This window comes from Ornithorhynchus anatinus, chromosome 5 (assembly GCF_004115215.2).
Source record: "Ornithorhynchus anatinus isolate Pmale09 chromosome 5, mOrnAna1.pri.v4, whole genome shotgun sequence".
NCBI classification, from domain to species: domain Eukaryota; kingdom Metazoa; phylum Chordata; class Mammalia; order Monotremata; family Ornithorhynchidae; genus Ornithorhynchus; species Ornithorhynchus anatinus.
This window is the reverse complement of record NC_041732.1, coordinates 28,009,732-28,153,910: the sequence shown is the minus strand read 5'-3', so window position 1 is coordinate 28,153,910 and position 144,179 is coordinate 28,009,732.

Sequence of the window (144,179 nt, the reverse complement as noted above, 5' to 3'; positions counted from 1 at the left end):
AAAATCATGACTAGTCATCTTAAACATCAAGTTTCCATACAGTGCATTCATGTTATGGAAGCTTTTTTCTTCTTTCGGCTTCATTTCAAAACTCTTGTAAGGATCATTTCATTTACTATAATAGATACATTCATTGTTTTTACCTTTATCATTATATTACTGGCCTTGCAAATCCACAGTCTAAATATCTATTATCCATATCCAAATATCCATTATAGCTCTGTGATTTGCAATTTGATTGTTCTTTTGTCTACCAGGATAGGGACTGGGGAGATGCTGTGTGTTCCTTGTAAAGATGCATGGCAAGACTCTGTATCTCATTCACAGGGTCTGCATAGTTACTCAAGGCAACAAAAGTGTCAAAATAGATTAATATAAAATCCATAAGACAAACGTTATGCACTTATGTGTAAACTCACCCAATAAAATCTATTTCTTTAATAAAAAATACAAAGTAGAAAAACATACTTAGTGACAAATCTCCCCCCGACACCCGCAAGGCTTAACCATAGTTCCTGAAAGGATGTTTTTAAGAAAACCCAGATGTATGTAAAGGAGAGTCTGATTTTGAAAAATCCTTATATTAGGGTCAAGGGTAAGACATTTTAGATTTGACCACAGTCCTGTTTTATAACATAAGAAAGACTTTTTCTTCTTCAAGGAAAGGCATAACCACATCCTGGTTTTGGGCTGCACCCACTGTTTGGTCTAATCGAACATCTTACTTAATATCTAGAAGAGTCTTGGATCGGATTTACTGAAAAGAGCTAAGATTTGAGTTCTCTTTGATTCACTGTAATCAATGGCTGAAAGGTTCTGTGGTTTTGGTTGCTCACGATAGAGGAAGAAAACAAACCTGAAGCTTGTTCAGAGAATTTTATGTTCATTATTTAGTTTTTGATGCATAGCTGTCCCTTCCGCCCTAAGTCAAAGATAATTTTATTTACTAGATTATCCTGGCAGAAAATGAGTCCTACGCACACATAGCCATGTTTATTAATTTCAGTGATGAATGCTCTTATCTTGGTAGTATTGCATCAACAAACTCACAGGATTCTAAAATTAGGGCCGGACACATCTTCACGTGATGAGCAATTTAAATAATGTAAGCATTCTAAAAGTATTTATACAGTGATGAGTGGCCCAGGATCAGGGGAACACATTGTGTGGTGGACCTGTATGTGAACCAATTGCACGACCTGACACATATGGCTAATGAGTTACATTTGTTACAAGGTGTTCAGTGACCTCTTTGATCCTTAAAAGAATGGGCTTTCTCTACCATTTACTTGCCTGAGTTTTTTTTTTTCCTCCAACAGTTTGTGGTATTACACTCAGTTCATAGACTTATTTCTCAAACTCTGGCCTGCTTTCTCTAGGTAGGAGTAGATTTGTCATTTTCCTAACTATACCAAGTTTATCAGAACCCCTATGTTACTTTAAAACTAAAATATTTTGTTAAATTATATTAAGAACTGAACTTGAAATTGAAGCAGCATCACACCTCATCTTCCTCCCAGACAAATTATTGTTGACACCACAGAAAATCAATGATGATAATTCAGTGACAGCTCAAGTTTTTCTGTGATTTTTACTTTAGCTTATTTCTTATTATGAGCTTCATAATAAGATGATGCACCTTTCTTTCACATCTCTTTAAACAAAAGCATGAGAGGGTTCTTCTTCTATAAATTATGTATACAATAATAGTGGTATTTGTTTAGCACTTACTATGGGTCAAGCACTAAGCACTGGGGTAGATACAAGATAATCAGGTTGAACAGTCCCTGTCCCACATGTGCCTTACTTTCTTAATCCTCATTTTACAGATGAGGTAACTGAGGCACAGACAAATTCAGTGACTTGCCCAAGGTCACAGATCAGACAAGTAGAAGTGCCAGGATTATAATCCTAGGCCCTCTGATTCCCAGACCCATGGGAGCACACGAGGGTGTGCTAATGTCTGCTTCTCTATCTCCCCCATATCTTGTAAACTCACTGTGGACAGGGGTCACACCTATCAACTCTGATGTATTGTACTCTCCCAACCACTTAGTACGGTGCTCTGTGCACCATAAGCACTTAATAAATACCATTAATGATGATCATGATCATGATATCTGAGCATCCTACCTCTGAATTGAGCTCATTTCTGAGCCACCAAAATCATTAAAAGGAGTCTTATTGCCTTCATTCCTATGCCTCTAGTGGGCTCATATCATTTTTAAGGTGCAAATGACAATGAAAAAAAAAGCATACATATGCTTATATATTATTATAATATATAAAAATTATATGTATATTATAAATTATTCATTCACATTAATATCCATCTTTCCTTTTAGTTAGGGCATTCCGGGCCAAAGGTGAGATAAACGAGATTGAGGTGTAGTGAGTAGGTTGGCATTATAGGAGCGAAGGGTGTGTGCTAGGTTGTGTAGGAGAGTAGTAATGTGAAGTAGGAGGGGGGCAAGGTGATGAGTGCTTTAAATCTGTTGGTAAGAAGTTTCTGCTTGTTGCAGAGGTGGATGGGCAAACACTTGAGGTTCTTGAGAAGTGGAGAAATATGGACTGAACGTTTTTGCATTAAGATGTTCTGGGGAGCAGAGTGAGGGATGGACTGGAGTGGAGAGAGAGACAGGAGGCAGGGAGGTCAGCAAGGAAGGCTGATGCAGTAATCGAGGCAGGTGGGATATAATAAGGGCTTGGATTAATGTGGTAGCAATTTGGATGTAGAGGAAAGGGTATATTTTACTGATTTTGTGGAGATTGAACCAACGGAATGAAGTGATGGATTGAATATGTGGATTGAATGAGAGAAAGGAGTCAAGGATAATACCAACGTTTTGGGCTTGTGAAACGGGAAGGATGGTGGTGCTGTCTAAAATGATGGTAAAGTTAGGGGGAAGAGAAGCTTGGGTGGGAAGATAAGGAGTTCTGTTTTGAATATGTTAAGTTTGAGATGGTGGCAAAACATCCAAGTAGAGATGTCTTGAAGGCAGGAGGAAAATATGAGACTGCAGAGAGGGTGAGAGATCAGAGATGGAGATATAGATTTGGGAATCATCCACATAAAGATGGTAGTTGAAGCCAAGTGAGCAAATGCATTCTCCAAGGGAGTGGGTGTAAATGAAGAATAGAAGGGGGCCCAGAACTGAACCTTGAGGGACACCAGAGTTAGGGGGTGGGAAGCAGAGGAGGAATCCTTGAAACACTGAGAATGAGTGGCCAGAGAGCTAGGAGGAAAACCAGGAGAGGACAGTGTCAACAAAGCCAAGGTTGGATAATGTTTCTAGGAGAAGGACATAATTGACAGTGCTGAAGGCAGAAGTCAGGGAGGAATGGGGTAGAGTAGAGGCCATTGAACCTGGCAAGAAGGTGGTCATTTGTGACCTTAAGGGGGCAATTTCTGTGGAATGAAGGGAACAGAAGCCAGATTGGAGTGGATCGAAGAAAGAATTGGAAGAGAGAAAATTGAGACAGCAGACATAGACAACCCTCTCAAGGAGTGGTCTACACCCACTGTATCAAGTTCCTCTCCTCCAATTCTAATTAAACTAAATGATAAGCTAGGCAGTCACAAAAACTGACTGTGGGGACTACGGATAGTTTAGTGTTTTTTTGGAATCTATATATCAATCAATGGTTTAAGCAGTTTAAGCAGTTAGCACTGTTCCAATTGCTGGGGTAGATACAAGTTTATCAGGTTGGATGCAGCCCTGTTCCTCATGGGGTTCACAGTCTAAGTAGGAGGGAGTAAGATTGAATCTACATTTTGCAGTTTGGAAAATTGAGGCACAGAATAGTTGAGCGATTTGCCCAAAGTCTCACAGCAGACAAATGACAGATATAGGAATACAACTCATGTTTTCTGACTTATAGGCCCAAGAAGATGATGATGGTATTTGTTAAGCACTTACTATATGTCAAGCACTGTTCTAAGCACTGTAATAGATATAAAGGTAATCGGGCTGGAAACAGTCCGTCCCACACGGACCTCACAGTTTTAATCCCCATTTTACAGATGAGGTTACTGAGGGTCAGAGATTGCTTCCGACTAGGCCATGCCGCTCTGCATTGACTACAGAGCATTTGCTGTGTGTAGAGCACTACAGTAAGCACCTGGTAGAGTACAATACAACAGAATAGGTATAGAAAATCCCTGCCTACATGAAGCTTAAAGATTACAGGAGAGAGACATTAAAAAATATTACTGATGGATATATACACAAGTGCTGGGAAACCAGGGGAGGGGAGAATATTAAAGTGCCTAAGGAGTAACAGATCCATAGGAGGGCTAAGACAGAGAAATGAGGACTTAGTGAGGGATGGCCCCTTGGAGAACATATGATTTTAGTAGGATTTAGATGATGGAGAGAGAGATGATCTGTCAGAGATTAACAGGAAGAGTGTTTCAAGCAAGAAAGAGGATGTGGCCAAGAAGTGGGTAGTGAGAAATCAAGGTACAGTGAAAAATAAAATAAATAAATACATTGTGGTATTTTTTAAGTGCTTACTATGTGCAAAGCACTGTTTTAAGTGCTACGGGATACAAGGTGATCAGGTTGTCCCACGTGGGGCTCACAGTTTTAATCCCCATTTGACAGATGAGGTAACTGAGGCACAGAGAAGTTAAGCGACTTGCCCAAGGTCACACAGCTGACTAGCGGCGGAGCCGGGATTAGAACAGGTCAGTGATAGAGGAGTGAAGTGTACTGGTTTGGTTGTAATCGTAGATCAAGAAAGTAAGGTGGGCAGAGAGCCACTGGAGTGCTTTAAATCCAAGAGTAAGAAGTTTTTGTTTGATGCAGACAAGGATGGACAACCATTGTAGAATTTTGAGTAGCGGGTAGATGTGGACTGAAGAATGATAACTGCATTCCTGACTTGATTCATTATTTAGAGTACATGCAGGAGAAAGTGCCAAAAAATGGACCCCTGACTGACTATAGAGAAAGGCAATTTTAAGTCCGTTTCAAAATACATTTTTAATCACAGAGCCCTAATCTAACTTTTAAAGGGAATCAACACATGTGTTTTCACTTCACATTTTGGATAGAATCAGCTAAAGAATTAGGTAACATTATTCCAGTGACAGACATCTACTTTGAATAGGCACAATGCAGTGACAGGGGAAATGGTTAGGTGCATGCATGTAGTTTCAGTCAAGGTGCACGTATAATGCTACAAGCTTTCCTTAATGCATGGTTTGGCAGTAATATAATCCCCGCCCCTTATAGCAGAGTAGAGTATACACCAAAAGTGAAATAAATGAATAATTAGAAGTCCTTCCAGACACATGGGGGGTGTCTAACACCTACTGATGTTCTAAAATGCATGCAGGTTTTCCATAATTGTTTATTCTGCTATTAAACAGCAACATGTTTCTCATAACCCACAACAATGTGGTTGGGGTGAGGGGATGGGGGTCCATATGCCGATTCAATCACTAAAGTCGTTATTGGAGAAACAGATCAACCAATGTAAAGATGTTTTAGGGTAAAAAAAAAAAGCATGCAAATACATTACGCTTTCTTATAATAACCCCTGTTTTCCCCTCCACTTAAAATATTTGGTCATTTGAAATTTTTGTAAGCACTTAGACCGAAAGCAGATACAGATTCACCTGAATAAACATTGCAACCCCACCAAATTCTTCCTAAGAAATTATTGGATTGAGGGGCCATGGATCATGCAAAGTCCTTTTTCTTTCTATGTCACACTTCTCTTTTGAAGAGTTCAGCAGGACAGCTATTCGAATGTGAATCAGTATTCAGAAATAATTGTTGAGTTAAGTAACATCATCATTGTCAGCATTTATTGAATCCCTACAGGATACAGAGCTACTACTAGACACTTATGAGCCTATAATAAGGGTAAAGACAGGATACCCATCCATAAGGATCTTATAATCTAATAGGGAAGACTGAGAGGGAGATGGGAAGGCTTTGGTAGTAGGGAGGGATATGTTCTGAAGGATTTGAGAAGTCAGAGAAGGATCCCTAAGGAGGGGGAAGCCACATGACGTAATGGATAGAGCATGGGACTGGGAGTCTGAAGGACCTGGATTCTAGTAATAATAATAATGGTATTTGTTAAGTGCTCATAATGTGCCAAGCACTGATCTAAGCACTGAGGTAGATACAAGGTAATCAGGCTGTCTCACGTGAGGCTCACAGTCTCTATCCTCATTTTATATATAAGGTAAATGAAGCACAGAGAAAAGTTAAGTGGCTTGCCCAAGGTCGCACAGCAGACAAGTGGCAGAGCCTGGATTAGATCCCACGTCCTCTGACTCCTAGGTCCATGCTCTATCCACTAAGCCATGCTGCTTCTCAAATCTCCATTCTGTCACTTCTCTGCTTTGTGACCATGGGCAAGTCCTTTCACTATTCTCTGCCTCAGTTATCTCATCTGTAAAATGGGGATTAAGACTTACTCTGACTAGCTTGAATCTATCCCAGCACTTAATACGGTGCCTGGCATATAGTAAGTGCTTAGCAAATAACAAAAAGTTCAGCGGAGGGCATGAGAAATGGGTCAGAGACATTAATGTAAAGAAAAAGAAAGGTGTATTGAAAGGAGAAGAGACTATGAACTGTGGTGTAGTGAGAAAAGAACAGAAAGAGATGGTGGAACACTTAAACCCAAATCCATGAAGGTGAATACTAATTCATATCTGATTTCTGGTTAATAAAGGACACACAATCCAAAGGGAAGGAATGATACATGGAAAAGGGTCAGCAATGAAAATGAGTCAATAAAGGGAAAACTGGTAGGACTGAACAATCAAGAGCACCAATAGTAAGAAATTTTAGAATAATTTACTATACAATCCTTGAACACCCCCTTCTCAGCCTAGGCCAGTCCTGTGTGAAAAGCTAAAATCACCTTTTCATAATTTGACTTCTTTGGAAGTCCATTTTCTCCCTGAGGAATGCAGGCAGGAAAGGAGTGGTTGATCCTGTTCTATGTTGTTGGTCTATAGATCCCTTGGGGTTTCTAGAGAGTTGGTGTTGAGGTCACTCAAGGCTATGTAGGATGTTTTTGCCCAACATCCCCTCCTGTGTGAGGACATGCTACCAAGCAGCATGTCCTAGTGGACAGAGCACAGATCTGGGAGTCAGAAGAAAGTGTGTTCTAATTCCAGCTCTTCCATTTGTCTGCTGTGTGATCTTGGGCAGGTCACTTAACTTCTGTGTGCCTGAGTAACCCCATCTGTAAAATGGGGATTAAGATGGCAAGCCCCATGTGCTCAGTAATCACAAAGCACAGAGATTAGCTTCACTTGAGAGAAAGAATGTTGGGCAGGGATTGTCTCTGTTGCCAAATTGTATATTCTAAGTGCTTAGTACAGTGCTCTGCACATAGTAAGCGTTTAATAAATATGATTGAATGAATGAATGAATGAAAGTAGGGGAATTTTTCCCTCTCCATTGTTTTTAATGGTATTTTTTCAATGTTTACTATGTGCCAGGAACTGTTCTAAAAGCTGGAGTAGATAAAAGGTAATCAGGTTGGACACAGTCCATGTCCCACAGGAGGCTCACAGTGTTAATTCCCATTTTACAGTTGAGGTAACTGAGGCACCGAGAAATGAAGTGACTTGCCCAAGATCACACAGTAGGCAAGTGGCAGAGCTGGGATTAGAACCCAGGTTCTTCTCACTACCAGGCCCAAGCTCTATCCACTAGGCCATCCTGCTATTTCTCACTAGGCCATGCTGCTTCTCCATTCTTTAAGTCCATCAGCCAATCAATCAATGGTATTTACTGAGCACTTGCCATGTGCGAGCATTGTATTAAGAGCTTGGAAGAGTACAATACAACAGAGTGAGCAGACAATCAAGCACAAGAATACGGTGGGGGATGCTTTGAGTCAAACAATTCAGTTCACTTTGAGGCAGTATCTCCAAGAGGGAAGCTTTCTCAGAGTCCTTTTTGCTTATTTTTTGCTGACCCTTTCTCTGATTGAATTTCTGGACAGTGATTAACTCCAGTTCAGCCCCAAGCTTCAAGTGTCTGATCTCCCCTTAGGCAGACTACTCCCCAGGGCTCTCCATGGCCTTGTCTGTGCTTCTAAGGATTTCCAACCCCCAGGATATCCTCGCCTTTGTAGGGTTCCTTTGTCTGTATCACACCTGAGGTTCTGATTGTTAGCATCCTGCTTCTCACTTCACCAAGCAAGTGCCATCCCAGCTTCCTGCTATGGTTCCAGCTGAGTTCCCCTATGAACTGCTTTGTAAGGCTCCCTACCAGGTTTAATATGCAGTAGGAATAGTATTGAGACATTGGAGAACTGCACCTTTCCCGGTTTCTGTCCCTCTGACCCCAAGGGGAAGAGAGGAAGTGGGCAGAGGTGATATTGGTGTCAAAATTTGAGGCAGGTGTAAGGTTTGAAGAACAGAAATGTCTTTACTTCCAGGACCGAGTGCTGTGTTCATAGACTATGTCTTGTTCCCTGATGACCATTCACACTTTTGAAAATGGTCTGAGAGGAAATTCGCAATTATTTTCTTCATTTTTATATACATTGACACCTAAGGGGTCTAGAGGTCTGTCCAAAACTGCTGAAGCTTAGTCCAGGGAGCCACCACACATAAGCCTGACATTTTGTAGTCTCCTTGAGGGCAAGGATGATGTCTACTTTATTTTTTTGTACTCCCCCAAGCACTTAGTACTGTGCTTTGCACCCCATAAGCCCTCAATAAATGCCTTTGATGGTTTGATTGATAAGCACTGAATTTCTAGCTGCTCATATTGCTTTTAGCTTTCCAAATCCATCCATCAGTCATATTTATTGAGCTCTTAATGTGTGCAGAGCACTGTACTAAGTTCTTGGGAGAGTACAGTGTAACTGAGTGGTAGACATGTTTCCTGCTCACAAGGAGCTTACAGTCTAGGAAACTTCCTCTCAACTCACCCTCTAGACACAAATCGTAGGTTATAGGGCAGCAGCTCAAGCTGACTCTCCCTTTGGAAGATTAATGTTAATTTAAGAATTTTAATCAATGAACAGTATTTATTGATTACCTTCTATGTGCAAAACATTGTAACAAGTGCTTGAAAGAATGGAATTGAAGAGTAGGTAAGATCCCTGCATATAAGGAACCATACAAACTAGCAGTTATAACTCCTCACATAAGACACTTTTAAGGGGCAGGAGATCTGAGAGTATGAAAATATGGTGGGCTCATTCGAAATGCAAAATAAATATGAATGGATTCCTCTTTTGTCTGCCGCTGAGATGAAATTGATATCTATCACATTAACATAATTCCATCCTTTCTTTTGCTAGTATTATAGATGCTATAATGTACAATATTAATATTCTCTTTCTCAGTACTGAATTCTGTTTCCACCCCAAATTTGTTACTTTAATCTTTACATGTGTCCCAGCATACAGTTTTCAGGGAGTGTCTTCATCACCAAATGAATGTTCGTACTTACCAATTTCCTTTTAATGGCCAAACCAACCAAGTATCCCTACTTGCATTTAATGGGTGAAAGGATTCCTTCAAATTATTTGAGGCAGTGACTTTTAACCCAGGTAGTTAGAAATGGATTTTTCACTGCCTAAGCTCCAGAAGAGGGTATTGCCAGTACGTGATATGTTATGTTTCCTTAGGGGTTATAAAAATAAAAAGTTCTCCATAATGAATCTTTTTCAGTTGTTCATAAACCAACATTATACTATAATTATCCTATTTCAACTATTTCAGAAGTTTTGGTTACACCCAGAGAAGTATTACTGTATTCCAGGAATGGCAAAACTGAAACTCATGAGTAACACTGCAGTTCTTCTTGATATGCTGTGTGGTTTGCACACGCATGCTTTATTATCTATTGGTCACATTGGAGGGCTGCACTGTGCTACCACTCAGGCTTTTGTGGAGGGGAAATCCCACTAATTCAGACCAGTGGAATCCAAACCCAATCCCAGTCCCCGACCTTTCCTTCTCCTGCTGCCAGTTGCCACTCCCTTCTACCTTCCTGGGAACTTCTCCTCTCCTCCACTCACTGCCACACCCCATGATAATGCCCATTTGGCATTCTGGTTAAACAATTCCTTTTTGATCTCCAGCTCTCATCTTTTGGTTTGTGGCTCTTTATTTCATGAGGCCTGGCCACCATGGCTTATAAACGCTATAGAAGTTGAAGCAACATTTTAATAATTACTGGGTACTGTAAAGGAGAAAGAGGAAAGTGATTCATAATGGTGAGTTAAATATTACTGTTTATTGGAGTGACAATTCTCTCCTGATTCTCTCTTAGTCCCTTTGTTTCTGTTTTTAGTTTTGAGCAGAAGTTATCATCTTATTATTTCAGAGTAGGCCCTGGTGTCAATCTAAGAAATCTGGGTGTAAATTCAAAATTTTCCAGCACTGCGGAATGGACCATCACTCTTGGATGGTTTCCCTTAGATAAATGCTATCACATGATTCACTTTAGTCATAGTCAAATACAATACAAACAAAATCTGGGTCTGTTATTCAACCATCACTGAAACTACCTAAACATTAAATCCCAATGGATATCACTCCAAGGAGGGTGAAATGCACTTCAGGTGCCTGTCCGCTCAACTGTATATATTTTCGTTACCCTATTTATTTTGTTAATGAATTGTACATCGCCTTGATTCTATTTAGTTGCCATTGTTTTTACGAGATGTTCTTCCCCTTGACGCTGTTTAGTGCCATTGTTCTTGTCTGTCCGTCTCCCCCGATTAGACTGTAAGCCCGTCAAACGGCAGGGACTGTCTCTATCTGTTGCCGACTTGTTCATCCCAAGCGCTTAGTACAGTGCTCTGCACATAGTAAGTGCTCAATAAATACTATTGAATGAATGAATGAATAAAAGGAGTTTAAGGGCAAGGACGAGACCAGATTTAGAGATTTTCCTGTTGACCAAAGTTCCATTCTTCATTGTAGTCCAGACCTTTTTTGGCAAAATTCTGGTTATGTATGTTTTCTCAGACATACATAAATGTGAAGAATGGTAACTTTCCCATTGGTGCTCAGAAAATGATCTGAAATGCAAGTGGGCAAATAATAATGAAATGTCCACATTTTGGGGAAAAGTGAGATCCAGTCTCACCTACTTACACTGGCAAACTTAACCAATGAATCGATTGCTGAAGTATATCAGTAACAGTGAAGAATTCCCTGAAAAGGGAAGGACCTGGAATATTCAGAGTGCAAATAGCCACAGCTTGTTATTCACTCTGATTTCCAGCATGAATGCTTTTGGTAGTGCAGAATGGAGCCAGGCAATGTGAGTAACAAACACAATAGCGCAACACATTGGAAGGGATATATGTGCACATGCAATAGAAGAGACTGCCAGGCACTCTTCAATCTACTTACTTCACTTGAACAAATAAGAATCTCACTATGAGTAGCATCATCTTTGAATCTGAAGGACAGCTGTAAATATGAACACATGTATATTGCACACACCCAGGAGTAGTGTCCAGAACAGCAGCTGGAAGAGTAAGTGAACTGAACGACAGTGCATTACTTTTGGATCACATATTTTCCATGAAGCCCCCTGAAAATCCTTCTTTCAAACTCTCTGCATTACCTTGCTGCAATGGGATGAACTGAAAGGAGTTTAATTTTAAAATTTTATTCACCTAAGACTGTTCAGTGAAATATCATCCATAAGAAGGAAAGAAAAAAAGAGGCGGGGGGAATGTAAAGGAAATCTTTGTAGCTAAGTCTGGCTGACTTTCCCTCAGTAGGAGACACAAGAATACTGTTTCATCTCAAGGAGAGGTAGTTAAAATGCAGACTGCACATTCTTGTTCTCAGAATTTGGGAGGTGTGGTTTGTGCATGTGCACAAGTCATCTTTCCTTCCTTTGATCTATCACTTGATGTAGAGAAAGACTTTTATGTGTTATTCCCATATAATGGGTAATTTAGAACAGCTTATTATGAAAAAATAGAAAGTACATTCAAATACATATGTTTCAATTATTCTTTAGAATACACATCCATATACGCCATTTGCATATACTTGATTTTTTTAGTCTTCGTTAAGCCTTGTTCGTTTTGGACTCATTCAGTGGTTTAAAATTAGATGGCAGTAAAAAATGTGGGCAAATACATATACTCAATCTGTGTAAACACTGAAGAAATGTAGTAGCATGCCGAAAGTATTTACACATCTTCAAAGGTAGAATTTAGTTTTATTAATAATGATAATGGTTTAATCATAGTGTAAGATGGATTATTAGCACTTGTGCTCCTGTGGGAAACAACCTGTTTTAATATAATCCCCAACTCCTGCTTCAGTTTCTTTGACCAGAGCAGTGAGGGTATTATTTTATGAAAAAAAAAGGAAAAAATACAAAAAGATTTGGTTCCTTCCTCATCCTATCTAAATGGAGATGTCTATTCCCATTTATTAGAGGCAGGATATCACATTTGTTCATTTTCCTAATTAAGTTGGGTCTAAATTGGATGGCTAAAACAAAGTTTTCCCTGGATTCATGATCACAACTCAGGTTGAATGGAAACATTCCCGTTCTTTCAAGGACTTCTAAGTATTTTCAGAGGAAAACTCCTCACATTGATTCCTACAACAACCCAAAGGACCTTCACACCTGATCTACCCTGCCCCCCTTTTCCCCCAACAGGTTACAAACACTCCACCATCCAAACACTCAGAGAATACAAACTATACTTCCCCCTGACTCCCACCACCCCCATAACTTGACTCTCCGGTACTATTGAAAGGCACAGGTAGGTAAATCCCTCCGCCCACTGTCAACTTGGCTGAAATTAACGAATCAACTATGATCCAATCAATGCTCTACCCACAGTGTGTGTCAGAATTTCTAAACAGGAAGATACCCCTGAGCAGTAATCAGTGAAGTTGTTGAGATGGGGAAATAAGTTAATTTAAAAATGAATGAGGTAGATGTCAATGAATTAATTAAATATTCAAAGGCAACATATTCAAGTACATAGGTGACATAGAAGGAAGAGGGAGCCAGGGAAAAGAGGACTTAATGGGAGAGATGTGACCCATTTTCCTCCTTACTTAGGCTGTGAGCCCCAAAGAGGATAGAGACTGTGTCTTGTCTGACCTGATTTACTTGTATCTACCTCAGAGACTAAAATAGAGCTTGATGTATGGTATGTGCTTAAAAAATGCCACCTTACTATTACTGTTATTTTCAAAGAGTGTCTCCTGGTTGTGTCATGGATATTCCTATATTATTATTCATTTTACCATTTTTTTGTGGGGGGGAATATTACCGATGAAGAAATACCTAACAATTTAAGGAATATAAACTTCCTTGCCCTCCATATCTAATTTTAGAAGATTTTTCAAATATTTTTTCAGTTATGACAAATTTCAACAATAAGCACATAATTAGAGGAATAATGGTGAAAAAGAAAAAAAACAAATTCATCTAAGATGTTTCCACTATCACTTAAAGAAAGGTGCTCCCAACCAGACAGCCTGGAGAGTAAAAGGATATCTTGATTTTTAGCTAGCTTTTAAGATTCTTATCCTCTTACTCTTTGTCATCTTCCAAGCACTTAGTGTAGTGTCTTGCACACTTTATGCAGTCAGTAAATATAAACGATTAACTGATGTTGGCCTAATGATGAAAAAGAACAAAGCTGAGGGAGCATGATATCTAATAGGAAATTCTGGTACATTTCACCCAACAATGTTTCCTAGTTTATATATCATAAAGAATAGTCCTTTGTTTCATTCTGTGGTTCATGGGACAAACACAGCAATATTTCAGGTGATAAAATATCTGTGAACAGATCAAAAGACTAAATGATGTGAAAGCATATATATGCTGTGATAAGAATCTCAGAAACATGTTGTTTTATAGGTTTGTCCCCTGTTCAGGCTATACGTCCTGATGTTGGTGCATACAGCTGCTGAATTTTTCTTTAGACTTTCTGCTAAGAAATAAATGTAAGGTAAGGATCTTTCACCACAGTCCTTCCTCATCCTACAAACCTTTGAAAAATATAGTTGTTTGAGTGTGGTTCCCTAGAGGATCCTTTTTCATCATTTTCTGCTTAATGAAGATTTCCCTCATTCCTTTGGTTTATTTACAGGGATCTTTAAGGTGATCATTACATTTTCATGACCTAAACCCTTTTCCTTTGTGTGAGGGAAGATGGAAACAAGCAGCTTTAGCCCATGAGCAAGGTAGCATTGCAAATTGTGAAAACAGAGGTAGCAGCTTTGCTATCCAGCACCCCTCAATTATGGCACTGTAGGAAATCTATTTTTTCACTGTCTTTGGTGGCGGCAGGAATTAATGCATTAGAATCAATAGAAATCTCATTGGACTGAAAAGTAGTGGTAAAAATTGTAGGAAAATATAAATTTCAATAATGCAAATATGACTTTCCTAGGTATGATTAAAAGCCACAGCTCCTCTTTGTACCCACTGCACTTTGAATTCAGTATCCAGCTCCATCATTAGATGCCTTTGGAGCTAAGACTTTTTAAAACAAACTCCATCCTCAATGTCTCAAACATTCCTCCTTCATGGTCCTAAGGGGCAGAACATTCCCTCTTATTCACAAACAGGAAGTCCAAAATCCAAGTTACCCCAAACTCTCCATATACAATCTCTCTCCAGTTGTAGATCAGTCATGATTGTGAACAGTCATGACACTTCTGAACCCAGAATGCTGGCACTAAACTGTAAGTGGCAGGAAATTCACTCCTAAAGGCACAACCTTGACTTGGTAGCCCCTTCAGCAATCTTGGCACCTCTTTTAAGTGAATTTCTGATTTGTCATTGACCAAGTCACAAACCCCTGCTTGAATTAAGGGTCTTCCAAACTAGCCCCAAACTCAGCTGGTTTAAAAAATTGCTGATGCAGTCTTTTCTGTGGGACTTAGATTCTGTGGTTTGATCCTTTATGGGCTTGATGATCCATCAGAGAGCGACAGCAGGTGACTTTGCCCCACTGTACCCTTCAGTTATTGTCCTATTTCCTGCTCCCTTCCTACCCAAACTCATGGAGTATGCACTGCCTTCACTTCCATTCTTCTAATGCTCATCCTGTCTATTGATACCACACTCCCCTAGTGTCCTCCAATTCTTTGATCTTTTTTGAACATCTCATCCTTCTGAAAACACTTGCTCCTGCCCAATTTCTCTCCTGGACTACCATCTTTAACTGCTTATCCTCTGATGGCTTCTTTCCCTCTCCCTTCAACTTGCTCATGTCTCCCTTATTCTGAAAAAAAAAAATTCCTCTTACAATCACTCTGTACCCTTCAGTTATTGTCCTATTTCCTGATCCCTTCCTCTGCAAACTCATGGAGCATACACTATCTCCACTTCCATTCTTCTAATGCTCATCCTGTCCACTGACACCACACTCTCCAAGGTCATAAATGACCCCTTCCTTGCAGAATCTAATGATCTCTACTCTATCCTAATACTCCTTGATCTCTCAGCTGCCTTTGACACTGTGTAGCTCTCTCTCCTCTTGTAAACACTATTTAATCTTAGTTTCACCAACATAGTTCTCTCCTCATTTTCTTTTATCTCTTTGGTTCCTCTTTCTCTGACTCTTTCACTGTTTCCTCTTCTGTCCCTCACTCCCTAACTTTGGATGCCCCTCAAGGCTCTGTTCTAGATCCCCTTCTCTTCTCATTTTATACTCACTAAGTCAGGGAGATCATCTGCCCCTACAGCTTCCGCTAATAATAATAATCATGATAGTCATGATAGTATTTGTTAAGAAGTTACTTTGGACTAAGCACTGTAATAATAATAATTGTGGTATCTGTTAAGCACTTACTAAATGCCAGGCATCATTCTAAGCACTAGAGTAGATACAAGTAAATCAGGTCGGGCACAGTCCCTGTCCCACATGGGACTCACAGTCTTAACCCCAGTTTTACAAATGAAGTAACTGAGGCACAGCAGAAGTGAAGTGATTTGCCCAAAGTCACACAGCAGACAAGTGATAGAGCGGGATTAGAACCCAAGTCCTCTGACTCTCAGGCCCACGTTCTATCTATACTAGACATGCTGCTTCCCAGATGGACCCCAGTCACTTGGATCTACACCCTCTGAGAATTTGATATTCACCCCATCCTCAGCCCCACAGAACTAATGCAAAAATCCATACTATTTATTTATATTGTCAGTCTCCCCATCTAGACTATAAGCTACTTGTAGGCAGGAAATATGTCTACCAACTCTGTTGTACTCCCCGAAGTGCCTAGGATAGTGTTCTGCACACAGTTATTACAGAAGACAACACTACCATCCTCCCTGTTTCTGAAGTCCACCACCACCCTAACATAATCCTGATTCCTTGGTCTTTTTCAATACTTTCTGGTGCTAAATCCTGTGGGTTTTTCCTCCACAATATTTCTCTGATACTTCCCCTCTCCTCTGTCTGAACAGCATTCACCCTGTTGCTGGCACATCATAGCTTGGCTTGTGTACTGGCTTAGCCTCCTCACTGTCCTACCAGCCTCCAGCCTCTCCCCTCTTCAGCCCATACTTTGCTCTGCAGACTCAGCATGGTGTAGTGGATAGAGCATGGATTTAGGGTCATGGGTTCTAATCTCAGCTCTGTCACATGTCTGCTATGTGAACTTGGGCAGGTCACTTCACTTCTTTGTGCCTCAGTTATCTCATCAGTAAAATGGGGACTGAGACTGTGAGCCCCACATGGAAAAGTGCTCAATAACACTCAATAGTGCTCAGTAAGTGCTCAATATATATGATTGAATGAATGATAGGTATGGTGTCCAATCTGATTTGCTAATATCCACCCCAGAACTTGGCACATAGTAAGCCCTTAACAAATACCACAACTATTATTATTAGTCATCTTCCTGAGACATCTATCTGCACACATCACCATTCATCAAAAGTCTATAATGTTCAACCTTTCATCACTGCATCAACTATAAGCTCCTGAGCATTAAACTTAACATGGCTGAAACCAAAATCCTCATATTCCCACCCAAACCCTGTCTCTCCTCGCCCCCCTGAATTTCCCATTATAATAATAATAATTGTGATTTTGTTAAGCATTTACTATGTATCAGGCACTGTACTAAGTGCAGAGGTGGATACAAGTAAACCGGGTTGGACAGAGTCCTTCATGGGGTTCACAGACTTAATCCCCATTTTACAGATGAGGTAACTGAGGCTCAGAGAAGTTAAGTGACTTACCCAAGGCCCCATAGTAGATAATGGGCAGAACTAGGATTAGAACCCAGTTCCTTAGGATTCTCAGGCCTGTGTGTTATCCACTAGTCCAAGTTGCTTCTCCCTCCTCACAAGCCAGTAACCTTGTCATTGTAATTGCCTGGTGTATCTCATTCAACACACATATTCAATCTGTCACCAAATCCTAGACCTTCACAACACTGCTAAAATTTGCCCTTTCCTCTCCATCCAAACTGCTACTATAATTCAAGCACTTATCTTATCCCACCTTGACTCCTGCATCTGCCTCCTCACTGACCTCCCTGCCTCCTATCTCTCCCCACTCTAGTCCACATTTCATTCTGCTGCCTGGATCATTTTTCTAAAAAATGAGTTCGGTCTGCATCTCTCCACTCCTCAAGAACTCCAGCTGTTGTTACTCATCCATTTCTGCATCAAACAAAAATTCCTTATCATCAATTAAGAAGCACTAAATCAATTGTACCCTATTACCTTATCTCACTCATTTCACTTCACTCCTCTAGTGGCAGCCTGCTCACCATGCCCCAGTCTCACCTATCTCACCAACAACCCCTTTTCCCAGTCCTGCCCCTGGTCTGGAACTCTCTCCCCTTCCAAATAGACCATACCACCATTCTCCCCAAGTTCAAATCTTAAGGTCACATTTTTTCCAACGGTCTTCCCCAATTAAGCCCTCTGTTCCCTGGCTCCCTTTCTCTTCCATGTCACCTATGCACTTGGATGTGTACCTTTCAGGCTCTTGATATGAAGCCCACCCCTGAGTAAGTTCATTGTAGTCCGGGAATGTCTACCAACTCTGTTGTATTGTACTCTCTTAATCACTTATTATCAATCAGTCATGTTAACTGCGCACTTACTGTATGCAGAGACTGTACTAAGTGCTTGGGAGAGTATAATATAACAATATAATAGGCATGTTTCTTGCCCAAAATGAGTGTACAATCTATAGGGGGAGAGATACATTAATACAAATGAATAAATTGCAGATATGTACATAGGTGCAGATGGGCTGGGGAAGGGGTCAGTGAATAAAGGGAACAAGTCAGGAGGATGCAGAAGAGAGTGGGAGAAAAGGAAATGAGGGCTTAGGGAATGCCTCTTGGAGGAGGTGTGCCTTCAATAAGACTTTGAAGGTGGAGAGAGTAATTATAAAGGATATAAAGAGGGCATTATATAGGATATAAAGTTGGAAGGCATTCCAGGCCAGAGGCAGGACTTGGGTAAGAGGTCAGTGGTGAGATAGATGAGATCAAGGTACAGTGAGTAGGTTGGCATTAGAGGAGTGATGTGTGCAGGCTGGGTTGTAGTAGGAAGAGCAGCAAGGTGAAGTAGGAGACGGCAAGCTGATTCTGTTTGATGTGGAGGTGGATAGGCAACCACTGGAAGTTCTTGAGGAGTAGGGAAGCATGTCCAGAACATTTTTGTAAAAAACTGATCTGGACAGCAATATGAGCTTTGGACTGGAGTGAGGAGAGACAGGAGGCAGGGAGGTCAGCAAAGGGGCTTCTGCAGTAGTCCAGAGGGGATAGGATAAATGCTTGAATTAGTGTGGTAGCAGTTTGGATGGAGAGGAAAGAGCAGATTTTAGTGATATCAAGGTTGAACAAACAGGATAGATTAGTGATAGACTGAATATGTGGGTTGAATGAGAGAGAAGAGTCAAGGATATTGCTAAAATTACCGGCTTGTGAGTCAGGAAGGATGGTTGTATTATCTACAGTGATGGGAAAGTCACTGGGAGGACAGGGTTTGGTTGGGAAAATAAGGAGTTCTGTTTTGAACATGTTAGGTTTGAGGTGACAGCAGGACATCCAAGTAGAGATGTCTTGAAGGCAGGTGGAAATGTGAGATTGCAGAAGGGGAAAAAGATCAGGGCTAGAGATTTAGATTTGGGAATCAACCACATAGAGATGGTAGTTAAAGCCATATGAGTGAATGAGTTCTCCAAGGGAGTGGGTGTAAATCTAGATGTAGATGTGGATGTAGAAGTAGATGAAGATAGTATAAAGATCTGTACTCAGTAAATCCTAAATAAATGCCACTGATTTACTGATTGAATGATTGCCTTCTAGGCACCCCATTAGTTCTCTTCCTATTTTCCAGTCTCATATTCAACTACCCCCCCAGGTTGCACTCTTCATTCTACAGTTTATATGCTCCCTGTGCTTTGTTTTAATTTCTCCACCTCTAACCCCTGGCCTACTCTATCTCTGATCTGAATCTCTCTGTTTTCAAATCCTCCAGACTACAATTCTCCTCAACTTCAAAGCCCTGCTGAAACCCCATCTCTTCCAAAAGACTTTCCCTGATTCATTTTTCTTTTCCATAGGTCGCAATCGCCAAACTATTAATTCAGTAATTGCAAACCTACCTTCTGCGGCAGTTTTGAACATGTTAATTTCTTTACCCTACTACTCGAAAATGTCTTCATTCAAAAACTACTAGTAATGATGTTGTTAAGCATATATTTTTTGCCAACACTGTACTAAGTACTGGGGTAGATACAAGACAATCAGGTTGGATTGGATCATGTAGGTCCCTGACCTACATGGGGCTCACCATCTAAATAGGAGGGAGAACAGGTATTGAACCTCTATTTTGATGAAGAATGAAGGCACAGAGAAATGTAGTGACTATGTGGTAGAGCGAGATTAGAATCCAGGTCCTCTGACTCCCAGGCCCATGCTCTTTCCACTAGGTGAGGCTGCTTGTATTTGTAAATTCTTCCAAAGTTGTCTCTCCCTTTAAATTGTAAATTCCTAGTGGTTTTTTCATTCATTCAATCAATTGTATTTATTGAGTGCTTACTGTACTAAGTGCTTGGAAGAGTTTGATACAGCAATAAACAGACACATTCTCTGCCCACAACAAACTTAGAGTCTAGAGAGGGTGTTTACGGCCTCTACTGTACTCTCTCAAGTGGTGGGCCTATATTCTGCAAATTTTGGGTACTCAACAATACTAATGATTGCTTGACTAATTGATTCATTCACAGTATTATCAAGTGCCCATTATAGAAGGGATTGTAATCATGCATTAGACATTCACCCAAGCCTGGACACACAATGCGAAGGTTTCTGTTGGGGAAATTGAGGCATATTATTCCAAAATTTGCTATTTTTTTTGCATATAATAAGTGAATCTACAAATGGAACCCAGGATCTCTTATATGGTGACCAAACCAATGGCTGTATTTGCCGCTGCAAGTGATACCAAGGTGCTGAGATACTGCACTATTTTAATCTGTTAATTTATTGATCTATAATTTATAGATCTCATAGCTCTTCCTTCACCCTTCAAGGCACAAGATTTATCTCCTAAATCCTAGAAAGCTGTCATTCAACCCAAGTTTCTGCCTGTTTGCACAACCTAAAATAGGCAGTAAAAATAAGATATTAGTTTCTGCATTCGGTACTGGGAATGAAACACATTTCACAATCTGATTACAATTCTGAGCATCGAAAATGCCACAGATGGTTATTATCTATCTTCTCCTGCGTGGATAGCAAATTTGATAACACCTATGAGCCTCAAAAACAAAAATCCACTGTTTTCTGTATTTTGGGATATCAGTACAGTTGCAAATCAAATGAAATAGAGATAAAATAAAACATTAACACACCAGGTCCATCCTATTTCAGAGCTAATTATAACCTTTCAGCACAAAATTCACTCTCTTGCTTTTCAGTGAGGATCTCAGACTGGGGCGGTGGAGTTACCAGTCCCCTGAATTGCTGAAGATGAAAGGTGTTAAATAATATATGATGCCAGATACTGGAGCCAGGGGCTGGATTTTTTTCCATAGAGGTCTGACCATTTACATTTAAGGCCTTCTGCCTCTCTGAGACACCTGCTGAGTGATTGAACACTTGCTGGATTTTGTTCTCCTTATTTTAATGGCTTCTCACAGAGCTCCTACTTTCTAAAGCCTGATCTTGAAGAGAGCGGCACGACTCCACTGGATGTCAGACCTCTCAGCTCACTTGGATTCAAAATGTATCTTCATAAAAATGACTCTGGCAACAACAATTTCATCAGGAAGATAAATTAGGATTAAGAGGGATTTTTGGATACTCTATTCACTCAACCCATCTACCTAGACACTGTGATCTACCCAAAGCAAATGCAATTGATATATTTACCCTGACTGCCTTTTTGTGTGGGCATTGCTACATTGATTACACAGACCAAAGGAAATGGAAACAAAGCAGGACTGTGGTGCTAACCAGACCAATTAGCCTGACCAGATCTTGACGAGCCCAGGTATTGCTTCAGATATTCTAACAGCTGCTTTAAAATCCAAGTCTACAAACAGGCAAAAGGAATTTTGTTGGATAGGAAAGGACATTTAGCAAAGAACCAGGGTAGAGTGGCCACTAAAAGCCTTCATGGATATTTGACATACAGACATATTTGACAGACACACAGACATGTGACAGACACATGTGACATACATATGTAAGCTGGGTATGGAGTGAAACACATTGAGGTCAGATGCACCATTTTACGGAATTCTGTCAGATACCACCCAAGCCTATATTCTCTCAGGAATCTCTAACCCCTCACCTTCCTCCGGGGTCTCTGTCTTTCCCTTCCAAGGCCCTGTGAACCCAGGTGCCTCATCCAAGCAGCAACACCTGGTGGCTTTTTGTGATTCAGAGGTCTTAGTACTCTATTTCCCCTATCAGAGTTCTTTAGAGCTCCTCCCTGAAAATACCAGATGGATAAGCATCCAGTGCCATAGCCACACTGGATAGCAGGCAGGCCAGCTAATAATGATGAGGGTATATATTAATTGTTTACTATACGGAGAAGCAGAGTGGCTTAGTAGGAAGAGCAAGGGCCTGGGAGTCAGAGGACCTGCAGTTTACCTTCATTGTGCCTCAGTTTTCTCATCTGTAAAATGGAGATTCAAAGCCTGTTCTCCATTTCACATGGTCTCTAGAACCCATATTGGACAAAGACAGGGTCCAACCCGATCACACTGTATCTTACCCAGAGCTTAGTACAATGCTTGGCACATAATAAGCACTTAACAAATACCATAATAATTAAACATTGGGGCAGATACCAGACCATATGAGGCTCACAACCTGGGCAGGAGGGAGAATAGGTATTTTAGCTCTTGTTTCTAGAAGAGGAAACTGAGGAAGGCAGACATTAAATTACTTTGCCCAAGGTCACACCAGAGACAAGTGTTGAGCTGGGATTAGAACTCATATTTTCTGACACTCATTCTGATGCTCTATGCTCTAAGTAATGCTGAAAATGCAGTATGAAACACGGTCTGGTATGAAACTGGAGCATGGATACCCATGTCTCAGGGGTGAAAAAGGGCAAGTCAGAGACAGAGTATCTGATTACTCTCAGAGTTTAAATCTGAAATAGCCAGGGGCCTTGGGAAAGTTAAGACATTTGAATTGACTTACTCTATTCTCTGACTCCTTTCTCCTCATGCCTGATTTGTACAGTCATGTTTATGTCTCATCAGTGGACCCAACCTCTACAGTTTGTGCTTTCCCTGTTAGATCCTACAGAAGATTGAAAGAACAGTCAGGCTAGGACCCCTGACTAGTAGACATGGGAGAATTTTTTGCAAGAGGGCCATACCAAGTATCTTAGTGTTAGCGCCTCCATTAGAGTCCTCAGCCTTAACAAACAGATTGATTCCACACTGAATCTGGTCCACTCGTCTCATCCTCAGAAATGTGATCTCTGCATATGGCAACCAATGGACCTTTAGAGGTTTGTATGGGGCCTGCCTTCGGTCCAATAAATCAATTAGTCAAGCAATCAGTGGTATTTATTGAGTCCGTACTGTGTTCAGAGCACTGTCCTAAGGGTTGGGGAGAGTACAGAACAATAGAGATGGTGGATCTGATCTCTGCCTGCCCTCAAGAAATTTACAATTTAGTGGACCAGTTTAGTTCCTCCCAACTCTGAATCAGTCTGACCTTGTCCTTGAGAGCAGCAATGTCTTCCCAAGCCACCTTCAACCCACCCCCATGGCAGGATATACCAGGGGCTGTGATGAGAACTGATAAGGTTAGAATTAAAGGTGAAAGAAAGAGCCAAAAGTCTGAACAGTACAGTTCAGCACAAAGTGATGATGATGATGGTATTTGTTAAGTGCTTACTATGAGTCAAACACTGTTCTAAGTACTGGGATACAAACAAGCTAATCAGGTTCATTCATACAATCACATTCATTGATTGCTTACTGTATGCAGTTCACTCTACTTAGCACTTGGGAGAGTATGATATAACATTAGATACATAATGAGTTTAGAATCTAGGGGAGAGACAGACATTAATACAAATAAATAAATTACAGATATGTACATAAGTGCTGTGGGGCTGGGAGGGGGATGAATAAAGAGAGCAAGCCAGGGCCATGCAGAAGGGAGTGAGAGAAGAGGAAATGAGGGCTTAGGGAAGAACTCTTGGAGGAGATGTTCCTTCAATAAGACTCTGAAGGTGGAGAGACTAATTGTCTCTCGGATATGAGGAGGGAGGGCATTCCAGGCCAAAGGCAGAACAAAGGAGAGCAGTCAGTAGCAAGATAGACGAAGACCTATACCTAGAAGGGTACTTAGAAAAGCAAAGTGTGCAGGCTGGGTGGACACAATCCCTGTCCCACATGGGGCTCACAGTCTTAATCCCAATTTTACAGATGAGGTAACAGAGGCCCAGAGAAGTTAAGTGAGTTGCCCAAGGTCACACAGCAGATAAGTGGTGGAGTCAGGATTAGAATCCAGGCTTCTTCTGACTCCCAGGCCGATGTTCTGTCCACTAGGCCATGCTGCTTCCCGAGATGGCACAACCATCCTTCCCGCCTCACAAGCCAATAACCTTGGTGTCATCCTTGACTCTGCTTTCTCATTCACCCCACATATCCAATCCATCACCAAATCCTGTCAGTTTTACCTTCACAGCATCACCAAGATCTGCCCTTTCTTCTCCATCCAAACTGCTATAATGTTAGTACTATCACTCATCCTATCCTGATTGTATTTCTGCATCAGTCTCCTTTCTGACTTCCCATCCTCCTGTCTCTCCCTGCTTCAGTCTTTACTTCACTCTGCTGCCCGGATTATCTTTCTACAGAAACGCTCTGGGCATGTCACCTCCCTCCTCAAAAATCTCCAGTGGTTGCCTATCCACCTCCATATCAAACAAAAACTCCTCACTATTGACTTTAAAGCTCTCCATCACCTTGCCCCCTCCGACCTCACCTCCCTTTTCTCCTTCTACATCCCAGCCTGCACACTCCACTCTTCTGGTGCTAACCTTTTCACTGTACCTCTATCTCGCCTGCCTCACCGCCAGTCCCTGGCCCACCTCCTACCTCTGGCATGAAACACCCTCCCTCCTCAAATCCACCAATCACTCTTCCCCCTTTCAAAGCCCTACTGAAGGCTCACCTCCTCGAAGAAGTCTTCCCAGACTAAGACCCCTTTACTCAGCTCCCCCTACTTTCCACGTCACCCCAACTAGCTCCATTTGCTCTTCCCTCCTTTCCCCACCCCACAGCACTTATATAGAGAGAGAGCTATAATTCTATTTAATTATATTGATGTCTGTTTACTTGTATTGATGTCTGTCTCTCCTCCTCTAGACTGTGAATGTGTTGTGGGCAGGAATTGTCTCTCTTTATTGCTGTATTTTACTTTCCAATTGCTTAGTACAGTGCTCTGCACACAGTAAGTGTTCAATAAATATAATTGAATGGATGAATGAATAGGCTGGTCCTGGGAAGGTAGGAAAGTAGTTAGGAATAGGGGACGATAGGGCATAATAGAAGCTGGAAGAGGCAGACAGGGAACGAATCAATCAATCTACCAGTGTTCTTTATTGAGCATTTACTATGTGTATACCACTGTACTATGTGATGATGATGAAGATGGCATTTGTTAAGTGCTTACTAGGTGCCAAGCACTGTTCTAAATGCTGCAGTAGATGCAAGGTAATCAGGTTGTCCCACGTGGGGCTCAGTCTTAATCCCCATTTTACAACTGAGGGAACTGAGGACAGAGAAGTGAAGTGACTTACCCAAAGGCACAGCTGACAAGTGGTGGAGTCGGGATTTTAACCCACAATCTCTGACTCTCAAGCCCGTGCTCTTTTCACTAAGCCATGCTGCTTGTGCTTGGGTAAGTACTATACAACAGACTTAGCAAACATGTTCCCTGCCCAATATGAGCTTACAGTCTATAGGGGGAAACACAAATATAAATAATTTATGATCTATAATTTAAAGATATGAATTTAGGAACTGTGGGGTAATGGATGGGATGAGTATCAAATACCCAAAGGTTACAGACCCAGGTGCATAAAGCTGGGATAAAGAGGGCTTAACAGGGAAAGGCCTCTTGGAGGAGATATTCCCTTAATAATACTTTGAAGATGTGGTAGAGTGGTGGTCTGGCAGATATGGATGGGAAGGGAGTTCCAGGCTGGGGAAGAACGTGGGAAAGGGGTCAGTGGTGAGGTAGATGAGATCAGGGCACAGTGAGAAAGCTGGAGCTAGAGGAGCAGAGTGCATAAGCTAGACAATAGTAGATCAGTGAGATGAGGTAGGGTGGGGTGAGCTGATTGAGTGTTTTAGAGTCTAGGATAAGAAATAAGAGAATCAATTTGCTTGCGGCAGGAGCTGAATTTTTGTACACTGTATATCCTTGGGTTTTACAAAGTAAGCTTGTAACCTAAAGTCCCCTGCATTAAAAACAACCTTCCCTTCCTTGAAACAATTGCCTCTAATATAAAAAGAAATAAACCACATCATGCTACTGTATGGAAAGCTAAAAATGATAGCATTTCTTGGATTATTTTTTCAGGGGAATCAATATTATTCCACTACTTGAATAATGGTCTACTAAATTTTTCAGATTCCACAGCTTTCTAGGTTTATCAAAAATTAGATTAAATGCTTAGTTACAGAGCAAAATCATATGTAAAACAAACATTTAAGTAACAATGTGGGAGGTTATGTTGGTCAAGGGAAAGTCACAGTTGACAATTCAGCTTTTATTTTCTAGAAAAAAAAAATTTATCCTCATTCAGCTTTGCCAAAGACAGGATAAAAATACGGTAGAGATTGTGGATATGAGAGACATTAGAGGATTGTAAGATTTATGTGCCAATTCTCAGTGAGATTTATTTTGATAAATTGTTCTGTATCAATATGTAAAAATCGAATAAATATAACTCTTAAAGAAGAGGTTCTCCAGCTTTAGTTTTCCAGGGGAAAGCCTTGGCAAAAAGTCAGACTGTGCATTAAAAACACACTTTTCTAGAAGCCTAATAAATAAAAGCTCTGAAATATGGTTTCCTAGTGAGAGAGGCATTTTAAATCATTTTGATAAAGAATCTAAATTAGACCTTAAAAAAGAAAGGCAAGTTATCCTTAACTTATTATTTATAGATATTTCGAAAATAAAATCTATGCAAGCTGATTCCCCTCTTCCCCCGTCATTCTTCAGAAAGTAGATGTATTGTCAAGTTTAGGAGCAGGTGTGGTTAACAGGAAGATGACATATTATTAAAACTGGAGAGCAACGGACCAGTGTGAATGTAATAGTGAAAGGAATGTCAGAACTTGCTAGTGTATTGTTAAAAGGAAAATATGCATCGACTGCCTGATCGACAGCCAGATTCACAATATTTTAACTTCCTAAAAAATCTATGGATCAAATATATCACCAACATTGGGTGCTAAACCTATTTGCAACTGGAGTTCATTAAGGCTCATAATGACAGTTTCATGCCCATCTTCCACTGTCCCTCCTGAGAGGGATTTAGCTTAGGAATGTATATGAAGTTGGATCGCAGTTTCCAAAATTGATTGCTTTTGGTTTTAGCCATCACCACTCATTCCATCTTGGCCAGGACCCACTTTATTTTATTCTCTTTAACTTGAGCTTTGCCAGATTTGATAAGCAGCATGGCCAAGTGGATAGAGTATGGGCTTAGAATTTAGAAGGATCTGTGTTCTAATCCCTCCTCAGCCTCTTGTTTACTGTATGACTTTGGGTAAGTCAAGTAACTTCTCTGTGCCTCAGTTTCCTCATCTGCAAAATAGGGATTGTGCAGACTGTGAGCCCCATGAGGGACATGGACTGTGCCAAACCTGATTTACATGCACCTACCCCAGCGTTTAGTACAGTGCCTGGCAAATAGTAAGTACCTAACAAATACCATTTAAAAATAAAAATTGCTGTGCTGGGGATGGTCCCATTAAGGAGTTCTGATCCTGTTTTTTGTTATGTCTGCATTCTATCTCTAACTGCTCACTCTCTGCAGCACTTCTGATTGAATAATAATGGTGGTATTTGTTAAGCGCTTACTATGTGCAGAGCACTGTTCTAAGCGCTGGGGTAGACACAGGGGAATCAGGTTGTCCCACGTGGGGCTCACAGTCTCAATCCCCATTTTACAGATGAGGTAAATGGGGCCCAGAGAAGTTGAGTGACTTGCCCACAGTCACACAGCTAAGTGGCAGAACTGGGATTCAAACTCATGACCTCTGACTCCAAAGCCCATGCTCTTTCCACTGAGCCACGCTGCTTCTCCTTCTTTCCTGTCTCTCCCTTCCTCTGGCCTTCAACCTAACCCCTTCATGAAGCCCAGTTACCTAAGAGTCACTGCAGTCAGCCAGTCAAATGTATTTATTGAGCACTTACTGTGTGTGCAGAACTCTGTACTAAGTGCTGGGAGAGTAGGGAAATGCTGACATGAACCTTGCATCTACCCTCCCCCTTCTACCCACACGGTCTAGTGACTCCTTTGCTTCATGTATGGTCTGCCCGGTTCCTCTCCTGGGTAGTAGGGTGCTTGGCTTGATGGAAGAGGTTTTGCAGGATATGCTGAATGTGGCAATCTGCCTGCACCTCACACAGAGTCAGGGTTGTCAATTCCTAGCCTCAAACCTACCATTCATTCATTCAGTAGTATTTATTGAGTGCTTACTATGTGCAGAGCACTGTACTAAGAGCTCAGAATGTACAATTTGGCAACAGATAGAGACAATCCTTGCCCATTGATGGGCTTACAGTCTAATTGGGGGAGACAGACTGACAAAAACAAGTCAACTTAATCTCATTAACAAAATAAATAGGGTAATAAAAATATATACAAATGAGCACAGTGCTGAAGAGAGGGGAAGGGAGAGGGGGAGGAGCAGAGAGAAAGGGGGGAAGGGGGCTTAGCTGAGGGGAGGTGAAGGGGGTGGGCAGAGAGGCAGCAGAGGGAGCAGAGGGAAAAGGGGAAGCTCAGTCTCAGAAGGCCTCTGGGAGGAGGTGGGCTCTCAGTAGGGCTTTGAAGAGGGGAAGAGAGTTTGGTGGAGGTGAGGAGGGAGAGCATTCCAAGAAAGTGGGAGGATGTGGCCAGGGGTCGACTACGGGATAGGAGTGAACGGGGGACGGTGAAGAGGTGAGCGGCAGAGAAGCAGAGCGTGCGGGGTGGGCAGTAGAAAGAGAGAAGGGAGGAGAGGTAGGAGAGGGCAAGGTAATGGAGAGTCTTGAAGCCCAGAGTGAGAAGTTTTTGTTTCATGCGGAGGTTGATAAGCAACCACTGGAAGTTCCCATTTCCACCCCACCTTCAAGAGCAGTGATGGGGAAGAAGGCATTGATACAGGAAGAATGCAGGGATATCAATACAATAATCATAATAATAATTGTGGTATTTGTTAAGTTCTTACTATGAGACAAGCACTGTTCTAAACACTGGGGTAGAAACAAGGTAGTTGGGTCGGACACAGTCCCTGTCCCACATAGGGCTTGCAGTCTAGGTGCCCATTTTACAGATGAGATAACTGAGGACCAGAAAAGTGAAGTGACTTGCCCAAGGTCACATAGCAGACATGTGGAGGAGCCGGGATTAGAACCCACATTCTCTAACTCCCAGGTCTGTGCTCTTACCATTAGGCCATGCTGCTTCAGTGCATTCTTCCCTTGAGGACAAAGAGTTTTCGGTGGTTCTGATCCAATGCTCTTTGGACTTATTTTGGAGCCTACAACCCTGAAGGCATATTTTACACCTGGGTAGCATCTGGGGGACACAGCAGAAAATGAATAAGACTTTATGTATTTTCGTGATTTAAAACCTGAGGCTTTTCTCTGAAGGATACCACACACAAAATACCCATGCAACATTGTTGATTGATTGATTTTCATACTCTTACCTGGCAAGAATCCATTCTAGAAACTGCAATCTACAACTTTGTTGAAGACCTTGAGTGACTGCCTATGCTAGGACAACTGGGTCGTTACTGGAGGCCTCCAATTAGGCGAGGAGATTTACATGCTGAACACTCTTCTAGTAGATACACTCTCTTTTATCTTCTTGCAGACTCATTAATGTATACTTAGGAAGAAATTTATTAATAAGAACTGCTTGAAAGCATTTAAAAACCAAATGGTATTAATAAAAATAGGATCACATGTCAACAACACTAAAATCCAAACCTTGAGCAGTTTAAAACTAATACAAAAATGCACCAACAACAATGACTTCTCTGTCCTTTCCAGCATTATTATTCAGACAAACCCCAAGGGCTGTCGCTCTCCATATTAAGGTAATCCACATCTGGTTATCTCTGAACTCCTAAGGAAAAGGATACTGCATAGTTGATGAACAAATTGTATTTTGGGGGGATGGAATGGAAGGAGAAAGATTCAGAGTAATGCTGTCAATCATCAGCAAAAAATAACATCACAGAATCATTTAAAACCCCCAAAAAAGATGTTATGAGATATGGTACTCAACTTCATTACCATTAAGTAATTTTTGCTTAGGCGAATTACTGTTCTCTGAATGGGAAATGTAATTTCATGCATTCAGGTGTGCACGCATTTGTCAGAATGATATTTTGTATTTTAGAGCTGCTGCAGGAAGAACTACATCAGGCCTGCAGCAGAAGAGAAACGATCTCAGTAGGGATCCAAGACTTTATCTTCTGTCACAAGCCCACTTGTAGATTAAATTAACACAATTCTTCTAACTCTATTTGGTAGCTTAGAGAGTCTAAAAGTGAATTCTCTTTCCAGTCTCGCTTGATCATTGTGGAATACTAATTCCTCCCACCCCATATTGATTCTGCAACCTCACTGTTCCTACATTTCTTAATGTTGAACTGGGAAAATGATCTCTCACCATTTAACATCTGCCAACTTCCATTTCCTCCTTCATTTTCTGAGTTTCACTCTTGTGCCCTGGTGCACCAGTGGAGTTCCACTCATTTCAGCAGGTACTGAGGGGTGCAAAGTGGAGCTCTTTGAACACTGCATCGATCTCTTCATTTAGTTTGTGTTCATCCTCAAAATACTAAGCCTCAGCCTCACCTCTTTGGCTGTGGGTCCTCCTATTTGATAAGACTTTCCACTCGGTGTCTATATACAGAGAGATTTTTAAAAAGACCACTTCCAAGCAATTCCGTATTGGCCTGAGGTAGTTCCATAAAATCACCCGCTGTATACTATGTAGTTCCTGGTTCCTGGTCCTGGACAGATAGAAGACAACTCAAGAGTTAGGGCATGAGTGGAGTTTGTAAGACCTCAGGAACTGAGGGGAAATGAGTTTCAAAGTAAAAAGAGATTCCAAAGCACCAGCCCCAGAGTATGTTGCTCTGCTTCAATCTAGATGATTTGATCATATGATTTACATGTCACACAAACTGACTCTCCACAGTTGCAATTGTTCTTGGGATTGCATGAATCAAAAGAACCCCTAGATGGTGACTGTTACAGCTTAACTGGTTGAAAAATGCACAGGTTACATACAACTAAAGGATAATTTGGAAAATGAAACTAATTAGTACAAGCCTGCATTTCCCTTTCTTTCAGTTGGCCCTGAGAAGAATCAAACAGTCATATTTATAGAGTACCTACTGTGTGTAGAACACTAAGCGCTTGGGAGAGTACACTATAACAGAGTTGATAGACATGTTCCCTGACCACAGTGAGACAAAGATGAAGTTAGACCAGAGATGTAAATATGGCACCACCCAGAGAAATACATTATAAAAGCAGATGAATGATGAACAAATCCAGTTACTGTTTCTGATAGGTGCAGTCATAGAAAGCAGAAAGGAGAGCAAGAGGAGTTCTGTTAATGGTAGTCATACTATGTTTAGAACTCCTACAGTACAATGCACTATACTAAGTGTTTGGTAGAATACCAAATAATAGAGAAGCAGCGTGGCTTACTGGAAAAAGCACGGGATTGGGAGTCAGAGATCGTGGGTTCTAATCCCGGCTCGGCCACTCATCAGCCATGTGACTTTGGGCAAATCAATTAACTTCTCTGTGCCTCAGTTACCTCATCTCTTAAATGGGGATTAAGACTGTGAGCCAGCCCCACGTGGGACAATCTGATTACTTTGTATCTACCCCAGTGCTTAGAACAGTGCTTGGCATATAATAGGTGCTTAACAAATACCATCATTATTGTGATGATGATGATATGATCATTTTGATAAAATTATTATAATAGTAATGATAATAATGGTATTTAAGCACCTGCTATGTGCCAGACATTGTACTAAGCACTGGGGTAGATACAAAATAATCAGATCCCACATGGGGATCACAGTCTGAATAAGAAGGAGAACAGGTATTGAATCCCCATTTTGCAGATGAGGGAACTGAGGCACAGAGAAGTTAAATAAGTTGCCAAAGGTCACATAGCAGGTATATGTGGAGGTGGGATTAGAACCCAGGTCCAACCAATGACCCATTCCCTGCCCCCCAAAGATCCTACATTTGAACTGGAGAAACAAGCATAAAAGATATAAAGATAGCTACAAATAGAGTGAACTTTAAAATGAAAGGATTTATTGCCCATAGCCTGAGATCCACTAGGGTTTTTTGTTGACAGTCTAACTTCAGGATTCAACTGCATGACCTCTGAAAACCTGGAGCAGGCACAATGCCCAAAATTTTATCCCCACTAGGTAGAATACAATTACCTGAACTGGAGCTTGGCCAAGCCACTGGGGTTAACTTAACACATCTACTTCTTCATAAAGTGCTGCAGGGCCTGAGGTGCCTGTGCTTGGAAAAAACGATTTAGGTAAGCAGAGTGCAATTACCTGACTTGAAATACCGCCAACATGCTGGGGTTAACATCTAGGCTGTTGTAAAACGTGCCAAGGGATGCTTAATGGCCTCAAGGGTTCATGATCTTGGGTTCCCATCCCATCTGAAAGCAGAGAAGAGGATCCGTGGAGGAAATAGAAAGCACGGGGTTCCAAGCTACAGGTTTGGCACGAGTCCTCAATTCATTCTGAAGGAAGAGTGGCAAACCTCGGTTTTTCTTGAAACTCTGGGGACCCTCTATGCCATGGAGGTTCCAAGATTCTCAGCGGACTGCTCATCCACATGTTAGTGAAGGCAGACAGAGAGGAGCCTGAGCACAACAATTGGGAAGGTTATGAAAATTGAAACTATGACAGTTGGGCCTGAAATGGAGGAGCCTGAGAAGCTGCAAGAATCAAAATGGCCTTGTGGAAAGAGCACATTCCTGGGAATCAGAAGACCTGACTTTAAATTCCGGCTCTGCCACTTGTCTGCCACCTGGCCCTGAAAAAGTCATTTCACTTCTCTGTACCTCAGCTCTCTCAACTGTAAAATGGGGATTAAAGCTGGGAGCCCCATATGAGACATGCACTGTATCCAAACTGATTATCTTGTATCTACCCTAGCACATAGTCCAGAGTTTGGCACATAGTAAGCACCTAACAAATACCATTTAAAAAAAGAGCCAAGGAGTTCAGAGGTGATTCTTCCCTAACTATAATCAACTGTTCTTTCATTATTATTATTAATAACAGCGGTATTTCTTAAGTGCTTACTATTTGCCAAGTACTGTTCCAAATGCTGTTTTAGATACACAGCTCAGACAGAGTTCCAAATGGGACTTACAGTCTACGTAGGAGGGACAACAGGCATTGAATGGCCATTTTGCAGATAAGAAAACTGAGGCACAGAAAAGTTAAGAACTTGCCCAAGGTCACACAGCACAGAGGTGGCAGAGCTGGGATTAGAACCTAAGTTATCTTAAAAAGTTAGTATAGAGCTCTGCACAGAGTAGGTGCCCAATCAATACCACTGATTGTTTGATTGATCTCATTCTCTATTGATTTACTTATCTTAATTTTCCTCTTTCTATATCATTGTCTCTATCTGATGACCTCCTTCTCTTTAGATTATGAACTCATTATATGCTAGTGATTTAGCCCATGTAATGACTCAGATTTAACAGAGTGCATTGCATGGCATAAACACAGAATCAATACTATTAATTGGGAATGTTATAGAGGGAACCCTATCCTCCATCATGGCTTCAGAACACATTGTGTTCCCTTCCCTGGTTCCTGTTCAACCAAAGACATTTTTTAAAAGATATTTGTTAAGCACCTACTATTATCCAGGCACTGTATTAAGCATGGAGTAGATACATGCTAATCAGGTTGACCACCATCCATGTTCACATGGGGCTCACAGTCTAAATCCCCACTTTACAGATGAGGTAACTGAGGGCCATGATTGCTTCCAACTAGGCCTGGCTACTTTAATTTTTTAACTTCCACCATTCTACCCTCTTCCAAAACTATATATTATATTGCCCAAGTGATATTGGCACTCCTAATCTTGTATATCACTAAACATGCTTGAGATTATTTCATTGCTGTCTCAGGATTGACGAAGGTAGTCTCTTTCTCTCTCTTTCTCCCTTTCTCTTTTTTTTTTTGGCAGGGGGAGGGGCAGGGCTTGCTAAATGCTTATTTTTGCCGGTCACTGTTCTAAGTACTGGGGTAAATGCAAAGTAATCAGGTTGGACACAGTTTATGTTCCATGTGGAACTCACAGTCATAATCCCCATTTTACAATTGAGATAACTGAACCACAGAAAAGTTAAGTGACTTGCCCAAGGTCACACAGCTGTCACGTGGCACAGTCAGAATTAGAACTCAGCTCGTTCTGAGTTCCAGACCCATGCTCTATCCACTAGGCAAAACTGCTTCTCCCTCTCTCCTTCTCTCGCTGTGAGCTAAGGCAAGTTATGTAATGTCTCTGTGCCTGTTTCATTTGTAAAATGGGAGATCAATATCTGTTCTTCCTTCCCCTTGGACTGTGAGTCCCACCTGGGATGGGAATTGTGTTTCCACCTGATTATCTTGGATCAACCCCAGCACATTGTACAATGCTTGGCTCACGTAAGTCCTTAACAAATACAACTGTAGTAACAATAATAAAAAAATTGGTAGTATTGTAGTAGTAGTAATAAAACATGGCCAATCTCAATGGAAATCATTTCCACCATTCTGCTGTATCTCAACCAAGAAACACAAAGATCTGATTTTTTTTTTACCTTGACCTGTACTTGATTTAAAGATCTACAAAGACTGTCATATCTTACACTGAATTTTGTCATCAGAGACTAGGTTTTCATTCGACTTGGAGGGTTTGACCATGTTCTCACTCAGGAACTATACCCTAATTCCTGTAACACTGCTTATCTGTTGACACTTCTGACTTATGTTTTAAGATTTCCTCAACAGAGTTTTAAACCATCGTTGTTTGGTCTCCTTGTTCAGCAGCAGCTATTTCTTTCCCTTTCTTGGAATAAGCTGTTCCTAGGCCTCATCTTAGGGCCAATTTTGACTCAATACCTCTGCCTGTGTTTGATTTACACCCTCCCATCTCATCAGGATGTCTGTTGAATTTAAGATACAATCTTTTCTCCACCAGGGCATAAACCTCACCTGCTGTTTCCTGCATTCTCTCCCAGTGATCTCTTGTGCCGATTTCAGGATGACATCTTTTATCTCACACCGTGGCTCATTTGGTGTTGTTGGTTTCTTTTTCCTCTCCTGGTTCACACCCCTAGCATCTCGCACCAGTTGGGAACTTCCACTCTGCAGTGGTACCTAATGCTTTCCAGGACAAATCTCGAAGTGCAGACTGCTTTTCTCTGGACATGTTCTTTCATTGGAGGTTAAATGCTACCTTGGAAGCAACCAGGGGTAGTGGGAAGCAGAGGTTCTTGGTACTAGAGTAAGAGCAATTTTGTCATATTTATAACTACAAAGAGGATGGAAGGGGAACAATTCTTCAAACATTATATAGTAAAGTCTCTGCGCACTTTCTCAGGATCAAGTCCAGCATGTCCAATGGTTAGAGCCTGGGCCTGGTAGTCAGAAGGAGCTGGGTTCTAATCCTACTGCATTATTTGTCTGCTGTGTGACCTTGGGCAAGTCACTTCACTTCTCTGTGCTTCAGTTACCTCATCTCTATAATGGGGATTAAGACTGTGAGCCCCATGTGCGACATGGACTGTGTCCAACCTGACTAGCTTGTACTTAGCCCAGTGCTTACTATAGTACCCAGCACATAGTATCACTTAACAAATGTCAGGGAAAAAAAGACCCAGTCACTCTTTCCTCAGGGGAAACCCAGCGACATGCTACTGATGAATCTCTTTGGAAAAATCCCAAAGGTGATGAACAACTGCAATCCTGTATACACATGCGGGTGCTAACATTATTATTATGGTGTTTGTTAAGTACTTACTATGTTCCAGGCATTCTTCTATGTTCTGGGGTGGATTCAACCAAATCAGGCTGGATACAGTCCCTGTCCCAGGTGGAGCTCACAGTCTCAAACCCCATTTTAAAGATAAAGCAACTGAGGCCCTGTGAAGTGACTCACAGCAGAGAAGTGGCAGAGTATTAGAACTCATGACCTTTTGGCTCCCATGCCCATGCTGTATTCACTATGCCATCCTCTCACCTCTCAAGCTCACTGTGGGCAGAGATTGTGTCCATTTATTGTTGTATTGTATGCTCCTAAGTGCTTAGTACACTGCTCTGCACACAGTAAGTGCTCAAGAACTATGATTGAATGAATGAATAAATTAACATTGCTTTATCCTTATTTGGAGATTCAGAGCACTGAATGGCACCTCGGAGTCTCAAATTAGCTGAAAGTCACAAATTTGGTGTGCAGCATATTTAGTGTGCAAAATGCTACATGACAGAATTCTTGAAAACCTGGGCTTAATATAAAAGCTTTGGTTTCCTATAGCAGTATGTGATCTACACTTTCAGGCAACAGTAGTCCTTTTGATAGAAAATATAGGCAGTTTTCTTTGAGAGTCTCACAAGTGAGTCACATTTGTGTTGAGAAAACCAGTGGGCTGTTTGCAAAGGGACCTCCTTTGTAACCTTGACTTCTGGGGCCGCTCACTTCTAGTGACTGCAGCTGGCCACTTGAAGTTGAAGTGCTTGCATCTGTCAAAATCCTAGCCCGAGTGGTGTGTGGTGACAACACTGCCTGAGTCAAAAGCAAAGACACTCTCTAATATGCCTCTAGACCTAATGAGATTTCAACGTTCTGCTTCCTTCTATCTTAGTTCTTTCCATTTTACACAAGTTTTAAATAACATTCCAACTTCCTTACCAAAAGCTACTCAGGGTAAATAGATTTTTTTGTTAATTAAAAGAAAGAAAAGTGGAATATGGCCTAGTGGAAAGAGAAGGGGCTGGGAGTCAGATGAATAGGGTTCTAGAGTTTCTTCCATTTGCCTGCTGTGTAACCTGGGGCAAAGTCATTTAATTTTTATTAGCCTTAATTTCCCCACCTGTAAAATGGGAATAAAATACCCATTTTATGAACTGTGAACCCAGGATGAGGCAGGGTTTCTATCTAATCTGATCATCTTGAACCTACTCCAGGGCTTGGCACATAGTAAAGTGCTTTATAAGTGTCATCGTTACTATTATAAATTCAATTTTCATGGCTGAACTTTTTTTAATGGTACTTGTTAAGCACTTACTATGTGCAAGGTACTGAACTAATGGTTGGGGTTGATACAAGATAATCCGGTTGAGCACAGTCCTGCCCCACATAGAGTTCACAGTCTTAACCTTCATTTTACAATTCAGGTAACTGAGGCATAGAGAAGCTAAATGACTTGTCCCAGGTTACAAGCAGTCAAGTGTCAGAGCCAGGATTAGAACCCAAGTCCTCTGACTCTTTCCACTAGACTACATTGCTTCTATTTATCATCCACATAACCCCCACCCAGACTGTAAGCTTGTGAAGGGCAAGGAATGTGTATACATATTGTTGTATTGTACTCTCCCAAGCACTTAGAACAGCGCTTTGCACACAGTAAGTGCTAAATAAATACAATTGAATGAATTAATAAGGTACAGAGACACCTGGCTATTGAAGGCCAAATGCACATGTGCCTTTGTGTGCGGGCACGCGCACACACACACACATACACACACACACATCCTCAAAAACGCAATGATTTTAGTGAGGGACTGTATCTCAGAAGAATACAAATAATTCTGTCCAACTGATTACCCTCAATAAAAATAGTCACCTATTTACATTTTGTGCAGGCAGAACCAAGGAGATGAGAAGAAAATAGCATCAACAATGTGGGTAGAACAGGCTTTTATAACTCCCAGAGTATGCTAGCAAAGGGAAAATGTAGATCTTGTATAAACTGCACTATTTGCATTAGACAGCAGCATTTATCTATAGATCCACTGAGCCACCCTCTTCACTTATACAGCTTCAGTCCATTTTCCTACATCAAGTGACTACTTCTTCCAAAACATCTGGCACCAAGGTGTTTCTGGACGATCACTATGCTGAAGTTATACTCAGACTAAGTCATCCAGGCTGTGACAGTAAAATGGATGAGCTGGAGACACTTTTAGATCCACTGATGGAGTCCGGTGTCGTATGTCTAAGTACCGCTGGTCACAGCATCCCTAAGTAATCTCTTTCTTGAAAAGACCATCTTTGTTTCTGCTTAGGCCCTCTCCTTCCAGATGCAGGCAGTATGGGAGTTAAGCTCGAGGGAATGGTTTAGCCTGAGAGAGGTCCGAGTGCCACATCAAAAGAGCAATTGAAAGAGGAACTCCAAAATGGCAGGCTTTAAATCATTCCGACTAATTGTCAGTCTGCACATGTTTCCTTCCATGTCCCAAAAGCTCCGTGATGGATGAGCAATGATGGGAACAAGTAGAAGCTTATGAACAGACACTCGATCCCAGAAGTGACTGAGTATACCTGCATGGCAGTAATAAAGAACTATATTATTCTGAAGACATTCAATAACCATGGGACAACTGCATTATACATCTGGATGAGTCAGGCCTTAAAAATTCCCACTTCCTTCTGAAATAGCGGGAAAACTGGGGCCAGAGTAGGCTATCTGGATTAAATAATAGTAATAATGTTGGTATCTGTTAATCACTTACTATGTGCTGAGCATTGTTCTAAGTACTGGGGTAGATGAAGGGTAATCATGTTGTCCCACGTGAGGCTTACAGTCTTAATCCCCATTTTACAGATGAGGGAACTGAGGCACCGAGAAATTAAGTGATTTACCCAAAGTCACACAGCTGACAGGTGGCAGAGCCAGGATTAGAACTTATGACCCACGACTCCTGAGTCCATGCTCTTTACACTGAGCCACACTGTTTCTCCTGCATCATTTAGTTAAGGTGGTCTTTCATCCTGTATCTCTACTCTTGAATCCCTGTTTTCCCTACTAGAGCAATATTATTTCCTGGAAAGAATTCTCAATAATCAGCCTTTGGAAATTATACAGCTTCTCACTCCTAACAGCCCTAAAACTTGGTTAATTGCATCCTGCCTCATCACTATCTATAATGTGTGGTTAGGATTTTTTGCAGGTGGATGAAATGAGACACAAAGAAGTTAAATGACTTTTTTTTCCCTAATGGTCTTTTCAAAGTGCTTACTATGCGGCAGGCACTACACTAAGTAATTGAGTAGCTTTAAGATGATCAGATTACACACGGTCCATGTTCCACAATGGACTCGTCATCTTAATCCCCATTTTACAGATGAGGTAATTGAGACACAGAGAAGTGAAGTGATTTGCCCTAGGTCACACAGCAGCCAAATGGCAAAGCTGAGATTAGAACCCAGTTGCTCTGACTTGCAGGCCTGTGCTCTTTCCACTAGGCCATGTTGCTTTTCCTACAGCTCATACATCAGTTTCCAATTTCTCTTTCATACCTATTCCATCCCAGTTCTTCATCTTCACTGGACACTGGAGCTACATGGAGCTTTATGATATTTTGACTCTCTCACCCAGATGAGGAACTGTACTTTTGATACTGCTTATAAATCCCTCCAGAAGAATATGTTCTTTGCCCTGCCCTCTATTTTGCAGTCAGTATAGAAAAATGAAAGCAAGCCTTCTATCGCTCTGTTTACTCTGAAAATTCCAGCTCTATTGCAACCCAGTGTAAACCAATTAAAATATTGTTCTTGCTATCAATTTTTTTAACACAGGATTTTTTTTCCTCCACTTTTGCTAGTTTTCAGTATCACCATAGACATGCATATGATTTTGTGAAAAAAATGAAATGATGATTTGATTTAAAAAAAACTGAGGAAAATGTTATATTTCTAGAGTATTTCCATTTCTGGACAAATAGGTGTGAAATGTGTTGAATTCCCTCATCTGAAGGTATTAGTCAGAAGCTGTCATAGCTGTGGCAAATGAAAATTTTGAGTTTTAAATTTTGTTCTCAAACTAAAAGGAGATTTGATTGAAAAAGACACAGTGTTATGAAAAAGTGGAAAAACAAAAGAAAGAAAGGGAGAAAGAAAAAGAAAGGAAGAAGAGAACAGAAGGAAGGAAAGAAGGAAGGAAGATCTAAAGAAAGAGAGAAGGAAAGAAATATGAAAGGAAGAGAGAGAAAGAGAGAGAAAGAAAAGGAAGACGGAGAGAAAGAGCAACTGAAAGAGAGAAAGAGAAAGTGAGAGAGAAAGGAAAGAAAAAAGAGAGGGAAGAAAGAGAGAGAGACAATTAAGGACATTTTCATATTTGGCTCCAAAAACACCTGTGAGTTTAATAATGTTCAATTTGTGGCTTAATAGAATTTAAACATCAGTGAAATTAGTTGAAATAGAATTAAATTTGACAATGCATTAGTTTCAAATATGACTAGAACATTTCAACCGAATTTTTCACATCTCAAAAAAATTTTACTGTTCTTCCTCCTTTTAAACCTCAAAAAGAAAACTGTTTTAAGTAGGATGGAAGACAATAGTATTGCCTTAATTTTCAGACTGGGAAATTGATATTCAAGAAGTAACTAAATATAAGATGCACTTAACTTTGTCAGCCCTGACACATGGTGAAGCATTGGCAATCTATTCCCTTATGAGACTACGAGACTAGTGGTTCTATCTAAGAGCCTCCATAAGTGGCAGAGTACTTTATGCATTGTGTCCACATTCGAGGAACCAGGAGAAACTATTGAGAGAAAAATTATTTCCTCAAGTAAAAGTATAGACTTAGTGGGTGACATTATAGGTGAGATAAGTGCTCATGGTTCACACTGTGACTAGCCCTAACACCAGCACAAAATTGGGATGGCCCAGAAAGAGAAAATTATTTACCAATTTTGCCCATTTGAACACCACCTCCCCATTTTTAATGTCTGGGTAAGCTGTTGGGAATACAGTGTGAGAATAAATGCTGCCAGGTGACTTTTTCTTTATACATATTTATTCTGAGTGATGTCTTTTTGAGTCTGTACAACAGAGTGTGTATCTTCTAATTCATTTAGAATTTTGAGGGGAAATCTTCTTAACTGTGTTTTTTACTCAATGTCACTACCACCCCCAAACCCTTGAATCTGGTGGTCCTGGTGAAGGGGACAAAGGGGCTAGTAGAGTTGAGAAATAAGTGGGACAGATAGCATCAGTAGAAGATATTGGTAGCAGTAATGATGAAGAGACCATGGGGTAGCTTTGAGAACAAGGAATAGCAAAGAGTGGGCAGGGAGGAACTGAGTAGAAATTGTGAAAAGGAGTAAGGTGAATGGTAGCCTTTGTCCACTGTATTCTTTTATTTTTTACTGAAACTATCAGACACCTGTCTCAGGCTCGAATCTCATCTCATCTCTTATGGTGAATCAGTCAATGAATCAGTGATATTTACTGAGCGCTTACTATGTGCAGAACACTACTAAGTGTTTGGGAGAGTACACTACAACAGAGCTATTTTGACGTTATCATGAAGTACTGGTTCCTGTTGTAAAAATCTTAGTGCTAATCCTCTGACTTTTATGTAGTTAAGTTTAAGTGTGCTAGATGGATGCAGAAAAAAAAAGAAAAACACCTCAGATAACGTTGCCTCAGCTGCAAACTGGGAGTCTGTTACCTCAGTTAGACCAACTTAACAAACTGCGGTCAAGAAAGGAACAGCTCTGTTCTAGCAGAATCTTCACTGGGATTGTGAAACAAGGAAGGAAAGTGCATCTTTCCAAGCAGTACAGACAACACACATGCAGTTCAGCAATGGACAGTTTTGTGGGTGTGCATAGTGTGGTCAGGTTTTTGGGCCCACATCGATTTTTCCAACCAGACATACACCCATATGTGAATTACTCCATCAGTGACACCTTCCCTTGAGCATGTAGGAAATCAACTATATATTGAATTCTAAGTGAGCTAACTCAGCCCATAGATTTCTCAGATAGATAGAGATGAAATCGTTTATGGGGGGGAGGGGAGAATAACAAGAGTTTATTTGTGAAAAGGCCAAGTATCAAATGAGAGAACGTTCATGATTCTCAAAGAAAACTTGGATAAATTCAGACTGGAAATTCAGTTGAAAACTCTAAACTTCACTGAACCAGAGATACTACTGCTTATCTAGAAATTTCTTGGGGAGATTAATGAAAAGATGATATATTAGTAATTTATTCACATTTATCTTAAAGGCAAAGGCAGGCCTTTAATTTTAAAGTGACCAGGTTTCGTTTGGGAAAATAAAATGTGTATAAGGTAGACCAAAAAAAATGACCTTGTTAAACATTAGACAATTCTAAATTCTAAACCTCTATAGCCTACACACTTTTTTCTGATGGAATGATTATTTTCACTACTAATTTTAGGTAGGACATTGTTAGGCAATTAGAGAACATTCATCTGACTATGACCCTTTTTGGATACAGCAAGCCATGGTGTCAATAGTTGCCCAGCCACTTCCACATTAAACAAAAACCCCTCATTCACCTCGTCCCCTCCTATGTTACCTTGCTGATTTCCTACTACAACACAGCATGCTCACATCATTCCTCTATCACCAACCTACTCACTGATTCTTTATCTCCTCTATCTTGCTGCTGAACCCTCACCCACAGCCTGCCTCTGGCCTGGAACTCCCTAGCCCTACTAGACCACTAGACTCCTTACCTTCAAACCCTTATTAAAATAAGAAGCAGCTTGGCTTAGTGGAAAGAGTACAGTCTTGGGAGTCAGAGGATGTGAGTTCTAATCCCAGCTCCACCACTTATCTGCTGCTTAACCTTGGGCAAGCCACTTAATCTCTATGTCTCAGTTGTCTCATCTGTAAAATGGAGATTAAGACTATGAGCCCCATGTGGGACAAACTGATTACTTTGTAACTACCCCAATGCTTAGTACAGTGCTTTGCACATAGTAAGCGCTTAACAAATATCATTATTATTCTTATTAAAATATCCTCCAATAAGCCTTACCTCACTAAACCCTTATTTTCCCTACTCCCTCTCCCTACTGCATCCTTTAATTTATATTTGTACCCTTTATTCACTCTACCCTTAGCCACACAGTACTTTCAGACATAACTGTAATTTATTTTAACATCTTTTTCTTCCTTTAGATGTTGGACAGTAAGTTTTTTGTGGGCAGGGAATATTGTACTCTTCCAAGTGCTTTAGTGCAGTGCTCTGCACACAGTAAGTGCTCAATAAATTCAATTGATTAATTGTCAGAAAAAAATGACTTCTTTGCATGCTTATATGCTCACGGCCTTCAAAGAGGAGAAAATTACAGTGTGAGTTTTCCTTAATGTGGGGCTTTAAAAAAACGCAACCTTTACATTATTGTAGAACTAGGTGTACCTCCAAACTCAAAGTTAATATGGACTCTGGAGCTACTGCGTATGTTTTGATACTCATCCCAGCCCCACTGCACTTGTGTAGATATCCTTATTCTCTACAGTTTCCCCTATATATAAAATTTTAACATTTGTCTCCTGATTTAGACTGTAAGCTCCATGTGGGCCGGGATTGAGTCTACCAGCTCTATTGTACTGATCTTTCCCAAGAGTTTAGTACATTGATTTGTTGGATTGCAGCAGAAGGGAATCGGAGAAGACAATGTGGAGATATTAGGAATAAACAACTTGGCAAAGGAGTTTGGACAGGTATTGAAAGAGGGAGATGGAGCAATAGCTGGAGGGTGAAAATAGGGTCAAAGAAGCATTTCTTTTAGGTAGGAGATATGTGGGCATGTTTGTGGTTAAAGATATCACATTCCATTATGACATACTGAATGCATATTTGTAATGAAAAAGATTATGAAATCCATAATACATTCACAGACTAAAAATTCTTCAGTATCAGTGATATTGCTTGTATAGGTGCACTGGAAGACTATGGATGATATTCCAGTGTAAATGTAATTCATTCTGAAAATATATTTTCGCCTTTGATGTGGAGTTCTTTTTATTTTGGCTCTACACAACCCTCCTTTGATGCTCATGGTAAAAATTAGCACATTTCTTAAATCTTTTTATCTTAAGAGTTGATGTGATATTTATCTTATCTTAAAAAAAAAACATTATTTTTTTCCATTAAAAGGCAGCAGGAACCGTTTGAGGAAAAGCAAAAGAAAGCATTCAAAGCAGAGAAACTTTGTTAGCTATGAGTGGCTAAACTGCCTAAAATATTTAGTTCAGAAGTTTCAGAAATAAACGCCTTTTCTCTCAGGCTGGCATCACATGTGCATCCCACTCTTCAGCCACATATTAATTTTTATGGACGAGTCACACACCAGGGAAAGTAGCTCAGCAATAATGGAGAGATGGAGTGACCCTTACTCCTGCAGAGCAGGGAGAGGCTTCTGTATTACATGCAATTGATTTTATTTTCAGCTTTAAGGCTTTCATTACTAACAAAAAGGGTATACAAATTACTGGAGCTCCATTCCTCATTGGTAAATTAAGCCCCACAGATAGCATCCTTGGTTACAGAAAGGCGAAGTCCCTTTATTATCTGAAGCAGAATGATTTATAGCACTAAGATTGTTTGTTAACTTACATTCCTCCTTTTTATCACTTCAGGATCCCAGGGGAAGCTAAAAACAAAAATAAATATTTTGGGAAGGGAAGTTTTGGTAGGGTAAATTGTAAAGATAACCCCCTATCAAATATCTGTCTCCATATTTTCCTCTACTGATACTGAGTCACTTCTCTGGCTATAATCAGAGCTTCTAAAGGCAATTAAATCTATCAAAATGTATCTTTTACTTAAGATTATAGTAAGCTATGTCCCAGTTATAAAGCCAGAAGGCAATCTGGTAAAGACAGAAGCTTCAGCTTGAAAGAAACAAGGAACTTGTTGAGCAAGGGGGTTTCAGATCAACCATGAGAGCTATTGGTGGAAATAAAAGGGAAACTCTTTCCTCTGTTTACTCAAAATTTTTATGGTCTTTGTTAAGTACTTACTGTGTGTGAAGCACTGTTGTAAGTGCAGGGGAAGATAAAAGTTAATCAGGACAGGCACAAGCACTGTCCCACAAGGGGCTCTAGTTTAAGTAGTAAAAAGACAGGCATTGACTCCCCATTTTGTAGTGAAGGAATTCGAGGTACATATAAATTAAGTCACTTGCCCAAGGTCATACAGCAGGCAAGTGCTGGAGCAGGGTTTAGAACTCAGGTCCTCTGGCTCCCAGGCCTAAGTATGCCAGGTATGCAGACCACACTCCTTCTGCAGGCAATGCTGCTTCTACCATAATTTAAATGTTCTGAAACCACTGTTCTTCTAGACTTTGCTTTATGCCTTTGATAATACATTTCAATTGAGAAGATGGGTTGCCTAGTGGAAAGAGCAAGAGCCCTAGAGTCAGAGGACCTGGATTCTAATTCTGGCTCCACCATTGCCTGCTTTGTGAGCTCAGGCAAGTCACTAAACTTCTCTGTGTCTGTTTCCTCATCTCTAAAATGTGATTTAAATACCTGTTCTCCAACTTAAACTGTGAGCCCCAAAGTCTGACCTGATTTCTTTCTGTCTTTATTTTTATAGGATTGGTTAAGTGCTTAATGTGCCAGGCACTGTACTTAGTTCTGGGATATATATTTTTATTCATTCATTTATTCAATCATATTTTTTGAGTGCTTATTGTGTGCAGAGCACTGCGCTAAGTGCTTGGGATAGTACAATCCAACAGTAAATAGACACATTCCCTGCCCACAACAAGCTTAAGGTCTTGAGTGGGGCAGACAGACATTAATATGAATAAATAAATAAATTACAGATATGCACATAAGTGCTGTGGGTCTGGGATTGGGGGAAGAGCAAAGGGAGCAAGTCAGGGCAATGCAGAAGGGAGTGGGAGCTGAGGAATAGTGGCACTTAGTCTGGAAAGCCTCCTGGAGGAGATGTGCCTTCAACAAGGCTTTGAAGTGAGGAAGAATAATTGGGTGTTAGACTTAAAGGAGAGCTCCAGGCCAGAGGCAGGATGTAGGTAAAGGGCCAGTGGCAAGTTAGGCAAGACTGAGTCACAGTGAGAAGGTTAGCATTAGAGGAGTGAAGTGTGTGGGTTGAATTGTAGGAGGATTCGAGCTAATCAAGTTGGACATAGTCCATGTCCCTATCCCACATGGTGTTCACAGTCTTAATACCCATTTTACAGTTGAGGTATCTGAGGCCCAGAGAAGTTAAGTGACTTGCCCAAAGTCACACAGTAGACAAGTGGAAGAGGCAGAATTAGAACCCAGGTCCTTCTGACTCCCAGGCCCATGTTCCATTTCTTGTATCTACCCCAGTGCTTGGCACATAGTAAAGACTTAACACATACCACAGTTATTATTATTATTATTATTATTGACTATGTTGATTGGCCCATTCTTGTCCACTGAGGGACTACAAAGTAAAGCCATGATCTGCTGGGAGCAAATTTGGGGTTCCAGTCTTAATCCCTGTTTTTTAGTCTTTAATGTAGTCAAAGTAGTAGCATTCATTGATCATCAACTGAGTACACAGCAATCTATTAACTTATTGGGAAGTAAAAAACAAAGAGTTATACATTCCCTTCTCACAGAAGGAATCAATTTTTTTTTAATGTATGTACAGTTGAGCAAATACAGGGTGAGTTTTGGGTATGCATAAGTACCAAAATGCTAGACGTAACTGCAGATTTATATAATATGGGCTCAATCAATGGTATTTATTGAGCACTTACTTGGTGCAGAGCACTGTACTAAGTGCTTGGAACAGTACAATACAGCAGAATTAGCATAAACATTACCTGTCTATAATGAGTTTGCAGTCTAGAAGGGGAGGCAGATGTTACTATGAGTAAATAATTTTTAATATGTATTTAAATATCTGTACATAAATGCTGTGGTGTTGGGGGTGGGGCGAATATCAAATGCCCAGAGGTCATTCATTTATTCATTCATTCATTCATTCATTCATTCATTCATTCATTCAATCATATTTATTGAGTGTTTACAGTGTTCTGAGTACTGTATTAAGTACTTGGAAAGTACAATTCAGCAGTTGGCAGCTAGGTAACCTTTTTGTTTGGGTTCCTAGGTTAAATTTCCTAGCTAAAGAAGGGGCTTTTATGTTTCCCCTTTCCCGGCTTCATCACTTATTAGCTGTGTGACTTTGGGCAAGTTATTTAACTTCTCTGTGCCTCATTTATTATGATTATTATAATATTTTAAAAAATATATTTATAGCTGAAGTTGGTGACCAAAACCAAGGCTCCATTGATCTCTCCCTAGTTAACTGCTCCCACTAACTCTTTTGGTTTCTACTAAACCTAGGGAAACTGAGTTCAGCGAGAGACCCTACTTTTCTATGGATATGTGAAGGTGGAAGAACCCAAGTAATTGAGTGGAGGAAACAAGATCGGAGCTAAGAGAATCTCTGCCCTCCTCCTAAGCCTTGTGGCACAGATAATTAAGGGCTTTTCTCTCCTCCCAAGCAGGGTCTCTAGCATTTTCTCAGGATCAGCTAGCCGGCTGTCTCGCTGCAACCCCAGGGACTACTAAGTAACTTGGTTAGTGCTTCCTGTCACAGTGTTGTTAATTGGCCTTTAGCTCCAGACAGTCATGGAAGGTTCTGCGTCCAAGACAATTCCCAGGAAGAGCTAGGTAGGGGAAAAGCTCTTCCAGCTAATAACCCAGGGGAACTTTTATTAGACATAGCGGGAGAATAAGGCAAATGGAAGCAAGATGGTGGACAACCTCTTTTGTTCTCAGAATTGCCTTACTTTTCGATATTCCCTTAGGGCTGTTTCTAGGGCCTAGTTTCACTGCAGAATAATGCAAGAGCATGAAATAGCTTGGATGAGCTATGTGCAAACCACTGGAATCTCCTCTTTCCTCTCCTCTCAGGGAAGACGTGGAAGTTTTCTACACTGGAAGGGCGGCTATCATCCTCCCAGTAGCTTCTGTTAGATTGTGGAGTGGCAGAAGTTCATTCAATCATATTCATTAAGCTCTTACTATGTACAGAGCACTGTACTAAGTGATTGGGAAAGTACGATATAACACTAAAGAGTGAAAATCCCTGCCCACACCAAGCTCAGAGTCTAGAGGAAGTTATAGCTATAGTTCCCCAGTTTGCTCCATGACAAAGGAGTAGGATGTAGATTGCCCCATTGGGAGTCATTCATTCTTTTTACTCCAGATTTGGGGAAGGAGAATAGACTTTTTTGAACTTCCTGAAACTATTCTTCTCACTAACCTATGGATTAAGCACTCATCTAACCCATTGGAACTAAAGTAACGGCATGGGTTTCTGCTATTTCAGTTATTTTGTACTCTCCCAAGCTCTTACTAGAGTGCTCTGCACATTGTAAGTGCTCATTACCACTGATTGATGAGTCAAAAAACATGCAATAGAGACATTAGTTTTTCAGGTTTGGTTTATGGTGATAACTGGGTTTGTCTACTAGGAAGAAATGTTACTTAAGGCTGAAGTTCACAATCCTTTATGTTAAGGCTTCTGGAACCTCAGAGGGCACCCCAACCCTTGAATTTTGGATAAATTGAAACCAAGTCATTCTGTACCACACCAATATGCCCTTTCTTTAATCTCTGAATTTGGCTGGGTAAATGCAGGTTTGAAGTAGCAAGCATGTGCCTTCCTTCTTGCTTAAAACATTTCAGATCTTTTATGGCAGAAAGAGACCATTTATGAATAGAGATACCCTTTCCCATGTGGAGGTCTATGGTTTTAAAATTATTGCACCTATTTGTTTAGTCATAGTATTACAACTTCAGATCAGAATATTAGGGTATTAAAAAAAAGTGGTTAGTTTTCTATGTACCATAAAACCTCAGCTAACCCAGGGCCTTTTGTGCTAATGCCCAGCAGAGGTGTGTGCCTGTTTTTTGCTCCTTGATTTCCTTGCTTAATATATTATAAAATGAGTTAACCTGAAAGCCTAGGGAGAGAAGTAGTGTGGCTCAGTGGAAAGAGCACAGAATTGGGAAGAAGGAGACTTGAGTTTGAGTTCTAATCTTCACTCTGCCCGATGCCCACTGTTTAACTTTAGGCAATTCACTTTAAATATCTGTGTTTTTGTTTCCTTATCTGTGAAAATGAGGATAATATACTACTTCACCCTCCCACTTAGACTATGAGCCTCATGTGGGACAGGAATTGTGTTTGGTCTGATTGCTCTGTACCTACCCTACGCTGCTCGACCCATAATAAGGGCTTAACAAATGCTATAATTATTAGTATTAATTTCAACCAAAATCAGGGTTCTGGATAAGCAAAACACATTAGCAGCATGGGAACTTTGGTGGTGAAGTAGAAGACCTAAAGAGAAAGACTATTCAAAGAGGCAAGTCATCATCATATCTGTAACCCTGATTAACTGCATTCCTGTATACTGAAAGCAGGAGCAAATTGTTACACAGGTACTGGCTACAAGTTTTGAGAAATTACAGGGTCTGAAAGACAGCAAAAGAGTTAATGTTGTGTTTAAATATCAAATAGAAGGCTCTGGGATTACAGTATTGATGTCTTCACCTTGGTAACATATCCAGAAAAACATCACTGGGCAAATGCTTAGAAGAGTTCAAGGAACCAGTTAGCAGCCATCATGACTTTAATAAGAACATAAGCAGTATCCTACAGAGCCAGACTGAAGGGCCACTCAGCCCATTATTATTTCTGTAATAGTCATACCACCAAAAAAGATAGAGTGATTTATTACATCTTGTTAAAGACCTGGAAAATACAGGCGATTCACTGTTTGCCTAGACTGTAAGCCCTCTAGACTGTAAGCTCATTATTGACAGTGAAGTGTCTGCTAATTATCTTGTATTGTATTCTCTGTGCATTCTCTCTATTGTACTGTATGCTCTGCACAGAGTAAGTGCTCAATAAATACTATTGATTGCTTGATTGATTGATAAAATGATTAGCATAGAACCTGGAAGGGTGTGTACATTGGGCACTCAGCACCCACTGAATCTTGCTTTCCATGACAGTTGTCACTCTGTTTACGTGGTCCCCTTCTGCCAATCCCACACTTTTCTACACCAAAAGTAAAAACTTCAAGAAAAGAGATTTCATTAACCGGAAGAGGCTGAGGGGGAAGAGAGCAGACTGGATGGGATCACTGGAATAGAGGGGAAGGAGGGGACAGAGCTGTTTTCCTTTTCTGTTAAGAGTGTCAGAATGTAAATGCATTTTGAAGCATTATTTTAAAACTGCAAACAAGTGTGTGTGTGTGTGTGTGTGTGTGTGTGTGTGTGTTTGGGGGGAGGGTTTGGGGAAGAGACCAAAAATTATTCTGTAGCCTCTACCCAAAGATTGGAGACTTTTGTAGTTTGTCAGTCAATTATATTTTTTGAGTGCTTACTGTCTGCAGAGCACTATAATAAGCACTTGGGAGAGTACAATGTAAGAATATAACAGACACCTTTCCTGCCTACAATGAGTTTACAGTCTAGGCAAGAGCAATCAGCAGGGTGAGTCTGAATTCAGACATCCAATTCCAGGAATATTGGAAATATGGAATATGGATGATCTCTGGGGAGAATGGTTTGGATCGGCCCTGGGAGGACTGATGGGGTCAGCCCTGGGAGACAGGGGGCAGGACACTGACCACCCTGATTCCCGCCTTCCAAAAAAGGACCTCAGTCGAATTGAGTAAGGGATTAATCACTTCATAAAGCCACCTTTAAGATAATTGATCTTGGAGAATTTATAACATGGCCGAGTGGTTAAAGCGCGGCCCTGCAAGTCAGAAGGAACTGGGTTCTAATTCCAGCTCCACCACTTGTCTGTTCTGTGACCTTGGGCAAGTCACTTCACTTCTCTGTACCTCAGTTACCTCATCGGTAAAATGGGATTAAGACTGTGAGCCCAATGTGGGACAGAGACTGTATCCAGCCAGATTACCTTGTATCTATCCCATCACTTAGAACAGTGTCTCGCACATAGTAAGTGCTTAACATACACCATTAAAAAACAACAACAATAAAACCCCATGATGATCTCTATCCACAGGCCAGATTAGCTTCAGGGTATCTTTATGAGTATGAGTACACCCATCAGGAGAAGGGTTGAACAGGCAGGGCAAAACAGGCAGAATAGGGATATAACCTGGGAAAATGAATGATTAATTAGGGAAGTCCTCTTGGAGGAGATCTGATTTCAAAAGATTTTTGACGATTGGGAGAATTGGAGAAGCACCATGGCTTAGTGGAAAGAGCACGGGCTTGGAAGTCAGAGGACATGGGTTCTAATCCCAGCTCTGCCACTTGTCTGCCCCTTAACTTCTCTGAACCTACCCCGCACTCTCCGCTCCTCTGCCGCCCACCTCCTCACCATCCTCGGTCTCGCCTATCCCGCTGTCGACCCCTGGGTCACGTCCTCCCGCGGTCCTGGAATGCCCTCCCTCCTCACCTCAGACAATCTAATTCTCTTCCCCTTTTCAAATCCCTACTTAAAACTCATCTCCTCCAAGAGGCCTTCCCAGACTGAGTTCCCCCCTTTTTCCCTCTGCTCCCTCTACCCCCAACCTTCACCTCTCCGCAGCCAAACCCTCTTCTCCCCCCTTTCCCTCTCCTCCTCCCCCTCTCCCATCCCACCCCCTCAGCACTGTACTCATCCACTCGACTGTATATATCTTCATCACCCTATTTATTTTGTTTATTTTGTTTAATGAGATGTACATCACCCTGATTCTATTTAGTTGCCATTGTTTTTATGAGATGTTCTTCCCCTTGACTCTATTGCCATTGTTCTTGTCTGCCTGTCTCCCCCGATTAGACTGTAAGCCCATCAAAGGGCAGGGACTGTCTCTATCTGTTGCCGACTTGTACATTCATTCATTCATTCAATAGTATTTATTGAGCGCTTACTATGTGCAGAGCACTGTACTAAGCGCTTGGGATGAACAAGTCGGCAACAGATAGAGACAGTCCCTGCCGTTTGACGGGCTTACAGTCTAATCGGGGGAGACGGACAGACAAGAACAATGGCACTAAACAGCGTCAAGGGGAAGAACATCTCGTAAAAACAATGGCAACTAAATAGAATCAAGGCGATGTACAATTCATTAACAAAATAAATAGGGTAACGAAAATATATACAGTTGAGCGGACGAGTACAGTGCTGTGGGGATGGGAAGGGAGAGGTGGAGGAGCAGAGGGAAAAGGGGAAAATGAGGCTTTAGCTGCGGAGAGGTAAAGGGGGGATGGCAGAGGGAGTAGAGGGGGAAGAGGAGCTCAGTCTGGGAAGGCCTCTTGGAGGAGGTGATTTTTAAGTAGGGTTTTGAAGAGGGAAAGAGAATCAGTTTGGCGGAGGTGAGGAGGGAGGACGTTCCAGGACCGCGGGAGGACGTGACCCAGGGGTCGACGGCGGGATAGGTGAGACCGAGGGACGGTGAGGAGGTGGGCGGCAGAGGAGCGGAGTGTGCGGGGTGGGCGGTAGAAAGAGAGAAGGGAGGAGAGGTAGGAAGGGGCAAGGTGATGGAGAGCCTTGAAGCCTAGAGTGAGGAGTTTTTGTTTGGAGCGGAGGTCGATAGGCAACCACTGGAGTTGTTTAAGAAGGGGAGTGACATGCCCAGATCGTTTCTGCAGGAAGATGAGCCAGGCAGCGGAGTGAAGAATAGACCGGAGCGGGGCGAGAGAGGAGGAAGGGAGGTCAGAGAGAAGGCTGACACAGTAATCTAGCCGGGATATAACGAGAGCCCGTAAGAGTAAGGTAGCCGTTTGGGTGGAGAGGAAAGGGCGGATCTTGGCGATATTGTAGAGGTGAAACCGGCAGGTCTCGGTAACGGATAGGATGTGTGGGGTGAACGAGAGGGACGAGTCAAGGATGACACCGAGATTGCGGGCCTGAGAGACAGGAAGGATGGTCGTGCCATCCACGGTGATAGAGAAGTCTGGGAGCGGACCGGGTTTGGGAGGGAAGATGAGGAGCTCAGTCTTGCTCATGTTGAGTTTTAGGTGGCGGGCCGACATCCAGGTGGAGACGTCCCGGAGGCAGGAGGAGATGCGAGCCTGAAGGGAGGGGGAGAGGACGGGGCGGAGATGTAGAGCTGCGTGTCATCTGCGTAGAGATAGTAGTCAAAGCCGTGAGAGCGGATGAGTTCACCGAGGGAGTGAGTGTAAATGGAGAACAGAAGAGGGCCAAGCGCTTAGTACAGTGCTCTGCACATAGTAAGCGCTCAATAAATACTATCGAATGAATGAATGAACCTCAGTTACCTCATCTGTAAAATGGCGATTAAGACTGAGTCACACGTGGGACAACCTGATTACTTTGTATCTACCTCAGCGCTTAGAACAGTACTTGGCTCATAGTAAGCGCTTAACAAATACCATCATCATCATTATTAGTTGCATTTGGAGAGGGAGTTCTAGGCTGGGGAGAAGGTATGAGCAAAAGGTAGAATGAGATGGTGGCTGGGTTGGAGGTAGAGAACTGATTGAATGCCGTAAAGCCAAAGATCAGGAGTTTCTGGCTGATGCAGTGAGAAAAGCTTTGACAAAGTACAGAAAGAAGCAGAGTGAAGTATAAACTATAGAAGGGAGAGCATGAAGGCAGGGAGAGCATGGAGGAGCCTAATGTGAGATATGACCAGTACCTGTGTGAGGGCAGTATGCAAGGAGAACAACGTATGTGATCTATCTTAACTTTAGGAAAGCAGCCTTTAATTCTGTTTCATAATGGAGCTGCTTTGATACTCCCTTGCTGATGTCAAGGCAATGGATGTGCATTATTCTACAGAGGTTATAGAACATAGCGGTGTCATAAGAATATGACATTTGTATAACACAAAGTCTTTTTGTGAAAATCTCCTGGGCCTCAAGCTTTGTCACCAGATGAATCCTTGATGGCTCCATCCTTGCTGCAGAGTAACTGTGGTCCCCTTCCAGATCCCTTTAAACATAGGTGCTACTTCTGAGCCATGGACTCAGTGGCCAGAGACAGATGATTGGAGATTAGAAGCTTAAAATAAAAATGGGGGCATTAGGTGTTACAGACAGGGGTACGCCATCTAAAAATCAAACTAGCCTATATAAAACTGGATGAATGGCTATTTTGTAAAATGAGAAACTATAATTTAGCCCACACGACCCTTAGCTTGGTAGATCCACAAAGTTGTTATCAATAGGTCAATATTCATCTGAGAGAACCTGACATATAATGTTTCACAAGAGCAGACCCCAATATCAGGATTGAACATTTTCTAAATCTGGGGAACGGAGAAGCCAATTCACTAAGTTTTCAGGTTGACTGAGGGTGGTAGTGTTAAATAGTTCCCTGGAAGTCACAATGGGGAATTCAAAATGAAGAAAATAAACTGAAGAGGCAAGAGGCATGAGGATCTAGGCATTAGCACAGAATAGCACTCAAAGATAGTACTTTTTTCACAATGGCAGAAAAAAGATCTGCGAGTCATGGTGACTGAAGTGTTGACTATAAGTTTTTAGGGTTAGCATAGTGATTGTGGGGTCTTGTCTGAAGGCAGGGGTTGGACTAGCTCTCCTTTCAAGGGCCTGGGAGACAGAAGGTCATGAGTTCTAATCCTGGCTCTGCCACTTGTCCGCTGTGTGACCTTGGACACGGCACCTCACTTAAGCAGCGTGGCTCAGTGGAAAGAGCACGGGCTTTGGAGTCAGAGGTCATGAGTTCGAATCCCAGCTCTGCCACTTGTCAGCTGTGTGACTGTGGGCAAGTCACTTCACTTCTCTGTGCCTCATCTGGAAAATGGGGATTGACTGTGAGCCCCACGTGGGACATCCTGATTCCCCTCTGTCTACCCCAGTGCTTAGAACAGTGCTCGGCACATAGTAAGCACTTAACAAATACCAAAATTATTATTATTATTCTCTGTGCCTCAGTGACCTCATCTGGAAAATGGGGATTGAGACTATGAGCTCCATGTGGGTCAGGTGACTGTGTCCAACCCTATTTGCTTGTATCCACCGCAGGGCTTAGTACAATGCCTGGCACATAGTATGAAATCAACAAATACCATAGTTATTATTACTATTATTATTGTTATTATTATTATTTGAAGGGCCCTTTCTGGTCTGAGAATCTAAGACCCTTATGAATCGAAGTCTGTACTACGTAATGCCAATATTCCAGTATTGGTCAGTAGGTGGCGCTAGGATACCACAGATATGACCGGTTGCTCCTCTTTCAAGGCTTTCACCGTTCGGGAAAAATGGAAATAGTTGATTTATTTCTAATTATTGTTTGAAAGTGAATTTTATAATCTTTTCTTCAGGGAGGAGATACTTCTTCAAAAACCAGGGAATATTTTCTTATCTATCCAATAAGGGTAACAAATAAACACTTTTTTGACTAATGTCACTTGTAAATTTCATCCTTGTCTTCATCCCACCTTAAACTACATCCTGGAGCTTGTTTGTTGTGTATTATGCATGTATGTGTATATACACATGTATAAATAAGGATTCAGAATTGGTTTAAATATTCCAAAATTATGGGAATCCCTAGCTGAACATACAAGTGTGAATGTGGATTGAAGAAACCATGTTAATGCAGGCATCAAATTAACAAAAATATTTATGAAGTGCTTTTTGAAGGCAGTTAATTTAGAAAGCCTCTACTTTTGTACATATGTTAGCTCGATATTTATGCATTCTGCTATACAAGTGGGTGTTCTTCAAAATACACTGAATCAAAACACATTGAAGAGTACTGTTAAACTAATTTTTCTTAGAAGAAATAAAATTGGTAAAATTTTCAACCATAAATGATTTCCCCCATCTTTCTACCAGTTTGGGAATTCTTCACAGAGATGAGTGTTCTTAAAGGAACCAAGATCTAGGGAAACAGAGACCACAATAGGTGGCACTAGAAGCAGAAGCCTAAGGTAATCCTGGAACTGGCTAATCTTTTAACCACCCTGTTATTGTTTAATTCATGAAGATAGGGGAAGATGGCATCATATGTGCTATTTAGCATGCAGTATTCTTTATGTAGAATTGCCAGTCCTTTACAAAAGCTACAAGAAGCCAGTACTTCTTGGTAGCATAGTCAGTAATGCAGTAAAGTTTAAGTATTTTATACTGGGCATGATCCCTGGAGAACAAAAACTTGAAGCAGACAAAAGACGACTCTGCTCTGGATTTCTTCTTCACAGAGGAGCAAAAATCTTCTCAGCTCCCAGTAGCGAGGCATACATTGCACCTACAAAGTGGTAAATCACAGCTTCCAATCGTTATCATTTAACAGCTCCTCAGGAGCAAAGCCATAATCCCTCAGTAGAAATGTAGCCCTTCCTCCTAAACCAGATTGCCTCTCAGATAACTCCGCAAAACAATCAGGAGCCTATACTAGAGGTCTATACGTTTCACTAATACAAAAATGGGAAAATACACATTTCTGTCGATGATACTTTCCCAAATAATGAAGACTCCCTCCTAGCTCAGTGGACCGGGAGTTTGTGGAGGAGGACTGAATTCCCACTTCAAAATTCAGCGAAATGCTATGTGAGACCTTCGGCAAGTTCCACAGCCCTTTTCTATCCCTCAGTCTATAGAATTATCAATTTCTTTTTTCCCCTTGGCTTCACCCCACTACTACCTTAGAGAGATGTAAGGCTTCATAATGTCTGAAGCATTCAATGAATGTCTTGGAGAAATAGCCTACTAAAGGTCAAGTATTTATAAGTTGAAATGGATGGAAAGCATTTTTTTGATCAGAAGCGATCATCAAAATTAGTGACTCATATATCATTTGGGGGAATAAATTTTTTTTATCTCTGGTCATATAAAGGAGACATGCACTATCTCGAATGAGTGGACTCCTGTATTTTTCCTCAAATGCTTCCCATGCATCAACTAGCGTTATGGGAAGCAGCGTAGCTTAATAGGAAGGGCACAGCCCTGGGAGTCAGAAGGATCTGAGTTATAATCCCGGCTCCACCACTTGTCTGCTGTGTGACCTTGGGCAAGTCACTTCACTTCTCTGTGCCTCAGTTACCTCATCTGCAGAATGGGGATGAAGACTGTGAGCCCCATGTGGGGCAAGGGACTGTGTACAACCTGATTAACTTGTATTTACCCCAATGCAGAGTACAGTGCCTGGCATACAGTAAGCACTAACAAATATCATAAAAAACCCTCACAAATTTCACCTTACTGCATTTTTCCTATGAAAGTGTTAAAGTATTTGACAGCCTAGAGTCTTGTACAAGTGAATTCGAGTGATGTCTGTAGGTTACAACATATCATACAAGGAGCATCTGTATTATGTATTATTCATCAGCGAGTATTTAAAGTGTTCTGTAGTACGTTGTCCTGGGGAGTTTGAAGTGATACCGAATGTATTTTTTCGAGAGGGTAGTTGTAAAAAACACCCAAAAAACAAGTCACCCTATTCTACAGTGGAAGTCGGAGAAGAGATTAAGGCTTTAAGAGATCCCTACTGCAGTCAAGTCCATCTAGACAATCCTACTCTTCAGAGCTGCAACTCCTTGAGATGTGGTACTATCGTCCTATTAATATGGCTCATTTGTGAAAGATTTCGTCAGTGAGAAAATGTTCTCGCAGAGAAAAAAATCCTTAAGAGGTTATCACAGAGGGAGACATTTCACACCAAACAAGTTGGTTAAAATAATGTTTAAATGTTCAGCTCAAACTAACAAAAGACCAGCAATTCAGATGTAAGGCCAAAGGCTCTGTTCTTCGTTCACCCTGGGAGAGTTAAGTATTGAAGCCCAGGCAGGCAGCTTTATTCACCCTGTTGGGGCTGAACTCTTGCAGCATCTCGACACAATGGGGTGAATGTGAGACCCAGTTCCCACCCGCAGCCTGAACTTCGTGGCATGTCTGATTTAAAATCTGAGCCTTGAGATGATATCTGAGCATGGATGAAGGGGTTTTTCCTTTTTTTTTTTTTGCATACCAATTTCTTTTTTTTGTGCTCGCTCTTCTTCCAAACTAAGGCAAAATGATGAAAGAAAATTCCCTGGATCTGGTTAGAATAGGTACGTTGGTTCTGACTAATATCAATCACGCAGATACATATTTAGGGCTTTTATCGTGCATATTAATTAATGATGACAGCCATGTCACTGCCTGCCTGGTTTATTTCTGAATGAATGTGTGTGGTTTGTGTATATGTATAAATTACATGTACATATGTACATCTGTGTTTGCATATGTATATATATAAATATACAAACATATATACAGTGGAGCTTTTTAATAAGCTATTAAATACCCCATGAAATGGTGAATCTGTCTGCTGAATAGATTACTCCTTTGGAAAGCTAGATGATATGGATTACTGATACTGTCCGTCTTATCCATTTGCGCTAGCATGCATATGTTTAGGCATACAGTGTCAAGATACTTATTTAAAAAAATTCGAGTTAACATGCCAGAGTTTAGTGGTCATCTTCATATTTCAAACAGTAAGAGAGTGTGCAAAATACTTCTGTTTAATACCAACATTTTTCCAAAGAACGATTCGGGGTAGTTCTAAGCTTCTTTGATTCTATTTGACCATAGACAGATAATCTGATTTTTATTTATTTTGTCCCTGTGTTCAAAGGAAAGAAAATCAAAACCAACACAACCTCTTTTCAGACTGAGACCTGAAATGATTAATTTCAAATGACAACAATTTTTAATACCCTGCCTATAAATCCCTCCAACATTCAGAAGAAAAGTGAAGCTAGCAAGGGCTGTCATTAATAGATGTGATATGAGGTTTCTATCTATTTTCTAAAACTGAACTGGTTTATCTTTATTCTTAGAAAAGGACTAACAATACAATAAAAACATACTCAGGAAAATGATTTGTGGTGTCTTCATATGTCATTTGAAAATGATGGAATATTTGCTTAAATTAAGTTTATTCCTCCTGATTAAATAATTGGAAGAGAATGTTTGTTTCTGTAATTTTAACAAAGCTTACTGTGATATACTATAAAAAGTGCATATCAGATGGGACTTCTGTGTTAAATACTACATCTGCTTTAAATATTTGTGGTCATTTAGGTCTTTGTGTAGTGTTTGATGCAATCTTTGCTGTGCAACACCAATGCATTCTCTGATACAGGAGAGCTGCCAGTTCAAAGGATATGGCCTTATGTACAATTTTTTTATTTCATGTTGTGGCTTTTGTTAGAGGCTTTTGCTTAAAATATGCATACAGAACTCTTTGTCTTTTTTGCAAGAAAAGACAAGTCATTTACAATAATAATTACAAAATCAACTGTAGGATTTGTAAATTGAATACGCATGAAAACATATTGAATATCACAACCTCCTGTCATAAATTGGGTAAATAAGTCTCAACTTTTTGCTGGTGGAAGAGTAGCTATTTCTAGATATTAATTACAGTCAAGGTAATTTAAAGTTTCCGTTAATAATTTTATTCTAGTTTCACAATTTTCAGGATTAATTGCAACCACCGACAGGCACAGTCATTCAGTAATATTCTTAATTGCATTAAATACCATTTTTTCCCTCTGCTTGAATAAAGTTTGACTCAGGTTCTGGGATTTTTTTTTAATGCCTTTTGTCTTTTAAACCTGAATGAGGGAAATAAAAGGAGGAAGACTGAGAATCAGAAACTAAAGCAGGCCTCAGAGATTCTGGAAAGGGCAATTTGGGTGGGTATGGTTTTGTTTTGTTTAAAAAGGACTCGATTAGGTATTGACAACTTCCTATCAATAGGTAGACCCTGGAGGCCTGGCTATTTGCACATGAACTGTTTGACTCCTCGTTAATAGACATATAATTGTTGACAAATACTTTCCAATAGACTGTGGCAGACAAACCCAGGCAGAGGAAAGGAGATTTCAGGATGATAGAGACCAGAACAGAGTTATTCAAGGGATGCAGTGCATCAAATAGGAAACAGTCTTTGCCCATAAAAAAATCTCTCTCTGTGAAATCTATGAAGACATCCAACCTTCCCAATCTATCTTGGCCTTTGGGAAGTTCAGGAACCTAAACTCTCATTGCCTCCATGTGTTGTGAGTTTCCGTGGTAATGAACTCTGCCTCTGTCTCCATTTTCTTGGCTACTCAGAAACATTGTCCATTTGCCCATATGAAAGCACTTCAATTAAATATATCAAGGAAATACATTGCATGGATTTTTAGCATGTTTAGTACATTACAGGCTTTGCAATACTTGACACAAAACAAAAGGCTATTCAAATGAATACCGTACAGTCTTAGGCAGCAATAAAGGACAAATTGTTCAAGCTTCTATGTCAGTCTGAGATGTGAACTCTCCTGACTCCTGAAATGCCAGAAGAGTTTGGCCCTTTACCTATTGACTGACATCAGTCAGTAGTGGATGACTGGACATTTCTCACCTTTGGTTTGTATTTTGGTGGACAATATCACCTGAAAGTTTGTTTCATGGGAAGTATTCCCTTCTTTCAACTGAGGAATTCTGTCCACTTGGCTGCCTTAAGGGAAATCTGTGGAAAGTGGGATCAGAAGAAATGTCATGGATGGATTTGCCAGTATAATGATAAAGAAAATTATCCAAATCTCCCAAAGAAAACAGGAGCCAAGGAACTAGTCACATGAAGTCGAAAATGATTAAAGGGTTAGGGGAAGCAGGTTTCAGCTTTGTGCACATCTAGCAGGGTGACTCTACTGACCGTCCTCTGACACCAGATATGAAGTGGACGGAATGCCTGGTGCCCAAAAAACCTTGAGTCCTGACATTGATGATGATGATGGTATTTATTAAGTGCTTACTATGCGCCAAGCACTATTCTAGTCACTGGGGTAGATACAGGCTCATCAGGTTGGACACAGTCCCTGCCCCACATGAGGTTCAGTCTGAATGTCTATTTTACAGATGAGATAACTGAGGCACAGAGAAGTTAAGCGACTTGCCCAAGGTCACACAGCAAGCAAGGGGAGGAGTAGGGATTAGAATCCAGGTCTTCCTACTCCCAGGCCCATTCTTTATCCACTAAGCCATTGATCAAATCCCTTATCACACAACAAAGCAAAGACCTAGACTTTTACCTAAACTTCCTGCCGTCTTAATGCAGCACTTCTCAAATCATAGTTTAATTCATAAGGGAGAAACTGAATATATAACAAGGGAAAACTTATAAACTAGACAGGTAGAAAGATAGCCCAGGAAAGAATGCAAACTGGGTGGCAAACAGATGGTAAATTCCAGATTATTGTACTTGTTACCTACTGTGAAATTTTAAACCAAGAGTAAGTTTCATAGGAACTAAGAGAAGGTCTTTTTCCACCACTTCTTTTAATCCGTAAGCATTCCAAAACATACAGAATCCTGTGACCAGCTGCTTCAAAATGTTTGTGTGTGTGTGTGTGTGTGTGTGTGGGCGTGTGTGTGTGAGTGTGTGTGTCCATTAATTCAAAATTACACCAATTATGAAATTTTCCCGCTCCAAAACCCTCTCCCTAGCCCAGAAGAGATGGGGAGCCCCTGGACTGTCCAATCAGATCATTTTCTCTATTGCCTGCAGCAGATGTAAGCAATTTACTTTTTTATTTCTGCATATTCAGTGTGAGCGGAGCTGTTGGCGACCTCTCACCCTGGAGCCTGCAGGATTCTAACCCTATCAAATTAAAGCATTTTGCTCACTTATTCCCAAACGCTTTGCTGGTACTAAGCAGGCATCCCGCTGCATAGCAATGGCGGATGTTCGTGTCCACTCATACCCCCAGCCTAATCAGAGATTATTAAGGAAAATATACAGTGCTTTAATTTGATGAGATTGGTTATAGGTAGTGCAGTTAAAGGTCACACTCCTGCGTGTATCTCCCTCAGTCTCTGTAATATTTCCCTCTCGCTTGACAATCCTGAGTTCCAAACAATAGGCCAAGAAGACACATTTATTTTTGACACGCTGTGATGGGCTCAATAGGGATGAAAATGAATTATTTAAAGATTGCATAAACAAACATCCTGGCCCAGGGTTTTGTTCTATTTCTTCCTTTGTGCTTTGTTCAGCGATGGCCTTAAAAGAACATGTTAAGGAAATGTGCATCACTTGGAAGGGAACGCATTTAGATGTCGAGCGCAGATAGGCTCGTGCCATATGGCCAACGCCTGCTTCATAACTCCTGTTGTTGGCTGGCCAGGGCTGGGGGATGGCTGTGAAAACCCTACTGATACCCCTGAGTGGAGCTCTGCTAAAGGTGTTACTGAAGAGCTGTTTTGCCCCCATGACCCTTAAAACTTCCCCACCCGCTGTGAGCTAATTGAGCTATCCAGAATGCACAAACAGAAGAAGCAGAACAGGAGGGGTGGGGCGATTATATTCATTTGAATCCCAGATATCAGAGAAACTGGGAAGAGACCCTGTATCTAATAGAACTTTTCTCCCTCCTCCATCTAGGGGCACTGTTTTAAGTATCCTTTCTGCTTTCTTGTGTTTGATGATCACCCAAGTTTGGGAATCTCAATTTCTTCTCTCTCTTTCTTAAAAGCCAATTGGCTCCCTCGTCTTGTGTTTCAGCTGGAGAGGAGGGGGATAATAGGGGAAGTATTGGCATGATTTTATTCCCAGCATTTGCAACTGTGCCAGCAATCACTGAAAAAGAGACATTACCTTCTTGTTAAAGGGTTGGGAGAGGAAAAAGAACGAGGGGCGAGTTCTAATCTTCTGTCAAACTTAATAGTTTGTATGGGGCCATGTAATAGGCCAACAGCAGGGTGATTTACCTAGAAATTTACATAAGAATTGCTTTATGCAGCTGTATGTAAAAATGCAAGCCACACAGTGTCCCTGTATCACATAGGTCAATCCACAGACCAGCGGCATTATAGCAGAAAACAAAGCATTGTCTCTATAAGATTTGGAAGGTTTTCGGACGGAGACATTTTCCCTCAAAGCAGAAAATGGGTCCAGGTTCCCCTCTCCTGTTTTAGGTACATTCCCAGTTACCCACAGTTTTGTTTTCATCCTTCCTATACCTGCAAATTAAGGCAGAGGAGGGGCAGAAAAGGAACGGAGACCAAGTTGTGACTGTGACATGTTCCAGAAACTCACGAGGCAATCTTACCCTCACACATCTTTTGATGCTGAAACCTGAAAAGGACTCCAAGATTCAGTGTATTGACTGACATATTTGGAAACTTGGATAACTCTAAGCTTAGGCAATATGATTTGAACAGCTCCCTTGGGAAAATTTTAGGAGTTCAGAGGCCTCAAGAGACTCCCAGTATTTTTTGTTTTAGTTGGTTGAAAATGCCATTAGCACTATCTTCTATTGCTCTGGTATTTCATTTCTGTCTCATCTATATACAGTATCTCAGAGTCCAGGGAGCTTTACAGAATTCAGAAACTTTCCTGGCTTTGGGTTCTGGGCAAAGTTGAGAGTTGGTTCTTATTTTAATCTGAGGCTTTTTGCACATTTCCCCGTATTCAGATGGCTGTTGGCAGCTCTCTGATCTTGGCATGAAAAGATATGGGCCCAACAGTGTCATTTCTAAGGCTGGAGTGCCTGTTTAAAGTTATCTGATTGCCTTTCCAATGAAAGGCCCAAAGACATGTAAGCATAATTTTTTTTAAGGAAATTCCTCACAAAGCTTTAATTTAATTTTAATTTTATTGCCCATTGTGCTTGAAACTGTGTTAGCTTCACCCAGCAGAGGCAGCTCACAAGGTCTCTAGGTACAAGATCCTATCTTAATTCTCCTGTGAGGATGCAATGCCTGCTGCTCTGAACTCTCAGGGGACTAAAGTAAATTCTGTTCATCTCCTCTGATTCACAGAAGCTACAAGTGATCCGGTCGGTTCTGGCTTAGAATTTTGGGTGGCCCAAAAAAGATTCAGTTTGATAGTTTTGTGTAATATTGTGATCATTATCATTGTTATTATTATCATTGTTGTTGTTTAATTCTTACTATGTGCCAAGAACTGATCTATATGCTAAGGAAGATAGATGCAAGTTAATCAGATCAGACACAATCCCAGTCTCACATGGGGCTCAAAGTATAAGTAGCAAGAAGAATAGATAGTGAATACCCATTTTACAGGTGAAGCAACTGAGGCACAGAGAAATGAAGTCAGGTGACTTGCCCAACATCACACAGCATGCATTTGGTAGACCTGGGATTAGAACCCAAGTTCTCTGACTCCCTGGCCTGGGTTTTCCCACTAGACCCTACTGGTCCTCTGCACCATATTCTGTTTTTCAAATTTTGAAATTCATTGTTATTCATCATTCCTTCAAATAAACCTATGAGGGCAATTCATAGCATTCTCCCATTCTGGCAACTGGGATGATTCATTTCACAATAGTGTAAGGAGATATTTTTGCACCTGGGACTAATTTCACAAACTGCCCCATGCATACATATAAAGAATGCAAAACTAGTTGGGTCCCTGGACTTTCCAACTTTTGCCTAGGACATCTGTTCCATTCACCCTGTCCTAGTTGGTTAGCAGGAAACTGTTCAGAATCTAAAAGTTAACTGGGGTCATTTATTAACAAAACCAGAGGTTAAGGCAATGGCTGGCTAAGAAGTCTGGTTTTGCTTTTAGGTTTTCTAATAACTCTTAGAACCCCCCCTTCTCTATTCAGAATGTCAGCTCTACAGATAATTCTATTAAAACCATCCATAGGCAGACAATTGTATGGTATTCAAATCAAAACCCGTCACCTAAGGAGATGCAGTTTAGTTTTTAAAATGATATGCATTTAGTTGTGATGGAAGCTATTTCCTTTCATGTATTTTCATATGATTATTTAGCCAGGATCCTTTCAGCTGTCCATCAACAATTATGATTTATCTACATACACATGTAGATATATATACAGGCACCAAAAATGCATGTGTTTACCAAATAATTTAAATGACAGCTAAAGCAGTCTTCCTCATGGAGGCCCTGGGGGCTGGGAGATAGCAGCCCCCTCCTGCTCACCATTGCAGAAATGATCTGTGCCACTGAGGCAGAGCAGGGAGAAACTGGGGCTGCTGCCCCATGACCTGGAATCTGAAGAGTAGCTCCTTCTTTCAGCCACCATTGTTAGGATGAAGCACCACTGGAGCATGGTGGACTGATCCTGTCTTCCCAACATTTGGGATGTTGGAAATCTTGTGTTGGCTTGAATTAAGGATGGCCTTACCAAGATGGGTGCAAAACTGGTGGACCATTTCCTGCCAGCAGTAATATACTGCTGCTTTTTTTTGTTGATGAACGGCTGTTTTTGTTGAATACAATCCAAGATTAATTTCCCTGTGTATCTGTAATCAATTCCCTTCCCGCTTTTAGATTGTGTGCTTCCCTAAGAACCAGACCCTGCACCTTAATTAAAATCCTTTTTTTTAATGGTATTTGTTAAGTGCTTGCTATATACTGTTCTAGCACTGGGATAGATACAAGCTAGTCAGGTTGGACATAGTCCCTGTCTCTCTGAATCCCCATTTTACAGATGAGGTAACTGAGGCCCAGAGAAGTGAAGTTACTTGCCCAAGGTCACACAGCAGACAACTGGTAGATGCAGGACTAGAACCCAAGTCCTTGCAACTTTCTTCAGTGTGTAGTACAGGGTTTTGTATGTGGCAAGCAGTTAACAAGGCTAAAAATATTATTAATAACAATCATGTGCTGGAAAAGCTAATGTATTTTTCATTGAGAATTCTCAAACCCAATTCTCAGTATCTTTTTGTCGCAATGGGAGAAAGCTCATCTATATCATGTGGGATGGTACTTGAGCACTGAGAAAGAATTTAGTGTTGATTCTTGAATCTAGTGTTCCAAAGAGTCCAAAGGACTCAGTATCTAATGAATTAATTTGGGTCCTAGCATTTAAGAACAAAGAAAGATAAATTCTTAATAGGTATCTTCTGGCTTCAAAATCCACTGATATTAGAGTCATTAGGTATGTACTGAAAACAAAATGTTTTTTCTCGACAATTTCAAAAAGAGAATGTATGGCTTAGTGTACAGAGCACAGGCCTGGGAGTCAGCAGGACCTTGTTTCTAATCCTGATCTTCCACTTGTCTGCTGTGTGACCTTGGGCAGATTACTTCACTTCTCTGTGCCTCAGTTACCTCATCTGTAAAATGGGGATTAAGACTGTGAGCTCCATGTGGGACAAGGACTATGTCCATCCTGATTTGCTTATATACATCCCAGTGCTTAGAATAATGCCTGACACAAAGTAAGTGCTTAACAAATACCAAAAAAATAGTGTCGTGATTTTTGGTCTACTTGACAGCCCTGTTCACAAAAACAGCACAATTCTTTCCATAAAGTGAGTGCTCAATACATGTCAGTCATGGTTAGGATGATGCTGGTGATCAGCTATGAACAGAACCTATATTTTTCTATATTTTTCTCATACAAAATGTAAAAGTGTAGTTCAAATCTTAGAGGTTGAAACTGGTCTTCTCTAAGAAACTAGCAATAATTTTTTTTGTTTCTTGGTGAAATCAGTCAATCAATCAATCATTGATGTTAATGGAGTACTTCTTTTGTGCAGAGCACTGGACTTGGGAGAGTACAATATGACAGAGTCAGTAGGCAAGTTCCCTAATATACACTGCAAGAATGCATAGGTGCATAGGTAGCTCAGCCCTTATGGGACATTCATTCATTCATTCATTCAATTGTATTTATCGAGCACTTACTGTGCCTTAGGTGAGCATCTTTAGTTCATCAGGGAGGCTCTGTTCAGTCCTTCTCAGCCTGCTAGATTGTAAACTCACTGTGGGCAGGGAATGTGTCTGCTTATTGTTATATTGTAGTCTCCCAGGAGCTTAGTAGAATAGAGTGCTTAGTATAGTAAGCACTCAGTAAACACGATTGAATGAATGAATGAATGAAAGTGGGGTCATCAGTGATGCACACCCTTTCTAGAGGCTGGCAAACATTTATTATTATGTATTATTTATTTATTTCCAAATAAAGCCTCTCAGTCAAAATTGAATGGGAAGACCTTTGGTTTCTTCAGGTCTAAACTCATATTTGTATCGTAGAAAGCCACTCATCTCTCTTGTTAAATCGATGCTTTATCATGGTAAGAGAGTTTGCATATGTTGATGAAGCTTAGAGCTTTGCCATATAGGGCTGCCTGAAATGGAAAGGTCTAAACCGAAACGTCAAAGTTGTTCGCCTGTTCTGGGCAGTGCGGCATGGGAAAGAGTCAAAGTGGATGAACAAGTGATTAGAAAGTTGATCAAAGACATCAGCCAAGACTCAAGTTCTTAACTGTGCAGAAGAAGGCAATGGTAAACCACTTTCCTATCTTTACCAAGAAATCTTTATGAATACACAGACCAAAAAGACTTTATGACAGAAGATGGCATGTTCTCACTCTAGGATTCAAGGCTCTCCATCACCTTGCCCCCTCCTACCTCTCCTCCCTTCTCTCTTTCCACTGCCCACCCCACACGCTCCGCTCCTCTGCCGCCCACCTCCTCACTGTCCCCCGTTCCCACCTATCCTGCTGTCGACCCCTGGGCCACACCCTCCCACGGTCCTGGAATACAATCCCTCCTCATCTCTGCCAAACTAATTCTCTTCCCGTCTTCAAAACCCTACTTACAGCTCACCTCCTCCAAGAGGCCTTCCCAGACTGAGCTCCCCTTCTCCCTCTACTCCCTCTACCCACCTCCCTTCACCTCTCCGCAGCTAAACCCTCTTTTCCCCCCATTTCCCTCTGCTCCTCCCCCTCTCCCTTCCCATCCCCTCAGCACTGTACTCGTCTGCTCAACTGTATATATTTTTATTACCCTATTTATTTTGTTAATTAAATGTACATCGTCTTGATTCTATTTATTTGCTATTGTTTTAATGAGATGTTCATCCCCTTGATTCTATTTATTGCTATTGTTCTTGTCTGTCTGTCTCCCCCGATTAGACTGTAAGCCCGTCAAAGGGCAGGGACTGTCTCTATCTGTTACCGATTTGTACATTCCAAGCACTTAGTACAGTGCTCTGCACATAGTAAGCGCTCAATAAATACTATTGAATGAATGAATGAATTTTCTCTATCGGAGTCGCTTTGAGTCGGAAATGACTCGAAGGCATTTGAAGAGGAAGAAGCCACTCATATCTGAAAGTACTCAAACAAAATAAGAAAAACATGCAAATCTCTAAACTGGAATCAGGTTTATCTACAGTACAGAAAGGTGTGCAGGCAAATGAGAAGCTCTGGCTATGTGCTTCATAAAATTGGGGTCCAATTTTGCCCACAGTCCTTACTCTTGATTTCTTCCACAGAATGCCATTTGATTCATTACCAGAACAAAGTAATAATTTCCTGAATGGGACTAGGGAAGGGAATGTGTCTCCTTATTGTTGTACTGTACTTTCCCAAGCACTTAGTACAGTGCTTTGCACACAGTAAGCACTCAATAAATACAGTTGAATGAAAGAAGGAATGACTACCTTTCATCTATTCTTAAAGGATGTATTCCCACTGGACCAGATCCTGTTGGGTCCTAGGTCCAACTTAAAAAGTTTGGGGGATCCTTTAAGGCCCCCTATAGAGTTTGTTTTCATTGGACTCTTTAGAACACTACAGTAGACAGCTAATGAATACTCACCTGGCCAAATCTGACTCATGGGATGAAGTATATGCACAGGAGAATATATGTGTACTCAATATTCAGAACTTTGATATGGTGATCCCCACATTTCCTTTCCTTACACTGATGTTTACTTGGAAAAGAGAAGTCACTGTTTCCCACTGTCAAAGAAGAGATTGCAGTTGTCCTTCTTGTTAGTAGGTGTGGCTTAGGAAATGATTCAGAATGAAAGAGATGACTTGTACTTCCCCAAACCCACCACCCACTGGTCTTCGTACATCAGCAATACACTTAGAGAGAGTTGGAAGGGTTACAGAGGTTTTAATAATAATAATAATAATAACAATGATGATAGTGGTTTTTCCTCAGCACTTACTATGTGCCAGGCATTCAATTAGATGCTTGGGTTGATACAAGATAATAGGGTAGACACAGTCCCTGTCCCACATAGGGCTCCCACTCTTAATCTCCATTTTACAGATGAGGAAACTGAGGCACTGAGATGTTAAATGACTTTCCCAAGATCACACAAACAGACAAGTGGCAGCGCTGGGTTTAAAACCCAGGCCCTTCTGATTCCCAGCCCCAAACTCTATCCACTGGGCCATGTTACTTCTCATTCTTTTCTAATGGAAAATTATTCACATGGTCAAAAATGCAATTAATGTTTGTTTTAGGGGAAGAAGTTCATCAAAGAGGAGTGAAAAGGGAAGGAAGAATAATGTTAATAAGCCAAAGGAAACTCTTTGAAGACTGGCCCTTTCTCTCTACAGTGCAGGTAAGTGATATACGGTACCACATGCTCCCCGCACACTCTTCTAAGCTTGTGTGGGTGGCAGACCGGGCAGAATGAGGCATGTTTAACCATTCTCCCTTCTCCCCTATCTGCTCATCAACCTTCTTCTGCTACTGTAGGGCCCCAAGCTTTATGTCTCCTGGACCACAGGACTGTGGTAATACAGGAGGCTGAACCCCTGGTGCCTCCCCCTCAAATAGTATTTCACAGGAAATAGAATGTTGGAAACACAGGATCAAAATAGAACTTTTCTGTGACAATGTCAGCATTTCAGCAAACTGTCTATATCCCCTCTCAGAGGCAGGAATCATTACTCCCTTTACATGCCTACTCTCTGCAGCCTGGATTGTATGAAAGCCCCAGGAGAACAATTCCTCTTACTATTCTCAACTTTACTTTTGTCGATAAGAACTGAGAAAATAAAAAGAATATGGGCTTTCCTAGTGAATGAGAACGATTTGACTTTCATTATCAGTTCCGTGTCAAATACCTTCAGATGTTGTATCCTGCTGAGTCTTTTCATTGGGGAAGGTTTTGTCTGTAGAAGCCTCTCTTTTCTCCTCAGACTACTCTCTGAGGTGTCTCCTCTCTTAATTTGACCTTGTATATGCCTCTTGGCATGCCAAACAGTACCCTGGTAATTCTGGGGGAATGACAGGTGCATGGTTGTTTTTCTGGCCATTCAGGTACCTTGGTGAAGAGTCCAGGATTATGTTGGACAAAATAGTGACATGCCTCTTGACTGATAGCCAACTGATAGACAATATTAAGAGAGATATTTAAAGCCATCTCTGAGACATATTGCGCATGTGAGACAATGGTTACATTATCCTTTTTCTCCCATTGTAAAATATCTGAGCTGGCAAACCTGCCAACTTATTTCAGCATCATTGAAAAGTTTTCTTCTCTGAATGGCAGTGACCCCATCTAAAGTTTTTCCACACTCTTTGGCTCAGACATTCACCTTCCCCTCTAAAATCAGGGGAATACATATTTCACCTGGATTCCTTTTTCTTTAAATCAATCCAGCAACCATCTTGATGGAGATGGGCAAGTGCAAGAGCAATCCTGAAAAATATCAGTCTGACAGAAGTGGCAAGGACTGCAACAGCAAGGAAGGCAAGCGCTTGCTAGGTTATGGAGCTTTAGTGCAGTGTGCTGCTAAATAGATCATGTTTTTGAGTCTTGGTTTGGCCCACATTTGTCCTCAAAACCCTTCTTCATCTGGCTCTCTTTGTCTCTTTGTATCAAACAAAAACTCCTCAGATTAGACTTAAGGTCATCCACCATCTCATTTCCACTTTACCTGTGTGCTCTCTTCACCTGCTGTTCCCCAATTTATTGCCACTGATTCTCAAAACACCAACCTTCTAGCTGTACCTCACTCCTGACAAGCCCACCTCTGTCTCTACTCTCATGATATTCCCTGGGCTTATGAGACAGAACACAGCTCTCCCCACTTTCAAAGCCCTCCAAAAATCCTACCTTATCTAACAAGCTTTCCCCAGTTAATTTTTCACTACCTTGAATCATAGCAACTCTTAAGCAACTTTTTAAAAATAGTATCAGTTAAGTACTTTCTATGTGCCAAATGCTGTTCTAAGCTCTGGGTAGATATAAGTTAATTAGGTTGGACACAGCTCCTGTCCCACATGAGGCTCATAGTCTAAGTAGGAGGGAGAACAGGAGAACTGAGGCACAGAGTAGTTAAGTGACTTCCCCAAGGACACACAGCAAGCAAAAATTGGCAAAACTAGGACTAGAACTCATGTCCTTTGACTTCCAAGCCATGCTCTTTCCACTAAGCCACACTAGTTCTTGATCCCAAAGACTGAAAGCTATTCCAGATCCTAAGCTTCCTGTGGACAAAGATGACCTAGCAGCTCTTACATACTGCACTCCCCTAAATGTCCAGGACAGCACCTTGCAAACAGCAAGCATTCAACAAATACTACATTTCTAACATGGAAGAACTTATTTGCACCTTCCTTATCACTCAGATATATCTGTCTACTCAATTTATTTATTTTGACCTCTCTAATCATAAATATGCTTATGTTTGTCTCATCTGCTGGAGCGTAAACTCCTTGTGGAAAGGGGAATGATACTGTTTTATTCTTCACTTCCTGGGCTCCTAGTACAATGCACTGCAACAAGATAGTAGTCAATAAATTCTACTATTAATACCACTGCTGCTACTTGATACTGCAGCACTTCAAACTCAAAAGTGTCCTATATGTAAAGAATCAAACTTGGCACACACTTTTCAAAATGCTGCCTGCCATCCACCAATTGTTGTGTTACATTCTGTGCCCCAGCTGAGACATAAGGATAAGAAAATGAATGGCACTGCACAAACCACTACCATTACAATCAATTCCTTCGCACAGGTTCTTGGTCTTCAAGTCTTAGGACTGAGTCTCATCCATCACGCCCAATAGGAGACTCCATAATTTTTCCGTGTCTCTCTAACAGCACCTCTCAGATTTGATAATTAAATTGAGATGCTATATTAATTGAATACTCTTACGAAGTTGCAATTGAGCAATCAATCAATACCCTTCCAAATTATACATCATTGCTCCATCTCATCTGAGTATACTGGCTCCCACTAATGAACTGTTAGGAGAGCGTGCAATATATCTTCATTCAATTCTATTTACTGATCATTTACTGTGTGCAAAGCACTGTACTAAGCGCTTAGGAGACTACAATGCAACAGTGAACAGATACATGCCATGGCCACTTGAGAAAGAAGCATGAGAATCTAGGAACTCTGAACAATCAACCAATAACATTTATGGAGCACTCACTGTGTTCAAGGGCTCTGTTCTGATTTCTGATCTTACTACATTTACCAAAATTTCTGTTGGAGAAAATGCTATATAAGTAGGAGTGTTTAGATCAAGCTTCCAGTTTTCTCTAAACCTTGTTCTGTGGCAAGAAATAAGATTACCGGTTTATAAGATAGAAAGTCCTTTTCAACACCCAGAAATTGTTTTCACTGGTGTAAATTATGCTTCCAGAAATAGCCAACTCACTGCACACACCTGTTTTGGCAGTTGCAGGACATGTGAACTCAAGCACTACAGTTCATTCCCAGCCTGAGTATCATATGACCAGACTACACTGTAGAGACATACATATTCAACTCTTTGGCTTCAGAAATTATTAACAGTTCAGGTGTCAAAATACATATACAAAGGCAGGATCTCCACTGAGTTCCAGATGTCCTAAGGTGTGTTTTTTGTCCATTCTGTTCTTTAAAGTGATCTGTCCTAAATGAAAAAAAATCACCAAAGCAAAACAAATCGAAAGAAAACAAAAACAAAAATATGCAAAATTTCCTGTTGAGGCTGAAGAGACATCAGATAAAGCCTCTGGAAAGGCAAGATGGAAACGTTAACGAGAAATAGGTAAAGAGAGAGTGTGAGAAAGAGAATTCTTAAATAGCACATGGCACTAGAGTCCAGCTCTGAGAAGCAAACATCAGACTCTCATCTTCTATAAAGAGGCAGCCTGAACTCAGCTAGGCTCTAAGGGTTTGAGATGGATGTTTTAAAAATGTACTGAGAAATTCCATTCCTCTGTGTTCTGATCTTTGATACCTGATGGTAACAGGCACTGCTGCTTGGTGTTGCCATCCAGTTTCACTCCTGAGAAACTGAATTAAATTCTAATCCTTCATCCTATGCTTATCCACTACCTTCAGCACCATGTCACCAGGGCAGTTAATATGGGGTTCAAGGATGCAGTGAAGCATTAATACTGCTCCTATTGTTCTAGCAGTTACTGTTGTAGCTGCTACTTTTTAATTCTTCAGGTTCTCAGGCATTCCAAATAATCTGGAAAAGATATAAATAATCCAATTTCCTCTAATTCAGTCACTTTATCTCCTAGTGTTAAAATTTGGGTATTTCATGTGGAAAGATGCTAGGGTGTGAGTTCTCCCTTGATTTCTCAGAATTGGAAAAAATATTATTCATTCCCCCTCTGAGCTCTGAAATACAAATATATTAGACTAGAATACAGTGTTTGCCCTCTAGTAGCTTTCTTCCAGGCTAATGGACAAGATGGATTATACAAATGACACTAGGACATTTTCTGGGTAATACATTACATCTTGGAAGACAGCATACCATTATTTCAGACATCAAGGCATATTGATTTTGTATCTAGTAGATGGATGGTGCAGTATTATGCATTCTAACAATCATGTAGTCTTCTAGAGATAGTTTTTCTTCATTCCTTAAAAACGCTGCATGGTAAACAATAAGAAGCATCTACTTGCCTGTAAGAGGCTTGCAATCAGTTATTTACTTTAAAAAGGCATTCTCTAGGGAATATCAGTGGCTGGAAAACTTTCTCTAAGAGGATAGCTTGCAAGAAGAGATGTTCTTATTGTGTGTTTGTGTGTGCGCATGTTTGGGGGTTGGGGGTTGTCCCAGTTGAACCATGCAGTCCTGAGTGGCAGATTTGGAATGCACGATCAAGGCCTGTTCAGCTCATATAGAGCCTTCCTACTTCTCTGACCTTTGTTCTGTGAACTCTGCCCTCTTATTTACAACAGGGCATTTCTAAAACAAAACCAACATTTGTGAAAGGTCAGCCGACAAGAACAGAAGAAAATATCAGTGGAAACGACAGGAAAAAAACAAACAAACTGGAAAACATCTGTCTCGAATGTTTACCCAGGTTGACCATTTTGGGGTAATAGCCTGTAGGAATTACGAGATAGAGGAGCTGGAAAAAGAACTTCTATTTTTCAAACATTGAAAGATTATTAAGGATTGCTTGGTTGAGTGGATTTTCTGAACGTGGCAGTTATCACCGATGGTTCTGATTACTTTTCCATACCCTTACATGATCTTGCCCCCTTAAAAGGGAATACACAGGCTACTTAATCTTATAGAAAGCTACTGTGTGAGTTTTAGATTTCTTCCCACAAAGCAATAAAATGGGGAATATTTGGAATGGCATTTTGCTTACAGTGCTGGTACCGATCCAAAGTGATTCCCCCCACTTTTTTTTTTCTGCAAGAGTGTGTACGCCTACAATATTGGAGTAACAGGATCACCAAAAATAAAAGTAGCCGATCAGGAGCACATGGTGGTTTATGACACCTCATGTGACCTACATTTTTTCCATCCCCTCTCTAAGAATTTTCTTGTACTCATTTTACTCTGATGCATCCTTATGAAGTCTAGGTTCACTGCCAACTCAAAACTTCATTTGATAGTTACTAAAATGCATCTCGCCAAAACTGCAATAGGTAAGTAGGTTTGTAAACGATGAATCCAATATACATATGTCTCTGGCTCTCTGCAAACACATTATCTCTAATTCAGGCATTCTCAGCTGTGGACTTCTTGAAATTATAAGAAGGAGTGAGCTCCTTCAAAGTTATTAAGCATTTCAGATTGTACCATATGTCATGAGATGGAATTTTCTCTACTTACCTTACACTTTTTCTAGTCCATAAATATCTAAATTTATAGTAATTCCAACGACCATGTTAAAGGAAGATTTAAATGAGGGTTTATAAGTGTTGTTCATGTATAATAATAGTAAATGACATTTTAATCATTTTTTAAAAATACTAACATGTTAGTTTTCACAATTCTTCTGTAAAGGAAGTTAGTATTATTTTGTTTATTGAAAAAAGATTTAACTGTTTAACTTAACTTTTTAAATGAGAAAGTAATCTAGAATGAGAATCTGGAACTAATTCCTTATGAAAAATTACCTTTGAGATGAAAGGAATGTGTGCATGTGTGTGTGTATATTGTAAAACTCTGATAAAATCAATCATTATTTATTAAGTGCTTGCTGTGTGCACAGCACTTTACTAAGTGCTTTGGTAAGTACAATATAACAGAGTTGGTAGACTATTTCCCTGCCCACAATGAGCTTACAGTCTTGGGGGGTTGCTAGACACTAATTAGAATAATAATAAAAATTATGGTATTTGTTAAGTGCTTACTATGTGCCAAGCAATGTTTTAAGTGCTGGGGTAGTAGATACAGGGTAATCAGGTTGTACCACATGGGGCTCACACTTTTAATCCCCATTTTACAGGTAAAGTAACTGAGGCCCAGAGCAGCTAAGTTACTTGCCTGTGGTCATACAGCAGACAATTGGCAGAGGCGGGATTAGAACCCATGTGCTCTGACTCTCAAGCCCATGTTCTTTCCATTAAGCCACACTGCTTTCCTATAAATGAATAAATAACAGATATGTATATAAGAACTGTGGGGCTGAAAGAGGGGTGAATAAATTGTGCAAATCCAAGTGCAAGGGCAATGCAGAAGGGAGAGGGAGAAGAGGAAATGAAAGTTTAGTTGGGGAAGGCCTTTTGGAGATGTTATTTTAATAATGCTTTGAAGGTGGGAAGAGAGATCACCTGTCAGATATGAAGGAGGGTGTTCCAGGACAGAGACAGTATGTGGGCTAGAGGCCAGTGGTGAAGTAGACCAGACTGAGGTACAGTGATTAGATTGGTGTTAAAAAAACAATGTGTGCAGGCTGGACTGTCGTCGGAAATCAGCTAGGTAAAGGGGATGGGGCAAGATGATTGAACACTTTAAAGAAGGAGTTCTAATTTCTTTTCAGGTTCTATCTTTTCATAATTTTTCTTTCCCTCCTAAGAAATTTTCTCATATTAATTCTTTCCATTCAGTGAATATAACAACCTAAATAATAGCCCTTTAACCATTTGCCATATATGATCCCATGTATGAAACCATGATGATTTCTGCTTTCTGAGTATAAAATGGACTAATTATGTTCATATCCATATAATCTCATTTTGACTTGTAGTGGTCTTTTTAAAGTTTTTCGTACCAATTGGCAACACTGATATATTCTCAAATATGCATATAAATGATACATGATGTCTAAGCATTATCCTTTCTTACAAGTGATATGTATTGTGTAGGCCATTTAGTATATTGTGTGTGTATGTGTTTGTGTGGTCACAGCATGGCCTAATAGAAAGAACCCAGTACTTTGAGTCAGAAGCCCTGGGCTCTTATCCTGGCACTGTCATGTGTCTGCTGTGTAAACTTGAGCAAGTCACTTAACTTCTCTGTGCCTCAGTTTTCTCAGCTGTAGAACTGACACTAAACCCTGCTACTCCTACTTAGGCTGTGAGCACCAAGTGAGAAAGGGATTGAATCCAACCTGATTATCTTGTATCTATTCCAGTGCTTAGTTCAGTGCTGGGCTCCATAATATGCACACACACATATACACACACACACACACAACTTCCTCTTTTGATCTATAGGTCAATCAGTTTTTTCAGTCTTATTTATTGAGCGCTTACTGTGTGCAGAGCACTGTACTAAGCACTTGGGAGAGTACAAAACAACTACAGACACATCCCCTGATACCAAAGTAGAAAGGGGAATGGAGAAAGAAAAAGTCTATTTATCTTTTAATTAAAAAAGAAATGTAAAACTGTGAGCTCTAACTAAATTTGTACTCAACAACTGTCCTGTCAATTAGCAATAATAAAAAATTGCTAAAATATTCCAAGTTAAAGCTTTTAATTTCCATTGCCCCAATCCAAGAATCTGAACAAATTCAGTCACATCACAAACAATATTTATTGAGTAACCACTATGTGCAGAGCCCACTACCGACCAGTTACTAAGTGTATTATCAATACAGCTTGTTTTGGCTGAGAATTTCCTGATCTGGTCTCCTGGGAATTTTAAATGACCATGAACAATTATAAACTTAATGTTTATCATAAATTATAGGCATTATTTTGTGATAATTTTGATGAAACATTGATGTTAAATTATAAAGTAACTTTTTATTTTTTTTTAATTATACAGTGTGATTATTCATAAAATACTTATCTACTATAGAGAGACTGTACTTTTCAAATCTGGCCCCTTATCAATCCAGTAGTTGGATGGATATCACTGTATTAGCAAAAACCTAGTGCAAGCTTTTATAACTATTTTAGCTGCATTTTAACAACAACAAAAAAATGAATGAAATGCTTAACTTTTAGGCTCAAAATAAAGCAAGCCAGAAAATGCCTAACTGAGAATTGTGTACAACATATATCTATTGTAAACAAAACCCAAGTTTTTAAAAAGATGCCCCACAGAATCCATCCATCTGTTATAGGCAATGCAAATTTTCTTTCCTTGGCTAATACTAATAGACAAATACAGCATTCTTCATGTTTCTTAAAAACATCGAGTTGAAGGTGGGAATGTAGTTGTGGTTATAGGTGTTTAGAATGGGCCATTCATATGAAGTGGAGTGAAAATTGATCTGACCCTTTTTTAACTTTTCACCCTTCAAATTAGGCCTGAACCAAATAGAAACTTGTTCAAACTGAAAGAATTTCTAGTTATACAACTGCTAAAATGAATAAACACATAGCTTTACCCTGAGGTATCTGTTTCACTAGCTTTGTTCTTTTAATAAATTAAAAAACATCAGAATTAATCCTGGAGAACTATACAACCACAGAGTTCTTTGTGCCTTTTTAAGCCAAAATTGCAGCCAGTCGAGTTTTATTGTTGATCTCTAAACCTAAAGCCAGAAATATATGGGTTTATAATGGAAGTCCTGACACTCTAATAAACTTCAAGATGAACCAATAAACTATAGGAAGGACTTATTACCAAGACCCATTATTGGGAACTCCCACAGAGGGCATGGCAATTTGATTTGTTTTGAATGTTGCTTGAATCTTCCACATCCAGCTTGGAACATTCTGGAATTACTGTTCTCTTCACCAAGAAAGGCCATCCCAGAACAAACCCTGAAGGTGACTGGGTAGAGAGGAAAAAAAATATAAATGATTTGTTGTGAAGATGAGACCATTCTACTGTGAAATCAGTGACCCAAAGGTGTTAAAGTGGAAGTAATTTTTGAAACATATTAAAACTCTTCTTTAAATGGCAAATCCTGCTGAATGGCTCAATTTGGTGAGCTGGTTCATAGTGAATGAACATGAATAAGAGATAGAACTGCTAATGGATGCAGCATCTTTCAAGTATGTGATCAAGGAAGAGAGAAAAGAAAACCACATTCCCAAGATTGGAGGTGTTATTTTATACTGCAGCAGTAGAACAGTAGAACCAGTGTGGTCTAATGGCTAGAGCATGGGCCGGTGAGTCAGGAGGTCATGGGTTCTAATCCCAGCTCCACCGCTTGTCTGCTGTGTGACCTTGGGCAAGTCACTTCATTTCTCTGGTCCTCAGGTCCCTTATCTGTAAAATAGGGATTAAGACTGTGAGCTCTATTTGGGACAGGTACTGTGTCCCAGCCAATTATTTTGTTTCTATTCTCGTGCTTAGAACAGTGCTTGGCACATAGTAAGCACTTCAGTAATAGCATTATTATTATTATATTGCTGATTTCTGGGGATTTCTTCTCTTAGCTAATTTCTAAGATGTCCTGAAATTTTCATCTTATCCTCCCATTGCTAAAACTAGCTGGGAAGTATGTTTCATTATAAGGAGGATAACCTCTTGCACTTCTGCTGTTTATTTTTCAGGTTGTGTCATCACTCCAGGTTTCATCTCACCAGAAAAGTTACTTAAGATCATGACTACTTTGTGTTGAATTTAACACCTTCCTTCTCTTGAGTGTCTATGGAGCAAAACAAAAACCACTTAATATTGAAATACTGTAAAATTCCACTCTTGTGCTAGAAAACTATTTCAGCTGCTAATGGTCCTCAACTCCAACCGCTACTCTACAGAACTGTTAGCTGACAATGGCTATCCCACACTTCTTGCCCTCAATCGTGTCATCATTGTTTTCTTTTCCCTCACTGCTTTCTGGGCCATGTTTACTTGCAAGTACTCTAAGATGCTGTTGCTCTGGAAAGCTGTTGAAAAAGTGGTATGACCAAAGAAATTCTGTGGTAGTTCAGTAATGTAAGGTGAGTAAACATATCGCTGTTGTATTTGCAACTCTGAAGAATACACCTTTTTCTCAAAGGATCAGTAACAAAAAATAAGATATCAAAAATAATTCATGGGTAATAATAATAATAATGTTGGTATTTGTTAAGCGCTTACTATGTGCAGAGCACTGTTCTAAGTGCTGGGGTAAACACAGGGGAATCAGGTTGTCCCACGTGGGGCTCACAGTCTTAATCCCCATTTTACAGATGAGGGAACTGAGGCACAGAGAAGTTAAGTGACTTGCCCACAGTCACACAGCTGACAAGTGGCAGAGCTGGGATTCGAACTCATGAGCCCTGACTCCAAAGCCCGTGCTTTTTCCACTGCGCCACGCTGCTTCATGGGTCTTGTCAGGAAAGTGTCATGCTCTTGTCAGGAAAAATATGCATACCTTACAGCAAATGCCTTAGAAATTAAAGAATTTCCTGATGCAATTTTTTAGCAGAATCTACATAATGAAAAACAAAGAGAAAACATGGCAGAAGAGAGCTAAGTGGCAGTCCCTGGCAGACATGAATCTGGAAGACACATTTCAGACTTTCAGGAGAGGGGATTGTGTAATCTACCTCATCAGACTTCCTCCAAATACACCAATAAATAAACCATGACATCATTGACAACTGCCTCGGAAGACAAAGAGTGACCAAAAGTGTGACTTAACCAACTAAAATTAGAGCCAGAAAAACTTCTTTGGTGAGGTCAACTTATTTAACAAATAAATGATCAAATCAAATGGTAGTGAGGGAAAGGAAAATGATGAGACAATGTATACCTGTACGAGAAAGATCTTTCTTCCTACTTTGTAACTTTTCAGTCTGTTTATAGTTGGTTACCATAACTAATTTAAGACAGTGACAAGTCTAAACTAGTTTGAACACTGCTAAAAGAAGACAAGGTAAAAGCCGATAACACAAAAATGACGAAATAACAGACCTAGCTAATTATAGAGTAGCTTTTTAAAAATATATAGCTTTCGTTTTAGAAACTTAATTCTTGTTAGATAATTAGTTTAAATCCACGGGGCTTTCTATACCTGATGATATTGATCTATCGATTTATTGCTGTCACACTTGCTCTCTTAAGCAATAGGCAGAAGAGATTGAGTTTTAATGATTTCATAATTGAAATCTAGAGTGAGAACAGGGGATGTTCCCAGCAAAGACCAGGTTTGTGTGAGCTTACAGCCATGATTTCAACTGTTCTGGTGTGTGTCTGCATGTGTGTGTAGGGGGCAGGGGGGGAGTTCTATGACCCCCTGTAATTTTACAGCCTCTATGTTTTCTTTTATGATTTTCAGAGGAGTGAAATGATACACCAGGGAACAACAAGAATAACAAAAGCTCTTCAATATACAAAATAAACAGTACTTGCCCATACAAATACTTTATCACTGGGAATGGGATTTTTTTTTCTTTTCTTGTTCTTTTAAAGTGGAAATTCTGTTCACCAGATCCTTGAAGGTATGGTTAAATGAAAATACTAGAGGGAGAACTTTTTTTTAGAATCATGGGCTCAATTCATAGTGTAGAAGCTCCATGCCAAAATCCAAGAGCCACTTCCTGATTCAAAACTCCCTTGTGCTCAGCAGTGGAATGCAGGCTTCAAGCTCCAATTTTACCATGAGGTTCTGCTCCCCTCAGGGACCATGTATACAGAGCATAGCTAACTCTGTTGATACCACTCTCACAGGGCTCCATCCAAACAGTGGAGAGCTTAATTTTGAGGACTGCTCGGAAGCCATTTCACTTCTCTGGGCCTCAGTTACCTCATCTGTAAAATGGTGATTAAGACTGTGAGCCCCATGTGGGACAACCTGATTACCTTGTATCTACCCCAGTGCTTAGAACAGTGCTTGGCACATAGTAAGCACTTAACAAATACCATGATTATTATAACAAGCCAATCAGTCACAGAGACCTGTAATGAAAAAGTCTGAAAAGGATCGCTCATGAGAGCACATTGATACCAATCAAAGCAAAAAATCCCCATGTTGGCAGTTGTTCTAAAGGGCAGAGGGCAGTTTACCTAGCTTCTCACTGGGTTCACTATTGGCTCTGACAAATAGTCTCCAAAAGTACTTAGGAACAATTAGTAAACATACAATGGCTAACCTAATCTCACAAGTAAATTGCTATTTGGAAGCTGAAGGGAACATATATATACATATGCATATACTTATATAAACACATTTGTTTTTTTCTGAGGCCACGGGTGAGAACATCAGAGTTACGTAAATGAAAAGTGCAACATCTTCTCTGCTTCTCCCACTTTAAGGAATCCCCTTCTATATTAAATATCTAATATCTTTCAGAACATTTAGATCCAGGAGAAAAGTAATAGATATTGAAATCTCTCAAGCAAGGACTGAAGTTCAGCATTATTTTCTTCTTAGCCTTTCCTGCAGAGTTATTCCAGAATTCCGAAATGAATCTAATTCCCCCAACGTTGTCACCCCATTATCTGTGCTGAAACTACGAGGGAGCACAATCGGCATTGGCTCTGATGGGAAGTATGTGAGATGACCTTTTGAGAGTGAGTTCGAGAGAATTTCAACTTACAAATATTTTTCAGAGAGAAAAACAGTTTTCAGTTAACTCCTGAGTGGGGCCAGATTTGATCGGGCTTCGCAGCCTTGAGATGAAGAGCTTCCTATTTCAAACAGAATCACGCAAACCCTGTTATCTAACAATTCAAAGCAGGCCATATACTCCCTTCTCAGTTCCTACTTTCATTAGCTTCTTTTCTCCCTTATCAGAATAGACTGTTAATCTGAAGTTCTCATCTGTTGCCAGTTTATGTCACAACTGTAACACGAGCACCAAGACCCGAGATTTATTCTTGACATCTGGTGCAAGTCAGCAAAACGATAGTGCCCAAAGTCAAAAGTCGGTTAATATGCCTAAAGCTTTCAACCACAATCTTTCTGTAGGTTCCACTCACCCCACCCGAAACTGAGTTCAACATCTTTTTGCTGCCCTGAACTGGAATGAGTCCTGAATGTCCTTATATCTCTTTTGCCCAGTCTGAGGCGGCTTCAATTTTATGAGGCCAAAAGCTTGAACAATAATTTGATTCTTCCTGTTATGTGGTCTTTCAGTGGTCATTTCTGAAGTTTTACTGTTTCATAACCTCTGTAATCAGAAGCCTCTAGCCTCTTTTAAAAAAAAAGACACAGATAGGAATCTGTTCACATTATCCATTCCTAGCTATCCCTGCTTTCATCCTCTTCTCTCCCACACATGCCCTAACTGCTCCACTATTCACCCACCAATGAGGGTCTGTCAGTGCCAGGGAGAGGTCGACATCAAAGCACTTTTGCATCTAGCAGCTAGCTGCTAATGCTGGCATTATGGGAAAGAAATAGAGAGTGAGAGAGAAACAGAGAGAAAAAAAAGAGAGAAAGAGAGAGGGACGCTGAGGGATCGAATGAATGGTCCTCTCATATAGAAAGAGACCAAAGAATAGAACAAAACCTTCTATTCTCCCACTCTTTATAATACTCCTGGGCTGAGTGTGCATATGTGGTGCACAGCTGAGTTTGAACTGCGTTAGCACTCTTTCAGTTTACAAACAAGAGGCCTAATTTAGAAGAAAAATCTCCTATCTGATTATTTCTTTGTGTTCACCCATGTGGAAAAAAAATGTCTGTTCAGAGAAGGGGCTATTGAGGTGGCTTATTAACTTCTCAGACTGTATCATGATTGTGAAGGGCAATTGGGAGATCATTATTTACCTATAATTTCCAGACACAGGAAAAAAAAGGAAAAAAGGTAAAAAAGAAATAGAGGGGGATTGCTGTTTGTCAGTGCCATGAAAAATATTAAGCACATCTGATATTGTCACTATGTCCAGTGGCAAGCTAGAAAAATCAAACAGGTTTATGAGTGAGCTATTCTTTCACACACTATGGGTATTTATGGCATTGATAGGGGAGATGCTTGAGAAATCCAAGGATAGTTTCTTGAAACCTGCTGAATTGCTATCACCATTCATGCAAAGAGTATGTGTGGAGATTGGCTTTTCCTTTTGTATAAAATGTGTTTGACTTCCATGGCTTCCGTCTAGTGTTTTTCAGGGAGTAATCTACTCAAATGGTTTGGGAGAAGTAGAAGGGAACTTAGGAGGAGTGATAGAAGAGAGCTGATTGGCCCTGTCTGTGTCATTGTTCAATAGGGTTTTTATGCAGTCAGTGCTTGATAAGTTCTAAATAATGAAGGGGAAGAAAGAGAGTATTAAAGAAATGCAGAAATGTTGTATGTAGAATAAATAAGACAAATCTCAGGAATTATTTGAGGCTGGCCATTGCCTTCAGTGAAATCCAACTGGTCTGCATGGGCTGATTCCCATACCGATGGTGGTTTATGTTTTATATTAAACTTATAACAAAGAGGAGGATGGGCATGAATTAAGGTATTCCCATTCTACTTCCATTGCTGGGCCACCTCCATGAGCTAAAAACAACTTTGTCATCTCATCCATTTTGTTTTAAAGAACACTGCCTCCTCAAGATCTCTTGTTGAAAGGAAACACACCAAATTCTACTTTCACTACATGTTTCAGCAAGAATACTGTTGTGGTATTAAGGAATAATTCATCCTTAAAGAAAACCATTGAAAATGTCTTAAGATGAAATGACTTGGGAGGATTTTAATAAACTGCCTCTTGAACACCTTATGGTTACATTTCATTTTTCACTACTTGTACTGAGAAGGTTAGCGTGAATGGGCTATCATGGTATAGTTGTCAGGGTCCCATATATGGCAAGTGTCTTTGAAACAAAGATTAGGCTGAAATGATTGGCTCAAGCAAATGAAGTATCTTGAAGGTAAGGATAGCAGATTGTTAGCCTTGTGATGGGTCACTGAAAATGGTTAGCAACGAAGAGTTCACAGCATGGAAAGGTGCAATGCATCTCTTGATTTGGTGTGTTTGAGTTTGTTGGACCATTGCATTCTGGAGTTATTTTCCTTCTGATGAGCAAATGCCAATTATGGAAAATTGTGTTGTGGTTTTCTGATTTGGAAACACAATCAGGAGGTACTTGGTTAGATCTAACAAATTCTCAAGCAAGATTTTAACAAGGTGAAAGAGGCATTCTTTCTCTGGTCTTTTTTCCCTAGAAGGCACAGCTTGTTGAGAAAAAAGCAATTTCTTTTCAGAGCAATATGTTAAAATTGCATCTAAATCGAGGTGAAGCCCTGTATGGCATTGCAAAAATGTTGGGAGATATATGAATTGTTATGGGATTAGACTAGAAATGGATAGATATTGTAGTTGTAGAATCTAGTGATTCTTCTAGGGTATGTAATCCTTCCATAATAAGTCTTGTGTCTTGTTATTCAAAAAGTAGGTCTGGCTATGTTTCTTTAATCCAAGGGTATATTCAGATTTTCTTAAAATTCTTTTTCTCTTCCTTTAGTATCTCACAGCAAATGTGCTTATGATTATGTCCATCATTAGGGTGTAAGCTCCTTATGGGCAGAGAATGTGCCAATCTCTTATTCTGCATTTCCCAAGCACCTGATACAATACATAGCCTCAAGTGGACACAAAATAATACATATATTGTCTTGTCTTATGCTGTCGAGTCGTCTCCGACCCATAGTGACGCCATGGACACATCTCTCCCATAATTCCCCACCTCCATCTGCAATCGTTGTGGTAGTGCATTCACAGAGTTTTCTTGGTAAAAATACAGAAGTGGTTTACCTTTGCTTCTTTCCATACAGTAACCTTGAGTCTCTGCCCTTGACTCTCTCCCACGCCACTGTTGCCCAGCATAGATGAGTTTAGATTTATAGCAGATTACCTTCCACTCGTTAGCCACTGCCCAAGCTAAGGATGGAATGGATATGCCTCTATTGGACTAACATGTCCATGTCTCCCTCATCCTAAAAAAACCCTCTCTTGACCCCACTGCCCCCTCCAGTTATCACCCTATCTCCCTCCTACCTTTCCTCTCCAAACTCCTAGAGCGAGTCATCTACACTTTCTGCCTCGAATTCCTCAACTCCAACTCTCTCCTCAACCGCCTCCAGTCTGGCTTCCACCCCCTCCACTCCACTAAAACTGCCTTCTCAAAGTTCACCCATGACCTCTTTCTTGCCAAATCCAATGGCTCCTACTCTATTCTAATCGTCCTTGACCTCTCAGCTGCCTTTGACACTGTCGACCATCCTCTTCTCCTCAACACATTATCTAACCTTGGCTTCACGGACTCCATCCTCTCCTGGTTCTCTTCTTATCTCTCTGGAAATTAATTCTCAGTCTCTTTCACGGGCTCCTCCTCCCACTCCCATCCCCTAACTGTAGGGGTTCCTCAAGGGTCAGTTCTTGGTCCCCTTCTGTTCTCCATCTATACTCACTCCCTTGATGAACTCATTCACTTCCATGGTTTCAACTATCTCTACTCAAATGACACCCAAATCTACGTCTCTCCCCCTTTTCTCTCTCCCCCATCCAGGTTCGTATTTCCTTCTGCCTTCAGGACCTCTCCACTTGGATGTCTGCCCGGCACCTAAAACAACATGTCCAAGACAGCTCCTTATCTTCCCTCCCAAACTCTGCCCTCTCCCAGATTTTCCCATCAGTGTGGATGGCACTATAATCCTTTCCACCTCACAAGCCTGGAACCTTGGTGTCATCCTTGACTCTGCCCTCTCATTCAGCCTACACATCCAATCCATCATCAAAACCTGCCAGTCTCACCTTCACAACATCGCCAAGATCCTCCATTTCCTCTCCATCCAAACTGCTACCTTGTTGGTACAATCTCTCATCATATCCCAACTCAATTATTGCATCAGCCTCCTTTTTGATCTCCCATCCTCTGTCTCTCCCCATTTCAGTCTATTCTTCATTCCACTGCCCAGATTATCTTTTTACAGAAATGTTCTGTGCATGTCACCCCCCTCCTCAAAAATCTCCAGTGTTGCCTATCAACCTTTGCATGAAGCAAAAACTCCCCACTATTGGCTTCAAAGCTCTCCATCACCTTGCCCCCTACTACCTCACCCCCATTCTCTCCTTCTACAGCCCAGCCCCCATACTCCACTCCTCTGCCGCTAACCTCCTCACTATGCCTCGTTCTCGCCTGTCCTGCTGTCGACTCCTGGTCCACATCCTACCTCTGGCCTGGAATGCCCTCCCTCCTCACATATGCCAAACTAACTCTCTTCCCCTCTTCAAAGCCCTACTGAAAGCTTACTTCCTCCAGGAGGCCTTCCCAGACTGAGCCCCCCCTTTTCCTCTGCTCCTCCTCCCCGACAATCTACTCTCTCCCTCTGCTCTACTCCCTTCCCTGCCCCACAGCACTTGTGTATTTTTGTACTTATTTATCATTCTATTGATTTTATTAATGATGCATATATATCTAAAATTCTATTTATCTATTTTAATGCTATTGATCCCTGTCTACTTGTTTTGTTTCGTTATCTATCTCCCCCTTCTAGACTGTGAGCCCATTGTTGGGTAGGGATTGTCTCTATCTGTTGCTGAATTCTACTTTCCAAGTGCTTAGTACAGTGCTCTGCACACAGAAAGTGCTCAATAAATACGATTGAATGAATGAATGCTCCACAAATAATAACATGATTGATTGATTCATTGATTGAAGCACTCCAAGGACCTAATGTTATTGTCTGCACAAGTAGATTCTCAGTAAATATTTGCCCCATTATAGGGTAAATGATTCCAGATGTTTATACTGTGAGGAATAGTTAGATGTAGTAGTAATGTATTTATTCCCTGTCTCAGGGTCACACCTGGAGAGTTTCCAGTACTCTACCTGTCTCCACTATCAGAGGGAGAGTCAAATAGAGGCATATCCATTCCATTCCTAGCTTGGGCAGTAGCTAACAAGTGGAAGGTAATGTGCTATAAGTCAAAACTCATCTATGCTGGGCAACAGTGGCATGGGAGAGAGTCAAGGGCAGAGACTCAAGGTTACTGCATGAAAAGAGGCAAAGGTACACCACTTCTGTATTTTTACCAAGAAAACTCTGTGAATACACTACCAGAACGATTTCAGATGGAGGTGGGGTATTCTGGGAGAGATGTGTCCATGGCGTCACTATGTGTCGGAGATGACTCGACAGCATCAGACAAGAAAATGTATTTATTATTTTGTGTCTACCTGAGGCTCTGTATAGTATCAGGTGCTTGGGAAATGCAGAATAAGAGATTGTCACATTCTCTTCCTACATGGCGCTTACAGTCTAGTGTGGGAGGCAAGCATTAAAATAAATTACAGATATGTACATAAGCAACATAGAACTGAGGGTAGGGTGAAGGGGGAGAGAATAGGGGAAATGAAGGATTAGTTGGGGAAGGCCTCTTGGAGGAGATGTGATTTTAATAAGGCTCTGAAGGCGGGCAAAGTAGAGATTAGTCATATAGAGGAGGAGGGAGTTAGGCATTGCTTCTGCCCTCAAAAAGTGTAGAATCAAATAGATGAAATAAAACAAGTACGCAATCAGTGTAAGTTAGGGAAGAGTTACAATAATTATGGAATGGTAGACAGAATGGGATTCCTATGGAAATGTGTAAAGGCTTTCTTTTGCCTCAAATTCAGCTTCTAATCATTCTTAATGTCCTGGGACCTCATGTATCTCATCTAGTGTTTGAAACCACAGTAGACTCACACCCCTGCAATGGCCCTGGTTCATTGACTTAAGTGAGCCAATTTCCCTGAATATACAGTTGAGCTGCATGTGGGCAAGGAACATGTCTACCAATTCTTCTCTATTGTTATATTGTACTCTCCCAAGCAGCTAGTACAGTGCTCTGCACAGAGTAAGGACTCAATCAATATAATTGACTGATTGATTCGTGAGGTTTATTTTTGGTAGGTACATGCAGCGATGAGCTGAGGTTTGGGAACTCCACCCTGCACATTCACTTTGCAAGCTTTCTTCCTTAAAAAAAAATGTTCACTGAAGTGGTTTATAGTTAATCTGTTTATCTTTATCATTTTCAACTTTGGAGGTGTTTCTCTTCATCATCATTTTCAACATCATCATCAACAACAGCACCTAATAAGAAGTACATTCCACATGCAAAGCACTCCCTGAGATGCTTGGCCAACACATACCAGAAATAAAACAAGGAGACAAATAGACCAAAATCACTACACACAAAATACATAAAAAAGTAAGAACATAGATAGAAATATATAAAAGTAAATAATGATGCCAATAAAGAAATAGATAAAGGAAGCCAAGAAGGCTTCTCTGACTAATCTCTCATCTCTCTGTCCATTTTTCCATCCCTCCCTACTGCGTAACCTAAGCACTTGATTCCATATCCCTTAAGCACTAAGGTACTTGCCACAACCCCCAACCCCACAGCACTTACACACATATCCTTCTACTTCGTTTCTTCACCTGTCAGTCCTGTTATATTGTAAAATCCTTGAGGGCAAAGATTGCATCTACTAAATTTATTGTATTCTACCAGGAGGTTAGTTCAGCATACTGCACACAGTAAATGCCCAATAAATACCTTTCATCCACAGAGTGATAAATGAGATAACAAACATACAAACAGCTACTTATGTAGTTAATGGAGTGATGTAACCAGAAGGAGGGGATAAGAAAGGGAATACCTTTTGGAAAAGGTACCCTTTGGAAAGATCTTTGTAGGTAGGGAGGCTTGTGGCTGATCAGATTGACTGGGGAAGGGAGGGTATCCCTATATAGGGGAAAGGCAAGAGCAATTAGTCAAAGACAGGGAAGTTGTGAATTAGAAAACTAGCTTTGGTGAGTAAAGATTTGATTTAGTAGAATATAATCTTAAACTAAATTAATATGGGCACTGGTGCCATTATACTACCAGACATTTTGGTAAACCAACTGATATATTTTTTCCCAAGTTAAACTTTTTTTACTTATGGAGCACCCTTCTTGATATTACCCTTTATTACTTCTAGGCAATGCTTAGCTGATACTCAGAAAGGTGAAGATATGAAGAACAGGGTGTATGCAAGTGAGAGGTCAGCAGAAAAATAGATGAGATCAAGGTACAGTGAGTACATTATATTTGTGGAGTGAAGTGTGCAGGCTGGGTTGTCATAGGAAATCAGGGAGGTAAGGCAGTAGGGGGCAAAGAATAGAGTCCTTTAAAGCCTATATAAAGAATTTCTGTTTGGTGCCCAGGTGGATGGGCAGCCCGTCATCGGGCAGGGATTGTCTCTATCTGTTGCCGAATTGTACATTCCAAATGCTTAGTACAGTTCTCTGCACCTAGTAAGCACTCAATAAATACTATTGAATGAATGGGCAGCCCTGAGGTTCTTGAGAAATGGAGATACACGGACTGAAAGTTTCTGTAAAAACATGATCTGGGCAGTAAAGTATGGACTAAATTGGGAAGGAAGGATAGGAAGCAGGGAGGTCAGCAAGGAGGAAACCTGGAGGAAACTAGAATAAAGCAAACATCCTACTTCAGTTCCTTCATCAAACAACATTTAGCCCCTCATATCTTAAGATGCATGTAAATCCAAAACAATTTCATTGAGAAAAAATAACCCAACCACATTCACTCAGTTCTGATAGAGCATGAGTGAATGAAGCTGGCTCTTCTGATCACAGACAAGGAGGGAAACCTGTTGAGTTGGCAAGAATATTTCAGTTTCTCTTCAACATGCTTTCTATTATTGAAGATTGGGCCCTTCAGAGCATCCAAAATTTCCCAGGTTGGTCAACAGAGCATATGTTGACCATAGAGAAGCAGCGTGGCACAGTGGAAAGAGCACGGGCTTTGGAGTCAGGGCTCATGAGTTCGAATCCCAGCTCTGCCACTTGTCAGCTGTGTGACTGTGGGCGAGTCACTTCACTTCTCTGTGCCTCAGTTCCCTCATCTGTAAAATGGGGATTAAGACTGTGAGCCCCACGTGGGACAACCTGATTCCCCTGTGTCTCCCCCAGCGCTTAGAACAGTGCTCTGCACATAGTAAGCGCTTAACAAATACCAACATTATATGTCCCAACTATTGTGAAGTCACCACAACAGTCAGGCCTATGAAAAATGGTAAAGTACCTGAACCTGTTTAGATCTACAAGCACAGATGCTAAACACTTACACAAAATGGGAAGGCAAAAGCAAGGAGGCCAGAGAAAATAACACAAGGCTACAGCAAAGCCAAACCTCATACGTGGTGGGTTTATGCTGTCTTCACCATTCATAACAGAGGTCGGAACATCTGGTCTCAGGGACTTCCCCTACTACCATTTTGGGCTCAGCTCATTAACTTAAAGTGATTCTATAACAAATCTATTTCTGACCACCGAATGGATGTCATGGATGTCGACTGCAGCAGAAAGACCAGCATGGCACAATGCTATTAGGAAAGGAGACGTTCAGCTGGAGGAGAAGCTCTTGTAACGATAATGAAACAAGGAGACATAAGTGAAAACCACAAAAAAGAGCTGCAAATAGACAAAACAGCCCAACAAGGGTCCACGTTCGGGTGTATGCAGTGCAGCACAGGACTGTGGGTGCCACATTAGCCCTTTTCACTTCCACATTCTTCTTCAAGTACAAAAGACAGTGGTTTTTCTCTCTCTCTCTTTCTTGCACACTTTCTCTCTCTTTCTCTCTCACTATAACATGTGTTTTCATTATCCAGTTTGGATGAGTTAGGGCATAGTCTCCCCATGACAAAATTCAGTTCTGGTGCAACATAAACTGATGAGTTGGCCTATGCAGGAACAAATCACTGTACATATATGTATGGTATCAGTTAATGGATGATCCTTAGGAATTACCTGATTTCTACCTTAATATAATAATAATAATAATGATATTTAAGTGCTTACTATGTGCCAGGCATCAAACTAAGCACTGGGGTGGATATAAGCAAATTGGGTTGTATTTGCATGGGGCTCACTGACAATACCCATCTTACAGATGAGGTAACTGAGGTACAGAAAAGTTAAGTGACTTGCCTAAGGCCACACAGCAGACAATTGACAGAACTGGGATTAGAATCCATGACCTTCTAACTCCCAGGACTGTGCTCTATCCACTATGCCATGCTGCTTGCCTTAGGTTGCTGTTCAGTACTTTGTGCTCTTTGTATTTTTGCAATTTTACATGCCATCCCAGATTAGGTCCTCATTTCATTTTCTTATACTCCCTCTCAGTAGCTTGTTCTTGGATTGCACCCTCTATTCACACCTCCCTAAGCCCTAAAGCACTTAAGTAAATACCCATAATTTATTTATATTAATGTCTGTCTCCCACTCTAGACTGTAAACTCTCTGTGGGCAAGAAATGTGTCTACAAACTGTTATACTGTACTCTCCCAAGCACTTAGTACAGTGCTCTGCATGCATTAAGCACTCAATATATATAGTAAAATTACAAATAATGGTGATGGATATAAAGCATTCTACTAACCCTGGACAGTGGAAATAACAGTAACATAGGGATTTGTATAAGAAAACATCAGTCATGGCAGCATCCTCAAACCTTCTGCTTTCCAACACATTCATTCACTGTGGGCAGTGAATGTGTCTGTTTAACTTGGTACTCTCCTAACTACTTAGTACAGTGCTCTGCATCCAGTCAGCATTCAATAAATACAGTTGAATGAGTGAATTAATTTTTATTGTATTGATCACGACACAGAGGTACTTCAAGAACTCTTGGTGATGCTGAATGCAGTATGAGATTTTCCTCTCCCAAAGTCCAAGCCACACCTCACAGGCTTATTGCAGGGTGGAACAGCTAGAAGTGGAGCAGTGACTCCTGGGGGTCATGCCATCAGAGAAAAGGTTTGCACAAGGTGGACAAGCTCAGCCAAAATTCCCAAAATACTAAGTGCTGGGATGGATACAAGCTAATCAGCTATGACATAGTCCCTGTCCCATTTGGGAATCACATTTTACAGATGAGATAAATGAGGCCCAGAGAAGTGAAGTGACTTGCTCAAGGTCACACAGCAGACAAGTGGTGGTGCTGGAGTTAGAACCCATGAGCTTGTGGATCCCAGGCTTGTGCTCTATCCACTATGCCATACTGTTTCTGAACCACAGAGAGGTTAAATGGCTTGTCTAAGGTGACACACCAGCCCAGTGGCAGAACTGTGACTAGAACCCAAGTCTCCTGACTCTTGGACCCCTCTGCACTTTCCACTAGACCACGGAGTCTCTCATTTGACACTACTGAAAATGAAGTAAGGCATGCATTTATAAACAAGTAGGAAAATGCCCAAGAGGTATCACCAGGCCTGGCTAAGTTTCCAAAAATGAATAGGTTGTTAGCATTTGTGAGAAATGTCCAGTTATCACCAAAGGGATAAAGTCTTTATTTTTCTCTTATTCCAACATAACTTGGATTTACAACCGTATTATTTCTCATGGAATCCTGCACCTATCTCACAAAGGAAGGATTTCCCATCCAGAAGACTGACTCTGCCTCTGACCAACTATTCTGCCTGATTTTCCCCCTCCTGCTCCTCTATGTAAAGAAAGCACAGGGAATAGAAAGTCAGCAAATCATTGCCATCTTGTTCACATATGCCATACAGCATCTGGGAGCCTAGCATGTCCCTTAGGATGCCTAGGGCTGCTTTCTCCATGAAGCTGAGGAGTGACAGGAATTTTCAGAGTTGGCTGCAATTATAGCAAGGAAACAAAATTAAGTTTTTCAATGGATAATATTGGGTGGTTAAGAATGTTATTTGGAGAGTGGCACTGTTCTGATCTAAATTTAGGGGTTTAGCCCTCTATTGTATACTTTCTTTGGTATTTGTTATTAATAATAATAATAATAATGTTGGTATTTGTTAAGTGCTTACTATGTGCCGAACACTGTTCTAAGCACTGGGGTAGATACAGGGAACTCAGGTTGTCCCACGTGAGGCTCACAGTCTTAATCCCCATTATACAGATGAGGTAACTGAGGCACCGAGAAGTTAAGTGACTTGCCCAAAGTCATACACCTGACAGGTGGCGGAGCCAGGATTAGAACTATGACCTCTGACTCCCAAGCCCGGGCTCTTTCCACTGAGTCACACTACTTCTCAAGTGCTTACTGTGTGCCAGGTATTATAATAAGTACTGTGGTAGATTCAAGCTAATCAGGTTGGACACAGTCAGTGTCCCACAGTCTTAATCCCCGTTTTACAGATGAAGTAAATGAGGCACAGAAAAGTGAAATGACTTCCTCAAGATCAAACACATAGCACCAAGAGACAAAACAGGGAATAGACATCCCTGATTCCCAGGACCATGCTCTATCGACTAGGGCCCACTGCTGTCTTACCACAAGCTTACGTAGAAAAGATTGAACAAGACTGGTTCTTTTGCACAACCTGATTTGTTTATTTAAACAGTGATGGGGAAAGAGACAGAAATACCACCTTTGACTGTGAAATGACTAGCCCTGTCATTGTGGAATACCTTTAGTTCTGTATAAAGTTCTAAGGGCAGTCAGAACTCTGGCTAGAGCTGATTATTTTTATGGGGTCTACACACTCAGGATACAGCTCTTGTTAGTCTCCACTTCTGAATCTGACTTGTCACAAATATCATAGCTGATATGCCCATGCAGCTGAATATTACAATTAAACCGTATGGCAATTCTGTAAATCCATCAATCAATCAACGATATTAATTAAGCACTCACTGTGTGCGGAGCACTGTACTAAATTTTGGGGAGAACACAATGCCACAGAGTTGGTAAGTACATTCTCTGCCCACAAGGAGCTTTAAATCTAGGTGGGGAGACAAAAATATATATGTGTATAAGCATATGTACAGAAACATACACAGACACACACACATAAGCTATCTACCTATATGCACATATATAAATTAAAAGATGATGATGAGAAGCTCGCAACCAATTCAAGATACTCTGTTTCCCTGATTTGTCATTAAGAGAAGATGATGACCATATGACCACTCTGAATAATAATGAGAAATTTTGTGACCCTGAATTATCGAATGACTTACTGAGTGACATCATCAGTCAGTCAATCAAATTTATTGAGTGTTTACTCTGTGGAGGAGTTTATTTGACCTGCTTGTGCCTCATCAAACTCCATCTTAAATGGAATTTTTAAATCGACCCTTCAATTAAAATACAGATTTTGCAGAAAAATTCTTCTTGTATCCTTCGCTATCATATTGTCCATCTAATTTATATTATAATATAAAACTCCAACCTTCTTAGAAGGTGAAAGGTTTTTTGGTTGGAGGAAAATATTTCTACTTAAGTTTTTCATCTGTTTGGGTTGCTGCTTTTTAAAGTAAACCTTTTTCCTGTTTTGTTTTTTAATGTTATCTGTTAAGCACTTATTACATGACAGACACGGGGGTAGATGCCAGGCTAATCAGGTTGGACACAGTCCATGTCTCACATGGGACTCCCAGTCTTAATCCCCATGTTACAGATGAGGTAAATGAGGGAGCGAGAAGTTAAGTGACTTGCCCAAGGTCACGCAGCAGAAATGTCAAAGAGCTGGTATTAGAACCCAGGTCCTCTGACTCCCAGGCCCATGATCTTCTCACTAGGCCATGATTCTTCTTCCTGTTAGCTCCAAATGTATTTTCAATAAACAAGGAAGCCTGCTTTAGCTGAGAGCAGACCTTGTACAAATATGCTCATTTTAAAAAGAGTACTAGGTTAGAAGGAAAATAACCTTCAGTTGACTTTCTTTCAGTTAGGGCTGAACTTAAGAATGTGAAAATTAAATTCATGCTATAGATATTTTGTTCCCAGGACAGAATACTACTTTAATACTACTATTCTCACCCTTCTTTTACATTGGATAAATTCTTCCAGATAAATATAGCGCTCCAAAGGAGTGACGGCTTGGTGTCAAGCTTTGGGTCTAACAGCTCACCTAATTACATTTTTGTTACTAAATTGAAAGTAATATTAGCTCCTTATGGGCAGGGAACGTGCTAATTCTGTTGAACTGTTCTCTCCCAAGCACTTAGAACAGTGCTCTGCACACAGTAAGCGCACAATAAATACAATATTAGCTGCAATATTGATAAATCAAGAAAGAACAATTGATCTGTCATTCCTTTTCAAGTCCAGGAAAAGTACCTCAGTCCTGGGAAGGTCCCTACTAACTCTGTTATATTGTACTCACCCAATCGTTAGTACAGTGCTCAGCACATGGTAAGCACACAACAAATACCAACTGATTGATTTCTGAGTCCAGGAAAAGCACGTTAGTCCCAGCATAGTTCTTCCATCAACTAGAAGAGAATGTAGAGTGTAATTCTCATAACCGGTCTGGAATATCCAAACATTTTTTATTTTACATCAAGTCCAGGCAACAAGGCAACAAGGAAAGAATCTCTTTTATTCTGGCTCATCCTCTAGTTGAAATACAGCTATGAAATTGGGATTCCACCCTGGGTAGGGTCACCCGAGCTGTGGGCAACATTCCTGGGGAAAGATCTCCCATCAATTTCTTTGGTGAGAGAAAAAAAGATCCTAGGGAGACAGGAAAAAGCTAAAAGCACCTCGCCCCCCCAATTTTAAATTGGCAATGAATGCTGCAGAGGACTGGAAATAATTATTCTAGGTGTTTGGTTTATTTCTGACATCAATTAGACTAAACACACGTGGATCCTCATATGGTTATGATGTCCTAAACAGAGCACTGTGTAGATTCAATCTCATTGTTCAGTGGATTTGTTTTATCAGAGTGTGAAAAGAGTAACAAAGCTTGGTAATGCAAAAATTTCGGGACTACTGTTTATCAACAGATAATGCATCAGTAACAAGAGTCATATTTTGTATAAAAACAATAATAATTTGATCTGACTACTAGATAATTAAGAAAAAAACATGTACTTCAGAGTTGATATCAGATTCCTACATGAAATATCAAATAATGTTTGGAATTAAAATTGTAGTATAAATCTATCTATCTATCTATCTATCTATCTATCTATCTATCTATCTATCTATCTATATCTATCTTCTGAAAGTAGGTGAATTGAAACATGTTAAGCAGCTGAAGTTAATTCATACCTATATAATTGTTCTGAGAAATATGTATATATGGTTGATATAAATCAAATAAAATTGTGATAATAGACTGAATAGGAAGACACTAAGTTGCAAAAAATGTGATAGGAAGATATATTGCTTTCCAAAATGTTATTTCTTCAATGAAAATATATTTTGTTTTAGTTTGTAATAGTAAAGGAATTACAGGATATGAAAGCAGTAACAAATGTAATAGATTAGAAATGACTGCAGCAATTTAAAGTGAGAAAAAATTACAAGCATTATGACAGCAAATATAAGATTGAATAGAAACAATCTAGATAGGAGAATAATGTTAATACTGAATAGAAGTGAGATTTAATTTTTGCTAGACGTGGATGAAGAAGAATCAATTACAACAAAAGAATTAAAGCAGGATTTTATATACGTTCAGTGGAATACATGTTCATTGGTAATATACTAGAAATATTATTCCAACCATAATTTCTTGTAATAGGCACTTCTGATTTAAAAGTAAGGAAGATATTATGCAAATATGAAATTTGTCATAAATAACATCACATTTTGGCAATATACAAAGGAAATATTTTAAAGGGGTCAAAATAAATTCAAAATTCAAGAAATAACTAAGAAAGTAGTTGTATGGAATGTTTGCAACCAATAGAACTTTGACCTTCATGAGACGGGTTGATATTTTTGGTGAAATGGAAGGGGTCAACATTTTTCCTCTAGTTTCCTCTGGGCTTTTGGCACTTATTGTTAGACAAACCTAGTTTGTTCATGTGTATCTTTGATAACCCATTTAGGAAAGATTGTTTTTCGAAATTTTCAGATCAATTGCATTCTGCTCCTGAAGTTGGCAATGGACATGTTAATTATATCTCTGTTGAATAAGAGAAAACCAATGAGCAGCTTGCCCTAGTGAGAAGCAGAATGGCCTAGTGGACGGAGCTTGGGGCCTGGGAGTCAGAAGGACCTGGGCTCTAGTCCCGGCTCTGCTGCTTGTCTGCTGTATGATCTTCAGGCAAGTCACTTAACTTATTTGAGCTTCAGTGACCCCATCTGTAAAATGGGGATGAAGCCTGTGAGCCCCACGTCAGACATAGACTGTGTCTCAGTTAATTAGCTTGTATATACCCCAACACTTCAAACAGTGCCTGGCACATAGTAACCACTCAAAACTGTTAGAATGTATAAAAAAGTACAAAAAATAAGCATGGATTTTGAAATTCTGAGACCATGATCCTAAGTAAAATTTGCATGTTTGTATTTCATGGGAACATATGTTATAATTATCAATTATAATTCAAATTTTCCATTCTGAGATAATCCTGAAGAAATGGGTGCAAAATCTAAATATTTGTTGGAAAGACTTCTATTTGTCACTATTTACTGAACAAACCTACTTCTTTGATAGATAGTCCAAGGGGGTTGTTATGTAAGAGACTGGCTGAATTATTAAAACTTGGAAATGAAGCCATCATCATCACCAAATGCCAACAGCATTTAGTAAGTACTTATTACTTGTAGATCACTGTACTACTTACTTTGGAATTTAGAACTGGTCCCTGTCACCTTGAAGATTTTTTAACGTAACTGGGGAGACAGAGGACAGATTTTAGTTTTGGTGAGAAATACTTGTCTTACATTACAGCTATTGGAAGTTTTTGAGGAATGGAATATGTTCTGTGTAATGTATTTTAAGAAGATGATGATGCATACAGATATGGGTACAATAAACTGAAGAGGGAAGGCACTTGAGGCAGGGAGCAATGTGGCCTAGTGAGAAGATCATGGGTCTGGGAGTCAAAGGACCTGAATTCTAATCCTGGCTCAGCCACATGTCTGCTGTGTGACCTAGGTAAGTCACTTAACTTCTCTGTGCCTCAGTTACCTCATCTGTAAAATGGGGATTAGGGCTATAAAGGTATATGGGCTGTGCCCAATCTAATTAGTTTGTATCTACCCCAGTGCTTATTACAGTGCCTGGCACACAGTAAATGCTTAAAAATATCATTAAAAAAAAAAACAAAAAAAAATGAGCCAGAAAAGCAGCATGACCTAGTTGAAAGAGCATGGTCCCGGGAGTTAGAGAACCTGGGTGCTAATTCTGGCTCCACCACTTGCCTGCTATGTGACCTTGGTCAAGTCATTTAACTTAACTCTACTTCAGTTTTCTCACCTGTTAATTGGGGATTCAATAACTGTACTCCCTCCTACTTTGACTGTGAGCCCCATGTGAGACAGGAACTGTATCTGATCTGACAATCTTGTGTCTACCCCTGGGTTTAGTCGAATGCTTGGCACATAGTAAGTGTTTAACAAGTATTTAACATTATTATTATTATTATTATTAGGACGTATCCTAGGGATAGAAGAAGGTACAAAACTGTAAAGCAGAGGAGAGGACAGAACTGGAGGTTTGGGTTTAATAGGGAAGTATAGAACCAAAGAAATGAAAGGAAGACAAATAGCAAATGAAACTAAGAAGGAACAACCAGAGAGACAGGATGCTAACCAGGGAGTAGGCAATCATAGATAAAGAAGAAAAAAAATAAAAACAAAAGTTATAATATGAATAGTGTAGTGTGTTCTATAAGTAATAGGTACTTACTAAATGCTATTTGTAATTGATGATGATGATGATGTCTTCATTTCATCGTGCTTATCTAAATTCAGGAAGGATAATAATAATAATGATATTTGTTAGGTATTTACTATGTGCAAAGCACTGTTGTAAGTGCTGGGGAGGATACAAGGTGATCACGTTGTTCCATGTGGGGCTCACGATCTTAATGCCTATTTTACTGTTGGGGTAACTGAGGCACAGAGAATTTAAGTGACTTACCCAAAGTCACACAGTTGACAAGCGGCGGAGTCGGGATTTGGACCCATGACCTCTGACTCCCCAGTCTGTGCTCTTTCCACTTAATGTTAGACTTTTGAATGGAAAATTTGAGGAAAATAAGGTGGCAGTTGAATGTTGAGTGTTGTCAGGATCATGTGAGCTATGAATGTTCTTCCAGTGTATTAGCAGAATATGAAACATTTTCAACTACTACCAGCTGAGAAGAATTACAAAATAATCAATTGCTATGAGCAAGGATTTGGGGCAACACATGGATTCCAGGACACTGAATGAGGACACAGTAAGTATTACCCGAATTGCCATGAAAAATAAAGAATAGTGACAACACCAAATGTAAAGCAAGCTACTTTCTATATGGCCAAGCCCTGTAAAGAGTGTATTTTAATGGACAGATTGTGCCAGTATGCAAGCAATTCTTACTCAACATCATGGTTGCAGTCTCACCTTCAGCATCATCATGCTTGAACAGAAAGACAACTCTACTTTGTGAGACAGTGTGAAAATCCTATGAATTATAACATACAGTTTTCATATATAAATCTATAATGATATAACTCTAAATGATTTTATCAATCATATAATGTTATATTATTGTATTATAATTATTACTGCATTAATTAAGCACTTACTATATGTCCTATGTTCTGAAGTAGAAATAATACAGATTGGACATATTCTCGGTTTCTCAGCATTATATTCCTACTACAATATTAAATTGTTATAAAATGGGAAATGGTACAATAGGATACTTTTATGTATTCTTATGAATATAATAGTTCTAGGAGAAGAACACTTTTATGAGAAAAAGTCCTGTAGGGCAAAATAAGTATGGAAGAGATGAAGGAAAGCAGCAAAGGATCAGAGCAAGACAAGAACCATTTCTACAGTAGTTAACTAATAGAAAGAAATGCTAACTGTTAAAAAAAAGTACAAGTGGCCTGAAAGACTGGACTTTCAGTCAACCCTGAGTCAACCATGATACTAATCTAGAGATACCTGTTCCCTTTGTCTCACACTCCCTATTCTCACAAGAGATAAAACTAGATCTGGAAATTCTGTAACTTGTATTTAACTAGTATAAAACCCTCCACACTGCTTGTCTTGTCTTATGCTGTCAAGCCATTTCCAACACATAGTGACTTCATGGACACATCTCTCCCAGAATGTCACACTCTCCATCTGCAATCATTCTGGTAGTATATCCTTAGAATTTTCTTGGAAAAATACAGAAGTTGTTTACCATTCCCTTCTTCCATGTAGTGAACCTGAGTCTCCAACCTTGACTCTTTTCCATGCCACTGCTTTCCAACACAGGTGAGTTTTGACATGTAGCAGATTCCCTTCCACTTGCTAGCCACTGTCCAAGCTAGGAATGGAATGAGTTTGCCTCTGCTTGATTCTCCATCCTGTAGCCGTGATGGGTAGAGTACTGGAAACGCTTCAGGTGCAATTCTGAGAGGAGACACAACTCATTTCCTACCTTCTTTTCCAATAAGTTTTCAGTGAGGTTGCAAATTTCAGATTTGGATCAAAAGCTAGCATATTGAGTTTGTGTTCTGCTGAAATGACTTATGCTCTCAGTATAAATTATGCTAAGGGCTATTCTTCTCTTTATAACAAATCTGTCTGGTCTGGTCGGAGTTGACGAGACATGTCAAGCCATGGGAGGCGTAGATTCAATCAGCGATTGTATTTATCGAGTGCTTAGTACAATGCTCCGTACATCTCTGCCCCGTCCTCTCCCCCTCCCTTCAGGCTCTCATCTCCTCCTGCCTCCAGGAGGTCTCCACCTGGATGTTGGCCTGCCACCTAAAACTCAACATGAGGAAGACTGAGCTCCTCATCTTCCCTCCCAAGCCCGGTCCTCTCCCAGACTTCCCTATCACCATGGATGGCATGACCATCCTTCCCATCTCTCAGGCCCGCAATCTCGGTGTATTCTTTGACTCATCTCTCTCGTTCACCCTACACATCTTATCCGTTACCAAGACCTGCGGTTCCACCTTTACAATATCGCCAAGATCCGCCTTTTCCTTTCCACCCAAACGGCTACCTTACTGCTACAGGCTCTTGTTATATCCCGGCTAGATTACTGTGTCAGCCTTCTCTCTGATCTCCTGTCCTCCTCTCTCGCCCCACTCCAGTCTATTCTTCACTCCGCTGCCCGGCTCATCTTCCTGCAGAAACGATCTGGGCATGTCACTCCCCTTCTTAAACACCTCGAGTGGTTGCCTATCAACGTCCGCTCCAAACAAAAACTCCTCACTCTAGGCTTCAAGGCTCTCCATCACCTTGCCCCTTCCTACCTCTCCTCTCTCTTTCTACTGCCCACCCCGCACGCTCCGCTCCTCTGCCGCCCACCTCCTCACCGTTCCTCGGTCTCGCCTATCCCGCCGTCGACCCCTGGGCTACGTGCTCCCGCGGTCCTGGAATGCCCTCCCTCCTCACCTCCGCCAAACTAATTCTCTTCCCTCTTCAAAACCCTACTTAAAACTCACCTCCTCCAAGAGGCCTTCCCAGACTGAGCTCCCCTTCTCCCTCTACTCCCTCTACTGCCCCCCTTCACCTCTCTGCCGCTTAACCCTCTTTTCCCCCCATTTCCCTCTGCTCCTCCCCCTCTCTCTTCCCATCCCCTCAGCACTGTACTCGTCTGCTCAAATGTATATATTTTCATTACCCTATTTATTTTGTGAATGAAATGTACATCGCTTTGATTCTATTTAGTTGCCACTGTTTTTATGAGATGTTCTTCCCCTTGACTCTATTTATTGTCATTGCTCTTGTCTGCCTGTCTCCCCTGATTAGACTGTAAGCCCGTCAAATGGCAGGGACTGTCTCTATCTGTTGCTGACTTGTTCATTGCTCTGCACATAGTAAGCTCTCAATAAATACTATTGAATGAATGAATAAGTGCTTGAAAGTGCACATTAGAGTGAATAGACATGATCCCTGACCACAAGAGGCTTACAGTAAAGTGGGGAAGACAAACATTTACATAAATTGCAAATCAGGGAAGCAACTGAGTATAAGGATATGTGCAAGGGTGAAGCAGAAGGAGTTCGAGAAGAAGAAATGAGAGCTTCATCAGGGAAGACTTGATTAACTTCTTTGGGGATAGGGTATCAGTGAGCATAGGGCTAGCAGATCCAAGTATATAGACTCCTCTTGGATGTAAAACATCTTGCTTCTGAGTTGTTATTCCAGTCTATTAGTTGTAATCTTCTAATAGCCTGTTGTAGGCCCACAGTATTTCCCAAATTAGCACGGCAGAGCTCTACGAGAGCCGGTAGACACCAATGGAATCCATTTCTGTGTTACCTCCAAGAGGACAGGGGCCTTGTCTCTTCATTCTATTTCATTCTCCAAAGCATCAAGTACAATGCTTGGAACACGGTTTGGCTCAATAACCTCTGTTCAGGTGAATGAGAAGTAGGTTTGGTACTGTGATTGACAGTTATTCCAATCTTATAGATGTAAATGCTGCTAGCACCATTCTGGTCCATCCCAAAGAGGTCTTGGTTCATCAGCAGATTTCTCCTGTTCACCCAGATAATCATCTCTTCTAAATGAGGAATGACATGGCCTCATTGCATTCTATTCCATGCTGGATTTTTCATTACCTTGAAACATCACCCTAAGCGGTCTAGCCATCAATCTAAGATCTTCTCCTTCCCCCAAGCTTTCCCTGATTAAGCCCTCATTTCTTTCTCTCAAACTCCTTTGCTTCACCCTTGTACTTGGATTTTCCCACTTAATTCAACCCACCTTCAAGTCCCACAGCACTCCTCCTCTTCCTCCCACCCCTAACTGTGGGTGACCCTCAGGGTTCAGTTCTGGCTCCCCTTCTATTCTCCAGCTACACCCACTTCCTTGGAGAACTCATTCACTCCCATAGCTTCAACTACCACCCCTAGGCAGATGATACCCAAATCTACATCTTTGGCCCTTAATTCTCTCCCTCTCTGTAGTCTTGCATTTCTTCTTGCCTTCAAGACATCACTACTTGAAAGTCCTCCCATTATATGAAGCATAACATATTGAAAACAGAACTCCTTATCTTCCCATCCAAACCTTGACCTCTCCATTGCTTTCCCATCATTGTAGATGGCACCATCATCCTTCCTGTCTCACAGGCCCATAACCTTGATGTCATTCTTGACTCCTCTCTCTCATTCAACCCACCTATTCAACCTGTCACTAAATCCTGTCAAGTTCCACCTTCACAGCATTGTTAAAATCCACCTTTTCATCTCCATCCAAACTGCTACCACGTTAATAAAATAACTTATCCTATCCTGCCTTGATTATTGTATCAGCCTCCTTGCTGACCTCCCACTCTTCTGTTTCACCCTACTCAGTCCATACTTCACTCCGCTGCCCAGATCCTTTTTCTACAATACCATTCATGGACTTGATTCCTACCTTAAAAAAGCTTACAGTTTAGTGGGGAACTTAGAGGCAGCTCTTGATGAGTTATCCACATACAGAAGAGTTTAAGAAAATTGATCAAAATACCATAATTAAGAATGATGGAATAAATGTAAATTAAAGATACATATGAATGAATACATAATTAAATAACAAATTAGGTGTTCTAGAACTCAATCTTTGGGAAACCGAGGGAGTCGTTTGAAATTGGCAATTTTACACCAGAAATTGGAAGGGCGGGGGGAAAGCGGTGACTTGGAAATTCTGTCAGCTGGGGGATGTTTTCCTGTGCAGGAGACAGAATTCATTTGTTCCCTAGATTTGTAACATAATATAGGAAACAGGTGGAGTTTGTGTATCCATCTTCAGTAGGTTTCATTCTAATGGGCAAGAATTCATGAACAATTTTTCACCTGGATTTAGGCTGAGACATCTGCTCTTTTCTAGCTGGCTTGTTTTTTTGATGTATGTGGAGTAAGCGATCGTTTGTCTCTTGGTACTCTTCTCCCCGTGAAGTGCAGTTAGGTAGCAGGTAGAACGATCACCCTCCAGCTGCTTGCCCATTGTGAGAGATCACCAGGGAGGAGGGGAATGTAGCAGTGCTGAACTAGCATGAATTAGAGCAATCCATGGAAAACTGGGAAAGCAATAAACCCAAGAGAGTCTCATACTCTGATTTGCCCTACCCCAGAATTGGACTCTCTCCCTATAAAAGATGTATATATTGGGTAATGTAAATCCTTGGTGTGGAAAATATCTTTTTTTCAAAGTTAATTTGGAATAACCCAGACTGTGGACAGGGAATGTGTCGATTATATTGTTGTGTTGTACTCTCCCAAGCACTTAGTACAGTGACCTGCACATAATAAGTGATCAATAAATACTATTGATTGATTGAAAGAAACACTTTCTGAGGTCTCTAGTTCAGTAAAGGCCATATGTAAATCAGTTTGGAAGATTTGGGTGAGAAAAATTCACATAACTCATTTATTAAATTTGGCATTATTGATTACGGCATTTATTAAATGCTTACTATGTGATGGGTTAGATATAAGATAATCAAATCAGTAAGAATAACAATAATAATAATGATGATGACTTTTTCAAATGTTTACTCTGTGGCAGTACTATACTAACCACTGGAGAAGATACAAGAAAATCAGGTCAGGCTCATCTCTGTCCCACACAGGAATCACAGTCTAAGGGGGAGGGAGAATAGATATTGAATTCCCATTTTACAGAGGAGAAAACTGAGGCAGAGAGAAGGTAAATTAATGGGCCTAAATCACACAGCAGGCAAGTGGCAGAGATGCAGTTAGCACCAATGTCCTCTGACTCCCAGGCCCTTAATTTTTTCTCTAGGCAAAGCTGCTTTCCTAGTAGATTAGACACAATCCTTGTTCCACTCGGGACTCACTAACCTATAGGTAAGGAGACCAGGTATCTGTATGACTGTAGTTCAAAACCAGATTGCATTTTCTATCTTGTATGTGTTAAGATGCCTGTGCTCACCAGATATTGTCTCACTAAATGATTGCAAACCCCATCCAATAATGCTGAGATGATAATGAAGTGATCCATGTACTTTAGTTCAGCATCTGATATTGCTTTCAGAGGTTACAATCAGAAAAGGACCAGTACATTCCCTGGAGAACTTTGACCCTTAGCATAATATAAACAGCCCTACAGAATCACAACCCAAACTATGGTGAGCTACAGATCCACAGTCAGTACATTAGAGCATTCCTAGAGAATTTCTTGAGTCAACTATGAGTAGCCACCGCTGCCCTCTTTTACTGAGCTAATTATGCTTTCTCATGCACAATAATGAAATATAAATGAAAGTACTAAAATCCAGAAAAAATATCATTTCTTAAGCATTCAGGAAATACATTTTTACTGGTGTTTGTCTCTAATTTTGACATGCATTCCATGAAAATGGAAGCAGCATTTCCTATTATAATTTACTTTTAGGTTAAAGGGACATTGTTTTTCCCTGCAATATGGAGTTTGTGCATGGAATCTGAGAGTAAATGGTATTTGTTCTCGGATGAAATTTGTTCATTTTTATCCATGAACCCAGGCAGGTCAGATTCTGCTAAAACACCACTGAGAAATCTTTTTGTGAAAAAATTTCCACTTTGAGGGCAGCATAAGAGGTCCCAATTTCACACAATGCCATTAATACCATTAGTCAGTCAATTGTTTTAAAGCGAGCCAACAGTGATGCATAGTAAATCATTTTCTTTTCTGGTTCTCACTTATGAAAAGTGTTTAGATATCTGGAGTGATTCTTATAGGTGTTTTGCATTAGCTTTCTTATTGGGCTTCACTGGTTCAATATCAAGGAAAGTGTTAACTCCTGTATACTACAGAAAATGTGGTTGGAAACATTCTAAAAGCAGGTTTAATCTGGTTGAAATTGAATGCTTCTGGCAAACATGGCCTGTATTTTCTTTTCATTTTTCTGTACTTAGAAATCATTCAGTAGATTTTGAACATGCACCTTGGAAATTTATTTTGTAGGAATTCTGAGTTCTATGTGCACTCCAGGTGTTCCTAAATACAGGAGGGTAAGAATCTAGAGATTACATTAATTTTACTGTAGCAATGTGATAAATATGCATTTGAAAACAGTAATATCAGTGAAAGGCTAAACCATGTGATATTGAAATTGGATGAATACATAATAGTATCCTGGTGAAATGAAATTATTTTGGACTATAAAAATGTTGTGATGGGAGAGTGAGATTGATTGCTTACATTTTGGGCAAAGGGTGTCAAACTGCATACTGATTATTCTTCCTGTATTTCAATAACCAAAAATCGCTTGAAATAACCATGGTAACAAACAGTAGGTAAATTTTGTATAATCATTTTGACTATGATGGAATTAACACAAGACAATTTTTTTTCCTAAATACATGCATTACTATTGTGATGGCACCCGGAAACTAATCTAGAATATCCAGTAGACCCCACAAACCAAAGGAAATGCTTTATTCAGTATTATTCAACATATTAAAAAAAATAGTGGCTGTGAAGGAGGGGGTTAACCAACATTTTCTGTTCCTTTCACCCCTCCCTAACACACTACATCAGAGAACATAAATATAAATCGAATCGTTGATCACTCTACGGTTGACAGAAGGGATACATCTATTATTGCCATTACTGCACTATTAACCTTTTAAAAGGTTCTCTGAAATTATGGATTCTGATAGCCAACTCAAATTAAAATCACCAGATTTGTGTCTTCCTACAGCATTACAAAACGATGTTCGACATTGTTCCCACCGCAGTTACAAATTGATTTACCAAATCCCGAAATCATCTAAAGAAAGGAACTAAAATGTGTGTAGATGTCACTGACTAGCTTTCTCTATAGAGAGCACATGAAGAATGCATACCTGGTTATTCATGACAGCATTTGTTTAGTTGGTGTGCTTGACAAAGAAAAACTAACTGTATCAAGATTCTCCGAAAGTTGAAGTTGAAATCTATTCACAGCTTATCAGCTTCACATCATTGTGAGGCATAATGACAGCTGGCAGTCCGCTGTTTTCAAAAACCCTTTTACTGTATACAGCACCATGCTTCGACACGCGATTGAAGTAATTAGCTGCCGAGCGGCTGAATGTACCCCGCAGAGCACTGGTGTCTCGTCTGACACATCTGGGCACAGAAAGTAATTGAAACAGCTGCTTCTGCCCATATGGCAGCAAAAGCTGTGGTAGAGAAGCCTGATGCCTGGGTTGCACCAACCTCAGGCAAATTAGCCATCATTAATCCCAGAATCTGACCAGCATACACAGAGCCACTAAACAAGACATCTGGGGGAGGAAGGGAAGCTCAAAGAGGGTGGGGGGAGGGAGGGAGAATCGGGTAGGGCATGGAGGGGGTGGGGGATCTGAGGTTGAAATACTCTTTACGATGATGTAAAAATCAAAGTCTTCCTCTTCCAGTGCACTATTCTCAACCCTTTTGGCTAGGAATGCCTGTGCGGTCGCTCTTCATTTGGAGATTGCTAAAATAGTAAGGTGGCTTTCTGAAAACGACACAGTGATATAGGCACATAGCATCCTGCGGGAATAAAAATAGCTGTGGGTAAGCTGAGAACCATGGGTATTTTTACATCTGAGAGATCTGGCACTGGAGCTGAGAGAAGCTAACGTAACAGAACACCCTTATCTGTGAATAGACACTGCACCTCAAACAGCACAAGAACGGTAGCATCTGCCTATCAAATTTGGAGTTGTATTTTTTTTTTAAGGAAGCTAGAGATACTAACTTCTGTGCTTACAGTCAGATTTCCAAATGGCTTCATTTGTGAATTTGATTTTGAATTTTCAGCCATCCACTTTAGAATTGAAAATTAGGGGCTGTAAAAGGTCCTACTTAGCATCAGAATCATCAGCTGCCATCCGGTGCGTTACGGAAAGTGAACCATCATACCTGACATTGAAAATTCAGTCCTTTAAAGGAGGTTTCAGCTTTATTGAGTAGTGGTCTATCTTTTGGGAAGCTGGCAATGGCAAGCAATTTCATTGTCAGCCACTGTGTTGTTTTTCAAATGTTTCCCTATATTCCTTGCAGCTCCTTATGGGATGGATAAGTATCACTTCCCAGATATGAGGTGAGGTCGATGAGCATGTATGAGTACATGAATTTATACTCATGCACATAAAACCATGACTGCTTTTTTTATATTTGCTTTAAAACTAAGGAGAAAATTCTTATCTCCCTAGAAAAATGATCACTAGCCTCTTAGAGTGACTAGCAGTTTAGAGAAACACTGTGTATGGGCATGTCAGTAGATTCCTGTTTTCTAGATTTGTAGCAAAGGAGTATTTATAGGAAATCAGATTGGACAATAAGATACATGCCTGGATTTCATTTTATGGCATTCACATTTTTCTCAGGTTTTACCCTGTTTGGTACTTCTGATTAATTTCTTCCATTCACAGAATTACAGCTGACTGTATATGGATCTCGGTGCATAGTTGCATGCTATGTCTGGATAGAGAAAGATAAAAAACTTGGCCCATATAACACCCATCATCCAAGCAAAGAAAATCTTAGAGACAATAATCTGAGGAGAGCAGATGAGAAAACTTTCCTGAAGTACCCAGATAAAGGAAGCTTTTTTGACAAAATGATAGTTGTGCATATTTTTCCTTAACACCATTTCAGTATTGAAGCTTTTTTCCAAAGCTTATGAAAAGGAGGATCTGGAGCACACATGACAAAGGCTCTTTTGGTAAAAAGTTCACCATCCTAATAGGTTATCAAGGTGCACCTTCAGGAAGACCCAAGATGCTGATAAGGTACAAGCTAAGTTTGCCTACAACTCCCACAACATATGGACTGCTTCTGGGAAACTTTTTTTTGTTTGTATTCTTCCAGTTAAAACATTGGTTTACAGTCTGCCACTCCCACCCCTCTGATTGGTTCCCCCAGGTCTGATATGATTGGTGGGAAACCTTCCTGTTGTAAGGGAGAGAGCTTAGCAGTTTTAATACTCTGTAAAACCTGATAATAAACCACTAGCAAGTGGGACAGAAAGAAGAACTATTCTCCAACCCCTGATTAAGGACTGGAGCCTTCTGTTAGGTCCAGGTAACCGGAAGGGTGAATCTGAGCTAGGTCACAAAACCCATGGAAAACACATGGCTTTCTTTAAAAGAAAAAGGTATTTGTGCACACTTACTATGTGCCAGGCATTGTACTAAGCGGTAGGGTAGATACAATCCGATCAGGTTGGACACAATCCATGTCCCACATGAGCTCACAGTCAATGTCAATCCCCATTTGACAGATGAAGAACTGAGGCACAGAGAAGTTAAGTGACTTGCCCAAGGTCCAACAGCAGACACATGGCTGAGCTGGGATTTGAACCCATGTCCTTCTGACTTCCAGGCCTGTGTTCTATCCACTAGATCATGCTGCTTCTTTAATTGGTTTTCTTCATTGCTGGGAGCAAGGTAGGGGGTTGTGAGGCATCAGGACCCAAGATTTCAGCTCCAGGAAAATTGGGGGTAAGGGAGTAGTGTCAGAGAAGGGGCAGGGACATCACTCAAGGGAGCATTTGGAAAAATTTTCATAGCAGAATTTCTCTTGCTTGCCCACAAGCTCCTGGACCCTCATCCACCCTGCCTCCTCCTCTTGCCCCATAAATAAATTGTGGTATCTGTTAAGCGCCTTCTATGTGCCAAGCGCTGTTCTAAGTGCTAGGGGATACAAGGTGATCAGGTCCCACATGGGGCTCACAGTCTTCATTCCCATTTTACAGATGAGGGAACTGAGGCACAGAGAAGTGAAATGACTTGCCCAAAGTCACACAGATGGCAAATGGCAGAGCAGGGATTAGAACCCGTGACCTCTGACTCCCAAGCCCGGGCTCTTGTCACTGAGCCACGCTGCTTCTCTATCACTGGCAAAGTCAAAAAATCCAGCCTTAGTGGACTTCATAAAGGGAAAAATTGTTTCATAAAGCCACCTCTCAAACCACTGACCTTTGGGAAATTCACCAAACTAGAGGATCAATGTCTGTAAAAATCACATTAGCTTTGTAGTACATGCTTATAGTATGGGCAGGAGAAGGCAGAAATGAAACAAATTCAAGGACTTGACACCTGTAGAGCTAAAATCAGCCAGATGAAGGGGTGTTGTTTGAAAAACCATGTGTAATTTCTGCCTCAGATGTTGGCTTTTCTTAAATAAACAATGCTGTTCATTTCAGGTATTTGGGACTGTTGGGATGTCCCCTTTTCTCCTGCCCCAAATCCCCTTGGTAAATTCAGCTTTTTCTCTAGACCATCCGAAGGCAAATAAATGTAAATCAAACAAGAACATTTCATCGACAAATGTCAACTATCAAAGTTCAATCTAGCAAAAAACCAACTGTAGGGAAAATAAATTTGGACTAAGTTTAAATTTAGGTTTAGGCAACACTTGATATTAGGGCAGGTTTAGGATCAGATGCAGCATGATGTAGAATGTTTCATTGACTGGTTTCGGTAACTCTTCTTGGGTGGACCTACAACCTTGTAATTTATACATTTATCTATCTGTCCTTTGTTTTCAAAGACGATGGTAATGATAGCAAGATGGTTTCCTTGTATGCAAATGAGGCTGAAAAGACAGAGGCTTGACTGACACCCCTGGCACTCATCAGTGACCTTTTTTATAACTAAGAACAGGTCATTTTTATGCTAATGGGTTTGTCCCACACAGAATATGCCACTCTTTTAACATCTGCCTCTGTATGTCTCAATCTTCTTGAAGTTGCTGATCGAGGAAAGCAACCTATTTTCTGATTCCTTCCTTTTAGGATGGTGATCTGTGCATGGTAGTGATCTCTCGACTTTGTGGTTTGTTGATATAATCAATTCTTAGCCATTTGTGGGCTTTTTCAGTCATGTTATAATTGGTAATCACTAGATCTATTGAATCTTCGTGATGGTTTATAGTCAGCATTATCATTGGTTGACAAGACATAAATAGGAGATTGTTTGAATAGCATTGGCAGTTAGCATACTCTGCAAGATGAATGATACAAAATATATCACAGGTTCACATATCAATCAATCACATCTATTGAGCATTTACCATGTGCAGAGCTCTATACTAAAATATGATTCATTAGGTACTACTCCCAAGTGCCCATTGATATCCAAGATACATTTCCTTAAATTCCCTACACATTTACTTCAAGAAAACTTGGTCATTAAGTGTTTGCTTTTCCATAATGCTTTAATAGCTTGGAAGTAGAATGGTCTAGTGGAAAGAGCATGGGCCTGGGAGTCAGAAGACTGTACGCTAGACTGTAAACTCACTGTAAGCAGGGAACATGTCTACCAACTCTGTTATATTGTACTAACCCAAGCAGTTATCTACATACAGTAAGCGCTCCACAAATATGATTAAATGACTGATTGAGAGAACCTGAGATCTAATCCTGCCTCTGGGTAAATCACTTGATTTATCTGTGCCTCACATATTCACCTGTATAATGGGGATTAAATCTTACTCTCTCTTACACAGACTGTGAGCCCCATGTGGGAGAGGGACTGTGTCCAACCTCATTAACGTAACTACCAACTATTATAATGTACTCTCTCAGGCTCTTAGTACAGTTTGCTGTGCACAGTAAGTGTACAATAAACACAATTGACTGATTGCTTGATTAACTTGTATCTATTCCAGAAGGTAGTAGAATGCTTGATACACGATAAGGGCTTAACAAGTATCATAATTATTATTAGCATTACTGTAACTACTTTTCTTTAACAAAAGCCTTGCAAAATGTGGAAATTTCAAATCATCACCTTCACAAAATTGCCAAGATCCACCCTTTCCTCTCCATCCAAACTGCTACCATGCTGGTACAAACTCTCATAATATCCCGACTGGTTTATTGTGTTAGCCTCCTCTCTGATCTCCTTTCCTCCTGTCTCTCCCAACTCCAGTGTATTCTTCATTCCGCTGCCCGGACCATCTTCCTACAGAAATGCTCTGGGCATGTGACTCCCCTCCTCAAAAACCTCCAGTAGTTGCCTATCAACCTTCACATGAAACAAAAACTCCTCACTCTTGGCTTCAAAGCTCTCCGTCACCTTGCCCCTCCTACCTCACCTCTCTTCTCTCTTTCTACTGCCCACCCCCTGCATACTCTGTTCCTCTGCCGCTCACCTCCTCACAGTCTTCTGTTCGTGCCTGTCCCACCAGCACCCCCTGGTCCACATCCTACCACTGACCTGGAATGCCCTCCCTCCTCACATCCGCTAAACTAACTCTCTTCTCTTCAAAGCCCTACTGAGAGCTCACCTCCTCCAGGAGGCCTTCCCGGACTGAGCCCCCCTTTCCCTCTGCTCCTCCTCCCCTCCCCATTCCCCCTTCTCCCTCCCTCTGCTCTTCCCCCTTCCCCTTCCCTCCGCACTGTGCATATTTGTATGTATTATTACTCTTTTTTATTAAGGATGAGTATATAGCTATGATTCTATTTATCGTGATGATATTGTTTTGTTTTGTTCTGTTTTGCTTTGCTCTCTCCCCTGTTTATACTGTGAGCCCATCAATGGACAGGGATTGTCTCTACATGTTGCTGAATTGTACATTCCAAGTGCTTAGTACAGTGCTTTGTACATAGTAAGTGCTCAATAAATACTACTGAATGAATGAAATAGACTAAGTGAATGTACAAATTGGGTTTTTTTTGTCCCTTGTGGTGAGTCTGTTGTGACTTACTGGTTTCTTATAATTTGTACTGGTGTTTGGTCAAAGCTTTGTCTAGACATAAGGCTTTGAGAGACTTCTGGCTGGGAAATGAATGAGAATGCTTAAGAAGCACAGGGAAAATAACTTCTGAATTGTAAGGAGAATTTGGTTTCATCAATTGTCCTTCTGTCCAGAGAGAAGCCTCGGTGTTAATACTTCCCTTAATGCTAGGATCAAGCAGGTCTGCAACCTTATTCCTTCCTTTCAAATATTCCACTGACATGGATTCTGGAGACCTGTGGAAAATATGACTTTTCCCTATATGTATGTGGGGTCCTCTCACTGGTGTCAATTTCTCCTCTATTTTTTTCTAACATTGCCTGGCCATCTGGATGAGCTAATCTTATTACTATCTTTGAAGCCAATAGGTTGGGAAAGTGACTCTTTAAGAAATGACATGAACACAGTAGAATAGTCTTTGTTTTAGCCATGATACATGCTTGAAAGACAAAATTTATTTTAGGCTATTAAGCATAATTTTGAAAGCCCTGAAAATGACTAGTGTAGTGTTGTTAAGTTTTGCAAAGAAAGAAGACCCTTGTCCTTATGTAACAGTTTATATGCCTCACATAATTCTCCTATCCACCCTTCCTTCTGCATAATCTATGCAGTTTGGTCTGTACTCCTTAAGCATTTTAATATTCATCATACCCCAAACCCCATAGTCTTTATGTACATATCCTTATTCTGTCATTACTCTTATCTCTAATTTTCTTTTATGCCTGTTTCCTCTTCTAGATTGTAAGATCCTTGTGGCAGAGATTTGTGTCTACCAATTCTATTGCATTATACTCTCCCAAGTCTTAGTACAGTGTTCTTCTCCCAGTAAGCACTAAATAAATATGATTTGACTGAATATGGTGAATTATTAGAATTAGATAAGAAAGTTTGGTTTAATTTCCCTTAGTGTGAGGGTTCCTGTATTGTTAACAGTTCATGATGGAGTCAGAGATCAAGGTTTTCAAAATGGACTGTTTTTCAGGAAAAACAAAAAAACCCATTTCTTAAATTTAACAAGCCAAATTCATGAATTTTTCATTTGTTCTGGAAGAACCATATAATCCTTGAGTAGAAAGTTAAATTCATTTCAGTAAGCCTTTTCCTGCCCATAGCCAGCTAGATCTTTTTTCCTCTTGATCATACATTTTCTTCTTTCTTGCCTTCTTGCTCTGACTGAATTATGAATTGAATAAGAGCAAAACCAAATGTCATTCTTTCCTTACTACCTCTCTTCTTACTATACCTAGTAGAGAATTCTGCACTTAGAGGGCATTGAGAGAGCATTGTCTAGTGGAAAGATCACAGGACTGGAGTCAGGAAACCCAGGTTCTAGTGCCAACTCTACTGCTGTCCTGCTGTATGACCTTGGAAAAGTCACATTCATACTGGCCATTTTCTCATCTGCAAAATGGGGGTGAAATAGATTTGTAAACCCCAAGTGGGGCAGAGGCTGTATTCAATCTGATAACCCCATAGCTAGCCCAGGATTTGGCAAATGGAGAGCCTTAATAAATGTGATGATTTTTTAAGTAATGTTGACTAGCTGATTCACAACCCAATATAAAAATGTCTTCTATCCAGACCGTTAACTCCAGACCTCCATTTACTCACTCATGAATAAGGAGCAGTGTCATTTTCTTCCTTAAAAAAATGAATAACTATGAAATGCCCTGCTTTTTACTATCACCCCACAATCACACTCAATATCCTTTTCTAATTAGAGGGAATCATACATATTGCAAGCCTTTCCATAGTTCCCATTCTATTCCTTGGCATTGATCCATCAAAAAGAGAACAAAACATGAACCAACAACAACACTTTTCCAAATATCAAGGTAAATTTTCTTTAACATAAGATAAATCTAAAGGAAGGAAAGGCTTCCCAACATGATCTGCGACCTCATGCTTTAGAAGCAAACTTTATAAAATCCATTTTATCTCAGGCACTGATGTAGCTCTGAGGTTAGATGGTAAGGGCCATATTGCAAATTCCCACAATGTTATTAAAAGAAGGATTTATATATCTCTGAAACATGATGCTTGCTCTAATGTGTTTTACCAATTTTTGGCAAATGAATGCTCCAAACTGGAGCCTTAAAATATATGCTCTGCTGACCTCAATTTCTTATAATTTGGTATACTGCCCATAGAACATGTGCAAAGACGATTAGGTCTTACCCAGATTACTTAATTCATAACTGCTTTCAAAATGTGGACTTAAGGACTGCTCAAATGTCTGGATTTTGATAGATATTTGATACTCTCTGCGATCTTGGGTTCACTTCACTGAACCGTAATCACATTTGATTTTTTCTCTCTTTGTTTCTAGTGTATTCTTTGCAAAAACCAATGAATTTCTAAGAGGCAAGGAACCATTGTGTTTGTAACAAATAATATCTTTGTTATAAAGGAACATTATCACCAATGCACACAGCCTCCAACGAGATATATGGAGACTCAGCTAACCAAAAATAAAATTTAACTTTTAGTGATAGTGACTGCATGTAGAGCCTGAAGCAGTCTCATCTGTCTGACCTTACTTTGTGAACTACAAATGACCTTTCTGAAAAACAACATAGATCTTTTTTAGCTCTAGGCCTTCTCTTGATTGTATCTCTTCCTTCAGGTTACTGAAACTGCTCTTTTCCAGGGGTTAAAAAAAAAAAAAGTAAGCAAGGATGAGAGAGGGAGGGAAAAGTAAGCAAAGAAAGAGAGAGAGTCAGACTAAAAACACCTAGCTCAAGACCCAAATACTCCCACTTTCCCTCAGGCTTGTTTCTTCCTTCATTCTCCATTCACTCTATTAATAACGGACAACATTTTCATTAAATGATGCACTTTCCCGCTCCAGGATAAGCTTCAGATTTTTGTTCTGATCATTAGTTGAGTCTCAAGAGGGTGAATTCAACCACAGTGTCTTCACAGCAGAGACAGGTTATGCTCATGCCATCTACTCTGCCCACCCCCAGAGCAAGAAAAATCTGCTAATACACAAGTGAACAAAGTTCAGATCTAGTTATCAAATTCCATCCTGCAGAATAAAAGCATCTTTCCATCGGTCATCATATAAAGTCTTTATGGATAAAGGATTTTTCCCACACACTCCAGATTGTAAGAAGACATCACTATGGCATAGCAATTATCCATTTTTCCCAAGCCAGTGAAACTTTGCTAATCATGTTAATTTTTCAACAATTTTTTTTATATAGAGGGGGAGGAAGGAAAGAGGGTGAGACTTTGGGATGCTATTTCTTTTCATTGCCATTTAATACTTAGAGACTGAAAAAGGGTCTCAGTGGAGCTAAAAAGGCTATAGAATTAATTTTTTTACTCATATCCTTGGCTCTTTTTCTTCCCATTGTGATAAGAGTAGGAAATCAATCCGTAGCATAAAAAGGACATGGTGGCATTATTTCCTTTTTTTGTTATTTACATCTCCTTTCTATTATGGACACTGTGAAAGGTAATTTTTTATGGACACTTAAAAGGTGTGGGGTGGTTGGTGGGGGGGGGGAGTCAGCAACCTAATCAAAAAGGACCTGATATGCTGTGATGTGTACAGTATTATTTTGCAAATTTCCTCCCTGAAAGCTGATAAGTAGGCGGTAGACATGGAAGATGAAATATTGTATTGACTGACTAATAAACTATACCAGCTTGAAACTTTACCTCATTTCCTGATTAAATATAATCAATGTTGTAATTATTTACAGTTGAAATCTCAGTGATCATATTATTTATAAACTTTTATTTTTAAAATAATTTTATAAAATTTCAACAGCACAATAAGTCTTTTTAGGTCTACCTAGGCAACACAGAAGGTATTCTATTTTTTTGCTAAGCAGAATTTTATACATCCCTACAAATAAGCTCAGTAAAAATATTTGAACATTTAGTAGCGTCAGATGAGTTGTGTGTTTTCAAGTCTACTCAGTTCTTCCATAACACATCTTTTCACTCTCCATTTTAGATAGAACCCTTTTGGGAAATTAGGGGATGTTTGTCCAAAAAGAGGTGTTTATCAATCTGTCAGAATCAATCACTGTTATTTACTGGATGCAAAGTTTGTGCAGAGTGCTATATTAAATGCCTGGGAAAATACAATAGTTAGGAGACATGATCCCTAATCTCAAGGACCTTACAGTCTGAAGGGGAAAGAGAGATGCAAAATTATGTACAGATAGGAGGAAGAAGATAAAGAAAAGATGGAAAGGAGAATGAGTTAGACAGTCATTTGTATTTATTGAGAGCTTACTGTGTGCAGAGCATTCATTAAGTCAAATGCATTTATTAGTGCTTACTGTGTGCAGAGCACTGTACTAAGCAATTAGCAGAGTTGTAGTTGTCTTATGCTGTCAGGTAACGTCCGATCCATAGCAATGCCATAGACACATCTCTTCCAGAAAGCCCCACTTTCATCTGCAATTGTTCTGGTAGCATATCCATAGAGTTTCTTGGTAAAAATACACACGTGGTTTACCTTTGCCTCCTTAGGTGCAGTAAATGAGACTCTGCCCTCGACTCACTTGGAAGAGTACAAAACAAAAATAAACAGGCACATTACCTGCCCACAGCAAACTTACAGTCTAGAGCAGGGGAGACAGACATTACTATAAATAAATTAATTACAGATATGGACACAAGTGCTGCGGTCCTGGGAGATGGGAAGAGCAAAGGTAGCAAGCCAGGACGATGCAGAAGGGAGTGGGAGATGAGGAAAAGTGAAGCTTAGTTTGGAAAGACCTTTTGGAGGAGATGTGCCTTCAATAAGACTTTGAAAGGAGGGAGAGTAATTGTCTGTTGTATTTGAGGAGGGAGGAAATTCCAGGCCAGAGGCAGGTTGTGGGCTAGGGGTCAATGGTGAAACAGGTGAGATCAAGGAACAGTGAGAAGGTTAGCACTAGAAGACAGAGTGTGCGGCCTGGGTTATAGAAGGAGAAAAGCAAGGTGAGGTAGGATAGGGCAAAGTGATGGAGTGCTTTAAAGCCAATGGTGAGGAGTTTTTGTTTGATATAGGGGTGAATGGGCAACCACTGGAGTATTTTGAGGGGAGAGTGAAATGTACTGAACGTTTTTGTAGAAAATGATCCACGTAGCTGAGTGATGGATGGACTGGAGTGGGGAGAGACAGGAGATTGGGAGGTCAACAAGGAGGCTGATGAAGTAATCCAGGCAGGATAAAATGGGCAATTGTATTAACATGGTAGCAGTTAGGATGGAGTGGAAAGGACTGATTTTAGCTATGTTGTGAAGGTGGGACTGACAGAATTTGGTGACAGATTGAATATGTGGTTGAATGAGAGTGGGGCCTTCCCCAACTAAGCCTTCATTTCCTCTTCTCTCACTCCCTTCTGCCTCACCATGCACTTGGATTTGCTCCCTTTATTAACCCCTCCTTCAGGCCCACAGCACTTAGGTACATATCCCAAGTTTATTTTTATTTATATTAATGTCTGGCTCTCAATCTAGACCGTAAGCCCATTGTGGGCAAGGGATGTGCCTTCCACCTCTGTTATATTGTTATATTGTAATCTCCCAAGTGCTTAATACAATGTGTACTTTATTCAGACCACTCTAAATAGGATTGATTGATTGGTATGAAAGTTTCATAGAAGAGAAAATTTGGAAAGGAAGATGGGAAGTTTGGTTTTAGACATATTGGAGTTTGGTGCTTTTGGGGCATCCTTGTGTAATTCTGGGAATAAGAGGAAAATCAAGTATTGAAAGGATGTGAGAGATCAGAATAGACCACAATGCAAGGTGCATATACCAAAAAATGAGGTTCATCAAGAATGTAACCCTCACTTTACAGGGAAACTAAGTATTGTGTGCTATTTCCCATGAATATACATAGTTGCCTATTGCAGGTCTTGATGCTTTCTATCTCTACTTCTTTAGGATTCATAGCTATATTTTGACTTTAAAACAAATGAAACCTTTTAACTCACCTATGATTATCCTCTGCAAATTTATTTTATTAAGTGTATACTCCAGGCTTAGAATATACATAGGACAATCAATCAATCATATTTATTGATTTCCTACTTTGTGCAGAGCATAGATCTGTGAACTTTGAGAGAGTGAAGCACCCCATTTAACTGATGAAGGTAAGTTAAGTTATGCATGTTAAATTGTAGAACTGCAGGCCTCTATTCACTATTTGGTTAGAAATTCCTTCTTTCAGTGTCATAGGTGTCATTCCTTCTTCGGAGTGGACTGCCACTGTATGGCTTTGAGTAGTCCCCTAAGGTCTTGAAAACATACCTCTCTATGTTGTGTGTCTGAGTGTACATGTGAGAGATACAGAGACAGAGTGTGGTATTTGGTGTTAATAATAATAATAATGGTATTTGTTAAGCAGTTACTATGTGCCAAGAACTGTTTTAAGCATTGGGGCAGATAAAGGTAATCAGGTTGTCCCACATGGGGCTCACAGTCTTAACCCCCATTTTACAGATGAGGTAACTGAGGCCCAGGGAAGTTGAGGGACTTGCCCAAAGTCACACAACTGAAAAGTGGTGGAGCCAGGATTAGAACCCACGACCTTTGACTCCCAAGCTTGTGCTCTTTCCACTAAGCCACACTGTGTTTACTACATGCCAAGCAATATGTGAAGCACTAGGGGTGTTACAAATAATCAGGTTGTACATAGTTCCTGTTCTAGATGGCACTCATCTAAGTAGGAGGGAAAACAAGGACTGTATTCCCATCTTACAGATAAGAAAACTGAGGCACAGAGATGTAGACTGATTTATCCAAGGTCCCACAGCAGAGAAGAAGCAGAGCTGGGATTAGAATCCAGGTCACCTGATTCCCATATCCATGCTATTTCTATTAGGACATGTGGCTGGCTTCTCTAAGTGTCTTATATATCAACAGTAGTGCTGTTGGCTTTGGAAAGAATCATTTTCAAAGGACAGTGAGGCAGGGTGCATTTTCCCTGGGACCACTGGTGTACAGTGGAGTTGTCACACTTTCTACCTTACAGATGAATCAGTGTTGCAGGGCATCACCTGGTTCAGGAACTTCTTGTACTAGATGCTTAGGCCAGAAATGGAGCCTGACTAGTCAACTGACACTCAGTTATTTCTTGGCAGCCTATGAAGAATGTAGGGAACCTTCTTTTCCCCTTAGAGCTTCATAAGCTTAGAGAAGCAGCGTGGCTCAGTGGAAAGAGCATGGGCTTGGGAGTCAGAAGTCATGAGTTTGTATCCCAGCTCTGCCACTTGTCAGCTGTGTGACTGTGGGCGAGTCACTTAACTTCTCTGGGCCTCAGTTCCTTCATCTGTAAAATGGGGATTAACTGTGCGCCTCACGTGGGACAACCTGATTACCCTGTATCTACCCCAGCACTTAGAACAGTGCTCTGCACATAGTAAGCACTTAACAAATACCAACATTATTATTATAAGCATGAACTTTGATACTCACTTCAGCCCCCTAATAATAATGTAATAATAATAACGTTGGTATTTGTTAAGCGTTTACTATGTGCAGAGCACTGTTCTAAGCGCTGCAGTAGATACAGGGTACTCGGATTGTCCCACGCGAGGCTCACAGTTAATCCCCATTTGACAGATGACGTAACTGAGGCACAGAGAAGTTAAGTGACTTGTCCACAGTCACACAGTTGACAAGTGTGTGATTGTGGGCAAGTCACTTCACTTCTCTGTGCCTCAGTGACCTCATCTGGAAAATGGGGTTTAAGACTATGAACCTCACGTAGGACAACTTGATTACCTTGTATCTCCTCCAGCACTTAGAACAGTGCTCTGCACATAGTAAGAGCTTAACAAATACCAACATTATTATTATTATCATTATTCAAGTCAATAAGGTCAGACACAGTCCCCATAACACAAGGGGCTCACTGTCTAAGTAGGAGGGAGACAAGGTATTGAATTTGACAGATGACGAAACTGAAGCCCAGAGAATAATAATAATAATAATAATGTTGGTATTTGTTAAGCGCTTACTATGTGCCGAGCACTGTTCTAAGCGCTGGGGTAGACATAGGGGAATCAGGTTGTCCCACGTGGGGCTCACAGTCTTAATCCCCATTTTACAGATGAGGGAACTGAGGCACAGAGAAGTTAAGTGACTTGCCCACAGTCACACAGCCGACAAGTGGCAGAGCCGGGATTCGAACTCATGAGCCCTGACTCCAAAGCCCATGCTCTTTCCACTGAGAGAAGTGAAGTGACTTTCTCAAGGTCCAGAACAGGCTAATGGTAGAATCAGTATTAGAACCCAGATTTTGCTCTTTTTATTAGGCTGCACTTCTCCTAAGTTAACTGCATGGGCTGCAATAATAGTGCAGACATACAAGTGAACATTCACTGGAGATTTGGCTCATTCCTGTACTATTCCATCATTTTTCAAGGAAAGACACTAAAATCCCTTTGAAAGTGGGAGTTTAGCTCAGTATAAGCAGTTGCCATGGAGTTTAAAAAGTGTGTCCCATCAGTTTTGAGGGTCCAATACCTTGTTTGTGCTGCTTAAAATCTTGTCACTGAGACCCGTGAGTTTATCTGCTCAATTAAACACTCTATTGGATATATTAGCTTTTCAGTATTGTTCCATAATAACATATTCTCTCTAAAGGATATTGAAAACACATTGCTAATAATAGTTGTTAATAATCATTTATTAAACAACAAATGGCTATAAAGGATATAAAAAGGATATAGAGAAGCAGCATAGCCTAGTGGATAAAGTACAGGCCTACGAGTCAGAAAGACCTAGGTTATAATTCCTGCTCTACCACTTGTCTGATGTGTGACCTTGGGCAAGTCAGTTAACTTCTCTGTGACTCAGTTACATCACCTTTAAAATGGGGATTAAGACTGTAAACTCCATGTGAGACATGGAGTATGTTCAACCTGAATAACTTGTACCTACCTCAGTGTTAAGTCAGTGCCTGGCACGTAGTAAGTGCTTAACAGATACCATTAAAAATAATAGAAAAAAAGATCCCTCATATAATATTTTTAAATTTTAAATTTGCACCATAAACATGCAGGAAGTTTGGAAGTACATTTCAGGAAAGCTATTTGGTTTTTTAGTAAGGAGCATGGTCTAGTGGAAAGTGCTTAGGCCTGAGAGTCACAGGATCTGGGTTCTAATCCTTACTCTACCACCTCAGGCAAGTCACATAAATTCTCTGGGCTTCTGTTCTCTCATATGCAAAATGGGGATTTAAATCTGTGCTCCCTTCTACCTCAGAATGTGAGCCACATTGGGGATCTTATTAACTTGTATCTACCGTAGTGCTTAGCAGAGTGCTTGGCACATAATAAGCACTTAAGTGCCACACTTATTATTTTTTCCACTGAGTGTCTCTCTAGACCTTTGGAAATTTGGTGACTCTGAATGGCCTATTAGGATAGGCTCATATGTTAGAGATGCAACTCTATATTCTGTCACAACAGGTTTTCCCAAGACCCCCAAATATGTCAATAGCAACACACCTTGTCCTTTTATGATACCAGTATGCATCTGCTTTGGGTATTTGTTGAATGATTTCTAAGGGAGCTAGGTTTTGAAACTTTAGATGTAAGTAGTATGATGTCAATAATTATATATGCTAATGACAGCAATTATCAATAAGTCCTATCACTGATATTTGTATTTCAATGTGCTTCTAAAATATTTCTTCCTTTTTTTTGGTTAAGGGACAAACATTTTAACACTCCCTCTCTGGAATACTTCCCCATTCCAGTATGTTGGAAACAAAAGTTTTGGTTAAGTCCCAGGGCAGGAATTAATAATTTTTTTTTAATAGAAGAGCCAAAGAAAATAAAACCTTGAGGGATTTGATGTGTAAAGAGTTATATAATTTATGGCCTTCCATGCCCCCTCAATCCAACCTGTGGCACCTAATGGCATTATGTCCCACTATACCAGCCCAATGCGATGACATCATTGTGCCATTTAGTGGTTTCATAGCAACAGCTTGTTGCCAGTGGGGATGGGAAAAGGATGCAGATGGAAAAGGGAAGAAAGTGGAAAAAAGAAAGAAGAAGGGGAAGGGAATAGAAAGGGACAGGGAAATGAAGAAACTGAAAGAAGAGTGGCAAGAGGAGAAATAAAAGAGAAGGGGAAAGAATGGAAAGGAGGATGAAAGAAGGGAGAATAGGAAGGAAGAAGAGAATGGAGGGGGATAGATGAGAGAAGAGAAGATAAAAGGGAAAGAGAAGGGTCAAGGGAAGGAGGGAGGACTGAGAAAAGGAATCAGTGATAGGACACTCTATTAGGTGGGACAGATAGGCTACTTTTTGCCCAACTTTCTAGGTCTTACCAGAAGGCCGTGGATCTAGTCCCCCAACCTTGCGAGCCAGAGAGGCCCCAGGCAACCCAGGGGCCCAGACTCACTCTGCTCTGACCTGAGAATCCTCATCCAGATTTGCCCAGTGATGGAATTTCTGTTCCTCACATTAGCCAGAGGGAAGGAAATCTGAGTACTCGGGAAGCTATTTGGCTGGAGCTTGCCTTTGTCTCTCCCCACAGATCTGCTCAAAGTCCCCAAATTCTTCTTTTATCCCACTACCCCAGCTGGGAAAAGCTGTTGAGTGGAAATGGGGGAAAGAAGCAGTCAGAGGCCACATTCCAGCCTCCACATTTGCTTCATCCCCCGCTTCATTCTCTGCTCCTGCCTGGTCTGCGGGGTCAGGTCTGAGGAAAAACCCTGTCTGCTTTTGTGCTACTTGGAGAGCGGGATGAGGCAGAGGCAGGGGGATTTGTTAATTAAGCAACCAATCAATTGTATTTAATGAGCACTTACTCTGTGCAGAGCACTATACTAAGTATTTGGGAGAGTACAATATAAAAGAGTTTGCAGACATGTTCCCTGCCCACAATGAGCTTACAGTCTACAAGAAATACAGACATTAATATATATAAATTACAGATGTGTACATAAATGCTGTGGGGTTGAGAGAGGGGTGAATAAATGATGTAAATCCAAGTTCCAGGGTGACACTGAAAGGAATAAGGTGGAAATTAGTGCTTAATCTGAGAAAGCCTCTTAGAGAAGATATGCTTTCAATAAAGCTTTGAAGGTTGGAGAGTAATTCTTTGTCAGAGAAGAGGGAGGGCATTCCAGCCCAGAGGCAGGATGTGGGGAAGAGGTCACCATTGAGATAGACAAGATCAAGATAGTGAATAGGTTGGCATTAAAGGAGCAAAGTGTATGGGCTGGGTTGCAGTAGGAAATTGGGGAGGTAAGATAGGAGGGGGCAAGGTGATTAAGTGCATTAAAGCTGATGGTAAGGAGTTTCTTTGCGATGTGGAGATGTATGGGCAACCACTGGATGTTTTTGAGGAGTGAGGAAACATGAACTGAGTAGTTTTGCAGAAAAATGATCCAGGCAGCAAAGTGAAGTATGGACTGGAGTGAGAAGAGACAGGAGGAAGGGAGGTCAGCAAGGAGAGTGATGTAGTAATCGATGTAGAATAAGATAAAAATATCAGCTTGGACAGAGAGGAAAGGGCACATTTTATGGGTATGGTGAAGGTTGAACTGACAGGATTTGGTGACAGATTTAATGTGTAGGTTGTATTAGAGAGATGAGACCAGCATAATGCCAAGATTATGAGGTTGTGAGATAGGGAGGATGGAGGTGCTGTCTATAGTGATAGAAAATTCACAGGAAGGACAGACCTGTGTTTTTCTTACCTTACTACTAGAGGGGGGGGGAAGGGGAATGAGTAAGAGAAAGGGAAAATAATAGAGAGAGACAAAGAGAGAAGGAAAACAGAATTTCTCTCTGATTGTTTTCCTTGTCCTCTTCATCTACCATTCCTACTGACACCAATATTGTTGCTTAACTCTGATTCTGATGTGCTTGGTATGCTGCAAAGACTCTTCATGTTGACCACTACATCAGGTGAAGCTTTCTCCTGTTCAATACTTTTGTGTCTTGTTCTTAGCCACCTATGGCCAGTCTCAGTGCCCCTGACACTGAGGACAGGGGCTCCTGTAGGACCTAGCATTCAGGAGGAGTGAGTGGTCTCAATAACCTCCCTTGGTGCCACTTCTGCTTGCTGAAGGCAGATGGTTGGTTTTTAGGCGGAAAGGAGGACGAGAGCAGCTTGTGATCAACCTGCCATTTAGTTTGGCTCTCCCTCAGCACCTCTCCTGAGGGGCTGGGTGCCCCAGACAAATACCACTGATGATGGTGATGTTGATGAGTGAATTCTGAAAAAAGCCAGATCTAGCTAACAGGCTAGAAGTTCCCAGCCCTGAATGACGAGGTGAAGACTGCTGCTATCTGGGTTTGTCTCTGAAAGACTTCCTCATTTTGAATATAAAATCTTTCCTAATGACTGATCTTTTTATATGATTCCTTCAGTTATGGGAATTTTAAAAACAAATAATGGTCTATTTAAAAATAATTAGAGAGTAGAGCTATGCCACTGGTCCACGGCCTTCTTGATGGAGGTTGCTTCACTGTATCCCGATACGGTCAGTAGATTTGAGGTCAGAGCTCCATGTTTTTCATTCTTTCTCATGTTCTCCTGTTGCCAATATTGTGCCCTGGACATAGTAGGTGTTTAATAGTACTGTGCTATTGATATATTAGTACTAAGTTTTGAACTCAAAGGAAAGCTACTTTTTCCATATATATTACATACTAAGTTTCCATCACACCCCAGTCCTCTGACACTCAATATTCAAATTTTGATGTCTCATTTTAAAATAGTACCATTTGGTAGTAGTGGAAGAACATTCTTTGACCTGTCTTTCAATCAACTGGGAAAAATTATTGGGGGTTTATTGGGTGTAGGACACTGAACTGAGCACTGAAAAGAATATAATAGAGTTAGAAAATATGATCTTTGATCTAAAGGGGGTTACACTGCAGTGGGGAGGCAGACACTAAAATTGATATGAGGAAGTAACAGATCATAAAGAAATATATCTGAGTACAACGGGGTGATGGATGTATGCAGTGATAATGCTGAAGTGGAAGGTGAGGGGGAAATAGAATAGGCAGGCTACCTGGATGACGTGATGTCAGAAGGGTTTTTAGGATGGGGAAAAGCAGCGGTATCTCCAGTGTGAAGGAAGAAGAAGGGTTTGAGAAAAGGTCAGTGGTAGGTGAGACTAGAATGAGGCACAGTGAGTAACATGGCTTGAAAGGAAAAATCATGTTAACTGAGAAGCAGCATGGCCTGGTAGATAAACTCCAGGCCTGGGAGTCTGAAGGACCTATGTTCTAATCCCTGTAGGGCCACTTGTCTGCTATGTGACCTAAGGCAAATCACTTAACATCTCTGTGCTTAGTTACCTCATTCTCAGTTACCACATCTGTAAAATGGGCATAAGGTCTATGACCCCATATGGGCATAAACTGTGTCCAAACTGATTAGCTTATATTTAATCCAGTGCTTATTACAATGTCTGGCCCATAATGAGCACTTAACAAATATCCTAAAACAACAACAACAATAAAACACTAAACAAAAACTTGGGGCATAGTGGAAGAAGCATTAAAAATAAGCACGGGGGAGAGAGCTGATTGAGTGCCTTAAAGCCAGAGGTCAGAAGTTTCTGCTTGATGAAGAGAGGAATGGGACCTATTGAGCCTTTTTTGAGGAGCAAGAAGAGGCTTGCATAATGACATTTTAGACAAATGACCACCAAAGTGAAGTATAGATTGAGGAGGTGATAGATTTGGAGGCAGGGAGGTCAGTGAGGAGACTGATGCAGTAATTGAGTCAAAATATGATCAAGTGCTTGGACCAATATGGTGGTGGACTGGATGGAGAGTAGAAAGGGCAGATTTTGGAAATGTTGAAAAGGAGAACTAACATGCTTTGGTACAGACTGAATATGAGGTTTTAAAGAGAGGACAGAGCTGAGCATAGTGCCAAGATTACAGGGTTGAAAGATGAGGAGGATGGTATTAGTGTCGATTATGGTGAGGAACCTAGGAGGAAGAGAAGATTTGGGAGGGCCATTTTCTTACGCTATTTGTCAAGCGTTTATTCTGTTTCAGAAAGTGTTTTAACTCATTGAGTAGGTTCAGGTTGAGTCAGACACAGTCTCTATCCCACATATGGCTCCCAGTCTGAGAGAGAATAGGTATAGGATCCCCATTTTACAGTTGACGGAATGCAGGCATAGAGAAGTTAAGTGAATTGTTCAAGGTCACATGGCAAGTAATTGGCAGAGTTGATATTAGAACCCTCTTCCTCTGACTCCAAGCCCTATGCTCTTTCCACTATGCAGTGCTGCTTCCCCACGCACACATGATGAGCTCGAGATGCCAGTTAATAACCTGGAGGGAGGAAGATATGAAATTGCAGAGAAGGGCAGAAGTCAAGCCTAGGGCAGCAGATTTGACTACTGGGTGTAGAAGTGGTTGAAGACAAGAGAGAGGATGAATTTCTTGAGTTCTCAAGGGAGTGAGTGTAGATTGAGAAGAAGGGAATCCAGAAAAGAAAAGAACCAAGAAATGATCCTGGAGGGACATCCACTGTTAGGGACTGGAGGGAGGCAGAGGAAGAGCCGGTGAAAGGGACTGAGAGGTGGGAGCCAGACAAACAGTGAGGTGTGAGGAAAGGTATAAGAGGATTGTGTTTAAAGAACAAATATTAGTATTTTCAGAAGTGGCTAATAATATGACTCAGAAGCAGCCTAAATGTCAAATAAGACTAGGATGGAGTTGAGTCCATTAGAATTGGTAGTAGAAAGAAGGTCATTGCTGACCATGACAAAAGCTGTCACAGTAGAATGAAGTGTGGAAAGCCAGCTGTAGAGGGGCAATGAGGGAGTTAGAATAGAGGGGATGGATGCACTGGTTGTATTCAATCCTTTTGAGGCTTTTGGATGGTAATGGGAGGAGGTAGATGGTGTTTCAGCAAATGTGTTGAATGGGATCCAGAAAAGTTTTATTAGTTTTTTTAAGATAGGGGAGTGAGTGGATAAAGTTGGCAGTTAGGGAGGGAAGAAGAGCGGACACCAGTGTTTTTACAAGATGTGAATGGATTTGGTGGGAGGTCCAGTTGGAACCTCCTCTCTTTTCAAGAATAATAACAACAATAATTGCAGTGTTTGTTAAGCGCTATGTGCTAGGTATTATACTAAATGCTGGGGTAGATACAAGCTAATCAGTTTGAACACAGTCCCTGTCCCATTTAGGGCTCACAGTCTTAATTCCCAATGTACAGATGAGGGAACTGAGGAACAGAAAATTTAAATGTCTTGTCCAAGGTCACACAGCAGGCAGGTAGCAGAGTTGAGATTAGAACCCAAGTCATTGTGACTCCCAGGCCCATATGCCATGCTACTTCCTGCTCCGCCCCACCTCACACACTCACCACCTTGGGCACAGACTTTATCTTATAATTTCCAGTTACTGTTCAATCTCTACCCTCAGCAATTCTGAAATCACTCTATCTGATGACAACCTCCACACCAGCTCTCTTTCCCATACACCCAACCCCAGCAAATCGGTCCTTTTCCCCCACAGAGATCTCCGTTCTTCTGACCCCCTGAATATTCTACAACCTACCCCACTTGGTCTCCATACCCATACTACCTTCTCCTGACACATAAATTGACAAACACCATCACCTTCTCCACTGAACTGAACACCCTTGATCCCCTGTCCCTCTGCCAGTCTTGGGCCACTAATGCACAACTCCGAATCACCTCCACAGAATGCTTTCTCTGCTCCTATGCCCAAGCTATGGAGTGCTGTTGGAGGAAATACAGACACCTCTCTGACCTTGTCCCCCTAAAATTCATTCTTATATGCTTCGATTTGTTCATCTCCACTGCCTGACAACAATATTTCTCCTTCCCAATTCAATCCCATACCCACTGTCCCTGCCAGCTGTTCCAGACATTTAACTCCCTTCTCAAATCGCCTGTCCCACTGTCCCCACCATCTATTTCCCTACTTCATCAACAAAATAGAAACCCTCCGGGGTGATCTCCCTAAAATGTCCCCTGCTCCTCTCCAATCCCCAACTCTTCCTCCAGCCTCTTCGACTCTCCCTAAGTTCCCTGCAGGAATTCAAGATGAAATTTCTTGACTCCTCTCTAAATCTACTCCTTCCACCTGTACTTCTAACCCCATCCCCAATACACTTTTAAAATACTTTCCTCCTTTCTTCTTTCCTCCTTAACTGTCATCTTCAACTACTCACTTTTTAATGGCTTCTTCCCCACTGATTTCAAACATGCTGATATAACCTCTATCCTGAAAAAATCCTTCTTATACCTCATGGCTCACTCCAGTTATTGCCCCATTTCCCTCCTACTGTTTCTCTCCACACTTCTTGAGAAGCTTATTATGGGCAGAGAACCTGTCCAATGATTCTGTTGTACTGTACTCTCCTAAACACTTAGTAGAGTGCTCTGCACATAGTAACCACTCAATAAATAACATTGATTTATTGATAAAATGATTAGCGCAGAAAATTTTCTCAGAGGAAAAGGAAGATATTTCTAAAAGGAATATAAGAGAATTTAAGGAAAGAAATGGGAGTTCAGAGTCAAAGAAAAAGTTGTGGCAAAAATAAAGGAGATTTATTCTTTGGCTATCACAATTACATCAGAAATGCAGGTCAGACATCACCTTTCCTATTCAGACTTGGTACTGTTTTCTCTGTGACCTCTTTCCAGAGTAAAATTAATGATGTTTCTGTCTAAAAACACCTAGATATGCTTTACATCCTTAGGATTTAGCTATGCTTTGTTTAAACTAGAATAAATGGCCAGATAAATGGGAAATTATACATAAACGGTTCATGGCCCTCTTCTGTTCTCCATCTATGTTCACTTCCCTGGTCAACTCATTTGCTCCCACGGCTTCAACTATCATCTCTATGCAGAGACACCCAAATCTACATTTCCTCTCCTGTTCTCTCCTGTCCCTCCAGGCTTGGATCCCCTCCTGCATCCAGGATGTCTCCACCTGGATGTCTGCCCGCCACCTAAAACTCAACATGTTTAAACCTGAGCTCCTTACATTCCCTCCCAAACCCTGTCCTCTCCCTGACTTTCCTGTCACTGTGGATGGCACTACCATCCTTCCCATCTAACAGGCCCGCAACCTTGGTGTTGTCCTTGACTCAGGTATCTCATTCAACCCCACACATCCAATCGGTCACCAACATCTGCCGGTCTCACCTTCACATATCACCAAGATCTGCCCTTTCTTCTCCATCCAAATGGCTATCGTGCTATACAAGCTCTCATAATAAACCAACTGGATTATTGTGTCAGCCTCCTCTCAGATCTCCCTTCCTCTTGTCTTTCCCCATTCCAGTCTATTCTTCATTCCGCTTCCTGGATCATCTTCCTACAGAAACGCTCTGGGCATTTCACTCCCCTCCTCAAAAACCTCCATTGGTTGCCTATCAACCTCCGCATGAAACAAAAACTCCTCACTCTTGGATTCAAAGGTCTCCATCACCTTGCCCACTCCTACCTCACCTCCCTTTTCTCTTTCTACTGCCCACCCCAGACACTCTACTCCTCTGCCGCTCACCTCCTCACTGTCCCCCATTCGCGCCTATCCTGCCGTCAACCCTGGCCCACATACTACCACTGTCCTGGCTTCATGGACTCTGTCCTCTCCTGGTTCTCCTCTTATCTCTCTGGCCAGTCATTCTTGGTCTCCTTCGCAGGCGCCTCCTCCCCTTCCCATCCTTTAACTGTTGGAGTTCCTCAAGGGTCAGTTCTTGGCCCTCTTCTGTTCTCCATTTACACTCACTCCCTCGGTGAACTCATTCGCTCTCACGGCTTTGACTATCATCTCTGTGCAGAGGACATGCAGATCTACATCTCTGCCCCTGTCCTCTCCCCCTCCCTTCAGGCTCGCATCTCCTCCTGCCTCCAGGATGTCTCCACCTGGATGTCGGCCCACCACCTAAAACTCAACATGAACAAGTCTGAGCTCCTCATCTTCCCTCCCAAGCCCGGTCCTCTCCCAGACTTCCCTATCACCGTGGATGGCACGACCATCCTTCCTGTCTCTCAGGCCCGCAATCTTGGTGTCAGCCTTGACTCGTCTCTCTCGTTCACCCCACACATCCTATTCGTTACCAAGACCTGCCAGTATCACCTTTACAATATCGCCAAGATCCGCCCTTTCCTCTCCACCCAAACGGCTACCTTACAGCTACAGGCACTTGTTATATCCTGGCTAGACTACTGTGTCAGCCTTCTCTCTGATCTCCCTTCCTCCTCTCTCGCCCCGTTCCAGTCTATTCTTCACTCTGCTGCCCGGCTTATCTTCCTGCAGAAACGATCTGGGCATGTCACTCCCCTTCTTAAACACCTCCAGTGGTTGCCTATCAACCTCTGCTCCAAACAAAAACTCCTCACTCTAGGCTTCAAGGCTCTCCATCACCTTGCCCCTTCCTACCTCTCCTCCCTTCTCTCTTTCTACCGCCCACCCCGCACGCTCCACTCCTCTGCCACCCACCTCCTCACCGTCCCTCGGTCTCACCTATCCCGCCGTTGACCCCTAGGCCACGTCCTCCCGCGGTCCTGGAATGCCCTCCCTCCTCACCTCTGCCAAACTAATTATCTTCCCCTCTTCAAAACCCCACTTAAAACTCACCTCCTCCAAGAGGCCTTCCCAGACTGAGCTCCCCTTCTCCCTCTACCGCCCCCCCTTCACCTTTCTGCAGCTTAACCCTCTTTTCCCCCCATTTCCCTCTGCTCCTCCCCCTCTCCCTTCCCATCCCCTCAGCACTGTACTCGTCTGCTCAACTGTATATATTTTCATTACCCTATTTATTTTGTTAATGAAATGTACATCACCTTGATTCTATTTAGTTGCCATTGTTTTTATGAGATGTTCTTCCCCTTGACTCTATTTATTGCCATTGTTCTTGTCTGTCTCCCCCGATTAGACTGTAAGCCCATCAAACGGCAGGGACTGTTTCTATCTGTTGCCGACGTATTCATTCCAAGCGCTTAGTATATTGCTCTGCACATAGTAAGCGCTTAATAAATACTATTGAATGAATGAATGCCCTCCCTCCTCACATCCGCCAAACTAACTCTCTTCCCCTCTTCAAAGCTCTACTGAGAGCTCACCTCTTCCAGGAGGCCTTCCCAGACTGAGCGCCCCCTTTCCCTCTACTCCCCCTCCCCTCCCCCCTCACCCTTTGCTCTTCCCCTCCCCTCAGCACTCTGCCCATTTGTATATATTATTTATTACCCTATTTGTTAATGAGGTGTATATCTCCTTGATTCTATTTATCTTGATGATGTTGTCTTGTTTTGTTTCGTTCTGTTTTGCTTTGCTGTCTGTCTCCCCCATTTAGACTGTGAGCCCATCATTGGGCAGGGATTCTCCTTTATCTGTTGCTTAATTGTACATTCCAAGCACTTAGTACAGTGCTGTGTACATAGTAAGAGCTCAATAAATACTATTGAATGAATGAATAAAATTTAGGGACATCTCTATAAAGCTGTGTTGTAGGAAAATCCCAAAATAGAAATATACCTTTAGGATTATGGCCCAAGAATATAAGCTCATTGTGTGGCAGGGTGTGTGTCTGTTTATGGTTATATTGTACTCTCCCAAGTGCTTAGTATGGTGCTTTGCACACAGTAAGTGCTCAATAAATATGATCAAATGAACAAAATGCACCAGACAAAATTGGATCCCTGAACTCGATGGTCCAGCTTTGTTAAGAAATAGAGTGTTCAGTGAGTATCTGAATAACAGAGAAATTTCCTATTTTTTCCTTCCAATTATCTGGGTAATTAAAAAATAGTTTTATTACTTGGTAGTCAACCAAGGAGCTCTGATTTATGCCACTATTTCAAAGAAGTTTCAGGCATCTAGGATCATCTGTTAAGTGATTCGACTATGCTATAACTAGGCTGACTCTATGTTCCAGTTTAGCTGGAAGAGTTCCAAATTTTTGTATGCTGACCTGAACAACTATATTAAAACATATAAAAACTTCTGGAGGTAATACCATCCTATTCAGCCTACATTGTATTGAACCCCTCAGCTACTTGAGTTGGAGTCTGCTCAATGCAAATAAGCTGATAGTTCTCCCCTGTACATTTTTCCTTTACAAAATTGGAATCTGAGAGTTATTCATATGTACCCACCTATATGAAGGAGTATAGCAAACTCACTCTTTCTTCTTCCAATTCAAAAGTCCTATGGTATGGCACTTTTTACTTTTATGTTGAAATGCTAATTAAAAATGCATTTTTAATCCTCATAATTACCCCCAATTAATTTTGATTTTTCATTTTATAAAGGAATAAGTGATTAAATTCATAATGATTAAAACATGAACGAGAACTTATTTTACTTTAACCTCATAATAAAGTTACTTTTGAGGCATAACACAGCTTTTCACTAAATGTTTTAGCTTGAATGCTATTAGGGAATTAGGGAACAGACTTCCGACAATGTGAGCCTGTTTTGATGCAGCACAGTGATGTATCCAAGATGTGGCTGTGTATATGTGTGTGTGTTCATGAACTGCATTACACACAGAGCAGGCTACAGCACCAGCTTTCTCCATGTGAGATTTTACAAGAACCTTGTCCCCATGGAACATGAGAATTGGGTCTAATCAGGGTTGCTAAAACGAAAAGGTTTATGGTCTCCCAACAGAACTTTCCCCTCATTTGTACTGTATTCTCTCTGACCCCTGCAGCAGAGATTTTTCCTTGGAACTCGGGGTTTTACCCTTCATAGTTTTGCGCTTCTGATTTGAAAATATGGAAGCAAAGAACATCAGGAATTTGGGTAAAAAACACTAACAGTGAACATCCTTAAATGTGTTTTGAAAGGCAATTTTTACCTTTAAAAATGGAAGGTATACATGTGACCTTAACCAAAAACATTTTTTTTTAATGTAGGGCACACCACAGTTCAACAATCAAAATGACCTTTCAGGAAAAATTTCATTAACATTTCACTGTGCTTGGAATCCCAGAAACCACACCAAACAGAAATAGTCAAAACAGAAGACAACTATCTCTTTTGATTTGTGTTTTAAGAAGTAAACAAAAATTCCCCCTTTGATGAACACCTTAAAAAAGTCCAAGACTATAGAAAATATATACTTTGACTTTTAAATGTCGACAGGCCTTGGAAATCTATATGACATAAACTTTTGCCTAAAAATCAATCTTGAGTTACGATTTGATTAGCAGAAAATTGCTATCACATTTGTTTCTACGTTTGTCTACCTCATGTCCTTTTCATTCATAGGCTGGCCAGTTTAAACCTTCTTTAAAAACTCCCCAAGAAAGTCTGTGACATTAAAATGTCCTTTGATGCTCTTTCACTAAGCAGTGAATATTAACAGTTATGGTGACCCTGTTCTGTAATGTGTCTCAGCTGGATCAATAGCAGTTAAGTGCCACTGTTTTACAATTAAAAAGGGGATCATTTTAAATTTAAAAGCTCATAGCTAATTTTCTTCTTGGCACTTAATGGCATAATTCATTTTTGAAAAACCACAAAGGGAAAACGTTTATTTTTTTGTTGGCAAAATTGCCCAGGCTAGTTTTAATACTCATCTTTGTATCACAGATAATTTACAGTCATCCCATTTGATCTCTCTGTGTGGTGTGTAGAGTTCATCCCTTTCTGAAATCTGGAGAGGTGTGAGAAGGGGAATGAAAATATTTCATTTGGAATGTGGTTGAATGATTGTTCAAAGTAGTATGTTTGGATTTCTTCAATGGGGATAGGTTGAGTCATCCCTGGGCAGCCAGGAGCACATCAGCAGGTGTGAAAAAGTCATTTCTGGGCTTGGTTTGAGACGCAGGCATGGGGAATGGTATAAGGTAAGAACTATTTACTGCTGCGATTTTGTTCCTTTAAAATTCTACCTATCAAACCTGCACAAACACACACACACACACACACACACACACACACACACGTGCACACAGCTTGGATCTCAGACAGGAACCATTGATCTAGAGGTGGCTTTGGTTCCATTTCAGCTGGTTTCTCTTGGTCCTAGTAGCTATGCTGCTCTCATAAGTGGGAATGGGACTCCTAGAAATATGGGAACTAGACAATTGCCCTCCCCCAACCTTCTGTAGGGACAAGCAGGGCTATAGCCACTCTATAACTCTGACTCTTCCATGTGTATTCAGTGTCTGCTCTTCTCTATTATGTAAGCCTGATAGGAGGATCTGTGTGTAATATTCACATATTTCCAAAAGCTCATTGATTAAAGTTACAATGGAAACATCATGCTGATTGTTCTCATCAATATGAAAGAGAGCTTCAGCTCTATTTAGTTAAGCAAAATAAATCTAGCTATTCCTTTTATATACTATATCCTAGGCTCTGGCTATTTAAAATCCCATGATTTAAAACTACCATTACATCATTTCTGCCATATCACGAAGTAGAAAGTCTGTAATAGTCATAGGGCACATCAGTTGCACTTCTTAGAGCAAACCAAGGCGAGCAGATTTTCTTAGCTCTGATGTCAATTTTTTTATTGCTAACATCAGAGGCAGTTGGTTAAAAATACTAAGTGCCCCCTTTCATTTTTTTCTGAATTGGATCATTACTTCTCTAAATTCAAACTTTAGACTGAGTTCTCATTTTCTAGAAAGCAGTCTCAATTCTCAATGCATAAAATTCCAAGGCTGTGTTGATGGGAATAGGCAGAATTTCCCCTAGGAAATGAATCAATCTTTCCCAGAAAAACTTGCCTTTCCTTCGGCGCCTTGATCCCCATATAAAACAAACAAGCAAACTCAGCAGGAAAAAAACCCAACAGGACTCCATGGGTAACCCAACCCTGATGCAAATCTACAAATGAATCTATTTTAAAAGCCAAGTGAAGCCTCTTTACCATAGATGTCCTCGTGCTTCGTGAACAGGATATATGTAAAAATCAGATATACTGTTAAAATCGGGCCTTTATTTTCAATGGTCAACTGAGGCCCAGGATGATATACAAAGTGAGATAAAGATAGGCCAAATGTGGAAATGCTCCTGCTAATGTAACTTGACTCCAGGAAGATACCATCCCCCAACTGGCTCAATTTTGTAACCAAACCCCATGGAGAATGTTGACACTGCAAGTAGCAGTGGATCAGGTTCTAACAAAGTATGCTGGTCGAACATGCCACCGTACAACACAATTAGCTGCTGACACCAGGTGTTGCCTTGTTTCTGCCACGTTACAGCTCTCACATTTCACGTAATGGTGTTTGCAAAGTGCTCCCTGTTTTCATTTAGGCTGTCTTGCCCTCCCCCGCCTTCCATTCATTTGCACCGTTCCATCTGACTTAAGGAGATGAGCAACAGACAGTTCACAAACAAAACCTTTTTAAGTACATGGTTCAAACTCAGGAGTTGTGAAGTTTTTTCAAGCAGCTATTAGGAGCAATTTTTACCACATGTTTGTGGGGACTCTCATCAGTGGGGAAGTCTCCCTTTTTATTCTGTTGAAGGCATATGCACTAGTTGCACTAAAAACAGGCATCCCTCTTTCTCCCACTGAATCTGTTTGCCAATTAATTAGCCGAACTACAGTTCAAAATTTCCACGTACCTTTGTACCAGTGCTTCATTGTCTGGACCACTTTGAAGTAAACCAAAAGGGTTGAAATCCACTAATCCTGATTTGTAAAACCCGAAGCTCCAAATCTGGCTCAGCACTGTCTCCATACGGTCTCCATTTTTTTCTGCTACAGAACTATCTTTTTATATCTAGGTGAAATGTGTGCCCTCTGGAGTGCAGATAAATGCTTATGACCATTAGAGATACTGTACAGTGTGCCTGGATTTCAACAACTGCTAATTACTCATGGGTTCTCCAAATATTTCCAATCCCACAAATAAAGCACACTGCATAATTTAAATTTACATTGTGTCATATTACACTGGGGTTGTGATACAGCCAAATGTTTTTGGACATTCTGGGTTTTAAATTATTTTCTTTGTGATATTCTCCTGTAAGTACAGGAGTTTTCTGGGCGAGACAGTCCATGCCTGTCTCTTCTTGAGGTTCATAAACAATTTTAAGATCACATATAATCTTGAGAAAAATCACCCAGAAGAGACTAACCTCCGAATTCAAGTTCACTGAACTCCATAATTCAAGTTCTCTGAACTACAAGCCAAACCACTGTTAGAACTTTTTTTGTTTGTTTTCTGCACTTTCATTAACTCACCCGCAAACCCCTGAAAGAGGCCTTGGATGCTTTGTAGCTTTCCACTGTAAACAATAACATTTATCATTACTATTCCAGCAGGTGGAAATACAAATGATTCATAGACACCTATAAAAGGACAAATGTGCAGGACAGGACAAACAGGACAGGTTATCTAGGTCCAGAGTTTTCAAACTTTTTTTTTTGAGAATTCTTCTCACACTGTGCTTCCATCCTGATCCCCTGATGACATTCTAGGGAAAAGGGGGAACAATTAAGAATGTGAGCCCCCACAAGAGACAAGGACTGTGTCTAATTTCCACCTGTATATTCTCTCCCAGTGCATAGTACAATGTGCCGCACAAGGTAAGTGCTTAATAAATACTATTACTACTACTAATAGGCCCAGTAAGTTTAATAAAAGCAACATTTACTTGGACAGAGTGAACTTTAATAATAAACTACTCCCTTATATTAAAAATAACATAATACCATTTGTTGATAAGACCAGTAGTACAGAACTCTGTCCACAGTCAGGCACTCAATAAATACCACTGATTGACTGATTGATGGCATACCTTCTTGACATCAACCCAAATGCTTACGGATATGCTATGAGAAGCAGGGTGATCTAATGAGAAGCAGTGTGGCCTAGTGGAAAGAGCATGGTCCTAGGTGTCGGGTAGGACCTAGGTTCAAATCCTGGGTATGCCACTTGGCTGCTCTGTGACCTTGGGCAAATCACTTAACTTCTCTCTGCCTTAGTTATCTCATCTGTAAAATGGGGGTTAAGACTGTGAGCACCAGGTTGGGACACTGACTGTGTCCATACTACTTAGGTTGTATCTATCCCAGAGTTTAGTAGATTGCCAGGCACATAATAAGTGCTTAACAAATAGCACTAAAAACAATCTCTAACTTTTCCTCTAGTAACACATTATTAACTTTTTATTCATGATTTGGTCCAAATCCTTCCTGAATCTGCCAGTATTTTGGGGAGTTATCATAAGGTAAACAAGTAAACAAATCACATACATTTTCCATTCAGTCAGTCAATTGTATTTATTGAGTGCTTACTGTGTGTGTGCAGAGCACTGTACTAAGCACTTGGGAGAGTACAACAATAAGCAGACCCATTTCCTTCCCATAATGAGTAAAACAAGTCTTCCAATGCTTTTCCTAAAGACTTGATCTTGTATCGTGGCTCAGTGGAAAGAGCACACACTTGGGAGTCAGAGGTCATGGGTTCTAATTCCGGCTCTGCCACTTGTCAGCTGTGTGACTTTGTGCAAGTCACTTAACTTCTCTGTGACTCAGTTACCTCATCTGGAAAATGGAGATTAAGACTGTGAGCCTCATATGGGACAACCTGATTACCTTGTATCCCTCCCCCCAGCGCTTAGAACAGTGCTTGGCACATAGTAAGCGCTTAACAAATGCCATCATCATTATTATTATTATTATTGTCCACTGGTTTTCTGCAAAATGAGGCTGAAAATATAGTACTGTACTGCTGGTGAAAAAGCACTCATCTAATTTATCTCCCTCTTTCCAACCTGACTTCGCCTAAACTATTCCAGCTAAATATTCTAAGATCTCCAGGAAAGAAGATTCCAAACTTCCCACTGTAACCTATTCATACTGCTAAATGACAGCATGCTTCAACAGTGCTTTTGAAAAGAGCATTTACCGTTCCTCATAGGATTATTGTGAGATGGAATGGAAGTGGTTTTTTTTCCTACCAAAATCAAATCAAAGGGATTTGAATTTTCATGTTTTTTAGACAATATGTTTTTAGAATTTTAAAATAAAAACTATTCCCACTCTTTGTAAGGTATTTAGTGGTTTGACTTGAAGCTTCCATACTGCCACTGATGATTATTTTATGAGCACGGGACAGTTTGAGCTTTGTTTGGGGTACTGACTGTGTGGGTCATAGCAAGCAGAAGTGTACCCAGGTAGCCTGGTGTGGGCAGGGATTGTCTCTCTTCATTGCAGAATTGTACATTCCAAGCACTTAGTACAGTGCTCTGCACACTGTAAGGGCTCAATAAATTCAATTGAATGAATGAATGAATGAATATAAATTGCTGTAGAGAATAAAATTTGTTGTGTGGAAGTGTTCACAGTTGAATACTCAATCAACATGCACCTCCAAGTCTGTCATGTTCAAATTTAGTAATAATGCTTACTTAGGACTCATTAAGGGCCAAAGCACTCTGTGAAGTGCTGGGACAGATTGATTGAACACAGTCTCTATCCGTATGAAGTAAGGAGGGTAGGAGTCTCATCCCCTTAACAGATGAGAAAACGGAGACAGAGAGAGCAAAGTGACTTGCCCAAGCTCATACAGGGTGACAGGACTGAGCCGGGATTAGACTCCAGCTTTCCTGAACTCCCAGTCCCATTCTCTTTCCACTAGACCGTGTTACCTCCCATTTCAAATTTGAAAGAACCCTACTATCTTGTTCAAAGTATCCCTTTGATATTTCCCCTATCCATAATCTATTTTTAATACTGCCTCCCCCATAGACCATAACCTCCTTGTAGGCAGGATTCATGACTACCAACTCCAAGCACATAGTGTAATGCTTTGCACACAGTAAACACTCAATAAATCTCATTGTTTGATTGATTGAAGGACCACGTTTTAAGGCCTTCAATCATTTTCAAGGGGAAAAGGGGTCCACAATCTTTCTATGACTGGAAGAGCACCCTTCAGAGTTTAAACCTACAGATTTCAGAACAAGGTTTTAATCCATCAGTCAATCAGCGGCAATTATCGAGTGCCGTGTGCAGAGCACTGTATTAAATGTTTAGGAGAGTGCAGTGTAACAGAGTTGGTAGATACGTTCCTTGCCCACAAGGAGACTTATAAACTAGAAGGGAAAACAGACATTAAAATCAATTAGGGATATACAAATAAGTGCTGGGGGGCTGAGGGTGGGATGAATATCACATGCTTAAAGGGTACAAATCCAAGTGTTATTGTGATACAGAAGGAAGAGGGAGTAGGGGGAATGAGGGCTTAATTGAGGAAGCCCTCTTAGAGGAGATGTGATTCTTATAGAAATCTATTTAAACAATAATTATAGTTGTTTTTGTTAAAATGTGCCAGGCATTGTGCTAAGAGCAGGGGTAGATACAAGGTAATTGGATTGAACGCAGTCCCTGTCCGGTATAGTGCTCATGGTCTTAATCCCCATTTTACAGATGAGGTAACTGAGGCACAAAGAAGTGAAGCTACTTGCCCAAGGTCAAGTGGCAGAGCCAGATTTAGAACCCAGGTCCTTCTGACTCTCAGGTCCTTGCTCTATCCACTAGGTCACACTGCTTCTCTAAAGCAACACTACCCCAGTTCTGACCTGTTCCCCAGGCCTGTGTGTGGGGCCTGAGTAATAATAATAATAATGTTGGTATTTGTTAAGTGCTTACTATGTGCAGAGCACTGTTCTAAGCGCTGGGGTAGACACAGGGGAATCAGGTTGTCCCACGTGGGGCTCACAGTCTTAATCCCCATTTTACAGATGAGGTAACTGAGGCAAAGAGAAGTTAAGTGACTTGCCCACAGTCACACAGCTAAGTGGCACAGCTGGGATTCGAACCCATGACCTCTGACTCCAAAGCCCATGCTCTTTCCACTGAGCCATGCTGCTTCTCCTGTTGCAGCTTGCAGCTCACTTGACTCTTGCAGCTCACTTGACTCTTTACTACACTCCCATCCAGCTAAGCTTCTGCCTCCTTCAGGTTGGATCAACCACAGGCCAGCTGCCTGGTATTTTGGCAAAAACACAAACAAAATCTGTGTGGAAAGCACCTGCCACTTCAACAATTGGTATCTCAGCTCCAGTTCCTCCCCAACAAAAGAGGGATTGTTGAGTCATCATTTTTGTCATTAATTTTAGCCGGTTCATGTTGTTAATGGCAGTTTGGGCCTGTGCAGGAAAATCAGCTTGCCTGTGTGGTACACATTACTGGCCCAGACCACTGATAGAGATCCCCTCCCACCCCATATGACTCATTTATTTCCCGACCTCGGGGTATTCATATATTGAACAAGCTATTATATTAGTTGAAAATCGATTCACCTTAACATCCTTCCTCTTGAAAGTGTGCCTGCCTAATAGCAAATGCTCAGAAACCAGGACTTCTTGCTGTCTAGTTCTTTAGGCTTATCTAACGCTATATGATTTACTGTGTATGGATACTTTCCATGGTAACAATCCCCACCCATCTTCACAAAACTCAGACCCTAAGTGGCTTAATGGATAGAGTATTTATTTCTTTTTGAAGATTTAGCTTTCTTGACACATTAGTACAAACATAAATGGAGCAAATATTTGCACGCTTCTTGGGAATACAAAGACACACTTAATCTGATGGACACAAAAAGGCGTTTTTGAACTTCATTAACACATGAGTAGAAGTCAATAGAGGGAAAAGGGTCTGGCTAACTGAAGTCTTGGATACCAATCAGCATCTCATTTGCCTTAAACATATGAACTTGATAATACTATTTATGCAATATAGAATAATCAGTGACATTAGAGTGCTACAGCATTGCACACATAGGAATGATTAATCTATTATTCATTCTAAAGACTCATACTTTTTTTCCTCAGCTCAGAGGGATTTCATAATACAAAGGAGATAGTCTAAAAAGAACTCCTTAAAAAGGAGAGGGAGATAGACACGAACAGAGATTGACAGAACAAGGGTGAGATATAGTGGGTAGTCTTTTCCACAGATGGGCACTGAGAGACAGTCAGACAAAGCTCTCTATAATGTAATAAAAAGAATTTAGCCACAGAGGACTCCACTGTAATCACCTATGGAGCTAGCCTTCATGGTTAGAAGCAGAAAGCATTGCAATCTTTCTGCTCCAAAAGCCCAGAACCCTTCAGCTTGCCTGTTTAAGGAGGTTCCATTAGCATAGGAGGATGATTATGTATTGAAATGTGCACAGGTGCAGGATAATAGGTGTGAGCCCAGCTAAGCACAAGGACATTGTGTGTTAAGAACTTTCAATTTAGATGCATGAAAGATACAATGAGTCTCAAACAAACTGTACCTCCACCAAAAGCTCTTTAGATCCCATCAGTACTCTAGAGTACTGTGAAGGATATATTGGTCCTTGGTGCAGGCTAATAGGAAGAGGAATTCAGAATTAGATGAAGGAGGTAGGATAACAGAGGAGAGTAAGAGAAGGAAGAAGAGATGGGGATGTGTGGGGAGTGTATATAGGAGCTGAGAGGAAGTACATACATATCTCCTACATAGATCATGACTGATATTCTGAATATAATCATAACTGTACGCTTTATCCCAGGATGTCCACCGAGATTGAACACTGGAGTAAATCGCTCATTAATCAGTAGGTGATTAGATAACCCACTTTCACTAAAACAGTTACCTTTTGTGCAGCTTTTCCCTCTGTCCTAAGATAGAGTCCCTCAGCAGTGTCATCGGTGGCTACCTTGCCTCCCCTGAAGAATAAGAGGAAGTTACATGTACCAATCAATCCATCAATGGCATTTATTAAGTGATTACTATGTGCAGGGCACTGTACATTATAGCTGAACTGGCCCTTTGTGTTTGTGAGTCGGGTAGACCTTCCCTGGAAATGCCTGTTTTGGTAGTACTGATAGCCACATAGTCCTGGTTGCCACTGACCTCTGGTCACCTGTTGGCAACCCAGATTCTGCCAGCATAGCTACCTAACCCATTAGGTTACTGAATAGGAGGAGATGGAGGTAAATCTCCACTTCCCATTCCTAGCCTCTCCTTTCTCCCTTGTTGACTCTGTCCACTTTCATTTCCTCTCTTCCCCTCTCCCATACTGAGCCTTTGCCCAAATTTTCCATCCCCTTTCCTCTCTCTCCAATTCTTTTTCTTTATTTCTTCCCCTCTCCTCTTTCTCTGCCCCACTTTGCTCTCTCTCATCCAGCATCATTTGTACTGCCCCACTTTGAGAAGCCCTATCTCTCCCTAAGGTGACCTTGGAGAAGCAGCATGGCGTAGTGGAAGGAGGACAGGCCTGGGAGTCAGGAGGGCATGGGTTCTCATCCCGTCTTAGCCACTTTTCTGTGTAATCTCGGGCAAGTCACTTCACTTCTCTGTACCTCAGTTACCTCATTTGTAAATTGGGAATTGAGACTGAACTGGAAGTGGGACAGAAACCATGTCCAACCCGATTTTCTTATATACCCCCCAGCACTGAGTACAGTGCCGGCACATACAGTAAGCACCAAACAAATGCAACATTTATCTAGTTACTTTAATTCAGGTTCTTTGTTGCTTGAGGAATTTCTTGGTTAATCTGTTTTAGAACGGGTGTGAAAATGTCCAGCCTTTGTTTCTCCCTAGTCCCTTTTCTTCCATTTCCTAGTTCCATTTCTTCTTTACAACTCTCCATCATTCTCCTGCCACTATTCTGCTTTCCCTTTACCCTTCTGTTGGTCTAGCTATTTGTTTTGCCCCATCTCAACTCTGTCTACCTTTTTATGCCTTTTTTTTTTTGCTGTTCCTCTTTTCCTTTTTCTGCTCTTTTATGCTCCTATTGAGGAAGAAAGGGGGAGGGAAAGAGAAGGAATGAGAACATTGAACTTATATCTGCCTGTTTTCTTAATTGTGGTATTTGTTAAGCACTTCTGTGTGCCAAGCACTGTCCTAAGCCCTGGATTAGAGACAAGACAATCAGGACAGACACAGTCTCTATCCCCACCATGGGACTGAGAGAGTCCAGGTGGAAGAGAGAAGAGGTATACTCCCCATTTTACAGAAGAAAGTGAAGCACAGAGAAGTTAACAGACTTGCCCAAGGTCACACAGCAGGCAAGTGACAGAGCTGGAATTAGAACCCAGCTCCCCAAGCCCATACTCTTATCCACTAGGCCACTAGCTTGTTCTAGTAGATAAAGCACAGACCTAGGAGTCCAAAGGACCTGGGTTCTAATCCAGGCTCTGCCACTTGTCTGCTGTGTGACCTTGGGCAAGAAATTACTGGGCCTCAGTTACCTCATCTGTAAAATGTGGATTAAGACCGTGAGCCCCATGTGGAATAGGGACTGCATCCAACCTGATAACCTCATACCTGCCCCAGTGTGTAGAACAGTGCTTGGCACCTAGTAAGCACTTAACAAATGCTATTATTATTATTATTATTCTCTTACTTCTCCTCTGCCTTCTCAGGTAGAGCCTCCAACACCAATAGACACACAAGTAGCACACAACTCACTCTGGAGCACTTTGGGGCTGACAAATTCCTTATACAGTCTTTAACAAGATGGATGAACTAATCCCCTGTCCTGATACTTTCCAATCCAGTGCTTTACCCACCTAATAGCCTCTAGCAGTACACCTGGATAAAGGTCCCCTCACACTTGGAGGTAAACTCTTGCCATGGGCAGATGACATGGAAAGGTTGGGGGAGGAGAGTCAATCAA